Raw genomic sequence first — 144179 nt, forward strand, 5'->3', positions numbered from 1 at the left:
TAGGGGACCCCATACCTCAAAGATCAGCTTAGTGAAATCACATCACAGGAGCATCAGGAGTCTTCTCGCAGGAAGGCTCGTCTTCGGTCTGAATAATAAACATGATGTCTGTGATATTAAAAGCACCAACTTTCAGGTATTTGCAGCTGCTCGTGTGTTATGACTAAATAGTGGGTCGATCAACCTAGAGTGGAAAACATGCATTGTCTAACAACTCAGACTGTTTGTCACATCGTGTGCAGACCAAGGTCGCTGCGCAGAGCTCGGAATGGTAACAACAGATTGCTCTCGTGTGAGGCAAAACTCGAGTCAGCAGTTTGTTTAAGCAATAACATGTGAAAGCAGTGTCGTGTGCAAAAGCAGCAAGATGGCTTTCTAACCTCTAACGTGGTTATGCTAACTTAACAATGTATGCACGTATTAAGGGAGTCCTTACTACAATATACCAGGCCAGCTTCATACAAATAGAAACTTAGGGGTTTATTTAAAAGCCCTGTGAGCCTCTAGAACAGTGTTCTGGTGGTGCAGAGTGCTGAGCCATATCTCCGAGGCCACAAACAGCGGTGCTACATAGCTTTTCATGGCCTTGTAGATATGGTGTAGGGTAACACAGTGAAAGTCCCTGTGTTGCCTTATACTGTGCCCAGGAGACGTGCCACGGTCGTTCCGGTGGGTGTTCCCACTTAGCACCCATAGTATTTGACACATTCACAGATTTACAACACAGTGTAAATCTGGTGATGCATTAAAAACCTGCACCTCACCAGGGGTGACATAACAAGGAAAAAATACTTTATTTTTACTCGTTTTTTTCTCTTTCTTTGTGTGCTGAATTCTGCAGCACACACAGAGAGAGGAAAATGCCTCAGTTGATATTTTATGTGCAGAAAGGTGTGCCTTCCTGCACAAAAACAATAATTCCTTCAACGCAGACACCCTTGCACCATGATGCAAGCCTGCCTACGTTGCCTCAAGGCAGCCATTTGTGCACCAGCACAGTGGAAGAGGACAGGAATGAGCCGTATCTCACAGATACGGCACATTCCTGCCCTTTTCATTTGACACAGAGCACCTCAACAAACAGCACTGCCCTGCGTTAAATTGTTGTCCCAACATGTGTACATGCCTCTTAAGAGTAATGTTTATTCCTATAGATGTTTTACCTCCTACTTCTTCTATTGACTCAGCAGCAAATAAGAGGCTTCACCAGATCCCAGGGGATGAATCCTGTGATTTCATCAGAGGTCAGAGGGTGCGTGATGTCACTTTTGCTGTCCACAGCCTTTTGGGTGAATCAGTATCAATACAGAGGTCTCAATTCTCAAACATGATGATTCTACGTATTTTAGTAAGCAAGCTTTCCGATGTGTGCTTTTTAAAAAAAAAATATGCACACTGAAAAAAATCTAAAGAAAAAAGCAAATTGAGATAAAGGAGCAACACACAGAGATGAAAAAGTAGAACGGATATTTGGCATTGCTTTCTCTAAAATTGTCAAGGAGAAAAAGACTCCTTTGTAAATGATGCGCTGAAGGGTTGTATAAACTCACACTTTGATTTTCATGTCATGCGGACTCTGTTTGCTTATCAAAAGATGCTACAGTTTTCTCATCTCTATAAGCCAGGCCTAGCTGATTAAAATCAACCTACTTTATTTCTGCCTCGCACATCATACAAGCACATTCCTAAACGCAGAATGCTTTACTTCTATCTACAACAGTCTGCTGCCAAATAAATGAAACAGAAAGAAAGACTACAGTTTGATTTAAAGATGAGAGGGCTGCCTGTAGTGATGGAAATAGATGCATTTTAACTATTGGAAACCTATTAGATTTTCTTGTGTTATTTTCTGTGGTAAAGACCTGTGACTAGGTGGTTAGTATTAGGATCAATAAACAATGCCAATATTTTAAACACTTTAAATAAGGCACTGGTGGCTTTTAATACAATACAGCATGTACTGTATAATAATAGTAGATGATATGGTTCTTGTTGTGATAGCAGTTGTTACCATTTTGGTGCTGCCTGTAGTGGCTATTTTGATTGTTGCTATGGGTTCAACTCTGTTCACTTCTGTAGCCATTGTGCTCTGAGAGTTGTTGTCAGTGGTATGGCACTATGCATAGTGGCAGCTCTAGTCGATTAAATGGTTGCAGGTGGGGTCTTAGCTTTGGAGTATTGTGCTCCAAAGCACTGTTTTTCTGAGAGCTGTAGTTGCTGTTGTGGTCTCTACAATGGTGAAAAGTGTGGCTCCTACTATGGTCTCAGTCATCTTTGCAATTCTGGTTCCTAAATGTTTGACAGATGTTGTTATTGTAGTTGTCCCTTCAGTGGCTACTGCTGTGGTAAATATGTGTCTCCTTTTACAGTTGCTATGTCAGATGGAATCCTGATGTTATTTCAGCTATGATTCCTGCTGCAATGCACCTGTAATCCTGGTGTTACTGCTGTGATTGCAGGCTGTGATAGCAGTAGTGGCGGCTTCCGTAGTTGCAGATGTTACTGCAGCTGTTTTCATTGATGTTGTAGTATCACTAATGTTGTGCTGTGATTGCATCTTTGGTCCATGGTCCTGTTTCTGCTGTTAAGACTACTGTTGCTGATGTACTTCCAGGTAGGAGCAGCTGGTGCATGTAATCATTGTGCAGTGGGTGGGAGTCGACAGAAGATAATGGGGGAAAATAACATAAAAAAAAAGAAAACAACTTTGGCGATGCGGTGAGCGCAAGGTAAGTGGTCTTCTTTGTTTTTGCTATTTTCCCTTGCTATCATCATTTGCCCCACCCCACCCCACCACGCTTACCTGCAATGGCCGCCCCAGTTTCCAGAGGTTTTTGTTATTTTGTTAGTGGCTGTTTTGTCAAGTATTGTGGCTGTTATTGTGTCAGCAGTTGTTGGTTGTATGGTGTCTGCTATCGTGACTGTATTTGTTGTGCTCATTCCAAAAGTGTTAACAACATTGCAGGCTGCTGTGATCCCTGCCATGTTGGTAGCAGTGGTGGCTGTTATAGTCCCCACTGCTGTTGTAAGTGTTTTTCCTGCCTTAAAGCAATAAGCTGGATTTGCAGAGAGGATGTGGGCTGGCCTGTAGAGAGGAGATGCAGAACTGCAATAAGCTGGACCTGCAGAGAGGATGTGGTCTGGCCTGAAATGTGGAAGTTGCTGTTTTTTCCTTGCCATGCAGGTAGCTGTTGTTGCTGCCGTGGTCCTTGCTGTGGTTATAGAAGTGGGTGATGTTATAGTCCCTGCTCTGCTGGCAGTTGTTATTTCTGCTGTTGTCCCTGTTGCAGTGAAAAGTGCTGTTGCTGCTGCTGAGAATGCCGTAGTGCACAAACAAACAACTGCCCCATAAGGATTTATTTTCGAAATACACTGTTCTCTCTGTAAATTAATCAATCAATCGATCTATCAATTGTCTTGTTAAGTATGACTACTCACCCATAAGGGTCACAAGGCCCAGGGGGTGAGACTGCTGATCCGTCGAAGGCAGTTAATATCTGAATCTCTTGATATGTTACTAAACAGAATCTCATTAATAAACAGATAACTGGACAGTCATGCAATGCACAGCGAATGGGTCATAACAACGACATACAATGTCTCTTTAAAGGGAATTGGTGGGTAAATTGGAGATCGTCAGAAAGCACTCATTACACCATTCTCCGAAAAAAGTTGATTTTCGCAGACTATGGCTGACCCCAAATGCTATTAACATTCAAAGAGTGAATAGAGATAAGAAAGTAACCTGCAGTTAAAAACGCACACATATTCAGTATTTAAACTAAAAAGTCTCATAGAGATCATAAAGACACCAACAGTATTTGAATGAGTGGAACCTTTGAGCAAGCACAGAACTTTTGTGCACCTGTGGAGGCTGTTGTGGACGTGTTGAGGCATCGGAGCACCACCAAAAGTGCTGAGGAACCGTCCCGAAGTGCGGGAACCTGCAAACAAGCACCTGTGGATGCTGTTGGGGGCCTGACGAGATGCCGGAGCACCAGCACAAGAGCTGAGGAGTTATCCCGCTGCGCAGGAACCTATGAGAAAGCACAGCACTTTTGTGCACCTGTGGAGGCTTTTGGGGGCGTGTCGAGGCACCGGAGAGCCATCACAAGAGCGGAGGAGCCCGGCCTCAGCTAAGACGAATAACCCCCGCACTTAGCCCATTCTCCCCTCCCCGGGGTACTCTCCCCCCGTTGTATCCCTTGTGCAAATAAGCCAACGTACACACTTCTTGTGGTGGTCATTTGTTGGCCGCAGTTTTTATTAGGAATACATGTAGTTATACTGGCAGTTTGGTAAAAACTTTATTGGCATGTCAGTCTTGTCTCTTGGTCCTTCTGTCGGTTCTTTCCTGTTGGGTTTCCCCTTTTTCTGCGTGGGGGGGGTGTAGCAGCTGTCCCGGAGTTAGGCCACAACTCGCTACCTTGCCGGACTCGTGTTGTGCCCTGCCAACCGGCGGGGGCTGGGCTGCGAGCGCCGTCTCCGTTGCTACCCCCTCTTGGTAGGCCGACTCACCCAGCCGTGAGGCATCCCAAAGTGAGTGGCCCTACTCGCACCTTTCGGTCCACTCGCCCAGCCGTGAGGCATCCCAAGGTGAGTGGTTCTGTCCCGGCACACCGCCCTCCAGTGTGCCTCCGTACCGACTGTTCTCCCCGTCGTTCTCCGCCCAGCGTCCTGCCTGTTCCTCAGCCCTGCGACATAGCTGTTCCTCAGGTGTGGGTGGGTGGGTCAAAGATAAAGGAGGGTCCTTCGCCGGTGCTGCTCCCCTGCTCCCAAGTGTAGTAGCCAGCTTGGGGGAGCCATGCTTATATCCCCCCCCCAGCGCCGCTCGCCCCTGCCGGTGTTCGCCCCTCATTGGGCCATTCGTATGGTGCTAGGGCCCCCATTGGCCGGGGGGTTGGCGCCAGGCCGGCGGCTGCGGCCGGGGGGGGGGAGGGGGCGGGTAGCCCCTGTCCTGTGGGCGCTTTCTTGGCACCAAAAACCGGTTTTTGCGGGGGTGGGGAGGGGGCCCGGCGTTGGTTATGGCGCTGGCCTCTTATGCCCCCGTTGGGGGCTGCCTCTGCGATAACCCCCGCACTTAGCCCATTCTCCCCTCCCCGGGGTACTCTCCCCCCGTTGTATCCCTTGTGCAAATAAGCCAACGTACACACTTCTTGTGGTGGTCATTTGTTGGCCGCAGTTTTTATTAGGAATACATGTAGTTATACTGGCAGTTTGGTAAAAACTTTATTGGCATGTCAGTCTTGTCTCTTGGTCCTTCTGTCGGTTCTTTCCGGTTGGGTTTCCCCTTTTTCTGCGTGGGGGGGGGTGTAGCAGCTGTCCCGGAGTTAGGCCGCAACTCGCTACCTTGCCGGACTCGTGTTGTGCCCTGCCAACCGGCGGGGGCTGGGCTGCGAGCGCCGTCTCCGTTGCTACCCCCTCTTGGTAGGCCGACTCACCCAGCCGTGAGGCATCCCAAAGTGAGTGGCCCTACTCGCACCTTTCGGTCCACTCGCCCAGCCGTGAGGCATCCCAAGGTGAGTGGTTCTGTCCCGGCACACCGCCCTCCGGTGTGCCTCCGTACCGACTGTTCTCCCCGTCGTTCTCCGCCACGCCGCCAGGGAGGCTCCCGTCTTCCTGCGGCTCCCCCCTCTCTTGGGACGGCTTCACCTGCAACCCGCCATAGCCATGGCGCCTCATAGGTTGCTCCAAAAGACCCCCATGCCTTCCTCAGATAGGTGCACCCCATCCTCTGCGTAGAGTTCTGGGCGGCCCGTGTGGATGAGCCCGTGTCTGACTGACTCCAAACCATTGATTCTGCAGAATTTGCTTACGGTGAGGTTCAGCTTCTTCCGAGAGTTCTCGACCGCTTTCTGTGATTCTGCCCCGCGCCATACCTTCCTGCTGATCAGCTCCGACCAAATAACGGTGGTGCTCCTGAAGGCTTTGGCTGCCTCCGTGAGATCCCTCTGTATGTCGTGGAGGAGTGCTCTCCTCCCCAGTTTGGCCAGATCGTTCCCCCCCAAGTGGATAATCAGGACGTCCGGGTGCCATCCCGCCTCTGCCTGTAGTTCTGCCAGGGCGGCCGGTAGCTGGTCCCACCTTATCCCTGGTTGTCCGTACCATCGCACGCATGTGTCCTCTGGCCGTCCTTCCTGCTTGTGGCCCCGGCGTCGCCACCAAGTTTGCATCCGCTTTATAAACGAGTGGCCCACCACCCACACCAAACGTGGTTTCCGTCCTGCTGGTGAAAGGGACAGCGACAAAATTGTCATGTGGGTGCCTGACTGCTGGGGGGGTGCCTCCGCTTCCCCTCCCCAGCCGCCCTGTAGTTCATAGCAGCTGGGGCCTTACGTAGGTGCGGTATGCCCGAGACCGCCATCGCCCAACCGCCTGGATCCCCGCCTCGCTCATCCCATGCAGCGCGGCGGTCGTGGCAGCCCCTATCCGGAATGAATGGGACCCAAAGGCCGCTGGCGGCAGCCCTGCTTTGCTGAGCGCGAGTCGCAACATTGCTTTGAACTGAAATTTGCTCAGGTGCGTGCCATCCCTGTGCCTGAACAAAGGGCCTTCCCCGGCCGGGCGTACGGCCATAAAAGCCATCAGGCAGCATACCGCGCAGCAGTCTTGTTCCCTGATGCATCGTAGCTTTATTAGTGCCCCCTTGCCAGCCTGATCTGTTTTTGATCGTTTCAGCAGGATCTCCATTTCCCCTGCCGCGGGGGCCACGTCGCCCGCTTGCAAGCAGTGCTCTGCTGCCCCTGTCTTTGCTGGCGCCACCAGCTCACTGAGGCGGAATGCCCCGAAGAAGGCGGTCGTAAAAACCGCCCTAAACAGCAGGAGCTCGAAGTCGTCCTTGGCCACTCCCTGCAATGCCCCCACTAGCCTGCCCAGCCTAGTGTAGTCTATTGGGCGCCTGCTATCCCTCCTTGTGTCCTCCGCGCGTTTCCAACCCTTCATTGCCGTCTTGATGTAGTGGGATGCCACGGGGTCGTGGCCGGTCGTCAGTTTACTGTAATGCGCAACTGCAGCCAGGTGGGCCTGCGCCCATGACCTGGATTTGTTGGCGTTAAACGCCCACTGTATGAATACTCCGGTTGCTCTGCCCGTTGCCTCCACATCGCCCAGGGTCTGGATGCCGCCCACTTCCATTACAGTATCAACGTACTTCCTATACCTCCTGGTAGCCTCCGGGGTGAGTGCCTGGCCAATCAGTTCTGATAGGTCAACCCCGCCAGGTCCCATAGTGGTTCCGGAAAGGGGGTCATGTTCCGCTCCGCGCTGGGTGCTAGCTCCCTGAACCTTGCCATTCGTGCTCTGGACAGGGCGTCCGCCACCTCGTTTTCTGCTCCCGGTACGTGGCGAGCTCTCAGGTCTATGTTGCCCTCCAACTGCAATTTAATCAGTCGGCGCATTAGTCTCAGAGTATTGGGGCACCTGGCTGTCCCTCTGTTAATCGCTTGCACCACCCCTTTGTTGTCGGACCAAAGTGTCAGCTTCATGTTCTTTAGGGCCTGCTTCCATACTGTGAGTGCGACTATGATAGGGAATAGCTCTAAGAATGTGATGTTGCTGGTCATGCCCTCCTTGTGCCAACTACTAGGCCACTGCCCTGCGCACCACTTGTCGCCCAGGATCGCCCCGAAGCCCGTGCTACCTGAAGCGTCAGTGTACAGCGCGATCTGTTTGCTGGTCACCCAGCCTTCCCTCCATATCAGCACACCGTTGAAGTCTGCTAGAAAAATGTCCCACATCAGCAGATCCTGTTTGACTGCCGCACCCAACCTCACATGATGGTGCTTCTGGTGGAGCCCGCATGTTAACTGTGTCAAGCGCCTGGCAAACGCCCTGCCCGCTGGGATCACCCTGGCCGCGAAGTTTAGTTTGCCTATGAGCCTCTGGATTTCCCTTAAGGTGGCTTTCTCCCGCCCGCAAAGGCCCCTAATCTCCGCCCTGAAATCCTCCACTTTGTCTGGGGGGAGCCTGGACGTCCCTGCAATCGAGTCTATCTCTATCCCTAGGAAGGTGATGCTTGTGGAGGGATCCTTTGTTTTGTCCTGGGATAAGGGGGAATCCCTAGCTCATCTGCCAATTCCCTGAATGCTGCCAGCGTGTTCCCGCAGACCGCTGACCCCGCCGGGCCTGTGAAGAGGAAGTCATCCAGGTAATGGAGCTTCCCGCCCGCCGGGTGCTTGTCGTGCAGTGCCCACTCAACAAAGGTGCTGAATATCTCGAAGTAAGCGCATGAGACCGAGCAACCCATTGGCATAGCTTTGTCGAAATACACCATGCCTTCCCACTGGAAACCTAATAAGTGGAAACTTGCCGGGTGAACCGGGAGTAAGCGGAAAGCAGACTCAATGTCAGCTTTCGCCATGAGCGCTCCCCGGCCTGAGGCCCTAACTAAGTCGATGGCGTCGTCTATCGAGGAGTAGCTCACTGAACACGCCTCCGCGCAGATCCCATCATTCACCGAGGAGCCGTGAGGGAAGGACAGATGGTGTATTAGCCTGTACTGCCCCTGCTCCTTTTTGGGCACCACCCCTAGCGGGGAGATCACCATGCCCTTGCCCATGTCAGGGGGGAGGGGACCCTCAACTCTGCCCAGGGACCTCTCTTTCTCCAACTTCTTGGTCACCACTCCTGGGTGTAGCAATGCCGATTTCAAGTTTTTGGTGCTGCCTGGCGGGAGGGGGCCTGAGAATGGGATGGGGAAACCCTCCTCAAAGCCCTGAACCAAAGTTTCTGCGTCCTTCCTGTTGTGATATCTGTTTGCTAGCTTCCGTAACCGGTGTGTGTTGATTGGTGACCATGCTAGCCTGAATGCCGCCCACCCCCTAGGACCCCCTGTGGCTCCCGTGTGCCCCTCACTGTTTCTTTGCGTCTTTCCTGTCCCCTTTGTGTTCCTTTCTTTTCTTACATGCTGCTGCTGGGTGCCCCCCCCCGCAGGATGAGCAGCAGTGTTGGAACTTACATGATGGCCCGTAAGTGCACTCGTTAGCCTCGAACTTCCAACATATTGCCGGGGACCCATTGGCGTGTGATGGCCTCCCTGAACTGGCCTGCCTGGTCTTTTGAAAAGGCCTCCCTCTACTTTTGTGGAAGGGGGGCCGAAAGGACTGCTCGCTCCTCCCCCCCCATGACCTTGCCTCCTTCGCAACCATCATCTTATGGATGAAGCCGGATACATCTTCCTCGTTCCACTCCATTTCGGGGTGCGTCTGCATTTTTAGCCTGAAGCCCTTGTCGTACTCTAACCATGCATCGCCTGGGAATTGCCTTTGCGCCTTATGTATGTTGGCTTCATACAGCCATAGGTCAGCAGCGCAGCGCGGGAATTTCTCTACTATGATGCAGGCCATGATTCTGAATGCATCAAGCCAATTGTCGAAATTTCTCTCTTTGCGCTCCCTTCGCCTTTCCCTTCTTTCCTCGTCCTTCTTATCGCATGCCGTCAAGTCCAACCCTTCTAACTGTATTTCCAACAGGGAGAAGATGTCGATAAACTCTTTTCGCCAAATTCGCTCTTTTACTGCTGGCGGTATGAGGCATGCCAAGCCTGTCGCCCTGGTGGTCATAGATGCCGGGCCTGGTGACGCCCTTACATATGGTTCGGGCGCCGGCAGTGTCATGTGCGAGCTGCCCTGCGCGCTCGAGCCCCCCCAGGCTGCTACTGGCGCCCCGTTGTCTCCCCCGGACCCGGCCGCGCCCTGCCCTAGTGCCTGCGCTCGTGCCTGCCCTGGGTCTATGAGGTGCCACGGCAGACCAGCCCGCCCCTCCTCCGCTGTTGCCGGTGCCCCTGTCCCCCGATCCCCCTGTGCCTGGTTTAGACTCTGTAACAGCAATGGTGTCATAGATTTAATACATTCCTGCACTATTGCGCTGATATGCTCACCGGGTGTTGTCGTGTCACTGCCCCCTAGGCCTGGTCCCGCCGCCGCCGTGCTGGCTACAGGTGGCTGGGCCTTCCTCTGGGGAGTTTTCTTGGGAGCGGCCGCCTCAGCAAGCTTGGCTGGTGCCCTTCTTATCCTCTTGGCCGCCGGGGCTCTGGCGTGCCCCTGCCGCTGGCTGCTTGCCCCCTCGCTGGTGTCGTCCTGTGAATAGCGGTCCATCCAGTCGTGCCCATGCTCCTGCGGCGCAGCGCGGATCCTCTTCAACAGCTCTCCCAAATCCTCCTGCTGGCGTTTCCCGCCCCTCTTTGCCATCTCCTGTGCTTCTTAGGGATCTCAACCCAAGTCCCGTGTTAATTGGCCACAAGGCGGGGTGCTGCCGCCGGCTATATGCACCAAAAACCGTTTGCGATGGCACTGTAATGGTGTGCGTCGCCTCCCTCACGTTGCCCGGCAACCCAGCTTTGTTTACGTTGCTTTCGGCGGAGGTTCTCCTTCCTCTAGGGCAGTCAAACGCTGCCTCCACCTGCCGCGTGAAATCGCGCCTGCTCCTTTAAGGCGCGTCTAGTATCTTGCTTCGCGCTTGGGGCGGGGCTGGCTGTGGCGAGATCGCTTCCTGCTTCCCGACCTGCGCCGGACCTCAGGGAACGGGGGACGTCGACCTGCTCCCGTGCGTGCTTCTACCTTCCGCAGCGCTTCCCCAGGCAGCCTGGCCGGCCCCACGCACTGTTCACCGCCGGTGGGCTGTCCCCAGCGGCCTCCTAGGGACGCGATGCCCTGGCTGAGAGAAATCAATCTTTTCTTTTAGTTTCCAGAAGGTAATACACCATGCAATAGTCAAATGTGTATACAGATCTAAATTTACATTAATTTCGGAATATTTATACAGTCAAAATACAGAGAAATGAAAAGTGGACAAAAGGTGTGTGAGGAACAAAATTCATTTATATCAGTGAATGGTAGTAAGGGTACATAAAAATAAGACAGTTGTATATCAGAGGGGAGACATGATTATACATCCAGTTATTACTCCACTGTACAATATATCAAACACTTTTTCAAAGATATATGATCAATTATCTAGAAAGAAGTGTGACAGTCGACGTTTCGGTCTTCATACGTGAATTTGTGAGACCATCTTCAGGACAAGAAGTTTAAAAGTTGACCCCTCGTAGTGGTTTGAATTGATTATGGAATTTGTAGATATCTTCCTTTCTTAGTATCGAAATTTAAATTAAGACCTCTCGCTTAACGCTTAAAATTTGGCGGTTGTTTAGAAGCAAACTGTTGAAGTATTAGGTGTACTGTGTAGTTACACCTGCAGAAAACGTCATTCGTGTATTTAAACACTCATAGTGGTCTGACTGTTGGTTCAGACAGAATTAAGCCCAATATGAATGGCGCTGTAATCGCTTGCTGCGTAAATCGAGCGATGGTAATTGTTGTCACCGTTACGGGGCGTATTACTTAAATCCCACGAAAATTACTGGCGTGAGCACAGCAGTCATCTACGGTGAATCTCGGCAGATGATGCCGAGATTCACCGTAGATGACTGCTGTGCTCACGCCAGTAATTTTCGTGGGATTTAAGTAATACGCCCCGTAACGGTGACAACAATTACCATCGCTCGATTTACGCAGCAAGCGATTACAGCGCCATTCATATTGGGCTTAATTCTGTCTGAACCAACAGTCAGACCACTATGAGTGTTTAAATACACGAATGACGTTTTCTGCAGGTGTAACTACACAGTACACCTAATACTTCAACAGTTTGCTTCTAAACAACCGCCAAATTTTAAGCGTTAAGCGAGAGGTCTTAATTTAAATTTCGATACTAAGAAAGGAAGATATCTACAAATTCCATAATCAATTCAAACCACTACGAGGGGTCAACTTTTAAACTTCTTGTCCTGAAGATGGTCTCACAAATTCACGTATGAAGACCGAAACGTCGACTGTCACACTTCTTTCTAGATAATTGATCATATATCTTTGAAAAAGTGTTTGATATATTGTACAGTGGAGTAATAACTGGATGTATAATCATGTCTCCCCTCTGATATACAACTGTCTTATTTTTATGTACCCTTACTACCATTCACTGATATAAATGAATTTTGTTCCTCACACACCTTTTGTCCACTTTTCATTTCTCTGTATTTTGACTGTATAAATATTCCGAAATTAATGTAAATTTAGATCTGTATACACATTTGACTATTGCATGGTGTATTACCTTCTGGAAACTAAAAGAAAAGATTGATTTCAGTCATAGGTATATATTTATCCTATAAACAAGTTATACAACTAAGTCCTTAATAAATCCCTTGAAGGCACACCCTACCCATACATACTATCTGCCCAAGCCCTCAAGGGTATATTGGGTTATCCATTACACAGATTCTGGCTGAGAGAAGGCGGCGAGCTCAGGCGGCGAACTCTGGAAGAACCGCGCCGCTGCCCCCGATCGATGCACTGGTCGTCCTGGCAGCACGGCGGTCTTCAACGTCCTCAGCAGCCCGGCAGTCTCCGAAGTCCGATAGTCTCCTTATGCTGGGTAAGATCGATAATTCCCTCCGTGTTCAAAGATAAAGGAGGGTCCTTCGCCGGTGCTGCTCCCCTGCTCCCAAGTGTAGTAGCCAGCTTGGGGGAGCCATGCTTATATCCCTCCCCCAGCGCCGCTCGCCCCTGCCGGTGTTCGCCCCTCATTGGGCCGTTCGTATGGCGCTGGGGCCCCCATTGGCCGGGGGGGTTGGCGCCAGGCCGGCGGCTGCGGCCGGGGGGGGGGGAGGGGGCGGGTAGCCCCTGTCCTGTGGGTGCTTTCTTGGCGCCAAAAACCGGTTTTTGCGGGGGTGGGGAGGGGGCCCGGCGTTGGTTATGGCGCCGGCCTCTTATGCCCCCTTTGGGGGCTGCCTCTGCGAGACCGGGCTAAGGCAGGCCTGTCTTAGCCCGTCATAGACCAACAGAGGCCGGGCTACGCCACCCCTCTTTTGCCTGGGACTTGGACCAAGGAGCATTATAAGATGGTGAAGTCGCAAATTTACTCCCGTTGACTGCTTTGATTGTGCCTCTGCCTGGTGGATTTCAGTGGGCCCCCCAAACACCAATTGATCTTGACAATTGAGTTATAACCACATATCATGGTGTAGCGAAGGTGTGGACTGTGGATGCATTCTTGTCCATGCTTTATTCCCTCAAACACATGAGAAAAAGAGACTGCTGCTTGTAACACTCGTAGGAAGGCAGTGAGGATGCATGGTTTAGCTCGGTGGGACTGTGCCGTGTCTTTTCATTTGTTACGTGAAAGTGAGGGGCACCTTTCCGTGATTTTAATAGCCTCGTTTGTGCCTGGTTTGTATTGTCGCCCCTGCCCCTCATACCCTGGGCTTTGTTTTGTTTTTTTAGCAATTTTTTAATTAAAACTTGATGGTTTCGTGGATTGAGAGGGGTTTCATTGCTGATTAAGAAACCCATGGATCCCCAGCAGAGATTTCTTGATGTAACTTTTTTAGACTTATTTTAGCTTTGTACCACAGAAAGAGCTAAAAGACAAATACATCATTGCATTTTGCTATCTTGTTACTTTCCGCCGCTTCATATTATATTGGTAAACTGGATTGATTGAATTATGGGCAAACAGAAGACCACGCCAGCTTTAAAACCCACTGGCACCATTTTAGATGGCTTCCTTCAAAAAGCTGTTGGGGCAATTACTAAACAAATTGAGCAAGCAGAACATAGACTTTCATTGACTCCCACAGGTGCTTTATCACCATAAACCTCTGTAGATCCTAACATAGATCTTATCGGTATGGATACTGACCAGAGGACTCCAGTACCACTCTCACCTGTTATGACAATCATGTGTAATGATGATGAACCTATAAAAGATAAGCAAAACTCAAGTAACCTCAACCTCATTTTAGTGGAGAATAGTCCTCCACAAGAAAAAGGGTGGAAGAGGAAGAGAACAGAGGTGGTGGGTTCTGAATGTAAAGCAAAGGAACATTTACCTGCGAACAAATAAACTGGGCAATATTCGGCAACAGCTAGCAGACCTAGAAGGGGCTTGGGTAGAGGGGCCACATCAGATGGGGCAGGTATTCCTATAAGTAAAATTAGCAAGTTTATATCAGAGACATTGGCCCCCATTGTGGATCGCCTAAATTGTATTGAAGCTCAGCTTTCCTGTGTGCTCCTTGAACTAAACAATCTACCAACATATGTTACACAGAAGGTTGAGGCTATGCAACTGAGTAGCACAGTAGCCTTATCCAATGATAGGACGAATCACTGAATCACAATGCCCTTAACTTCCTTTGAGAGAGTTCCCCTGGGAGGCTCAACCTACAGACCCCCTGGTAAATATTTCCGATCGGTCTCTCTGGGAAACAGTACCCCCTAGAAGAAATGAAAATGTGGGGCAAGGGGTCATAAATCCCTGTAAGCATGATTTGCAACCTGGGTTTAACCATCAACATCACAATTTAAATTTATGCCCACCAAATATACCCTTCAGTGGGGAGGGGGCAAAAGATGTATTAAATGTATTACCAGATTGTACCTTTTGTACTCTGGTACTTACCGGATTTACCTAGCTCCCTTCAGGTCACCAAGAAAACTGCCAAAGCCTTCTTAGTAAATCAGCTTATTGGTGTTGCAGTAAAATATCGCTCAGGCAAACATGATAGATAAGATTATCATGGCAAGGTGTATGAGCTGGGTGGGACGCAAGACAAAATCGGTCAAGAGGGACTGTGTGGTACTTAATTTTAAGGACCCTGGTTATGTGCATTTCCTTTTGATACGCCTTAATTACATACTTGGGGAGAACGACCCCATAAGGTTTTACCCGTTGGACTTCTTTTGCCCACCATATATGGGTATCACCAAGCGTCAAAGGCCACCCATCCTAGATTTAAGAATTCATGTCCATCCCCAGCAACTATCATTATCCACCCAAATCACTTTGAAACGCTCTCAGGTCTTTCTTAAATCGTTTGACTGCAAGACTATTCTAGAGCGGTAGCTGAAGAGGCGGATGTGGCTCAGGTATGTAATAGCCAGAGTGTGTCACGGATCATGTTGAATCTGTGTGTGCCATACCCCATGCACCGACTAAGATAGTTAGGGATACAGTAAACCAGCAAAACCCTACCCCCCTTAAAATAATTTCATGGAATATTACAGGAATCCGCTCCAAGATAATGAACAAGGACTGGCTAGAGGCTTTGACATCATGTGCCTCCAGGAAACCTGGTCTGGAGATGCTATTTTCCTAGATGGTTACCGCTCCTTTTGTGTCCCTGCATTACCTTCAGCTTCAGGGAGGGTGAAGTGTGGGATCACAGTATTTATATCAGTAAAATATGGATCTATAAAAGTCAACTGTCTAAGTTCATCACCCTGGTATCCATTGATCATGATCCTTAATTTAACTAAGGTCAAAGTACTCCTGGTGAACTAGTATCGTAACATATTTGACTTAGGATTTATAAACAATGTAGCCAAGGATTTTTTGTTAATATCTAGAAATGTCATTAGACTTGTTCAGGATTTTAGGTTGGAACCCCATTGCGCCAGTGATCATAACCCTCTCATCTTCTCCCTCATTTTAAAGATCCAGGTGGGGGAGGGCAATGATCGCCTGATTCTTTACCATCCGAACATAGGAGTTAGGTTAAGCTGGGGTAAGATCGATCCCCTTAAATTTGAGGGAGATGTCATCGGAGGAAATCGCCATTTAATAACGTGGTGTTTGAAGCCAGACTCCTCCCCAGAGGATCATGTCCAGGAGTTTGGGTCACAGTGTTCCGAGGTAGCCAAGCTTATATATACAACAACGGGGTTTGCCCTGATCCTCCTCCTACATCTGGGCAAAAAAGTATCTAACTATACACTGACAGTGATGCGGAGGAATCAATTCAGTACAAATTTCAATAGGACACAAAGAAAATAAATCCTATTCTTTGGTATCAGTTCCTTCATATTGACCTACTAACATTAAAGCACATACCACCTCTGATTCCAATAGGAACAATTTATAAATTATTTAATTGTTCTCTTGTTCTTACCAACACATGTGATACATCAATACGAAACCCCACAAATTAAACTAATTACATAAACATTAAAAAAAGCAAATAAATACATTTAATTATGCATGATTCTTCACATGATCATACATTCCTTCCTACACCAAACTTACTGGCACATGCATCAACAAATACTTTTGCGATTCCTTAATTGCGATTTTTAAGGAATCGCAATTAAGGAATTGCAAAAGCCTATGCATGTAGGAATCGCTATAAAAATAGCGATTCCTACAAATTCCTTAATTGCGACTCGCAAATTGCGAGTCGCAATTAAGGAATGCCGTCCCATTCATTCCTATGGGCCTCCAGGCCCATAGGAATGAATTGGAGATTGCATGAGCAATTTGCGAGTACCAGTAGGTACTCGCAAATTGCTCATGCAATTTCAAGGTTGCAAGGGTGTCAAAATGACACCCTATTGCACCCCTGAAATTGATCTGTGCACATATGTTGCACACACACATGCTCTAAGGGCATGTGTGTGCGCAACATGAAACTTTGAAAAATGCACAAAAGTGCATTTTTCAAAGTTTTTGCAAATTACCATGAAGTTCAGCTTCATGGTAATTTGCTCCCCCTATTAGCAAAATCGCTAATTTTTTCACTTTCATGCATTGCATTTAAGGAATCTCAATTTGAGATTCCTTAAATGCAATCGCAATTTAGAGATTCCTTAAATTGCGATTTTTGCATTTGGGATGATGCATCCCAAATGCAAAAATACCGGTCGCAAACGGGCAGATTCTGAGAATCTGCCTGTTGTATGCCCAAAAGAGATATTTTAATTGCACCTGATATTCATGACTTCGCTGCAATCGCCAGCATGGCCCTCCATGTACCGTCACTGGGACGGTCACAACACCTTCACAACACCTTCGTGAATATTGGTGGAAATAGAAAACACAAAGGGGGATATTCACAAGGATCTATCTCCGATTGAACTGCACTTTAGCGCAGCCAAAGTCATGATAAATGTACCTCCCCATTCACAAACCGGTGCAAACAGCTGACAGCACCACTTTTCCCGCGTTCGCATCCGCAACAAACATCGCCACGGATAACACCGGCAACTATCGCTAATGAGATGCAGAGTAGGCGTTCCCGAGCAAAAAGCAGCAACATTCTCAACGACCAGACAGATCAGCGATAGGAACACAAAACAGGCAATAAGGCGCGTTAGCACCAATAAATTAACACCTACTCAGACCTGGTGCAAAGTCAGACCACAACCTGCACCAGACAAGGGAGCACAGCCCATAGCCACACATGAAGAGCAACAGGTGCCCCCGAGCAACTGAACATGCAGCACTGACACCCAAGAGGGCCATAACACCCACGACACCACCCCCAGGCCCCCACCCCAGACAAAGAAACTGCACACCAACACTATGAATCCCAAAACAAATATTTTGCCTGATGTCGCACAAGCAGGAAAATCAACATACATGTGAGTCCAGAAAATGGAGAATCAGTCATACAGCAATGCAATCACCAACACAAAACACCATTCAAACAAAATTCAAAACAACCATTCGGATGAGTCCTAGCGGGTCCTCACTGGACAATCTGTAGGCCACAGCCTGGAAGACAAAATCCAAGAGAAGAAGGTGTGCCATGCACCCAACAAAGGAAAGAGAGGGAGAGAGGGAGGGAGAGAGTGAGGAAGAAAGACAGAGTGAGATTGCACAAGCAGCTCAAGGCCTCTCGGGCATCTGGCTCCACATACCAACATGAGTGTGTGTAATGCCATCCGTACACCATGAGCCCAACACTTTGTCCCAATCCCAGCACCAAAGCTACATCACATTCTGAAAATGCAAGTAGCAGTCAGACAAATATCAGAGATGAAAGCTCCATTGTTCCAATGCAGAAGGCGGGAGGACACCTGCACCTCCGACCTTGGTTCAGAACGCGGCTGAAACACCCTGAGAGAGATGCCATGGCAGATGGGGATGACTCCCACACCACGCATTGCGCCAATGAACTATCCGACTTATCCACACCCCACACACAGAAGCCCCTGCCTGAGGTACCCCTGCATGGGATGCCCTTGACACTCACGGAAACAGCAACCCATTCTCCCCAACATTGCTCACACATTCAAATCATTGCTCAGAGCTGTGGTATATCCTCCACACAACTGCAGCAGTCCAGAAGAGGACCGGTTCCACGAGACGCACCAACGCAATGGCAGGCCATCCCGGGCACATGCACAACCCCCATTATGTGGAACAGTACCGTGCACGTATGCTGCATTTAATGGGCGCACTGCCACTGGCAGTGCTGCGGATCAGTTACCGGCTGACCTTCTGCCTTGCCTACGTCACCTGCATCCAGCCCTGGTTCCACTGCTGAACATGCACTTTCGAGTGTCCCATGGATGTCTGCCTATCCAACATAACCGTAGATGAATTGGACTATGACTTGTGTCTGCGCCCCCTGTTGGATCATGAACAGGAGTGTAACTGAGACAGCCGTGCATGGGATGCCTTGACATACTGCGCATGTATTGGCAGTTGTGCATGGGAGATTGCACAATTCCTCGTGTGCAGTGACCACATCGAGGCGCTCCCCTATTGGTCTGTGTTGCGGATTGGTGAAATGGCCTGTGCTGAGCACACCTGCCTGGACCAGTTAATGGATTGGCTCACCCTGGTGTTCCTTGAACACGACGATGATGTACTAGTGGAACAAATTGCACATGAAGCTGCTCAAGCATTCATGGACGAGTAACTACGTTCCTGCAGTCACAATCTGATTGTCACCCACAGCACAGGTCCCAACACCTTGTTGCATCGTGGGGAATGCTCACATATCCCACCGCAACAGAGGACATGTCTGCCTTCGTCAGGACTCTGGATGCATGTGCGTGGAACTATGTGTGTGTACACATACCTAATGCAGGCCCATGGTCAGAGCAACGTTTGGCAACATTACCAATTCTGACACACTGCTGGGAGAGAGTACACACATGGCACTGTAGCACAACATGTGAATCTGTCGGACCCTTTCACCTGATCACTGTCAGCAGAGCAGACACTTGGTGCACTCCGGTGGCAGAACACTATGCAGATCCCATGGGCAGTGAGCCGTGTCCCTCACACAGGGCAATGGGCAGACGCCAAACAACACAAGACTCGTCCAGCAAGGAAAGGTGGGCTGAGACCATTGGCATCCGTGATGATTGTTGTCCATTTTTGACTCACCATTTTCTGAACCTCGACATGATCCCATACTGCGTGTAATTGACTTAAGCATGACCTTGCCTGTTGTGGCCGTAGCCTCATCCGTACTGACACGCACATGCCAATAAAGTCCATGCCACTCCACTGGTGTTTAACTGTCATGTGTGTTGATTAGATTCTCCACTCGTGTGCCACAATGAGCATCGTCCCTACACAGGGAGGAACTGACTGACGCATGTGCAATGGGGGTGGCTCCCTTTTGCAAGCTCCACCTCTGTGAGACAGACATTGTTTTGGAATAGTTGCTGGCCGACCTGTGCACTTACATGACTTCAGCAGTGTGAGTATGGTGTCCAACCTCTGACCATGTGGAGCAATGTCATATATCATAACAGAATGTGTCCACACAGATGTGTGTGAGTAGGTATGCGATGTGAGGTTCTGTTGTCACATGTGATGTAGGACACCACTCCTGGACTGCTACTGATTCGGTCATTCCTACACACAGCCCTATTCAATACATGGACGTGTGCCTACATTGGGGGGTTGTGAGATTGTTGTTTATGTGCAATGGGGACACAGCTGGTACTCACCTTCACAGTCATCCAATTTGCTATGTGTCTCAGGTATACACATGTGCATAGATGTCAGTTACCAGGGTGTACCTTCATGAGAAATCATTGTCCCTACATCCAGCCATACTTCCATACGTGAGTGAACATAGTCATGACACATCTGTGTGATTTTGAATGTTTCATTCACATTCAGATGATTGACGAAGCAGGAGCTGTACATCACCATCTACGCCCACATTACATGGAAGCCCAGTGGTTGGCCAACCAGAGTGCTTTGGGGACTGAAAAGTGATTAGGAAGAGGGGGAGTGCAGTCCGCAGCAGGATTACTGTGTAATTGTCCAGCAGTGAAGATATGGCAGTCCGTGTCGGGGTCCAGGGGAATGTCGCAGAGTGTTCCGGGGGTCAGTGGGCAGTATTGTCCCAGGGCATGGTGCATAGGGCACAACCAGGGAGGGACAGGCCGTTTGGAGGTGATGGATGCTACTGCCTCCTTCCTCACACAGTAATTACCATCCCCATATTACTCCCCTGATAGAGGTTCTGTGTCCGGTGTGTCCGGTGTATGTGGCCGGGTGATGGCTGCATCAGTGTGTGCCACTGACACATCAGACTGCGAAGGTGATGGGGCAGCATCACTGTGTGCCACTGACACGTCAGGGGTCGGAGATGTGTGTGTTGATGTTCCCGCTTCAGTCATCTGGGACAGGCTCAGTGGCAGCAATGGCAAGATGATGAACCACAGGGCATTTAAGTTCCCAGCTACTACTCGCTGGTGTCAAGCTGTGGCAGCCATGTTTCCAGCCAGCATCTGCTCCATGGTCTCCATTGACCTCCACATCTATGCCAACTCTGTGCTGTCATCACTGGTGCCTGTCGGACCAGACAGTACTTGTATTCGATTATTGGCCCCAGCGAGGTCAGCCAAGGTCTTTGGTGGAGCATGGTGCGTACAGGGGCTGTCCGATAGGGACTGTACGTGGTCCCTGATGGGACTCAGACACCCACATATGGCATATAGTTTGGCTGCCACAAGCTCGAAACCCACCCTCAGCTGTTCAGCCAACTCCACCTGGCAAGCCCACACATGCTGTTGGAACTCCATATATTGGTCGGGGGTCCAGGGAGACAGTCGTGGTTGTGTGTGTTGCCTGCTGTGTGATCTGTGCAGTTGGTGGGGTCACCTTGGGGCAGCTGGCCTGCCCTGCTCCTGGAGATGGGGTGCGGAGGCTGTCATTTGTATGTTGTAGAGTGTCTTGACATATTCTCAGGTTGTCCTCTTCATCATCAATGATGGGAAGTGTGGTGTGCTCTGCAGGAGGTATTATTTGTCCCTCTGCAATGTAAAGGGGAGTTGCAGGTTAACAGAGTTACACATGTATGTTCAAGATTTGCAGATGTTTACATTCAGACTGCATGCACATTGTGACGGTTTTGGTGGAGCTGGCTATTTGATGGCAGTCAGTGTGTTTTTCGACTACATGACGGATGTGTGGTAGCACCCATACATTGTCATCACACAGTGTCAGGCAATGCCAGATGTGAGTGGACAGTTACTACGCACGTGCAGAGCCTGTTGTGAGTCCTGTCCTGTGGTGTTGATGTTGCACTTTGTGCCACATTGCCATCATTACTGATGTTCTGTGCTTGCTCTCTGTGTGTTTTGCATTGTGGGAGAGTTGCCCCTGCAGCTCTGACTTCATGTACCCTTCTCCCTTTGAGGCGGGGTGCCTTTAAATTGTGCGTTTTTCGGGGGCTGATTTGTTTATGACTTGGGTCATATGTGCTCACGGACAGATTTTGTGGCCTGGTACATTGTTCGTCTGCTGCGTGTATTGTACGGCATGTGTTGTGGGTGCATGTGGGTATGTCAGTTAGGCCTGGGCAAAAATTTCGTTCCGTTCGCGGAAATTGCGATAATTTGACATTTTTGCGTTCCGCGGAGAGCGCGAAAATGTCAAAAATTCCGGTTTCCGCAGCTTGGCGATAATTTGTTTCTTGCTCGCGCTGTAAAATAATACATTCTCGCGCGCGCGCGATCGCCTTACCTGAATCCCTGCGTTCGCCGACAAGTTTTCTTGATCCGGTCGCGTTCTCCATGAGATGTTGTATTGTTTTTAGCCATTTGCGCTGTCTCGCGACAGTTCGCGCCCGCAGTGACGTCATGCGTCGCGCGATCACGTCTTTCTTCTCGCGATCATGCACCGCGAGAACAACTCAAAACAAGATGGCCGCGCCCGCAAGCAACCACATGGGTAAGTTGGCGACCCGCAACCATGCAGAAAATCTCGCGAACATGCCGGAAAAAAACTTCCGCATCTTCGCGATATTTCTGCTTGTTTGCGATAATTTTAAACATTTTCGCGATAATTTGCGAAGGTTAATTCCGCAAATTCCGCCCACCCCTAATGTCAGTGTGTGACCTGCTCCTTTACGGATGTGATCCTCACTGGGCTACCTCTATGTCGAATCGTGGGCCATGTCATGATTTTTGGCTGCTGCCATGCTATCAGGATTGCAGTGTCACTTGCATAGTCAGTGTGGGTCACAGAGCTGCTGCTTTGCTGGATTCAGCACATGTGCATGGGTCTGTTGTGATATTGGTGATAGGGAGGGGGGCCCCCTTGTGCACATTGTGGACGGGGTCCTACTTGGTGTTTATGTGTGTGCTGCAGGGTGCCAAGGCTAGCAGGGATATGTTCCACGATCATTCTGGGTGTACAGTCTGCTACACATAATTGTGCATGTGTGCCATTGTGCCCATCTCCCCCGTCCCCCCAGTGCCTGGTTATTACTCATCCTGTTGCTGTTGGGTTAGGTCATATTGAGCTGTGTCCAGGGCCCCAAATCCTACCACAGTCTCCACACTGCTGACTGTGGCCACCATTTCCTCCAGTTCATCCAGCTCCTCCTGTGTCACAGGACTCCCACCTCCTGTCGCCGTTGCTGCCTTCCTGTTGGCGGCGAGTTTCTGTTTGGTTTGGCTGTGCACTTCATGCCAGTGCCTCTTGACCTCCTCCATTGACCTCCTCGACACTCCGACTGCATTGACGTTGGTGACGGTGGCCTGCCATATTTTCGTTTGGGTTGCCAGTGCTGCAGTGGAGGTGCCAAGCAGTTGTTGATGGTGTTCTGTCACCTCTGTGGCGATGATTCGGTCTTCCTGCGGACTGAGCCCCGTCTTGTGGGGTTTGGCTTGTCCTCTGCACTCCGTCCGGGTGCATCCTTGGTGCTACGCAGTTTGAATTGTTTTTTTTTTTTTTTTCTTTCTTTTATAGTGCATTTTCCTGCCAGATGTGTGGGATTTGCAGGCCTGTGTCTGCTTTTCACTGATTATTGTACCGCGATTGGCTTCATCACATGATTTTTTTCGTTCGTGTTTTGCGTTGTTTTTTACGCTGATAATTGACGCGTTATCTGGTGATTATCGCATGTTACCGCCGCATTGTGAATACTTGGTTGGCACGGTGAAATTTTCCTGCAATAGGCTGCGATGTTGAGAGTTGCGTTAAGCTACTCTTGCAGTAGTTATCACACATTCTTGTGAACATATCCCAAAGTATCTATATGTTTATAGACTCATTTAGATACTCATGCACTGGCTCACAGACCCACTGAGAGACTTATACTTCACTCACACACCTGACTGATGCACCCACTCACACTCACAGATCCACTGAGCGACTCATGCACCTTGGTACAAACCCAGTCAAAGACTGACACACCCACTCACAGGCCCACTCAGACACTTATGCACTCACTCATAGATCCAGTCACAGACTCATGTCCCCATTCACATACACACAGACATTCACACACCCACTCACATACCCAGTCAGAGACTTATACACCCACTCACAAACTCACTCAAAGACTCATGAGCCCACTCATATATCCACTCAGTGACTTATGCACCAACTAATATACCCACTGAAGGACTCGTAGAGCCAGTCACAGACCCACTCAGAGACTTATGCGCCCACTCACATATCCACTCAAAGACTGATGCACCAACTCACTAACCCACACAAAAAACTCATGCAATCAGTCAGATATCCACTAAAAGACTCATGAACCCAATTACACACCCACTCAGAGACTTATGCTTCTAAAAGCAGACCCACTCTGGCATTTATGCACCCACTAAGAGAGTTACTCTGAGGATTATACACCCATTTAGAGACCCAGTGAAAGACTCATGCACTCACTTACGGACCCACTCAAATGCTTATACACCCACTCATACATCCAGGCCCAAACTGATATATCAACTCACAGACCCATTCAGACAGTCATACACTCATTTTCATTCCAACTGAGATACTCATACACCCACTGGCATACTGACTCAGACACTCTTGCACCCAGTCAGAGACTCATTGAGAAACCTATCTACCTACTCATATATGCTCTCAGAGACTAATACACCCACTCACAGACCTACTCAAAAACTCATACCCACTCACATACCCACTTAAAGGCTCATACAGCCACCCACATACCAACTCACACATCCAGTCACATGCCCATTCAGGCAAGGGGTGGGCGGAATTTGCGAAATTCATTTTCGCAAACTATCGCTAAAATGTTAAAAATCTCCACAAACACGCGGAAATATCGCGAAGATGCAGAATTTTTTTTCCCGCCCGTTCGTGGTATTTTCTGCGTGATCGCGGCTCGCCAACTTACCCATGCGGTTGCTCACGGGTGCGAGATCTCAATCATCTCATACTCTCGCGGTGCATGATCGCGAGAAGAAAGACGTGATCGCGCGACGAATAATGTGATTGCGTGACAAATGACGTTAATGAGAGCGCGAACTGTTGTGAGACAGCGCAAATGGCTACCAACAATCCAACATCTCCTGGAGAACGCGACCGGATTGGGAAAACTTGTCGGCGAACCCGGGGAATCAGGTAAGGCAATCGCGCTCACACGAGAATGTAATTTTTTTACAGCGCGAGCAAAAAAAAAAAATTCCGGTAAGATGCGAAATTTTGACATTTTCGCGCTCTCCGCGGAACGCGAAAATGTCAAATTATCGCAATTTCCGCGAGCGGAATGGAATTTTAGCCCAGGCCTAATTCAGGCACTGTTGCTCCCACTCATTGACTTAGTAAGAGACTCATGTGCCTACTCATATACCCACTCAAAGACTTATACACCCAGTCAGTGATTCACTCAGAGACTCAGGCACCCACTTATACACTCACTCAGAGACACATGCACCCAACTACAGACACACTCAGTGACTATTATAGCCACTCACAGGTCCACTCAGTCACTTACATACCCATTCACACTCCCACACACAGACTTATGCATTGCCTCACAGACCTAGTCAAATACTCATACACCCACTCACAGACCCACTCAGATACTTATGCATCCAGTCATAGATCCCACCACACACTCATGTACTCACTGACATCCCCACTCAGACACCTATACATCCATTCACATACCCACTGAAACATTCATACACCCACTCAGATACCCACTCAAACACTCTTGTACCCACTCACAGACTCACTCAAAGAGTCATGAATCTACTCACAGACTTATATACCAAGTCACAGACCCAGTCTGAGACGTATGCACCCACTCACATAACCCAGTAAATCATGAATACACTCTGTTTTAATGATAATGAGAGACTGATAAATGTTTTTATGGAGTTATTTAGATAGTATTTTATCTAGTGTGATGGTTAGAATAAAGTATATAGTTATAATTTTTTAATGTGGTGGTGGCTATTGAATTTCTACTTTAGCTTTTTTGCGACGTTTTGGCAATTGTCATGGGTATCGACGTCATTGGGACTCCTGGTGTTACCGCGAAAACGGCAAATAGGTTTTAAACATAGTTTTCATTAGGCCTGGGCGGTAAATTTCGTTCCGCTCGCGGAATTTGCGATATTTTGACATTTTCGCGTTCCGCGGAGAGTGCGGAAATGTAAAAACGTTCGCAACCTGCCACAAAACAGAAGTATTTTTCTTGTTTGCGCTTTAAAAATGCATTCTCGTGCGTGCGGTTGCGACTTACCGGGTCCCTGCGTTCGCCGACGAGTTTTCCTATCCCTCGAGAGTTTGCGATCGCGAACACGTCATTGCGATCGCGAACATGAAATAAGCATTGCGAGCAAGATGGCCGCGCCCATTTGCGACCGCATGGGCAAGTTGGAGATATATTTCCATGTGAGCATGCAAAAACACATCGCAAACGGGCGGGAAAAGCAATCTCCGCTTCTTCGCGAAAGTTTCGCATGCTCACGGAGATTTTGCGCAATTTCGCGATAATTTGCGAAAGTCAATATCGCAAATTCTGCCCACCCTTAGTTTTCATAGAAACTCAATGGAAAAACATGAATTTGAAGTGTGCAGTAATCAACCCTTAATGTAAAAAATACTATAATATGTGAGCATATAGGTGTTTTTCAGTCTGTAAAAAAGGTGCAATGGTTGTGGTTACCGATATTATCATGACTACTGGCATTACTGTGAAAACGGAAAATAGGTTTTAGAGATGTTTTTTATAGAAACTCACTAGAAAAACATGACTTTACACAAAACACTAATAAATCTCTAGTGTGTAAAATACGGTAATGTGTGCGAATAAGTGTGTTATATACTTTATAAAAAAGGCATGATTGTCACGGTTAACGACGTCATCATGACACCCTGAATAACCATAAAAATGGCAAATAGGTTTTAGAGATGGTTTTTAAAGAAAGTTAGTACAAAAACATAAGTTTAAATATGTTTTTAAAGAAATATGTATATAGTAATATGTGTTATGCAATGTGGATTTTTTTTGTAATTATTTTTGCAAATGCTGGTAGCCGTTGAATGTCTGCTTTTGTTTTGTGATTTCATAACTTATTCACAACCATTGCAACGCCGTAACAAAGATTCTCAAAAACTAAACAAACGGATCTCTACAAAAAAATTGAAAACATTTCAGGTACTAGGGTGGCTCTGACAAGAACCTTTGTGTTGATTGTGTGTATATGACCGCTACACATAAGACCGAAAGCACAGTTTCAGGTTACTTAGAAACACCCTGTTGCCTTCATCTGTAAAGTGCACTCCACCATTTCTATAAATTCCATGCAAGTCAAAATGCAGGTTGTTGTTTTACATTGAGCCTATGTTATGGTCTCTGAGGAATGCAGAAACTGTTTATTTACATTCTTCCTGCCTTTGTCAATCTGTGGACAGAACTAATTTGACCACTTCCATTTCTGTCCTTGGCATACATTAGAGTACACTAGGACAGTGTAGGAAAAAGCATCATCAATCCAGTAAAGGTATCCTTCATTAGGGTTTCCAGCCCTATCCCAGTTAGTGTGTCTGGGTCATTTCCACCACATTACAAAATCATGTTGTGGGGAGCTTGGCAATCCATAATGGTTTTAACCAAAGCCAGCAACTAATGAAACTTTAAGCCGCTCTGTCCAAATCAAGTAACCTCCACATTTGGCAAACCCAAGTCCCTGTCAATACTTATCTTTTTTGCAGCCTCTGTAGTCCAACAGACATAGCTGTTTCCAACAATCCACAGCCTACGATTTTTTAAGTGAAGGAGCAATAGCAGTCAGGAGAAGGTTGAAGCTGAATGAGGTAGTTTTCTAAATGAAAAACAGTTATGTAGGTGTTCTCTGAAAATATATATATATTTCACTGGATGCTGTCAGCATGTAAGTGTATAAATGTAGGTAGAGTGTTGAATGCATTAGCAAGACGGTTATTATTGCCTGTTGTTTAAAAAAAAGACATGTAACATAGACATGGATATGTTTTTGAATCTGTGGAGTAAACCACACCTGCTGCACCTCATTTGGAAGTAGCATGGTCCTTCTAGAATGTGCTGTGAAGTTGTGACCTACTGGTTCCAGTGGGTTGCTAAATACACTAATATAAGAGTGTATTGGGGAGGGTGTTAAAGAGACAGAACATTGTTTTTAAAGTATAGGAGTTATGACAAAATGTAACTAATCATACTGTTTAATTTCAAATTCAGGACTACGTAATAAACTGTTCTGCAGTATTTAAATAAAAAAACTAAAGGTAAATGTAGGTTTGGAATCCCTTTTTTCAGCAATTACCCCTGGATCATCGCGAAAACATTGTGAACACGCATAGAAAGAAATCTCTTGGTGAAAGTTAGGGAAAGTTTTAACAGATACTAACCATTCACAAGTGAGGGTAAAGTAGTCTAAAATGAAAGACAAGATTTATTTTGCTGCATTTCTCATGATAACTGCATGCAAAGTTGATAGTGTTTGCCATTTTATGGTTGATTTGTATGATAATTGTGTACCATTCTTATGCTAAATGTTTTCAAATCCTAACAGTATCAAAGCTATTAAAAAAGAGCTAAAACAACAATATAATCTACAAACTCAATTCACTGATACGTACATAATTTTTAATCATTTAAAGAATTACATTAGAAATGAAGATCTATATGGGAGTTTGATAAAAAAGAGTATAATAGTGATATGAAAAAATACGTCAGATGAACTGTATCTGGCAGAGGGTATGTGTTTAAGATGTTTTAGGAAGTAAGAGAAAAATTAATTAGTGCCCCTTTATTCCATTGTGTGCTTTATAGAAAAGTATAATACTGTTAAAAGTTACAATGAGCAATGTATTTAAAACTAAGAAGGTTTTAAATGCCTAAGCATCATGTGCAGAATAGATACATCTATGTTACTTGCATTCTTTGAGTTGTAGTACATTTAATCACATTATAAAATAGGTGTAGTGTAGTCACAAATAAAAGTGATGTGGCTGTATATGAATTATAAAGTAATAATACTTTTTAGGTATGTATTGGGTAGTGTTTGTCAATGTGGTTTTTAACTTATATGACCGGTTTGCATATGCTTAGATGGTGAGATATGGGTTTTGGGGTTGCAGATAGTTATATGTACGATGAGTGAGTCTCTTGAGTTGACTTAAAGATGCAGCGAACTATATATTTTTGGAAAGATGTCCAAAGGTGTATATCTATTATGACATTGCATATAGGTTTACACAGTGCCCTATGTTTTTTTTTAGGCTGTTGAAATGATATGTATATGGTGAGGGTGGTGTATTTCTATAAACATGCTCGGTTTAAAACTGGGGAGGGTTAATATTGCAGAATGTCCCTTGAGAGTTCTTGTGATAGCTTTACTTGGCGTGTAACTTTTCTTTGAGAAATGCTGAATATATGTTTTAAACACACAAGAAATATTTGAAAAATGGTGTAGGTATGCCATTAAGAAAAGGTTTTGTGCTTTGAAAAAATGAGAATTGTTGTTTTCAGTTGTAGAAACATACTGGTGCGTGTGCACGCTGAATAACAGAGCAATGTATGCTCCTAGAGAGCCCTGTATCCAATTATTTATCAGGTGAGATATCTAGACTTCACACACACATAGCTCAGTAGAAAAGGATAGCTATATTAAAACAGGTAGTTTGAAACTGCCAGAAGGACTTAAAGAATGGTATAGTTACCATTGCTATACATCTAACAGCAATGGAGGTAGTTTCACAGTCACCCATGCATTACTCAGGCACTCATCCTATCACCCAGCCACTACTCAGGCAGTCATACACTCACTCACAAACTATCCACACACTTATTAAATCACCAAGGCACTACTCATGCACTCTTCTAATCACAAAGGCGCTAATTATGTACTCATTGAACTACTCAAGCACTGCCCATGCATTCATCCAATCACCGCTTCACTTATACAATCACCAAGGCTGCACCTATGCAGTCATTCAAAGACCCAGACACAACCCATGTACTCATCCGAACACCCATTCACAACCCATGCACTTATCCAAATACTCAGGCACAAATCATGCACTCATGCAAGCAGTACCATTGCAGTCAACCTATCACCTATCCAGTAACTCTGCACTCATTCAATTACTGAGGCAATACTCTTCCACTAATACAATCACCCCAGCAGTACACTTGCTTTCATCCAATCACTCAAGCTTTAGCAATGGACTCCTACAACCACTCAGACACTAGTCATGCACTCATCTAATCAGCCAGGCACTACTGATGCACTCATTCAATTATCCAGGCACTACCTGTGTACTTATATAATCACCCAGGCACTACCTATTCACTCAAGCAAACACAATTGGCAGTAGCCATGTACTCATCCAATCACTGGAACACTACTCATGCACTCATCCAATCTGTCATGTGCTATGCATGCACTTAGACAATCACATACGCACTGTCCGTGCACTCTATAAATCACCTATATACTAACACATGCACTCCTGCAATCATCTAGGCACTAGAGTTGCACTCATTTAATCATTCAACCACTATCTATGCATGTATTGAATTATTGAGGCATTAGTCAGGCACTTATCTAATCATTATGGCACTACTTATGCACTCATCCAAACACCCGGATATTGACGATATACTAATGCAAACACGCAGGCAGGAACTTTGCAGATATGGAACAACCCTCAGAGTTCAAACATCGTCGGGGAATCATCCAGGCACTACCATTATTCTCAAGGAATCACCTAGACACTAGCTATGCACTCATCCAATCATCAAGGGAGTAGTGATGTATTCAACCACAAAGACATGTATTTACAGGTTTTAGTGAGGAATATGTAGTCTTTTAGAACCATCTGGTGAATTATATATCCAACCTGTGACACACTCTTTGCATGTACTCGGAAGAATTAGTGAGCTATATGCTGTGATAGAGAGATTAATATGAAGACTTTTATATGCACCTTTCCCAAAATTTTAATCTGATGCATCTAAGTAAAAAAGTACTGAGACACTAAAACCACCATTCAGACAGTGGTATAGAGGCACACAAATAGCTCTTATGTTGTGTTTTCAGATTTATAGTATTGAGACACTGTATGTACTTCTACACTTTGGTTGATGTTCATTTAACAATTTACTACAGGAGGAATAAACTTTTTTTTGGTATCATGTATAAGTGAGAACTGAGATCAGGGGGCATATTTACAAGCAGGCGTTAAAAAATTATCGCCGCTTTTGCGGCCGTTTTCGGCCGAAAAGCGGCGATAAATTTATTGCCTAATTAGCAAGGCCACGCTAACGCGTGAAACCTTGCTTTAGCGTGGGGATTCTTTATGCCCAGCTTTGCATATCTAATGAGATGCAAAGTGGGCGTTCCTGACCTAACATGACAGGAGAAATGTCGCTAAGTGACATTTCTCCTATCATCAAGCCCCACGCTATGAAGCATAGCGGCAGGAAAAGTAGCGATAATCCCTGGGGTTATCGCTACTTTCCTTACGCCTGCTTCAGGACTGACTTAGCCATGATATCCTATGGAAGGTGGATATCATGGTTAAGTTTGTGAGTCCCTATCAGCAAGCTAACGCCACATTGCGTGAGATTATCGCTGGGTTTCCAGCGATAATCTCACGTTAGGCAGTTAGCGTGCGGATTTTTATCGCTGAGAAGATAAGCGTTGCTAATAGCACGCTATCTCATCGATAAAAATCCACGTTACCCGGCGATAATTATCCTCACGCTAAGAGCGCTGAGCGATAATTATCGCCGGGTGTTGCTGATATGCCCCATAGTGAGGCTGTGTTGTAGAAGAGGGTAAATAATAAATACAGTTTTGTGTTTTACTTTGGGTTTGGTAAATTGAAATAAGTGCATGTAGTCATATAGCTAGATTCATCTGTAGATTTAAAGCTGCAACATAACATTAAAACTGTTTTTGTTTTATGGGTAAATCAGTAATAAAGTAGTTGGTACATTGGCTTGAGTAAAAATTATAATATGCTTATTTATTTGCAGAACAATTACTACATTTCTACAGAGAGTTAGAATGCCTACAAAAGCTCAAAAGGAAAAGCAACAGAAGCAACTACAGTAGCCATGCGGACAAAGTCCTTTCTTAAAAAAGATATTTGTACACCTGCAAAGATTCCAAAATAGTGAAAATAAAAACGAAACTATGAGAAAGAATAAGAGTCGACAAAATCTATATAACAAGAACATGAAAGAATATAATAATACTGGACACACCTTAACCAGGAGACATAAGCAGTTTAATGAAATCAGACACAGGATATTTTGTATAAGAGTGGTTGTAAATCTACTGAGAAATATCAAGAAGTATAGAAGAAGGAGAGAGGCACTGAACCAGAAAGAATGAACTGATGAGTAGTTGATAAGGCCTTTGCTTTGAAGAGGAAGCTTTTCATTTTAATCATAAATAGAACAAAGACAAAATGGTGTTGTGCTTGAGGAGACAAAACCAGAAGAAAAGATTAGTGAATAGAAGGAACCTTTGTACAGTTTTTAGTGGAGAATGGATACATACTTCTAGTACAGAACCTTTCTTTAACGAAGCAAGCTATGTCAAGGATAACACATTAATTCATACTATTGATTAGAGAGGATGATATTATGAAATGAAGAATGGCACTCCTAAGCAAAAGAGGTGATGGTAACTAGAAATGTAGAACAAGTGATTGCAAAAGAGATGCAGGGAAGGCGTAGTCAGGCCCTGTATGCAAATGGAATTATAGTAGTGGTTAGAGAATTCAACACCAATCCATTGGTATATTAAGAACATTTCTACGTATTTGTCCAAGGTGAGGTTTAAAACGCAAAATAAGTAATTTACTAGGTTTGGATCCTTGCAAGGTTAGAAATCATACACATTTGGAAGTACACTCACTAGTTTGTTTATCAATGAAAGTGTGCCAAAGCACCTTTCATCATTTCAGGATGTTAGCTGTACACCACTCAACAATGCACATTTTATTTAGAAAGATGTACTATTTGAAAACTCCTGTTATATGTTTAGAAGAAATGATCAGAGCACTTTTGCGTAGTACTATGGCAGAGGTAGAAAAGGTTAGTGTTGATGTGTACTTTTGTTTCTTTGGTCCAGAACTGGAGTCTAGGGAAAATTAAGAGTTACCAACAGGAGGAGTTGCAGAACATAACACAGGTATTATAGCTGATAATTTTGAATAAGAGATTCCATAATTGAACACAGTGTGCTCTGCAAAACCTGAGTATATTTGCATATGTTGTCGACTCACTCACTACAAGATTCAAACTCAGAATTTAAAAAATGGAAAAGAAAATAATGAAAACTGGCAAAAGTTTACTGTGTACTTATTTGTAGGGTAACTCTTTGAATTGTGCACACAGCAAGTTATATGTAAGTACTGTTACAATAAAATAGAGGATAATAAAATGCCTGCTAGAGCTGTGCATAACAAATTAGAACTCGTTTTCATTCCAGAACCACTTGAAGGTTTACATTTTTATGAGTCAATTATTCTCCAAAGTACACTTCCATTTCAGGCTATAGTCCAAATGAAGCCAAAGACAGGCAGTTTTTCACCAACAGAGCTGTGGAAAGGTCTAAAACGTAGTGTACTGAATTACTAGTGTTTTCTCAAAATACTCAGCAGGACGCTCAAATTCTTTTAATGGTAATGCTAAGGCTATTAGAGGAAGTGGATGTGAATATCAAGGAATTATTTGGTTTAATTTATAAAAATGGAAGCATAGCTATGAACATTGTGAATTCACTCCTAGCACTGGAATCACTTCAGGACGAATCCTCTACTTGACATTACCAGATTGTAAGACTGTGGCCTTTGAAAATGTAAGCAAAAACGTCCATCAACATATCACCTGTCCAATCTGCAGATCACAACTTAGGTCTACGTTGTTACTACAAAGGTATGGAAAATATGTCATAGTCATGCTACCACAAAGCAGAGTGGATGGCACTAATTTCCATTTCAAAAAGAACTTTCATAATTTTAGTATAACTTCTAACACTACATAATATATTTAGGATGTCAAAGAAGATCGACAGAGTACAAAGACATACGAATGAAAAGTACAGGAAAAGTTACCAAAGTCAAGTCTGCTATTTATAGAAGTGAAGTTCTGAGAACAATTTAGGATAACAAAATGTGGTGCTGTGTTGATATGTTTATAAATTATGTGTTTCTGAGACATAATGTGGCCTATTAGAGGTATTGTGTACAGCAAGCTGTTAAAAACGAAAGACTCTTTTTAACTGCGGAAATTGAATTTATAAAACATTACAGTACTACATTTTGTTACTTCAGATAAAAAATAAATGGAGGTTCTATAATACCAGCAGCCTTAAGTTGCATCTAAGAAGTCTCATCGCCACTTAAAAAAATGACACCATTTGTTTCTGCTACAGCAAATTCTACATAGTACTGTGTGTTATGTTTTTCGTACAAGGACCAAGACCATTTTAAATATAATTTGGCCTAACAGGGATCTTGTTTACAAAAGGATATCCAAAAATGAAATCTGTTTCATAATTATAGGACGTTTAGAACCAGATATCAAAATATCAGAAACAGTTTTCACAAGGTAGTAACAACACCAAGCCATTATTAACAAGCTTGTAATGAGTGGAATGCATAGTATCAGATATTTGTAATGATGTACTGTGCACTTTTGTTTTCAATTCATTGATTGATTTTTCCCCACTGTTTGATGATGATGCTTCATACAGACCACTATTGAAAGTGAAGAAGTATAAAAGCTGAAAACATTTTACAATGTTGTATTAACGTGTTGGAGAAAAAATATTGTTTTGATTGTCTAAAGTTAAAAATGAAATCCTAATACATTTTTATTTGTTTATATTTTTCACAGTGGTTGAACTGCTGCAATAAAAAAAGGAAAAAAAACAAGTATGTTTTTCACAATCTGCAAAATTACATCCACAGACTGTTACAATGTTACTACAAGTCCATACAGAAGGTAGCACAACATTTTAGCTCTGGTGACAATACACTGTTGGGCAGATTTACAAGCCCCTTGCACCACCCAGATGTCACTTTTTCAAAGGTAAAAATTATGCAAAAGTGACGCAAGGCGCTTGTAAATAAGCCCCTGTATCCTCTCCCCACTTCAGCTGGAACTTTGTAGCCAGGAGCAGGGACTGGAGGCCTGGAAGCTGATGATTCCTCTCCTTCTCTTTCTCTGTGGAATTTTAAGTTGCTTCTTCCGGTATGTTTCCAAGTGGTACAACATGCTTGTTGTACCTCATGAATATTTGTTTGCTGTGGCCTGAGATAATGTCTTCCTACATATGCTGCGCTTCGCCAACCTAGCGGTGGTCTTTGGTTCACCAGATGGAATAGTGAAAAAATCACAAGCTATGGTTTGTTTCTTCATTGGTGGTTCTTCATCAGAAGATTGTTCATATGCAGCCGAGTCCTCCTGCTCTTCAACAACTTCAGCCAGTTGCAGGTCTTCCTCTGGTTCTTCTGATGGCATTTTATTATTGTACAAATAGTTTAAAAAGCGCACAATAACCAGCACAATCTTGAAAGTCAGTTTGGAACAGCTCCTATAATTCCCTAACCAGTACCTAGAAAGTTCAAGAAGCGATAAATGGGTGTGTACTTCCTTTCATAAAGGAAACCAATGAAATTTCTTTGTTTGGTAGTTACATACTATTTGCAAGTTCAGATGTGGCAGTGTCTTCCGGTGTCGCTGCGAAAATGAAAAATTGTTTTTGTAACTGTTCTTTTTGATTAATGCAGAGAGAAAAAAAACATGAACAAATCTGTTACGCAGTATGCGAAGTGCTACGCGTAGCTCGACTAGTGCGAAGTGCACTTTGCGTAGCTACGCGTAGCGCTACTTCGCGAACTACGCCCAGGGTTAGTTTTGTATGGGTGAAATCTTAGCCTAACAACAACGTCTGTATAACCTTTGTTTTTTTCTTTGAATATATATATATATATATATATATATATATATATATATACATATATATATATATATATATATATATATATATATATATACACTCCACTTGTGCCTTGGTAAACCCACCACCGCCAGACCGAAGGGCGCGTCGGCGTTCCGGACCTCCGAGACTCGGTCCCAATATGCCACCAAATCCCATGAAAGGAGAGTCGACGCCGTGTCGTTCAGTTAATCCACTTTATTGTCAGCTGGTAATGTTAGACGCGTTTTGCCTGTCCCGCAGGCTTGCTCACTAACATTGCAGTAAAGTTTTTCTTTCAATTTAACTGAAAACTATGGCGTGTCATGTGTAAACTACAAAGCAATTGAGGGTGAAAACAGACTCGTAGTCTCAAATACAATTAAGGCATTTTTTCCCACAGAGCGTAAAACTTTATACAGTTGCGTTCAAAGTTACGTTTGCAAGTGCAGTTAATGCAAATAGTTGCAAAATCCAAATTGCCCCATATGTTACTATGCATTTTTATGCATAATTTCAAACTTCATAGTTTTTCAAATTTATTTAACCATGAGCGAGCAGTTCGAGCTCTGTTAATCATGATAATTATTACATTGCCTTTCGAATCTAGCCCCAGTGGGCTAAAATTGTCTATGACCTTGATTTCATTAGCAATATCTTGAAACGGTCAAGTGACCAAAGAACAAATACTTTCATTGCCGTGCCCAACATTTGGTTTAAATGAAAACGAACACTTAAATACATACGACTACGGCCCCAGTGGGCTATCAACCCATTCACTATTGGGAAAAACGGGAAAAAGGAAACAAGAATTGTTTACATGACAACTCATCACAATGCCTGTTAATTGTTCATTGTTACCCTCTTGCTTATGGTGTAAACAAAATAAGACAGTTAAAAACAAGGTCATGAGGATAATTACAGGTATGTATGGAGATCTTCTTCCATATTCAACCCCATCGGGGTTTTTGTATTCAATTTGATAATGTAGCTGGATTCCAGCTTACGTAACATTTTTTGGCGATCACCTCCCCTGCTGTTCACTGGTACAGCATCGATAACAAAGTATGACAACCCTTTAGCATCGCTTCTGTGACAACTTGCAAAATGTCGAGCAACTGGATAAGTTTTATCCGCATTTTTAATAGCTCGTATGTGCTGCAACACTCGCTTGTGAACTTGAAGAATCGTGCTGCCTACGTACTTGAGGCCACAAGGGCACTGAAGCACGTAGACAGCAAATTCAGTTTTGCAGGAGAATTGAGCTTTGATTTTCTGTTCTTTCTTAGTAAAGCCCGGGATGTAACTGGAGGTATTCTTTCCAAAGGTACAAGCCTTACATTTAGTACATTTTAAGAACCCATCTTTTTTCACTAGCCATGATTTACTTGTTTTTGCCTGAGTTTTATTGGTTAGCATATTGCTAACTAGAGCCTGCTTGAGAGATCGAGCTCTTCTGAAGGTAATGAGGGGCCTTCTTGGCACCAATTTTTTGAAAATTGGATCATTGTGTATGATGTGCCAATGTTTCTGCAGGATGCGTCTTAGATCATTATGCTGGTTGTTAAATGTCGTATGTATTTTAGTGTTCGTTTTCATTTAAACCAAATGTTGGGCACGGCAATGAAAGTATTTGTTCTTTGGTCACTTGACCGTTTCAAGATATTGCTAATGAAATCAAGGTCATAGACAATTTTAGCCCACTGGGGCTAGATTCGAAAGGCAATGTAATAATTATCATGATTAACATAGCTCGAACTGCTCGCTCATGGTTAAATAAATTTGAAAAACTATGAAGTTTGAAATTAAGCATAGTAACATATGGGGCAATTTGGATTTTGCAACTATTTGCATTAACTGCACTTGCAAACGTAACTTTGAACGCAACTGTATAAAGTTTTACGCTCTGTGGGAAAAAATGCCTTAATTGTATTTGAGACTACGAGTCTGTTTTCACCCTCAATTGCTTTGTAGTTTACACGTGACACGGCATAGTTTTCAGTTAAATTGAAAGAAAAACTTTACTGCAATGTTAGTGAGCAAGCCTGCGGGACAGGCGAAACGCGTCTGACATTACCAGCTGACAATAAATTGGATTAACTGAACGACACGGCGTCGACTCTCCTTTCGTGGGATTTGGTGGCATATATATATATATATATATATATATATATATATATATATATATATATATATATATATATATATATATATATATATATATATATATATATATATATCCAAAGACTACTCCCACCAGCCTTGAAGATCCTTCAACTGCCAAAGAAGTAAGTACACGAGCCTAGGAATAGTACAAATTTTCATTTAATGCCCAGAGCGACGGCCATACCGTTTCGGCTCCGAGGAGCCTTGTTCACATATATATATATATATATCTTTAAGCCTGGGCGCAGTGCTACGCTCCAGCCGCTGAGTGTGCGTAGTTTTGCCTACTTAGCGATCCGCGAAGTAGGCGTAGGGCAGGCAGGCTACACACACCCACGGCGGAGCGAGTTGCCCGCCACCCGCCTCCCTCCCGCCCGCTTTTAAAATGCAGTGAGAATGATCCAAAACTTTAAAAAAACAAGCTTAAAGTAATTAAAATAACTTACCTGAGCTGCGGCGTCCCGGGGCTCCCTCTTCCTTCTCTCGCCGACTTCTCCCTCACAAATGCGCATGCGCGTGCGCCTGTGCATTCGCATTTGTGAGGAAGAAGTCGGCGAGAGAAGGAAGAGGGTGCCCCGGGACGCCGCAGCTCAGGTAACTTTTGATAAAGTGGTGATTTTAACAGCACCCTGAGTGCCGTGCTCCTTCATGATTTGGTGGAGTTTGCTGGAATATACATATCACTCACAAACTATTCACCCTCTTATTAAATTACCTTGGCACTACACATGCACTCTAGTGATTCATCTAATATAGTGTGATAGACTGATTTTTTTTTTAATACATTTAGGTATTTTTTGATGATATAACTGGATTCACCAGTGGGTGTATAAACCAATGATTTTAGGCTTCTTAAGGCATTTGAATATAGGTTTGCATTAGCTCCTCGTAAGTCTTCCTCACCACATGAAACCCAAAGTGAGCTTTAGCTCCACACTAGAACCCTCCAAAGCAAATTTAGCAAGCCATGCCTCCCATCCCTTCCTAACATGACTGATCCCTGTAACCCCTAACCTCTATAAGAGGAGAGTCGGCCCATCCCACAACCTGTTTTTTTGCTCTGTGCTGGACTCTCCAGGTGCACTAGAGGTAAGTCAGGGTCCTGCTCTAGCAGGACCCATGACCCCTGGGTGGAGACTGTCCCTTAGCGGGCCTGAGTACATGGGGGGTCTTTCCCCTTCCTTCCCCCGTTCCTCCTGAGTGTTTCAGTTAGACTCTGCTATAGTGAGCAAGGGGTTAATAGGGGGCGAACAGCTCATAATTCAAGCATGGCAGTGTTCTTCTAGCCCCCTTTAGCTTAGGAGATGCTGTTTGTTGGGTGAATCTTCAGAGCCAGAGCTGTGACAGGGAGTTCGCCTTCTGGTCTCAGCTCCTGCCCGCACTCAGCGCAGATAGCCGCAGTTTGCAAAGCAACAGTTACACCCTGCATGAGGCTCCACTGGTGGGGCTGGTTCAGGCCTTGCGGTCCCTGCTCACCTGCATCGGCGTCGTGGTGGCAGTTGATCTCCGGCTGGGCTGTTTCCCTTATCTCCCGGCGCCGATCCAGTGCACTTTCAGCATCTCATTGCTGGAGATCCTCCCGCTGCTTGTTCAAGGAGAGGTAGTGGCTTCTCTGGATCTTCTGGATGCCTACCTTCATGTGCCCATCCACCCATCCAAGCATCCACCCAGCGATTTCTCCGGTTTTGCATAGGGGGCTGCCACTTTCAGTTCCAGGTACTTCCCTTTGTTTTGTCTGTTGCCCCAATGGGTCTTCACTAAGGTTTTGGATCCCTTGGTTGGGATCCTTCACAGGCAGGGCATCAGGATTTTTCTCTATCTGGGTGACTGGCTGATCTCTGCCTCTTCTTTTTCTAGGGGGACTCTTCACATCCAGAGGGTCTGCGAAGTCCTGTCCACCCATGGATTCCTGATCAACCTCTAGAAGTCTCACCTGTTACCGACCCAAGACTTGGTGTTCATCGGGGGTCACCTGGACATGATCTGGAGATGGTATTTTTACCTGTAGATCGGAGGAACACCTTATGGAGGGATTTGAATTTGCTTCTGGGTCAGGACTCTGCTCCTGTCCATCAGTGGCTGAGGGTTCAGGGGTTGATGTCTACTAGAATAAATGTCCTGCTTTGGGCTTGCCTCCATTTGTACCCCTTGGTGAATCATCTCCTGTTCTGGTGGGCTCCCTGTTCGGAAATGTATGACCTTCCAGTGGTGGTATCTCTGCGGATCTGTGCTGAGCTGGGGTGGTGGTTAATCGAGTCCCAGTTCTCATTGGGGTCTTCCCTTCCTGGTCTCCCCATCCTCGGTGGTCATGACAGATGCCAGTCTCCTGGGCTGGGGGGCGACTCTGGGTTCCTGGTCTGCTCAGGGTCACTGGGATCAGCTTCAGGCAGATTGCTCCTCATATTTTCGGGACTTGAAGGCTGTTCACCCGGCATGCCTGCAGTTTGCCCCTGCTCTCCAAGGTCCTCGTGTCTTGGTCCAGAAGGACAATCAGGTGGTGATGGCGTACATCAATCATGAGGGAATTGCAGGGTTCGCTCTCTTTGGCTCCTGACCTAGGTACTCCTGTCTTGGGTGGAATCTTAGGTCTTGACTCTCAGAGCGGTGGACCTCACGGGGAGGGAGAATGTCGTGGTGAGTCGCCTGAGCTGGGTGTTTTCACTGATGTCTGCCATCTCCCTAAGGTTCTCTGTGTTCTGTCAGCTCCTGGTCCGGTTTGGTCCCCCAACGGAGGACTTGTTTGCATATGAATTCAATGCTCTCCTACCTCGCTTCTGCACCCAGCTGCATGGCGGTTGGATGCATTGTCTTTGTGTTGGCCAGCATCCCTGCTGTATGAATTTCCCCCGTTTTCACTTGATTCTGCGCGTCCTGTGCAAGATTCTCCAGGAGAAAGCATTTGTCCTGTTGGTGGTTCCTGGATGGGTTTGCCGTCCTTGGTTTCCTCTTCTGAGCGAGTTGGCTGTCCGGTAATGCTGGGTGATTCCGGATCTTCCTTACCCATTACAGGGCACCCACCCCTGGTGGGTGTCTTGCCTTGGCTTTATCTTCAGGCCTGGCACTTACGAGGGTGAACTTGCTGGTGCAGGGTTGTTCTATGGAAGTGGTGGATTTGCTACATGGTTCCCACCAGGCTTCTACTCTGTTGTCTTGCTCATGCCATTGGTCCTCCTTATCTCGTTGATGTGGGTTGAAGGGGGCTGATCCTGTGTCTGTGGATCCCTTGAGGGTCCTTGATTTTCCTGCTGAAGGGTTTTCCCTGGGACTGGCTCCTTCCACCCTGCGGGCACAATGCGGGCTTTGCAGGTGTTTTTCACTCCAGTGCTGGACTGGCTCCATCCTCTTGTGGCTCGCTTGCTTCTGAGTTGTTTTTTGCAGCTGCCTTGGGCTGTTTGCCTAGCTCCTTCCTGGGATCTTCCGTTGGTTTTATGGGCCCTACAGGTTGCTCCCTTTGAGAACTTGGATTCAGTGGATTTAAAGTTTCTCACCTCGAAGGTGGTTTTCCTGGTGGCGATCATCTCGGGGATTTGGATTGGGGATCTGGGCTCCTTTCTGCAGTCTCTTCCATTTTTGCAGGTCATCCCGAATCAAGCTGTTTGTGCTTGGATCCGAGGTTTCTCCCTACGTTTCCTTTGGTGGTCAACTGCTCGCGCAAGGTGGGATTATTGTCCTTCACTCCTGTTTTGGAGTTTGGGTTAGATTCATCTCTCTTGCTTTTGGATGTTCGTCACACTGTCTTGTTGTATTTGGATCATACAGCCGCTTTCTGTTGTTGTTACAATTTGGTCACAAGCCGTCTCTATCCACTTTAAGTTGTTGGAAGGAACCACATTTGAGATGTCATCAGTGATGTCACTGACTGTGTCATGAGTGATGTAATATGTGACATAATCAGCAGTGAATTGCAGGGGCGCAAGTTATAGTTAGCTCAACTACAACGGCTGAGTCTCTCAGGTTTTGTACGAGTGAAATGTGAGTCTATCTATAACGCCCCTGAAACAGGTAGTTCTTTCAGTGAATATCGAAGGTTTTTAAATGCTAATTCCTAACTATAACGTCCCTGAAACCTGTTGTTTTTTTCAGTGAATTTTTTAGGTTTTTTAACTGCTAATACTAACTATAACGATCCTGAAACCTGTGGGTTTTTTCAGTGAATTTCTAAGGTTTTTTAAATGCTAACTTCTAACTATGCCTGTTTAGGTAGTACATGTACAGAAAGAGGAAGAAAGACTCAGAAAGAAGCAAGAGAAATACAGAAAGATGGAAGACAGGTGCAGAAAGAGAAAGAAAGGTACAGAAAAATGCAAGAAAAATACAGAAAGCAGTAACAGAAGTCCAGAAAGAGGAAGAAAAGTGCAAAAAGAAGATCAAGATAAGTGCAGAAAGAAGCAACAGAGATGCAGAAAGAGGACTACTTTAACTGTACCTTTCCACAGACTCATACAAAATAGCCAAATCACTAATCCTTCTCCCAAGATGTCTTAAAACTCACTTTTCTCTTGAAGGTTCACTATTCATCAACTGCTCAGAATGTTAGGCCTACCAAATGTAAAACAGCAATCCTAACCATATTACTGTTATAAGTCTCACCAGGTTTGTGAAGGTATGCATGAGTGTGTTTCTGCTTTTACCTAGTGACAATTTACATAAAAATAAACATACAAATACTTGAATACCTGTGTTTCAAAGAGAATACTCTAAATTTGTGTACAAAAAGGCATGTGTCTTTTTTTCTGCTCACAATACAGGGCATGTGGGTATTTGATAGTATATTTGAGGGGCTGTATTATACCTATATACATAAGACATGTCTGCCTGTGCAACCGAATGACAGAGCAGAACTGAGAAGGTTTGACCACCTATAAGAGAAGTTAACCGCTTTTTAAGCTACCAATCTCAGATGCATATGTGAGAATACATGTTCAAGTAGATATATACCTCAGTCACGAGAGCATACAGGCCTCTAGAATTGACAGCTTGCACTTCCCATTTTAGTACACAAAGAGGCGACAGAAGTACAGTAAGAAGCAAGAGAAGTGCAAAAAAAACAAGAGAGGTGCAGAAAGAGTAACAAATGTGCAGAAAGAGGCAAGAGGAGCAGAAATAGACAAGAGAAGGGGGGACAAAGCTAACGCTGCGAGGGTCGAGGCCGACTCACCACCATCTCCTCCACTACCTGGGAGGACATTTGCTGCTGGGGCCCCGACGCTGTGTGTTCCCTCTGCCGCCGTAGCTTTTTGAACTGCACGGCCGCTGTGGGGGGGGAACTACAGCTCCCAGACAGCTTAGCGACACCTGCCAGCACTGCCCTCTTCCTGCTTACTGCGTGCCCGGAGGCGTTTATACAGCGGCTGTTCCCTCCGCGTCGTGGACGCACGCGGGCGACGCCGGGCGTAGCCCGGGCAAAGGGCGGGCCGTCTGTGGCCGTCCGGGGACGACAGGGGACGGGACGTGCCACCCCCCTAAAAATCAACTATGGGTAAGCGTAAACACCAGTGCAATGGGGGCCAAGGGAACAAGAAGGCAAAGATACCACGAAAGGCAGATACTATATTATCATATCTGACATCTGCTGTGGGAGTGATTACAAAGGAAATCGCAAACGCAGAAAAAGAACTTGGAATAACTCTGACAGAAACCGAGGAGGCTGGCCACGACCAGGAGGGGGTCACACAAGAGTCTGTAGTCGCCCAACTCGTTGCACAATCTGAACCCCAGCCGGATCTAAGCAATGTATTGCCGGTTATAGCAGGCTCAACCGAAGGCAGTCAGCCTTCCCCATCATCTCATGAGAATATACAGACCCCACCACCCGAACTGGGCAAGGGGGATAAGCAAACGAAGAAGTGCAATAAAAAGACTAAGCACATTGATAAAACACCGGAGGCTATTGAAGATGAACTGGTTAATAGACTTAGTAACAAAATTGAAGGGCTCATTAACCTGCATCTCGAGCCGGCATTGACTAGAATTGCCAAGGACATTGTTGATGTTTTAAACACGTGTGTAGCGGGCCTGTTAAAGAGATGCAATGCTCTAGACACCTTTGTCCAAGAATACCGTGAGCTCTTAAACAGATCACCATTTCCACCGACCCTAGACTCAGGGAATCAATTGCAAGGTGTGAATAAAAATAATGCCACTCTAAGGGAACAACATCAGATAGCACATGTACCTGTAGTAAACAGCGTGGTAGTTGGTCCGGTTCCTGAGGGGGTTACTAGGTCTCACCTCTCTAGTGGTAGTATAGCAGAAAATTCACGGAGTTCCACCCTGGCAGGCTCACAACATTCTACTAAAAACCCAGCTGAGCTGCCATGCCACTTTAATGTACACCTTCCGCCCCAAGCTGCTCCCTTAGTGGCTATGTTAACAGACAGGTGTCCCCCCGCTGAAAAATAATGGGAGTGAAAGTACCCAAGACTTAATGGAGAGAACCAAAACTTGGTGCAAAAACTACTGTAGGGGGCACATGGACATAGTCACCAACATAAATATGGTCAGAAGACTAGGATGGGTTGGCTCCAGAAGAAAAACGCGTGAGGGGGATTGTGTGGTGATTAATTTTAAATCTTGTCACATGGCAGAACGTCTCTTTTGGGACGGTTCTGATTTGTTAAACTCGGGCATTAGGCCCCTTCCCCTGGGCTACTTTTATCCACCCCCTCAAAATAGGGTATGGTACCCCACTGTCCTAGTGGTACGACCACCGGACAGAGCACCAGTATCCCTAACACATGCACATAGAGGCTCTCAGCCCACGATAGAGGGCGGGAACGCACTCAGGGATGTAAGCACAAACATGGAGATCTCTAATGTCCTGGGGTGTACACTGGCCAATCGCTTCTCTGCACTCTCAGGAATGGACGGGAACGATTGACTAAGTAACCCTCAGGAGCAGGCACCTGTAGAAGGGACCCCAGCCTCATCCTGCAGAATTATGAGCTGGAACATAGCCGGTATAAGGGCCAAAATGGGTGATGTAATATGGAAGGGGTTTTTAAAAGCATTTGACATAATATCCCTTCTAGAGACATGGGATGCTCAAAACTGCTTTTCTCTGGATGGTTATTGTCATTTCTATATTCCAGCTAGACAAAGCGCTGCAGGGAGAGCAAAGGAAGGGCTGATTAGTTTGTTCTTCTTAGAGATAAAGGGCTCTGTCATGCAGCTCGAAGCAGGATGCCATAACTGTCTAGTAGTGGAACTTTCAGTGTCCGACACAAGCAAAGTATTATTTATTAATTTTTACAACTCCATGGAATCAGACAACAATCTAGATTTGCTAGAACAGTTTCTTTTAACTTCTAGTCTGAGTCCAAATTCTTTTGACATTCTTCTGATGGGGGACCTAAATATTCATCCCTGTGAGAATCTGTGTGGGGGTAAGGCCTATGAGGGCCCACCGTTCTCTGCACCATCTCATTTTGAACACACGAAACAGGGGGAGGAACTGGAACTTTTTTTGGCAAACTGGAACCTCTATGAGTCGTGTTGTGGGGAGGCTGAAAATAGGATCCCGACATTTAAGGGGAAAGACAAAGGTACAATCATTGATTATGTATTTTTAACTTCATTTATGCTATCTCAAGTTTTAAGATATTTAACAGAGGTTTCTACTTTTAGCGACCACAACCCGGTGATACTCGAACTCATTCCGGGGGACCCATTATCCTTTAGGCCCACATCACAAAAGGTGGTGAGAGAGGTCTCCCTAACGGATCAGGGGAGAAAAATGAAATGGGCAAAAGCGGTCCCAGAGACCTTTTTATCGGAGATTTTATCCACAGTAGAGGTAGAGATTAATACCTGTTTAGATGCTGAGGCTCAAGGCCCTGACATTATTAATGCTTTTAATAGTATCTGTGTACAAGTAAACCAAAGTCTACTTATTGAAGGGAAACAGAAATCCCAGACCGGTAAAAGATGGTTTAACAAAAGATGTTCACAGTCCCATGTTGCCCTTCTGAAGGCCTTGAAGGTCATTCCCAGGGATAGGGGGCTTATAGCCACTCGTAGACGAGCCTACAAACAAGCACTAACTGAAAGAAAACGGGAGCTGCGGGATGAAGCTTGGATAAAACTCTTGTCAACTGAAGTACTGAAAGACAGTGGGAAATTCTGGGCAACTGTAAATCAGCCACTGTTTACAAACGATGATAATTCCCCTTTGGACTGTAACATCGTGGATGAGGTCTGGATAGCCCACTTTGAAAAGATATACAGCCTCCCTGCAAAGGGCCAATGTGCTTTACCCAATTTGCCCGAAAACGTCCTGTCCCCTTTGACTTTTGAGGTCTCTGAAGTTGAAAGGGCCATAGGGGAAATGTCAAAAAACAAGGCTCCCGGACCCGATGGGGTCCCCGCGGATCTGTTCAGAGCTGCCCCAAATATCTGGTCAAAAATCTTAACTAATGTTTTCAACACGATCGGGCCAAATAGTCTTCCAGCATCATGGGCCACATCAATCATTATCCCGGTGTTCAAAAAAGGTGCTAGTCAGGATCCTTCTTGTTATAGACCTATTTCTTTAATTGATTCTTCAGTAAAAATACTAGGTAGAGTGGTCCTGCATAGACTGAGTGAGTGGTTGTATAAGAGAGGGGTATTGTCTAACGCCCAATATGGTTTTAGATCAAAACGGAGTACCATTGACCAGTGTCTAAACCTGCATCTTTTAATTAGTAAGTATACGGTGGCCAAGGAGGGGTCATTATACATGGGGTTTATGGACCTCTCCTCTGCTTTCGACCTCGTAAATAGGTCAAAGCTGTGGAATATACTTTTAGATATGGGAATTGATGTACCTCTCGTACACTTTTTAGCAGTCTTGCACTCGGACCTCTCGGCTAAAATCAGAGTCAATACTGAGGGGCGAAGAACTAGACACTTTAGGTCAGAAAGGGGGGTCAGACAGGGGTGTATTCTGGCGCCCCTGCTGTTCACACTATATATAAATGCCCTTGAGTCACAACTGGGGGAGGTTTCCTTGGACACTCCACGTATAGGGGAACTGGTTATACCGGTCCTCCTCTACTCGGACGATGCCGTCCTCCTGGCACGTACTGGGGTAGGCCTACAAAAGCTGTTGGATGCCTTTGGAAATTTTATGGAGAACCTGGACCTAAAAATAAATGCAAAAAAATCCCAGGTTCTGATCGCAGGGAGGGTAAAGCGGAAAACCAAAGTTAAAACATTTCTCTGTAGTGGGGAAGTGGTCTGCAGGGTACCCACATTCCCTTATCTGGGGGTCGTCTTTGACGAAAAGGGAACTTGGCGCCCACAAAACAACAGTCGTAGTGTGGCGTTTGCAAGGACTGTCTCAGGACTTATGGGGTTCACTAAAAAGTTGGGGGCTAGACCAGTAGAAGCTCTTCTAAAGGTATACAAAGCCAAATGCCTGGCCATTGCAATGTATGGTTGTCAAATATGGGTCTACACCAATCATGAAGAAATTCAGTTAATAGAGAACACATTTCTGAGAGGAGTCCTCTCTGTTCCCCAGTCCACCCCCACCTTTTCCACTCATACCGAAGTAGGGGTTGGATTTGTTACTGATCAAATCAAAATTGCACCTTTGATATATTGGCTAAAGATCTGGTTGAATGAAGAAATCTCCCTAAACCATACTATATTGAAAAATTGCTTAACATTGGATAATGCTAACAAAATTCCATGGCTGGCTTATATAAAATCTGGTTTCCAAAAAATAAGGCGCGTGGTCCTTTTCTCCTCACCAGAAACTATAACAAAAAAGGACATTGCACTGACAAGAAATGCCCTACTGGTCATGTTATCATTAGAGCGAGAGGAGACTGAACTGATGAAACCAGTAGCAAGAGCTAACTATGCCCTGGTTAGCTGCCCAGGCCCTGAGCCATATCTGACTATAGTGAACATCGCATATCATCGGTACCTTTTAATTAGATTTCGGCTTAACCTGATACATTTTTCTTTGGGTTTTTTCCGAACATGGTGTACTCCGGAACGTGCTGACCCCTGTAAATGTGACAACTTTTCAACACAGGATACCCTTCACTTCTTTATGTTTTGTGACCGTTATAATGATTGTAGAAGGAAGATTTTGTTCCCAATTTTGAGGGAGGTGGGATTCACGCAGGTCAGGCCAGCACTTGTGTATCTACAGCAACTTAACTCACCACAAATAATGTTTCATGTTGCTAGTTTCCTGGTTGCTGCTATCCGTATCAGGAAAAAGACAAATACCTCACTGCCGGCCCTAAGTGGCACTGAATAGCATATCTTTCGCACTTTAAAATGTTCCTGCACTGGGAGAGCATAATTTTATGGTAGTTTTTTTTTAAAAGGTTTTTAGATTATATTTATGTATGTGTTATAATGGGTCAAATAGTTCACAATAAGTATAGTGTGAACTATTTATATCTCAAGATTTTTAACTATGTAATTAACTGTTTTTGCTCATGATTGTACAAATGTCTTTTATGATATTAAGTTATCGAATAAAGAAATTTGACTGACTGACTGACAAGAGAAGTACAGAAAGAGCCAAGAGAAGTGCAGAAAGAGGCAAGAGAGTAGCAGAAAGAGGGAAGAGGGGTGCAGATAGAAGCAGGAGAGGTGCAGAAAAAAGCAAGTGAAGTGCAGAAAGAAGCAACAGATGTGCTGGAAGAGACAAGAGAACTGCAGAAAGAGGAAAGAGAGGTGCAGAAAGAGGTAAGATAGGTGCAGAAAGAGGCTAGAGAGGTGCAGAAAGAAGAAAAAGGGCTGCAGAAAGAGGCAGGAGGGATGTAGAAAGAAGCAAGAGATGTGCAGGAACAGGGAAGAGAAGTGCAGAAAGAGGTAAGGGATATACAGAAACAGGCATGAAAAGTGCAGAAATAGGCAAGAGCAATGCTGAAAGAAGCAACAGAGGTGCAGAACAAAGCAAGAGAAGTGCAGATAGAGGCAAGTGGGGTGCATAAAGAAGGAATAGAGGAGCAAAAATAAGCAAGAAAAGTGTAGGAACAAGGAAGAGAGTTGCAGAATGAGGCAAGGAGGGTGTATAAAGAGGCAAGAGAAGTGCAGAAAGAAGCAACATAAATGTAGAAAGAGACATGAGAAGTGAAGAAAAAAGCAACAGAGGTGCAGAAAGAGGCAGGAGAGGTGCAGAAACAGGGAAGAGTGGTACAGAAATAGGGAACAGTGGTGCAGAAAAGGCAAGGGAGGTGCAGAAAGAGGGAAGAGGGGTGCAGAAAGAGGTAAGGGATACAGAAAGAAGCAACAGATGTACAAAAAGAGTCAGGAGAACTGTAGAAAGAGGGAAGAGGGATGCAGAAAGAGGCAAGAGAGGTACAGAAAGAGCAAGAGGGGTGCAGAAAGAGTGAAGCAGGCTACAGAAAGAGGCAAAAGGGGTGTAGAAAGAATCAAGAAATATGCAGAAAGAAACAAGAGAAGTGCAGAATGAAGGAACAGAGGTGCAGAAAGGCAAGAGAGGTATAGAAACAGGCAAGAGAAGCACAGAAAGAAGCAACAAATTTGCAGAAAGAAGCAAGAGAAGTGATGAAATAGACAAGAGAGTTGTAGAAAGAAACAAGGAAGGTTCAAGAAAAAGCAAGAGAAGTGCAGAAAAAGGCACATGAGGTGCAAAATGAGGCATGAGAGGTGCAGAAAAAGGCAAGTGCATAAAAAGATAAGAGATGTGTAGAAAGAGGCAAGACAAGTGCAGAAAGAAGCCAGACAAGTACAGAAAGAAGCAAGAGGGATAAAGAAAGAGACAAGAGAGGTACAGAAACAGGCTAGAGAACTGCAGAGAGAGGTAAGAGAGATGCAGAAACAGGTAAGAGAGATAAAGAAAGAGTGAACAGGGAACAGAAAGTGACAAGAGAGGTGCGAAAGAGGCAAACGAAGTCCATAAACAGGTAAGAGAGGTATAGAAATAGGTAAGACAAGTGCAGAAAGAAGCAAGAGAGTTGCCAAAGAAACAAGAGAGGAGCAGAAAGAAACAAGAGAAGTGATGAAAGAGACAAGAGAGTTGACAAAAGAAACAAGAGAGGTGCATAAAAAATCAAGAGAAGTGCAGATAGAGGCAAGTGAAGTGCAGAAAGAGGCAAGAGAGGTGCAGAAAGAGGCAAGTGTGGTGTATAAAGAGAAAAGTGAGATGCAGAATCGGGCAAGAGGACAGCAGAAAGAGACAAGAGAGGTACAGAAACATGCAAGAGAACTGTGGAAAGAGCCAAGAGAGATGCAGAAACAGGTAAGAGGGCTGCAGAAAGAGTGAACAGGGTACAGAAAGATTCAAGAGAGGTGTGAAAGAGGCAAGAGAAGAGCATAAACAGGCAAGAGAGGTATAGAAAGAGGTAAGACAAGTGCAGAAAGAAGCAAGAGAGTTGCCAAAGAAACAAGAGATGTGAAGAAAAAAGCAAGTGAAGTGCAGATAGAGGCAAGTAAGGTACAAAAAGAGATAGGAGAGGTGCTGAAAGAGGCAAAAGAGATGCAGAAAGAGGCAAGAGAGGGGAGAAATTGGCAAGAGGGGTACGGAAAGAGGCAAGAGAAGTACAGAAAGAAGCAAGAGAGGTACAGAAAGAAGCAAGAGAAGTACAGAAAGAAGAACAGAGTTGCAAAAAGCAACAATACAAGTGCTGAAAGAAGCAACAGAGGTGTAGAGAAGTGATGAAAGCGACAAGAGAGTTACGTAAAGAAACAAGAGAGGTGCAGAAAAAAGCATGAGAAGTGCAGATAGAGTCAAATGAGGTGCAGAAAGAGGCAAGATAGGTGCAGAAAGAGGCAATAGAGGTACATAAAGAAACTAGTGAGGGTCAGAAATGGGCAAGAGTGGTGCAGAAAGAGGCATGAGAGGTATAGAAAAAGGCAAGAGAGGTGCAGAAAGAAGCAAGACACATGAAGAAAGAAGCAATAGAGTTTCCGAAAGAGTCAAGAGGAGTACAGAAAGAGGGAAGAGGGGTGCAGAATGAGGCAAGAGGAGTGCAGAAAGAAACAACAGAAATGTAGGAGGAGGCACAAGAAGTACAGAAAGATGCAACAGAAATGCAGAAAGAGGCAAGAGAAGTGAAGAAAAAAGCAACATTGGTGCAGAAAGAGGCAAGAGAAGTGCAGAAAAAGGCAAGAGAGATGCAGAAAGAGGGAAAAGGGATGCAGAAAGAGCCAAGAGGGGTGCAGAAATAAGCACGTGAGGTGTGGAAAGAGGCAAGAGAATTGCTCAAAGAAGCAACAGAGTCACAGAAGGATGCAAGATAACTGCAGAAAGAGGGAAGAGGGGTGCAGAACGAGGCAAGAGGTGTGCAGAAAGAATCAAGAGAGTTGCAGAAAGAAGCAAGAGAAATGTAGATAGAGGTAAGAGAAGTGCAGAAAGAACCAACAGAAATGCTGAAAGAGGCAAGGGAAGTGCATAAAAAAAGCAACAGAAGTGCAGAAAGGGGCAAGAGAAGGGCAGAAAGAGGCAAGAGAGATGCAGAAACTGGGATGAGAGGTGTAGAAAGATAAAACTGTGGTGCAGAAAAAGGCAGAAGAGGAGCAGAACGAGGGAAGAGGGGTGTAGAAAGAGGGGTGTGAAAAGAAGCTAGTGAGGTGCAGAAAGAGGCAACAGAGGTGTGTAAAGAGGCAAGAGAAGTACAGACACAGGCAAGAGAAGTATGGAAAGAAGCAAGGAAAGTGCTGAAAGAAGCAACAGAGGTGCAGAAAGAAGCAAGAGAGGTGCAGAAAAAAGCAAGGGAAGTGTGGTAGAGGCAATTAAGGTACAGAGAGAAGCGACAGAAAGGTGCAGAAAAAGGCAAGAGAGGTACAGAAATAGGCAAGTGAAGTGCATAAATGGGCAAGAGGGGTGCAGAAAGAGGCAAGAGTGGTACAGAAAGAAGCAAACGAGGTGCAGAAAGAAGCAACAGAGTTGCAGTAACAAGCAAGGCAGGTGCTGAAAGAAGCAAAATAGGTGTAGAAAGAAGCAAGAAAGGTAAAGAAAAAAGCAAGAGAAGTGCAGAAAGAGCCAAGTGAGGTACAAAAAGTTGCTAGAGAGGTGCAGAAAAAATAAGAGAGGTACAGAAAGAGGTAAGTGAGGTGCAGAAGCAGGCACGAGAACTGCAGAAAGAGACAAGAGAGTTTCAGAAACAGGCAAGAGAGGTGCAGAAAGAGGGAACAGGGGTGGAGAAAGAGGCAACAGAAGTGGAGAAACAGGTAAAAGAAATGCCTAAACAGGCAAGAGAGGTGCAGAAAGAGGCAAGACAAGTGTAGAAAGAAGCAAGAGAGGTTCAGAAAGAGGCAAGTGAGGTGCAGAAACAGGCAGCAAGGGTGCAGAAAGAGGCACTTGAGGTACATAAACAGGTAAGAGAACTACAGAAAGAGACACAAGAGTTGCAGAAAAAGGCAAGAGAGGTATAGAAAGCGGGATCAGGTGTGCAGAAAGCAGCAAGAGAGGTGCAAAAGAGGCAAGACAAGTGCATAAACCAGCAAAAGAGGTGTAGAAAGAGGCAAGACAAGTTCATAAAGAAGCCAGAGAAGTGATGAAAGAAGCAACAGAGGTGCAGAAAGAAGCCAGAGAAGTGATGAAAGAGACAAGATAGTTGATGTACAAAACAAGAGAGGTGCAGAAAAATGCAAGTGAAATACAGATAGAGGCAGTGAGATGCAGAATGAGGCAAGAGGGGTGCAGAAGAAGCAAGTGAGGTGCAGAAACAGGCAAGAGGGGTGGTGAAAGAAGCAAGAGAGGTACAGAAAGAAGCAAGAGAGGTGCAAAAAGAAGGAAGAGAAGTGCAGTGAGAAGCAATAGAGTTGCAGAAAGAGGTAAGAGAAGTGCAGAAAGAGGCAAGAGGGGTACAGAAAGAGGCAAGAGAAGTGCAGAAAGAAGCAACAGAGATGTAGGATGAGTCAAGAGAAGTGCAGAAAGAAGCAACAGAAATTTAGAAAGAGGCAAGAGAAGTGCAGAAAGAGGCAACAAAGTTGCGGAAACAGGAAAGAGAGGTGTAGGAAGAGGCATGCAGAAAGCGGTAAGAGGGGTGCAGAAAGAAGCAAGTGTAGTCAGAAAGAGGCAATGGAGATGCAGAAAAAGGCAAGAAAGGTGCAGAAAAAGGCACTAGAGATGCAGAAAGAGGCAAGAGAAGTGCTCAAAGAAGCAACAGAGGTGCAGAAGGGTGCAAGAGAACTGCAGAAAGAGGCAGGAGAAGTGCAGAAAGAGGCAATAGAAGTGCCGAAAAAAGAAACAGAGGTACAGAAAAAGCAAGAAAAGTGATGAAAGAGACACAAGAGTTGCCGAAAGACGCAAGAGAAGTGCAGAATAAAAGCAAGAGAAGTGCAGATACAGGCAAGTGAGGTGCAGAATGAGGCAAGAGAGTTGCAGAGAGAGGCAAGTGAGCTGCAGGAACAGGCAAGAGGGTTGCAGAAAGAGGCAAGAGATGTACAGAAAGAAGCAAGAAAGGTGCAAAAAGAAGGAAGAGAATTTCGGAAAGAAACAATAGAGTTGCAAAAGAGGCAAGAGAAGTGCAGAAAGAGGCAAGAGGGGTGCAGAAAGAGGCAAGCAAAGTACATAAAGAAGCAACAGAGATGTAGGATGAGGCAAGAGAAGTGCAGAAAACAGAAACAGAAATGCAGAATGAGGCAAGAGAAGTGCAGAAAAAACAACAGAGGTGCAGAAAGATGCAAAAGAAGTGCAGAAAGAGGTAACAGTGGTGCGGAAACAGGGAAGAGAAATGCAGGAAGAGGGAACATGGGTGCAGAAAAAGGTAAGAGAGGTTCGGAAAGAGGGAAAGGAAGAGGGGTGCAGAAAGAGGCAAGAAGGGTTCGGAAAGAAGCAAGTGTGCTACAGAAAGAGGCAAGATAGGTGCAGAAAGAGGCAAGAGAGGTACAGAAACAGGGATGAGAGGTAGAAAGATGGAACAGTGGTACAGAAAAGGCAAGAGAGAAGCAGTAAGAGGGAAGAGGGGTGCAGAAAGAGGGGTGCGAAATGAAGCAAATGAGGTACAGAAAGAGGCATCAGAGGTGCAGAAAGAGGCAAGAGAGGTACAGACACAGGCAAGAGAATACCAAAAAAGGCAAGATGGGTACAGAAAGGGGGAAGCAAGCTGCAGAAAGAGGCAATAGGGGTGTAGAAAGAATCAAGAAATATGCAGAAGGAAGAAAGAGAAGAAACAGAAGTGCAGAATGAAGGAACATATTTGCAGAAAGAAGCAAGAGAAGTGATGAAATAGACAAGAGAGTTGAAGAAAGAAAGAAACAAGAAAGGTCCAAGAAAAAGCAAGAGAAGTGCAGAAAGAGGCACATGAGGTGCAAAATGAGGCATCAGAAAAGCAGAAAGAGAAAAGAGTGCTGCAGAAACAGGCAAGAGAAATGCATAAAAAGGGAAGAGATGTGTAGAAAGAGGTAAGACAAGTGCTGAAAGAAGCAAGAGGGGTGAAGAAAGATACAAGAGAGGTGCAGACACAGGCAAGAGAACTGCAGAAAGAGGTAAGAGAGATGCAGAAACAGGTAAGGGAAATGAAGAAAGAGTGACCAGGGTACAGAAAGAGGCAAGAGAGGTGTGAAAGAGGCAAGAAAAGTGCATAAACAGGTAAGAGAGGTATAGAAAGAGGTAAGACAAGTGCAGAAAGAAGCAAGAGAGTTGCCAAAGAAACAAAAGAGGTGCAGAAAGAAACAAGAGAAGTGATGAAAGAGACAAGAGAGTTGACAAAAGAAACAAGAGAGGGGCATAAGAAAATCAAGAGAAGTGCAGATAGAGGCAAGTGAGGTGCAGAAAGAGGCAAGAGAGGTGCAGAAAGAGGCAAGTGTGGTGTATAAAGAGAAAATTGAGATGCAGAATCAGGCAAGAGGACAGTAGAAAGAAACAAGAGAGGTACAGAAACAGGCGAGAGAAGTGCAGAAAGAGCCAAGAAAGATGCAGAAACAGGTAAGAGAGGTGCAAAAACAGTGAACAGGGTACAGAAAAAGGCAAGAGAGTTGTATAAGAGGCAAGAGAAGAGCATAAACAGGCAAGAGAGGTGTAGAAAGAGGTAAGACAAGTGCAGAAAGAAGCAAGAGAGTTGCCAAAGAAACAAGAGATGTGCAGATAAAAGCAAGTGAAGTGCAGATATAGGCAAGTAAGGTACAACAAGAGGCAGGAGAGGTGCTGAAAGAGGCAAGAGAGGGGAGAAATGGGCAAGAGGGGTGCGGAAAGAGGCAAGAGAAGTACAGAAGGAAGCAATAGAGGTGAAGAAAGAAGCAACAGAGTTGCAAAAAGCAACAAGACAAGTGCTGAATGAAGTAACAGAGGTGTAGAGAAGTGATGAAAGAGACAAGAGAGTTGCGTAAAGAAACAAGAGGTGCAGAAAAAAGCACGAGAAGTGCAGATAGAGTCAAATGAGGTGGAGAAAGAGGCAAGATAGGTGCAAAAAGAGGCAATAGAGGTACAGAAAGAAAGAAGTGAGGTACAGAAACGGGCAAGAGTGGTGCAGAAAGAGGCAAGAGAGGTACAGAAAAAAGCAAGAGAGGTGCAGAAAGAAGCAAGATACATGAAAAAAGAAGCAATAGATTTGCAGAAAGAGTCAGGAGGAGTACAGAAAGAGGAAAGAGGGGTGCAGAATGAGGCAAGAGGAGTGCAGAAAGCAGCATCAGAAATATAGGAGGAGGCAATAGAAGTACAGACAGATGCAATAGAAATGCAGAAATAGGCAAGAGAAGTGCAGAAAAAAGAAACATTGGTGCAGAAAGAGGAGAGAGAAGTGCAGAAAGAGGCAAGAGGGGTGTGGAAACATGCAAGAGAGATGCAGAAAGAGGGAAAAGGGATGCAGAAAGAGGCAAGAGAGGTGCAGAAATAAGCAAGTGAGGTGTAGAAAGAGGCAAGAGAATTGCTCAAAGAAGCAACAGAGTCACAGAAGGATGCAAGATAACTGCAGAAAGAGGGAAGAGGGGTGCAGAACGAGGCAAGAAGTTTGCAGAAAGAAGCTAGAGAGTTGCAGAAAGAAGCAAGAGAAATGTAGATAGAAGTAAGAGAAGTGCAGAAAGAAGCAACAGAAATGCTGAAAGAGGCACGGGTAGTGCAGAAAAAACAGAAGTGCAGAAAGGGGCAAGCAAAGGGCAGAAAGAGGCGAGAGAGGAGCAGAAAGATGGAAGAGGGATGTAGAAAGAGGGGTGTGAAAAGAAGCTAGTGGGGTGCAGAAAGAGGCAACAGAAGTGTGTAAAGAGGCAAGAGAGGTATAGACACACGCAAGAGAAGTATGGAAAGAAGCAAGAAAAGTGTTGAAAGAAGCAACAGAGGTACAGAAAGAACCAGGAGAGGTGCAGAAAAAAGCAAGGGAAGTGTGGTAGAGGCAATTAAGGTACTGAAAGAAGCTACAGAAAGGTGCAGAAAAAGGCAAGAGAGGTACAGAAATAGGCAAGTGAAGTGCATAAATGGGCAAGAGGGGTGCGGAAAGAGGCAAGAGTGGTACAGAAAGAAGCAAACGAGGTGCAGAAAGAAGCAACAGAGTTGCAGAAACAAGCAAGGCAGGTGCTGAAAGAAGCAACAGAGGTGTAGAAAGAAGCAACACAAGTGATGAAAGAGACAAGAGAGTTGCAGAAAGAAACAAGTGAGGTGCAGAAACAAAGCAAGAGAAGTGCAGATACAGGCAAGTGAGGTGCAGAATGAGGCAAGAGAGGTGCAGAGAGAGGAAAGTGAGGTGCAGAAACAGGCAAGAGGGTTGCGAAAGAGGCAAGAGCTGTACAGGCTGCAAGAGAGATGCAAAAAGAAGGAAGAGAAGTGCAGTGAGAAGCAATAGAGTTGCAGAAAGAGGCAAGAGAAGTACAGAAAGAGGCAGGAGGGGTGCAGTAAGAGGCAAGAGAAGTGCAGAAAGAAGCAACAGAGATGTAGGATGAGGCAAGAGAAGTGCAGAAAGAAGCAACAGAAATGCAAAAAGAGGCAAGAGAAGTGCATAAAGAGGCAACAGAACTGCGGAAACAGGGAAGAGAGGTGTAGGAAAAGGCATGCAGAAAGAGGTAAAAGGGGTGCAGAAAGAAGCAAGTGTAGTCAGAAAGAGGCAATGGAGGTGCAGAAAAAGGCAAGAAAGGTGCAGAAAAAAGCAACAGAGGTGCAGAAGGATGCAAGAGAACTGCAGAAAGAGGCAGGAGAAGTGCAGAAAGAGGCAATAGAAGTGCCGAAAAAAGAAACAGAGGTACAGAAAAAGCAAGAGAAGCGATGAAAGAGACAAGACAGTTGCCGAAAGATACAAGAGAGGTGCAGAAACAAAGCAAGAGAAGTGCAGATACAGGCAAGTGAGGTGCAGAATGAGGCAAGAGAGGTGCAGAGAGAGGAAAGTGAGGTGCAGAAACAGGCAAGAGGGTTGCGAAAGAGGCAAGAGCTGTACAGAAAGAAGCAAGAGAGGTGCAAAAGGAAGGAAGAGAATTTCGGAAAGAAACAATATAGTTGCAAAATAGGAAAGAGAAGTGCAGAAAGAGGCAAGAGGGGTGCAGAAAGAGGCAAGCGAAATACAGAAAGAAGCAACAGAGATGTAGGATGAGGGAAGAGAAGTGCAGAAAGAAGCAACAGAAATGCAGAAAGAGGCAATAGAAGTGCAGAAAAAAAAAGAGCTGCAGAAAGATGCAAAAGAAGTGCAGAAAGAGGCAACAGAGGTGCGGAAACAGGGAAGAGAGGTGCAGAAAGAGGGAACAGGGGTGTAGAAAAAGGTAAGAGAGGTTCGAAAATATAGAAGACCTAATTGTGAGCCTTAACCTTATTTCTCTATCTTGTTCCAATGGGAAGTTATATTTCTAAGATGTTATAAATAAACTCCCATTCTATCCTATGGGGCAAGATAGCCTTTAAATAGAAAAAAATGAAATTGGCAGTATTTCACTATCAGGACATGTCGCACATGCCAGTACATGTCTAACCTTTCACATACACCGCACCCTACCCAGGAGGGTACCTTGGGCCTACCATGGGGGTGCCATACATGTAAGAAAAGGGAAGGTTAAGGCCTGTCAAGTGGGTGCACTTGCCAATTCAACATGGCAGTTTCAAACTGCGCACAGACACTTTAGTGGCAGGTCTGAGTTACCGTTTCAGAACTACTCGTGTGGGTGGCACAATCGGTGCTGCAGGCCTACTAGAAGCATTTGATTTACCAGCCCCGGCGCACTCAGTGCATTTTACTAGGGACTAACTAGTAAATAAAATATGCCAGTCATCGATAGCCAATCATCTTCACAATTTACACAGAGAGCATATGCACTTTAGCACTGATTAGCAGCACCCAATAAAGTACATAAATGTGCAAGTGAGCTACAACTCATTTTAGCTTGGAGAAGCAAATTGTGCTCCTTTTTCACTACGGGGTCCCATGGGCAAATAATGACACTGGCACTTGTTTGTGCATTCTCTCACATATCATTTCTGTTTTGTTCTTCACCTCTTGAGCATTATCTTGACACCTATTTACCTTCCTTTTTCACGGTCATGGATGTTACCAATGGTAAAAACATGAGCAAAATGGTGAGTACCAACCAGCAGCTCCCTTGGTGATGCTTACGTGAGGTACTTTCTGACCTTTCACACATATTTTTCTTGATTACTTCAACAAGACCACTTACATTTTGGTAGTTTGACAAACAGTGAAACATGTACACCCGGATCTGGATGTGATTGGCATTCTTGGGAAGCCAGCATCTGAGCAGGGATACTATTATACTGCTCTCGGAATCTTTGGACCTTGGTGGGTGTTTTAAATGCAATTAGGTCTTCTATATATTGTGAACCTTGACACTGTTTCCAGGCAGGTCGCTCCCACGCCGCACAGCTCCACCTGACTGTGCCTGTGATCCCGCTCTCACTGATGCCGCGAGTTTGCGCCATCAGTATCCTGGGCTTGCTCTCTTGTTTTTTCCTAATTGCCTGTTGCTGTTTGTCTGCTGTTTTTTGCGACTCTGCCTTTTTCTGCTCTTTTTTTCTCTGTAGCCCTCTCTTTACATTTTGGCCCTATGTTCTTCTCTGTAGCCCTCTCTTTGCATTTTTGCCTTTCTTGCCACTTCCCCTTCCTGCTGCTGCTTTCCCTGCAGCCCCGCCCCCTCACTTACCCATTTGTCCCCGCACACACCTCCCAGCTGCTCCTACCTCCCACCTCCCCTTCTTAATGGTGCCCACTGTGCGGCCACACCGCTGTTGTGCCAAAGGCACACCTATGGCAAGCCCGTCTGCACCCGTCCGTGCCTGGACAACGCCCAGCGAGAGACCCCTGCCCAACACGAGCACCACGACGCCCAAGGCTGCTACGACTCCAACATCCTCTATGAACTCATCGATGGCCGATCATCCACCTGCTTCCAGGGCACCCCGAAGCTCACCCACGGACCCTTCTCCTGCCAGAGCTGCAGCTTCACCAGCCACTGAACACCTGCATGTCCTACCCTTCCCACCAGGGCAGGTCGCACCCATCTCAGATGCATACTACTCAACACCCGCTCCATCCACAAGCACTCCATTGAACTCTGGGACCTACTCAACTCATCCTTCCCAGACGTCACCTTCCTGCCAGAGACCTGGATGAACCCACCCTCGGTGCCCGACATTGCCATAGCCACCCTGGATCCTACAAGATCACCAACAGACCGGGAGAAGAAATCGCCATCATCCACAGGAATACCCTCAGAATTTCAATCCGCACCGAAGACAAACTCAGTGTTGCTGAACACCTGCACCTTGAACTCAAACAGCTCATCACGACACCCACCCACTCCGCCGGACACACGCTCGACCCATCTTCTCTGCCAGCAACCCCGTCACCATCAGCCACACCACCGAACTCCACTGGATCGACCACCACTGCATTCACTTCTCCTTCGTGAAACACACCACGCACAACCACCCGCAATGAATCCCCCACCACAGTTGGAACAAGATCACCGAAGACCAGCTAATAACCACCCTCGCCTGAGGTCCACCAACCGACCCCACCAACACCAACACAGCTGCCCGCAACCTCAGGCAATGGATCGACGACTGCACCAACAATCTTGCCCCGATCAAGAAACCCTCAAACAGACGTACCGACAGAAGGGCCATCTGGTTCACCACCAACCTCCAGGCATCCAAGCAGACCTACCGAAGACTCGAGAAGAAATGGCACCCACGCAGACCTCAAGAACGCTAGCCGCAAGCACAACCAACTCATTCAAAACCGCCAAAAGGACCTCCTTCAAGTACGCATCGAAAACAACGTGCACAACAGCAAAGAGCTCTTCAACATTGTGAAGAAATTCACCAACCCCAGCTCCAGCTTGAACAACATCCCGCCGTCTCAAGACCTCTGGGACTCCCTAGCCACCTTCTTTCACTGCAAGATCACAGATAGCCACGACAGCTTCAACACCCAGACCCCCCAACAGCCACTGACACCTCAGACTCACCGCCCCCCAGCCACACCAGCTTCCTTCTCTCCTGGAACCACGTCAATGACGATGACACCATCAAAATCATCAACACCATCCACTCCGGCTCACCATCTGACCCCTGCCCTCACCACATTTTCAACAAAGCGAGCTTCATCATCGCACCCCAACTCCGGAAGATCCTCAACAGCTCCTTCGAGACCGCCACCTTCCCGGAGAGCGGCAAACATTCTGAGATCAACGCCCTACTAAAGAAACCCAAGGCAGACCCAAAGGACCTCAAGAACTTCGGGCTCAAATCCCTGTTCCCGTTCCTGGTGGAAGTCATCCAGAAGATTGTCAACAGGCAACTGACCTGCTTCCTCGAGGAGAACACCACCCTGGACTCGTCCCAATCCAGATTCTGCAACAACACAGCACCGAAACCACCCTCATCGCTGCCCCCGACAACATCTGGACCCTGCTGGACAACAGCAAAACCACGGCCTTCATCCTCCTGGACGTCTCGGCTGCCTTTGACACCGTCTGCCACCACACCCTACGCACACCCCTCCACGACGCTGGCATCTGTGACAAAGCCCTGGACTGGCTCACCTCCTTCCTCACCGGCAGAACCCAGAGAGTCCGCCTCCCTCCATTCCGATCCGAAGCCACCATGATCACCTGCGGCGTACCCCAAGGCTCATCCCTCAGCCCGAGCCTTTTTAACGTCTACCTGGCACCGCTCACCAACATCGTCCGATCACACGACCTCAACATCGTCTTATATGCTGATAACACCCTTATGATCCTCTCCCTCATGAAGGACCCCGCCACCGCCTGGGACGACTCCTGGTGGCCAGCCACGCTGGGAGCTGCACCGACACCCACCGACCAAACATATTTAAACTTTTCAGAAAAACACACAGTGACTGGATGACATCATCAGTGATGTCATTTGAGATGTCATCAGTGATGTCATTAATGATGTCACTGACCATGTCATGAGTGATGTAATATGTGACATCATCAGCAGAGCATTGCAGGGGCGCGAGTTATAGTTAGCTGAACTAACTATAACAGGGGAATTTCTAGGGTTTTGTACAAGGGAAATGTCCAGCTAACTATAACACCCCTGAAACCTATGGTTTTTTCAGTGAATTTCTAAGGTTTTTTTAAATGCCAATTTCTAACTAAAACGCCATGAAACCTTTGGTTTTTTCAGTGAATTTCAAAGGTTTTTTAAATGCCAATTCCTAACTATAAGTTGCATGAAACCTATGGTTTTTTCAGTGAATTTCAAAGGTTTTTTAAATGCTAATTCCTATCTATAACTTATCTCTGAAGATATCATGTTTAATGATTTTCATTGGATTTGTATATTTTTCAAATTCAGTGTGTCATTTTCATTAACTACATTTTTTTTAAAATACTTTTTTATCACCATTTTTTAAACTTATTTTTTCAATTAATTCTTTTAAAAATTTAAAAATATTATTTGAACTTAATTGGTTTTTCAAACATATTTTTTTAACTATATGTTCAAAAATTTATTTTATATATTTTTGTTCACTGTTTTTGGATCCGCGCACCCTACGTGCACCGTTCTCGATCCCTACGCGATAGCATCCGCGCATGGTATGCGTTGGGTACGTGTTTATTGCGCGATTGCAATGCGACCGGTACGCGACTCCCAGACTATACGCGACACGTTCGATGTACGTAACGTGACGTTTACGCTCTTCCGCGATGCGTCATCTGCGTCTATGACGCTGTAGGTACGCGGATCCCGCGAAATATTTAACATTTAAAAAAACATATATATATGTATTTCAAGTGAATATTAATTGAAGACAAACTCTAAACTAGTCTTAATACTAATATATTTTTACATCTAATCCTATAATTTTTTTTAATTCAATTTCGCGGATGCGGGCTGGGTGCGTGCTGCGTAAGCGCAGGGTGCGCGGATCCCATGTGACCTGCAAAAAAAGAGATTTGATTGGTTCATTACACTTCCTCTTCTAACTATTGAAAGACCCCACCCATTTCAATCATTCTTCTTTGACCTTCTTTAGAGCACCATCTCTTTGGAGAGAAGAAGATTTTTTAGACTAAGTTTACACTTAGCTCTAACTTTTTTCAACCAAAAATGGCTTCAGGGCAGCAGGCATCACCTGCATCACCTCACACTTCTGAGGATGAATTTTTGGTGGAGGCACCGCCTAAAGAATGTTTTTCTTCAGTGGTGTGGAAATGTTTTACTTTTCCCGAGGGGCAGAATAAGAGCAATGCCACCTTGGTCACATCCAAGATTTGCAAAAGAGTCCTGTCGCGAGGGGATCCTAACAAGAAATACTCTTGCGGCACGGCAAGTATGATGAAGCACGTGAGGACCCTTCATCCAAACAATCTTGCGCGAGAAAAGTGCCGACGGATGAGAAACACTCCTGCTCCTGCGCCATTCACCTCATCGCAGCCGAGCACATCAAGAGTGCATCCATCAGCCCAAACCTTGGACATCTGTCCTCAATTTCAATTTTTAAAAGTGTTCTGCACTAATGCGACTTTGTGCTATGGTGAGCAGTCAATCGATATGATCTGCCGCCGGCAAGAGAGTCAGATTTGCTAGTTTTTTTTTTTTGTTTTTTTTTATTGTTCCCTGAAGTTCATTGTTTGGTTTCTCCTGTTTTTTTTTTTTTTTTTTTTTGCAGAAAAACCACCAAAAAAAAATTGTTCAGAAAACTCAAAAAAAAATATAAAAGAAGAAAGAAGAAAAAAAAAAGTTCTTGTAAGAACTAACTTTCCGGGTTTAAAAAAAGAGCTACATTTCTTTGTTAGTTTGTGAAAGTTTAGATGAATGTATGTGTAGTACGTAATTGACTGAATGAATGCATTAGTAGTGTGTGCTGTAGTACTTCCGAAGCACAGAAATGCAACATATGTACATAAATATGTTGCAAATCTATGCTTCTCTCTGCACGGCTGCTTAAACTGCAGCCATGTGGTGACACAGGAACCCTTGCACCATAGTGCAAGGATATCTGTGTCATGTGCTGTTTGTTTTTGTGCAGGAAGACACACCTTCCTGCACAAAAACAATCAGAAAACGCATTTTTCTCCTTCAATGTATGCTGAACATTTTAGCATGCACTGAAGATATACAAATGTGGAGAAATTAAAACAATTCTCTTTCTTGTGCTTTCCTACACCAATTTTAGAATGGTGCAGCATTCACACATATATCGAGATTTATGATTTCTGATAAATCTAGACTTGTGTCTTGTTCTATGAGTATTCAGTGCAATCATGCACAACAACACTTATAGAACACCCTTTCAACGCAAAGTGGTGTGCATAATGAGGTTGTATTTACATGGAGTATAAAAAGTACACAGAGTGCTTTTTCCTCTCTTTCTAAATATGAAAGAGTGTCTTGCGCAATAACTATGTTACAAAACGTGACATATTTCATTTTTTTAAATTCCTTGCGAATGATAGAAGGTAAGTACAGAGTTTTGTCTCTAAAGATGTTCAAAGAAGAATGATTGAAATAATTGCGGTCCTTCAATAGCTAAAATAGGAAATATTATGAACCCCTCAAATCTCTTTTTTAGCAGGTCACATGATATCTGATTATGGTCAGATTTCAAAACTACAAAGGTATTAACAGAGTGTTTTTAGAAACATGTTTCAACTTTGTAGCTTCTTGCAGACCTCCTCATTCTGCATATTGAGACTTAGTTAAACTTACCTTCACAGTAATAGGAATAAAAAATGGTACACATTTTTTTCACATTTTCATTCCAATCTAAATTCTTAAAAATTGCTTATTTTAAAATTTGGATCTGTGAAAGAAAAGGAAAAAAAATTATAACATGTAATAATACATTTTTTACAACACAGCATAATTTCCACAAAGTAATGTTTCTGCCTTTTTTGCTGTTCTCAGAATATATTAAATTTCACTAAAAATAGTGATTTCAATCGTACTCATCACTTAACAGCGGGCAAAAAAAAACCAATCTCAAAGATTGTTAAAAAAAAACCAACATGCTATTCTCAAAAAAAAACCAAGATACAAATCACAGATATATACAATGCATACAGCTAACAAAATTTTATAAGATTAACTTACAAAAACTGTAAATGTTGTCACTTTAAAATTTTCACCGAATCTAAGGATGAATTTTTGGAGGATGCACCACGCCCACAACGTTTTCCTTCAGTGATGTGGAAATTTTCTACTTTTCTCGAGGGGCAAACAAAGACCAATGCCACCTTCGTCACGCACAAGATTTGCAAAAGAGTTCTGTTACGAGGGGATCCTAACAAAAAATCCTCGTGTGGCACAGCAAGTATGATGAAACACCTAAGGACCCTTCATCCAAACAATCTTGCACGAGAAGAGTGCAAACAAATGAGAAACACTCCTGTTCTGTATCTGTAAAAAAGAATCACAAATAAATGTATATTAATAACTTTCAAATTTATACTATTCCATTACTGTACAAACACATTTTATATAAAAACTGACTAAGAAACTATAGCCCTGAACCACAAGTGTGACGATGGTTAAAACACTACATGCATAGTGCATACTACTTTGAAGCAGTTCGTGCCCTAAAGCCTACCTCACTAAAAGACTACATGCTAACTGACTAAATGATTACAGTACTATAAGGAGACACACTGGGTGAGTGACAGCGTGTTTGCTAGAAGTGTATGAATACTAGGCCTGGGCAAAAATTTCGTTCCGTTCGCGGAAATTGCGATAATTTGACATTTTCGCGTTCCGCGGAGAGCACGAAAATGTCAAAATTTCCGCTTTCCGCAGCTTGGCGATAATTTGTTTCTTGCTCACGCTGTAAAATAATACATTCTCGCGCGCGTGCGATCGCCTTACCTGAATCCCTGCGTTCGCCGACAAGTTTTCTTGATCCGGTCGCGTTCTCCATGAGATGTTGAATTGTTTTTAGCCATTTGCGCTGTCTCGCGACAGTTCGCGCCCACAGTGACGTCATGCGTCGCGCGATCACGTCTTTCTTCTCGCGATCATGCACCGCGAGACAACTCAAAACAGGATGGCAGCGCCCGCGAGCAACCACATGGGTAAGTTGGCGACCCGCAACAATGCAGAAAATCTCGCGACCATGCGGGCAAAAAAATTCCGCATCTTCGCGATATTTCCGCTTGTTTGCGATAATTGTAAACATTTTCACGATAATTTGCGAAAGTGGATTTCGCAAATTCCGCCCACCCCTAATGAATACTAACTAGGGAATTGAAGGTGTGAAAGACAACTGTGTAGGTGATTAGAGGACTGCATCCATACTGCATATGCATTTAAAGCAGTCCATGTGCTAAGGCCTGGCTCTCTGCATGACTACTTGGGTACTGAGTGAATGATTAGAGTACAGCAAGGAGAGTGCCTAGGTGAATTTATAAGTGGTAGGCTTTTCGCACAGGGAATGGATTAGTACTTGGTACTGAATGGGTCACTAGAGCAGTGCAAAGGGAGTGACAGGATGTTTGCTGGACTGTATGGATACTGACTAGGGAATTGAAAGTGTGAAAGACAAGTGTCTAGGTGGTTAGAAGACTGCATACATAGTGGATAGGGGTTTGAAGCAGTCCATGTGCTAAGGCCTGGCTCAGTGCATGAATACTTAGGCACTGACTCATTTTATCAATGCATAAGCAAAGAATAGCTTCTAAACCTACTAAAACTTGACAACATGACCGATTTTAAAACAGTTATCTGTCATCAAATACACTATGTTACCAAATGCTTCTCACACAATCCTTACCCAAATGTACACAGACTCACAGTGTGATTTTAGACAAACAACACTATCCCTAGCAGTTTACCAAAACTCATTCACTAGTCTAGAAGAGGTAATGGTACTGCACACAATCTACATTTTTAAGTACAGCACATAAGTGTCAAAGCATGACTCATTTAATCAACGCATAAGCAAAGACTGGCTTCTAATGCTACTAAAACTTGACAACATGACAGGTTTTAAAAGAGTTATCTGCTAAAAAATACACGATGTTACCAAATGCTTCTCTCACAGTGGTTCCCAAATACACACAAACTCACAGTGTGATTCTAGACAACAACCACTATAACTAGGACTTTACCAAAAGTCATTCACTACTGTGGAACTGATAAGGGAACTGCACACAATGTACATATTTCAGGACTGCACTTTTGTGTCAAAGCCTGACTCATTTAATAAAAGCATAATCAAAAACTGGCTTCTAATTCTACTAAAACTTGACAACATGACAGGTTTTTAAAAAGTTATCTGTCAGAAAACACACGATGTTACCAAATGCTTCTCTCATAGTGGTTCCCAAATACACACTAACTCACAGTGTGATTCTAGGCAGGCACCACTATCCCTATGAGTTTACCAAATCTCATTCACTACAGTGCAAGTGGTAAGGGAACTGCACACAATCTACATATTTCAGGAATGCACTTTTGTGTCAAAGCCTGACTCATTTACTCAAAGCATAAGCAAAAACTGCCTTCTAATGCTACTAAAACTTGACAACAAGACAGGTTTTAAAACAGTTATCTGTCAGCAAATACACGATATTACCACATACTTCTCTCACAGTGGTTCCCAAATGCACACAGACTCACAGTGCGATTCTAGACAAGCAACACTATCCCTAGCAGCTTACCAAAACTCATTCACTACTGTGCAAGGGGTAAGGAGACTACACACAATCTACATATTAAAGTACAGCACATTTGTCTCAAAGCATGACTTATTTTATCAATGCATAAGCAAACACTGGCTTCTAATGCTACTAAAACTTGACAACATGGCAGGTTTTAAAACAGTTATCTGTCAGCAAATACACAATGTTACCAAATGCTTCTCTCACAGTGGTTCCCAAATGCACACATACTCACTGTGTGATTCTAGACAAACAACACTATCCCTTGCACTATACCAAAACACATTTCTTCATCTAGAAGAAGTACTACTTTTTAGTTTAGATACATAACATAACTCATTTCACAAATTCATAAACAATGACTGGTTTCTAATTCTACCACAATATAAAAACAGCACAGTTATCTGTCTGCAAACACATGAAAAACACAAATGATTATCACAGAATGGTTTCTACATGCACACACACTGTCAATAAGATTGTAGAGAAAAAAAGTACTCCCTACACTTTAGCAGGAGAAATACATTAGTCTGATTAAAATGAAAATAGTCTACATACATCCCCTCACAATTAAATAACTCACCTTTCAAGTTGTTTTGTAGATTAAAAAGTATATCAGTCACTCACCATATTTTCTTTTACAGAATCTCTGCACTGTGCACCTCTCAGCAAAAACAAAGAATGGAAAAGTTTCCCTTTCATTTTCCACACATATACATGTAAACATCAAATCACAATCCTTCACACATAAACTCAAAAGCAAACACACATTTCTATTGGTTAAACATTTCAACTCTTTCCAACTGAAATACATTTCAACCCTTCCCCCAATCTGCCTTCTACCTGTTACCATAGAAACAGCTCATGGAACACTGCACTGAGCACACAGGTCACAAGTTCAGCACACAATGTTGCTAAACAAGACAGGAAGTGTGCTTGACTTTTCAACATATCAGCTTATCATATATAATGTTCCTTACAATCTGTTTTTGTCAACCAATAAGAATCATACTTTTAAAAAACAGAAATATACACCCTACCTTTCAGTGTAGAAAGTAGTCATACAACCAATGATTTCTTGTCTTTTTAAAAAAAAAATCCGTAGATCCGCGCACCCAACGCGAGAGAATCCGTGCACCCAACGCGTTAGGATGCGCGCACCGTCCGCGCAGTCCGCCGTTTACAAAAAAAAAATGGGACCCCAGAGGGTCCTCCTAGGACCCCCTAAGCACCTCTAGAGGGTCAGAGTATTTCCACTCTGCCCCCTTTATATGTTTTACACACTTATTCCCCTTGCTTCTACAACCTCGCTTCTACCGAGGCAGAAAATGGCCGCCAACAGTTCCTGGTTTCGAATGTAGATAGACACTCGACAGCTAATTAGCATTAAGCGCGTGATCGGGAGGGTAATCGCGCTCAGTTCGGGGAGGGTGCGCTTACAGTGCGGGTAGAGTCCGCAGATCCTCCCCGGCCATAGATATTTATGTACTTTTAATTCTAATTTTCTCAGGAACTACTGAACGGATTCACACCATTTATGCTGCAAAAGCACGAGTCTGAACTGAGGACTACCTCTTTGCCAAATTTGGTGTCATTCCGTTCAGCGGTTCGGGCTGTAGCTGCGACAACATATCCTATGGGAAATTGCATGGGGAAAACGCGTTTTGGGACCTCCCTTTTTTCTCGGCCCCTGCTTGATGAATCACCAAGAAACTTTCAGGGTAGGAGCGGAGCGAAGCTGGCCAAAAGTTAAAAAAATTTCGCGAGGATTCGTCAACTGGCGCCAGACTTATTGGGAATAGAATGTTGTGGATTTCCTATGGAAAATAGGTCCTAACTATAACTACCTACTGGTGACCGCCAGTACGTAATACACATATATATATATATACTACAACTTTTCACAAAGACGATTGAAAAACATATAATAGTCTGTTTACCATGTCTATTGAGTAACCAATCATGAGACTCTGCATTTGGTTTTAAAAGAAACTGATTTGTGCGCATGTAATTGTGTGATCAAGGGAGTTGTCCCGAAACGCGTTACGTGAAGAATAAATATCCAAGCCGGATGGCAGAAAGCATCTCCAGTGTCGGTGTCTGATTTTCATATGAAGTCGGATTTGGTTGGAATACTGAGCCGCTGCATTGCTGGAGCAGCGGGAAACCGACGCGACCTCGTTTAGGAGCATCCTCGACTCTCCGGCAAATTTCTGGTTTTGAGTGTTTTCAACACTACGAGGAAGCCCCCCCAAAGCCGCCCTTCTTTGAATGTGTGATCGTTGGTCGTAGTGTTGTTCCGGACGGCGGCGAGCGTCCTTGGAAGCAGTTCGCCGAAGGAGCACGCTAAAGAAATCAACGGTCAGTAATCTCAGGCAGCGGGGAGAGGAGCCACGGCTTAAAAAGCACGGCGGAGTTTGCTAAGCAGGCAAAGGGTACATTCAGCGTTTTATTTATTCAACAAGCGAACGTTTTGTTACAAAACTAATGTGTGGTAATGGATACCTTAATCCAACAACGTGAGGCGACTGCTGACTCTGTATTCAGCGAAAGATGCACCACAGCGGTAAATCCAAAACCTGGGGTGGACTCAGCAGGGAAGGAGTCAAGTGACAACATTGTAGCACTAAAGAAAAAGATTGAAAAGTCACGTCGAAGTGAGATTACCAAGTGGTGGGAGGTGAAGTCATTAAGCAGGTACCTGGATGTGGGGAGGGTTCCCAGAGGTCTGCGAGTATTGACAGCCCCCACGTATGAGAATCCGGATCCCGAGATGCTTAAGGAGTGGGCAGCGAACAACGCGCATGCTTCAGAAAATATGATGAAAATTTTGATTAAATATGCTGTGAAAGACCGGGAAAGAATACTAGCCGAAATTATAGTGTTGGAAGCAGAATTACTGAAATGCTTGGGAGAGGATGATGCAAACAAATTCAAATCCGACCTCAGTATTCGTTTAACGAAATACGAGCAATCAATAACAGCACGCAAGGCTACAAAGTTTCACCGGGATAGGCAGGATTACATGCTGGGTCAGATCTACACCTTTGCACGTTGTTTTGACTCCATCCGCAAGCAACGTCTTTCAAAGGCAAATGCGACAGTGTGTAATCCAAATACTAATCTCCAGTCTTCTAATATCCCAGGTGAAACTTCTGACCTGAGTTCAGTAGCTAGCTCCGATGTAGAATCACTCCCGGAGGATGGAGCATCACAACCATCAGCGACGACGAATCCCCCGTCTGTAATTGAGGAATTCGGTTTTTTATACCAGGATCGGACTCAAAATCTACGTCCACCGTTTCCAAGTCAAAGAAAAGAAAATTACGCCAACGAAAAAACCGACGGGGCAGGCATGGAACTACGATCAGGAAAGAAGAAGCAGTTCCAGCGCAAGGGATGGAAGAAATAACGTCAACTGTTATTAATCTAACGGATCTCTTGTTATCAGAAGAAGAAACAAAAATCCTTTCACTTGGTTTTTCCTTTTGTAAACGTGCTAATTTCAACTACACGCAAACGCGCATTGACTTTTTCAAGTTCGTGAGGAAACTGAAGCTGAAAAAATTCTTTGACACTAAAATCACTAGCCGGAAGGAGAGAAATCAAGAGGTCAGTGAAGAACCTGGTAACCTTGATGTTGGGGACATGCAGGTACTATTTGACTGTCAGCAACTTATGAGGGAAGGGGTTGGTGAGAGTATGGTGGATGAAATCAGTCAGGCTGATGATTTGTTCTGTCTCGATGTTTTTGACAGCTCTGCCACCAAATTCAGACCAAAATCTAATTTCACACCCAACACCCCTAAAGATGCGTTAGACCTATACTCCGACCTGGTAATTAAAGATCTAAGGGAGATATCCTTAAGTTCTAGCAATGAATTTTTGAAAGATGAAACAGGTTTTGACAAGAAATACCAATCTGTGATGGTCAAAATTCAAAGTAAATGTAAATGTAAATGTAAATGTAAATGTAAATGTGCAGATATTTATATAGCGCAAATCACCAACCGGTCTCTAAGCGCTTGCTTAGGGAACCCGTCCTGGTATTCCCCTGTGAGATAACCCAGCAGGGCATCCACAAGGTGAAAGCCAGGCATCCCGCCGCGAGGGGCCATTGTGGAGATTAAGCAAGCTATTGCCCAGAGTTGCAGAGTGTGAACCCATGAATCGAGTATGCACTGGAGCGAGAATTATCGAGTCCATGGACAATTTATGGACTCAAGACCCGGCCGAGCTGGGAATTGAACCCTGGTCCCGGGCTGATCTCTGCTTCCAGGTCTGCAACTCTAACCAGTGAGCCACACTTCTCCAGTGGACCAGTAGACCAGACATAGTAGTGAGACAGGCCGATAAAGGAGGTAATTTGGTTTTGTGGTCCCTAGAAGCTTATAATGGTGAGGCAGCTTTACAATTGAGGGATAAGGAGTGTTATTCACTAGTCCCTCATAGTAACCTAGTGGAAGTTAAACTTAAATTTGACAAGGACCTTGCAAGATGGCGAGGATTAGGTTTAATTAAGCAGTCGGAATATTTGTTTCTGAAGGTGGATAAACCAGTGGTACCAATATTATACCTAATACCAAAAATCCATAAAAATAAGGACAAACCGCCTGGGCGTCCCATCATTTCTGCCATAGGGAGTCTTTTTGAACCAACCTCAAAATATCTGGACTCTTTCCTACAGCAATTTGTGAGAGCACTACCAGCTTATATCCAAGACTCGAGGGACTTTTTAAATGAAATTGAAAATGTGAAATGGGAAGAATCTTATCTCCTCATAACGCTAGACGTCGTGAGCCTTTATACAAGTATTGCCCATGAGGATGGGCTAAGGGCTTTGAGGCACTTCCTAAATTTGAGACCTATCAACCTCTACCAACACACTAATATGTTGTTGGAGATGTGTAGGTTGTGTCTCACCAATAATCATTTTTTATTTGGAGGTGACACCTACAGGCAACTTAAAGGCACGGCGATGGGCACCTGCTTCGCCCCCAGCTATGCCAACCTACACATGGGCTGGTGGGAGGAGCAGGTGCTCAGAGTTGAGTATATCAATGAATGGAGAGATCATATCATCAAATGGATTCGTTTCATTGATGATTTATTCATCATATGGAACGGATCCAAAGAATCGGCCCAAAGGTTCATCGACAGTATCAACGTAAACAACCTAAATCTAAAATTCACTGAGGAAATAAGTACGGAGAGAGTAACTTATCTAGACTTAGAGGTATACATTGCACAAAATTCAATTCAAACCTGTACTTACAGAAAACCAACTGCTGGAAATTCAATTTTACACGCAGCTAGTTTCCATCCAACCAAACTTAAAATGAGTATCCCATATGCAGAGAACTTAAGGATGAAAAGAAACTGCAGTGAACCGGCTGCTCTAGGCAAAGCCCAGGGAGCCTTAACCCATAGATTCCTCCAGAGAGGATACAGGATGGACACATTAAATCAGGCAAAATTGAAGGTACAAAATATGTAAAGAAGTGCATTATTAAAACCAGATGGTGAAAAAGTGGAACAAAAGAGGAAGCAGACTGAGAGTCAAATCCGCATGATTACAGGTTTCAGTGCATACCAGGCTAGAGTGAGAGACAGCCTGAGTAAGCATTGGCACCTTGTCAGACAGGACCCTATTCTTCAAGGGAAAATTTCTAGATATCCTTTGGTGACTTTCAACCGTGCCAAATCAATGAGAGATGATTTGTTCAAAACGAATATGGAAACCAAAAAGGGAGGTGGTTGGCTTAAAGTCAGCCCTGGTTTCCATAAATGTTTTAAGTGTAAAGCTTGCAGGCATGGCAAGAACACGCAGCAAATAATATCCCCTCTTTTGAACAGTCCCTGGAAACTAAGAAAACCTCTTAATTGTAAAAGTGACTTTTTTGTTTACGTTTTAAAGTGCTTGTGTCCTAAGATGTATGTAGGCAGTACTATCCACATGGTCCATGTACGTATACTGCAGCATCTTAGGGCAATAAATAATAATGATAAAAACTATGTAGTCGCTCGACACATAAATGAAGTCCACAAGGGAAACACGAATGAACTGGTGTACTTTGCCATTGACCAAGTTCCCAAAGATCAAAGAGGGGTCGACAGAGAAAGCAAACTAAGAAAATTGGAGTCAAAATATATACTCATGTTTAATACGAAGAGCCCTCACGGTATGAATGTCGAAGAAGACTTACATGTACATTTGAAATAGAGGTACCGCTATCAATTGGTTTTGGTTTTTAATCTTCATTGTTATTTTAACTTATATTATGTCACAAACGATTGTTGCTCTTACGTGTTTCTTTATTTGTAAATACATCGTCATAAGGAGAGCTTTTAAGTAATGATAGGACTTTGATAAAAAGTATTTAAAGGATCTATTATTAGTACTGTATTGCGCTAGCACTTTATTGTGATAAGATTGCGGTTTTTGCACATAATGAGGCACTTGCACTTTATTATAGTCTGAAAACAAGCACTAGCACTTTATCATTTTAAAACTTGATCCAAGTACCATCTTTGGAAGATTAGGCAGTAATATATGTCCTTTGACTTTCTCCTTTATCCTTTTTTCTATCAACAGCGGTTTGAAATGAAATAATCACCGTGGGTTGTCTTACACAAAAACTATGAATTATGGACAAAGATTATCTGACGATGTGTTGTATATAATTTGTTACATGGAATGACAAGGACTATATGTTAATGAAATAATGATTTAAAGTATTCTAAATAGTGTCAAATTTTCTCTATATTCAAATTGTGTCTAGATGGATGAGTCGATTAAATTGTAAATATATGAAATAATATGTATCTTTTTAAATCCAATCCATTTGTGACTATGAGTGAATTGTAATTAATGATGTAAAGAGATTATTGGCACTATGTCAAGACAACTTTTCACAAAGACGATTGAAAAACATATAATAGTCTGTTTACCATGTCTATTGAGTAACCAATCATGTGACTCTGCATTTGGTTTTAAAAGAAACTGATTTGTTCGCATGTAATTGTGTGATGAAGGGAGTTGTCCCGAAACGCGTTACGTGAAGAATAAATATCCAAGCCGGATGGCAGAAAGCATCTCCAGTGTCGGTGTCTGATTTTCATATGAAGTCGGATTTGGTTGGAATATATATATATATATATATATATATATATATATATACACCAAACGCAGCATTTACTCTCCCTCCAGAACCATGCAAACAAGCCCACTAACGCGTTGTAGTGAAAATCTTTATATCACGGCAAGTCTCCTAGCATAACACGTTTCAACTCTAATTAGTCTTAATCATATGCCACAAATGAGCATGACCATTCGTTTGATCTTATTTATAAGCAGCTTCAAAAACAGTTAGGAAGGACCGAGATATCTAAGCATTGCATCAGGTATTTAAAGTGGCAATGGGTCGAACTTTAAAAACATTCTGTGCAGATGTATTGCATGAAAACAGTGTAGACTTCCAAAATTCCATGCAATTTTCAATCCAATGAAAGTACAGTACTTCACATTTACTGATTTCAACACTGCATTAATGTTGCTCATGTACAGAAATCACAATGACCACAACTACCATAATGGTTTGCAATTGTCTGCATACACTGTCCCAATCCTTCAATGTCAAGTCAAGTTTATTTTATTAGGATAGTTACTTAAAACCATTGCTACAGAATATATCATTACATTTTCATTATAAATTGCGATTTTAAGAGAAAGGTAAAAAGGAATTTGCTAAAAATCAGTTACAATCAGTTCAAGTCAGTTGATCTGTCACTTCAAATGCAGGACATAGTAATTAATTCATTAACTTACCAGCCTTTGACCTTTTTTCATTTTGGCAGTAATATTGCACTGCCCAAAGTTGGTGCTGAGATGTGCCTGTCACTATTGTGGCATTTTCTTCTCCACCTGCCTCAAACGTTTTACCAGGCAACAGTTCAGCTGCGTGTCCTCAGGTGCAAAACACAGAAGCCCCACTTGCTTCTGTGTACGGATGCCTCTATGACTAAAAACTGGTTTTAAAAGCTGTTTTCATTCTTGTGTCAGTTCTTTACAAATGCAGAGAAGGTGCAGCATCTCTTTCTGTGCTGTGCCGCACAAGCGGCAGGTGGAGTCGAATTGGCTTTTCAGCCAGTGCAGAACGTGCTTTGTGCATGGTAGCAGGCCAAGTCGGTACTTTAGGAATTGGATTTTAATAGATCTAGCAAATCCCAGGGCTAGGTATTTTTGAGCAGCAGGGGTGGAGTAGGTTCTCACATTCATCCAGCCATGTGACCTCTTGGATAAGGTTGCTTTGTCCTAAATCCAGGATAGGCGCTTTACTGTTTTCTTTACTATTTTGTTTTCAAAGACAGTGACTGGTAGGTGTTTCCCAGAGCTCAATAAGCCCCAGGGTGGTCAGACATGCTTGTAGATATTTTGCAGCAGGTGATGACATGTTATGTTGTAGTTCTAACCACAAGCACCAATTCAGAGTTCCTGGTTTTGATTTCCATACTTAGTCCCAAAAGATGGCTATCGCTCCTTGTCTTGCAAGGGTCTGTTTCTGGACACCGAACTCGAGCCTGATTTGTGCTGGAGAGACTCTTTTTGGTAAGCCAAAGTTTATTCTGTATGCTTTTGCAACCATAGGAGCTTGGAGTCCCTGCCCCTGTGTGCCTCACTCCCATAAGCTATCGTGGGTAGGAGTTTTGCTCGTATTACTTTGGCTAGTGGGGCAAGTGAGGGGCCACTCAGCTTAGAGTTAAGATTTCTTATCGAGACTGCCAGAGCTGTTCCCTTCCTCTTAATTGAGTCCCTTTGGGGTGTGAAATGCCCTCCTTTATTGATGATCACTCTTAAATATTTGTATTCTGTTGCTGAGTCTATGTCGGTGTGACCCCAGAACCAGACAGATGTTTTCTTAGAGTTCTTTTTGATTGTCATGGTTTTGTTTTTTTCTAAGTTGATGTTCCGGTTGTTTGTCCTGGATTAGTCGAATGTAGTATTAAGAAGATGCGGTAAACCCACCTTCGTTTGACTAATTACAACTAAGTCATCTGCAGGAAGTAGACATGGTAGTGCTAGGTTCCCTAACCTTGGAGAGTGTGAGTTGCTAGCATTTAATAGTGGGATAAGGTCTGCAGGGAACAGGTTAAATAGGGTCGGGCCAGCACACAGCCTTGCTTGAGACCTTTAGTTGTTGGTATCCATCTTGAAAGGGTTGACCCATCCCCCAGTTTAACTTGAATCCAGGTCTCGGTGTACAGATCGATTAGCAGATTGATTGAGCAATTCCTGGGCTATTCCCCAGCTGGCCAGTTTTTTTCAAAGTCTATTGCGGTTTACATGATCAAAGGCAGCCCTGTAGTCAATGAAGCACAAATATAAGGGCATTTTTGTATTCTCAGCCTTGTCAATGAGCAAAGCCATAGTTGTTATATTTGTTACCAGTCTAATAGATTTGGAGAAGTCAGTCTGATTCAGAGGGATTATCGAGTTGTCTTCAGCCCATTGTTGTAATTCGTCCAGAGTGTACCCGCAACATTTTTTGCCTCGTCCAGAAGACCAACTAAGCGGTAATTTTTTGGCAGAGTCTTGTCTCCTGACTTAAAAATTGGCGAGAATATCGGAGCCGGCCAGGACAGAGAAATATGCCTGTCTGCCTTATTTCGGTGAAAAGAGGGCTGAGTGCTTTTGCCTAATAATCTGCATCTTGTTCATAGAGCACAGGCGGTATTCCATTAGTGCCTAGTGCCCCTTCTCTTCTCCCGTTCTTGATATGGCGGTTAATTGCTTTGAGGGTGTACTTGGGAGTGTAACTCCCAGCAATTCTTCTTCATCCCCTTCCGGTGCTGTTGTACTTTCCGTGCTGGGTCGGCACACGATAGTGATTGTCCTCAAACTTGTCTCTGTCCTAGTGCCTGTGTACGATGAGATTTCTTCTTGATGGAAATGATTTCCAAGGTAGGTTGCCCAGTCCTCCTCAGATGTGTTAGATGACAGTCCCTCATGTGTGGGGCGAATAAATCAGTTTATTGTCTCTCAAAACCTTGCACTGTCATTCTGCTTAGTATCGGCGTGCAATTTCGCCCATAAAGAATCCTCAGAATCTCTCCTGGCTGCCCATAATACTTGCTTCAGCTGAGTTTTCTGCTGTCGTATGCTGCTAGGTTTATGGTATCGGTTGGTTTCAGCCGCAGTGTATGGTTAATTGTATTTCTTATAGATCTTATCATATTTTTTGCATCTTAGTGAAGTTGGTTGTACCACTATAGCTCTGCTGTGCTCTTGATTTAATTGGGACGGTGAAGGATTTTGCCAATGTGTTCGTGTAGTTCACCCATTTCTCTTTTTTATTGCCCCCTTCCCGTGTTTCAAATAATAGTGTTGCAATTTGTTGAAAGTTCCCTTGCGTTGCTTAACCACATTTTATTGTCCTGTAATTGATTGTAGTAGATGTTCCTGGTTGGCCGTTCCATTTCAAAAGCTTGGCATGTTTGTGCAAAGTGTGAGCTCCTGGGGCTGGTGGTCACTGTCATCTTTGTCGCCCATGCTGAATGTGAAAATTTCATTGAACAGGGTTAGGGACACAAAGGTATAGTCCAGCGTTAAATTTTTGGTTAATGAGTAGTGAGTGAATGCCTGGGGTATATCACCTATACTTCTGCCTTCGCCGCTCTAAAATTGAGGTGTTCGGGTTCCTCTATGAGGCGTTGACTACTTGATTTGGGCAGTTCTGATGAACTCTTACCCTGTGGCGGGATGTCCCATAACCAATTATATCCCAATCCTTCAACGTCTTTCACTTGATTCATGTATTACCTTTGGGTACACGTACCAACATGACCCTTTTCATGCCTTCAAAGGATATAATTCCACATATGGCTGAATTTCATAATGAAGAAAAAGTGTGGCTGGCAGGGCCAGGAGGCCTGCCCCGACTTGGAAAGTTTGTTGGAACAGCCAGGGTTTGTAGGAGCATTAGAGTCTTGCACTCCGTGTTGATGAAAACTCAAGGCAGACAAGCCGTGCAACCCCTAGATAACGGTTTAAAAACGAGAGTGACATTACCTTTGACATTATATGGATGCCAAATCACTCTGTCATATGTGGAATTATATCCTTTGACGGCACGAAATGGCTATTTTCTTTAAAAGTTTATTGCAAACATATGACCTCCACATTTAGGTGGTGGCAAGCTTTCTTTGTGTTTCTGTTCTTCTTTCTGTTTTGAGGCATAGTCTCGCAATAAACAATAAAGAATACTTTAACTACAACATCAGCTTCACAAGGACAGACCTATTGTTTTTGCCAAAGCCTGTTACATTTCCTAGTAGACAATTACCTTTTGATGAATCTACATGAAATTTGGTACTTACCTAAAGTATCCAGAAAAATGTTGGCATGACATATTGTGTGTAAATCTCTCCAGAAGAGAATTAATCCATATGGCATCCAGTAATTGTGCAAATGTTGGTGCAAAGGGTGTTAACTATTCACAGTTTTTCAAAATGTTATTTTCATATTCCAGGCCACTTGCAGGAATTTGCACACAGCAAATACCACAGTAGGACTGGTTTCTGATTTGCATATCCTTAACACACCTCAATATTGTCTTACTCTTGGGATTAGTTTAATCTAAATAAATCTGGGCTGCTTATATACTGGACAAAAGAATAATACATGCTCTTCGTTTTCATACGAGGAACAGACCAGATCCAGTTTAAAAAGTCAACCAATGGCTCGTGAAGGAAGGCAGTGGAAGCGTCCATAGTCTAAGCTGCACATACAGTTTTCTAAAATTCGAGAGGTTGTCATAAACTAAAAGAAATCTACAGTTATAATCATTTTTCTTTTCAGACTCCCCAATTAAACTGAATTAATTTGCTTTCCCTTGACATAATGCAAGAATCTTCTCTTCACAATAAGAGGAGCATTGGATGGAATGGATGCTGTGTTTGACTAATAGTCCCCGGCCCATGATCGACTGGTGAAGATTTAGCATACCTCAACCAGAGGTTGGCCACTTGTGGTCTGCCAATAATATCACATAGCCCCAGTCTGAAATGATCGGATTCTTTTATAGTCCAAAATCTTATCCAGTATAGAACATACCTTATATTGGCATACTCGGGTATTGGCTTTAAGGCTAAGTCTAGCCGAGGTGGCATGAGCTGAGTACTCTGTGATAACCTCAACAAGGATCTTATAAAATTATTCTTGGCCTTTACAAGGTTTACCCCACCCTTTTGACCCCAGAGTTCTGCAGCATAAAGGAAAGACCTGAGAGCCTGTGCTGTGTAAATCTCTAGAGCTGAAGCCTCAGGATAGGTTGAAGCTTTCAAGGCAGACTTAATTATGGCAGCTGCCTTGGTGTGAGAAGTTGGCCTGGTATATGCTGTCTACTTATTAAAGTGGGCACCCTGTACCAGTCCAAACAACCCCTTATGGTGATAGGTTAAAGACAACCTTTATTGAAAGCTATCCTAGTGGTAGCTATGGAGAGCAGCCTTCAGGCTAAGTCTTAAAGGAATGCAAAGCAGCTTGTTTTACCAGTCTATAATCTGTTGAATGACCAAATGAAAGGACAACCACACCAGGTATATATTCAAAATATATGTATTTAAGATAAAACACACCCCTCTAGTCTCTTTATGAGGCTGGAGTTCGAAGTACCTAAGTTACAAGTCAGTATTCAACAGTAATAGCACAAATACACGTTTGGGCCCTAGGGGCGTACCAAACCATATACCAATAAAGTGGTATAAGAACCACGACTGAACTAGACACAAGGCCTAGAGCCTTTAGAAGTGCTTGGACCCCAAGGAACCACCCAAGGTAGTGACAGAGGGGGCCCACGGGGGACGCGTGCAGTGTGTGAACACAGCCGCGAATCACCGTTAACTTCTATGGGGAAAGTCGCGGTTGGAAATTAAGAGTTTAAGGACACTTATAAGATGACTACAAGCAAACCCTTTTGGACTTAAAGGCATCTAGGGCCAGCTCCCATGGGAGCACGGGAGTACTCGAGTTACCTCACCCAGGGAAGCCAGGTGCATAGGTGTATTTTGATGTCGGGTCGCGGCACTGTTTTCAATGGAAGAAGTGCTGCTGCCGTGAAGAGGTGAAGTGTCCGAAGAGATCCAAGCCTGGATTGAGGATGGAAGGAACCTGAAAGTAGAGGGGACAGAGTCTGGGTCACTTACCAGTGACCAGGGGCACGATAGTCCAATGCCCACAGATGTCGGATGCTTCAGGTGAGTTGATGGGTGTCTTGACTCTTCAGCCATGAGGTCCAGGAGGTGTCAACGAAGACCAGGAGCTGGATTCAAGCTGCCCCACAAAGTCTGTCGAGTGCTGCGGTGTTGGCGACCAGAATGAACCCAACAAGCCTTGGCAACGGCAAGTCAAGTGGAAATAGAAGAAAGACGTCGGTGCAGACCAGAAAGGTCTGGGTGACTCACCCAGCAAGGGTAAGTCAGGGCATGTCTGGAGCAACCAGGAAAGCCCAAGCAGAAAATGAGTTGCCTTCATGGGGGCCCACTAGCCAATGGGCTAGCGATCGCAAAGAAGCCTCAAGCAGTCGCACTGGAAACTGGTCCAGGGGTCACTCGTGGAGTGGAGGCCAGAGATCTTCAGAGCAGTAGGTGCCCAAGGCTGTGGCTACTCGGAGCCCAAAGCACAACTTTGAGAAGGACCAGGAAGATGATGTACCTGCAAAAGTTTACAGTGTCCAGGGGTCATGGTTCCACATCACCCATGATAGCCATGGGCCTCAGCTTTGCTGTGGACTCAGGGTAGCCTTGGGGAAGTCTGGAAATCCACATCTGGTGATGCAAAGACTTCAGCGTCCAGCAGGAGCTTCAGAGTTGCAGACCAGACAGCTGCTTCTTTGGTGCCTGCCAAGCAGGGGAGTCACTCCTTGACCTCAAGGGAGATTTCTTAAGTCTTATATTTAAAATAGAATGTCGAAGGTCCAGGATATATGTTGCAGAGTTTCATCCAGGGTAATCTGAAGTCTCAAGGACTGGGTTCCTATACTTATACTAAGATAGGGGGTTGTACATACTCTGGGGACCCACCTATGAGAGGGTTTGGAAAGAGGGGTGTTTACACCCATTTCCTTTGTCCAGTTTTGCACCAGAGCAGGGGCAGGTAGCCCCTGAAACAGGTTTGAACTGGACTATGCACAGGGACACCAAGTTTGCCCCCAGTGCATGACTTCAAAGCACCAGAGAGTGTCCCGCCCAGCCCCAATACACATCTGCCTGTCTGGGGAGGTGCTTACTCCTCCCTGGGACAGGAAACCTATTCTCCAGGCCTCCCCTGCCGGAGTTTCGGTCAGCAGCAGGAGGCCATACCTGTGTCTGCGGCAGTGGCATCCATTTTGTGATGCCAGGGCTCTAGAAAGTCTTTATCGGTTAGACCAGTGTGTACATGTCTCTCCCTCTAGAAGGGTGGAATGCTACCCCCACTGCCAGAACTGGCAGGGGGGGGTAGTATTCCAAAGTGTTTGACCCCAAACACAACATGTTTCCGTGCAGCCAGTCCAAAGTTAGCATTTACTGCGAGGTTATAATGCACTTAAGAGTATATGGTCAGGCTGCACCACAAACAGCATCAGAGGAGTTACTCCAAATGCTGCAGAGGGGCTCTGCTCATGCAGGGGCACCCTCTCACATAAAAACCAAGCACTCTGCCTTCAGGATTGTCAAGGCCTGCCATAGGAGTGACTTATAGGTTTTATATGTGTGTGCAATGGTAGTGATATAGGTAGCCTATACCACAGTAAGGGGTGCATGTACCACCTTACCCAGGCTGCAGTAGCAGACCGGTGGTGTCATTTTGGAGTGCTTCCCAGGGGTGGCATAATACATGCTTCAGCCCCTGGTAGGCCTCTGAGGTACCTATGCCCTGGGTACATAGGATACCATAGACTAGGGACTCATAAGGCACTCCAGAATCCAATTAGTGATGTACCTAATGTACATGGAAACCATTTAAGAGAGGAAGCAGCTAGGCTGGGGTCCTGATTAGCAGGGCCACAGCCAGACTAAGGTCGAAAAACAGTGAAACACCAGCAAAAAGTGGGGGTACCCATATGAAGCTCTCCTACACTTGGTTTGTAACAAAAACATCAAGTCAAAAAACAAGGGGACACTGTTCCTGGGGAGGTGTGCAGAGTGTCACTTGCTCCCTTGAAAGAAGGTGAAGAAAGAGAAGTGAGGACCCTTGGCCTAGGACTCACTGGTGACAGGGAAGAACAAATCTTGTTCCTTGTTACCCTCACACACCCCGAAGGATGTCATGCTTTATCATCGGGCTGTTGCTCCTCGTTGGATGGTGCTGCAATGCCCCACGGGTACCCCGAAGGGTCCCTTTGTCGGAGATCTTCTGCGAAATGCTGTATGGTGCATACAGGTGTGCAGAGGGAGTCCTAAGTAAGTGGTGAAAAAGAGCGTGCAGTGAGTTAAAAATGACTATGGGTTACCAGGAGAATATGTTTTAATAAGGTGTTACCCTTGCCAAAGTAAAAAATCCATAGGTTAAGTGTTACCCCACAAGGCGTAATGTGACTGGGTGTCTCAAACGGTCAACATGTTTGACGCCTCTAAGGTCCCGCAGGATCCGCGGCGCTTCTTCAGGACCAAGTGAACGTTGTGTGGTTTCTAGTGCACGTGGTAAGGAGTAATATATAAGAAAATAAATATATGTAATGGGTCAATCACCCTCTGAGAGATCAGTGCAGGGCCAAACCTTTGCTTCCTACGGATGGGCTACAACTAAGTAGTTTAGACTGCTTCCTGATCGTGGCCTAGGGAAAAAGAAAGCAAACAATAAAAGAAGACACATATCAGGCAAGTAAATGAGGCTTAATGGCATGCCAAAGATAAACGTAGTTAAGGAATGCAGAGTGCATTCAGTTGAGACATGTGGGACAGGTATGGTAGGTGGTGCCCTCTGGTCACGTGTCCCGGTGCGGCCACTCAACAGGAGCGGTTGGCGTGTAAGGCGCACATCACAGCCACACATGCGGCTAGCATGGCGCAATAGACCGCCGCCCACCCCTGAGCAAAACACATCCAGGTCGCTGTCTTGTATCAAGGGAACCCGCGTTAGTGCCAAGAGCCACTCTGGTCATGTAGGGCGCTTGACACACGAAGGCATCAACACCAGATCCCCTGTGAGGAAGATCTGTGTATGGTGTGAAATGCACACATGCACGGTGCAAGTCTGCCAAGTTACAAATGGTTGCACTGAACAAGAGTAGATACACCTATGATCATTAGGAAATTGCTCTGCCAAATACGTTGTGGAACCCTTACATAGATAATGCTGGAGGAAAACTCCAAGGGCTATGAACGTCAGGTGCCCACACCTTACAGGGCTGAGGGTAGAAAAACACAAAGCATAAAAGCAGAACACATCAGTATCTGACCCGACACACAGCCCGTTATGCAGTCACTTACTGTGAAGGGTCCTGGGGCCAGGTCGCAGAGGTTCTACTTGCAGAATAACTCGGGTGCCGGCTCGTCACCACCAATCCCGTCCTCACATCTGCCCGAAAGCTGAGAAGGACAGGTGAGGACCCTCCAATTATAGTAGCAGTGATTGGAGAGCGGGCTGTCCCTGCATCCGGTAGCATAGTCATGCCAGATTGCCAAGCGCATGCGTGCGGTCAAAGGTAGGCTGTGCGCATGTGCATTGGGAAGCCATCAGGAAGTGTGAAACTGCGCATGCGTCAAAGGTAGTGTCACAAAGTTTTCGCTCATGCTAATTGCAAGGATATGTCATTAGTGCAGCGCTTATTGGACTCAGCAAAGAGGGAAGGCCCATCCATCTGTTGCTGTACACTAAGACAACAGTAATGATGGATATATTAACAGTATGTTGCCCCGTCACCCTCATGAGGCAGAGGGCCAGTATTTGCATGGAGGAACAAACGTTGGTGTTATGTTGCACTAACACACATGTGTCACCCTATTGGAAGAAGGCATGGAAGGGGAGGGCAGGTATGCATACGGAAAGTCCCCAGGGATGTTGTAATTCATCCACAAGGAGAGAAAGGATCTCTCTGCACCGTCAATGTGGGTAAGCTGATATCTGCATGGTGGTCTACCCAGACAAAGTGATGTCATAATATTTAGGAGAGTGGGGGGTACTGTTTCGAAAGAGTGGGTGGTGCTGTTTCAAAAGAATAGTAAAATAATGCCCCAAACTCGATTATTGGCCAGCTCCTAAAAGAAGATACGTTTTTTCGGGTACATGTAGATTTCCGAGCGTGTCGCATGGATGGTGGGGACACAGGACGAAGGGAAAGAGCTTCTACGCTGACTCTATAGTGTCTGCCCCAAATGGAGCAAGGGAACTATTTAGAATAGCGAACTCCTTGTCGGCCCCTAGCTGCCTTGAAAATAAAGTAGTACCCTCCAAGAGGTTATGCGATGATATTGCCACCTATTTCAAGGACAAGGTGAAGAAGATTACGGATCTCTTTGGGGGCATTGATAGAGTAGCTGACGTCTCTGGGAAAGGAACGCCCCACGAGAAGCCAGGCAGAGATTGTTCTCTGACCCTTTTTCCATCTTTCTCAGATGAGTCATTTATCAAGACGGCACACAGCATCTCGTCGGGCTCCCCCCTTGACCCTCTGCCCCAGAAGATTTGGAAGCTATGGGGCTATACGACCTTCCCCTGGCTGCACCAGATCTGCAATCAGTCGCTGGCAGAGGGCATGGTCCCGGATAGTTGGAAACAGGCCGTGGTTTCCCCTCTGATTAAAAAATCAACTCTGGACCCAACTGTCCCTGCCAGGTTCCGGCCAATATCTCTCCTCCCGTTCCCTATCAAAATCTTGGAGAAGGCGGTGAGCAGATCCCTCTCGAGTCATCTAGAGGCCAACCGTTTGCTGGACAGCGACCAGTTCGGCTTCCGTCCTTGCCACTGAACCGAGTCTGCATTAGTCACCATGTTGGACACGTTGCGGATGCGGGCTGACACAGGGAGCACCGCTGTCCTGGTGCTCCTAGATCTGTCAGCCGCATTCGATACCGTGAGTCATGAAACGCTCCTGGGACGGTTGACGGAGGTTGGGGTAGGGGGCCAAGCACTACAGTGACTGAAAGAAAACGGGAGCTGCGGGATGAAGCTTGGATAAAACTCTTGTCAACTGAAGTACTGAAAGACAGTGGGAAATTCTGGGCAACTGTAAATCAGCCACTGTTTACAAACGATGATAATTCCCCTTTGGACTGTAACATCGTGGATGAGGTCTGGATAGCCCACTTTGAAAAGATATACAGCCTCCCTGCAAAGGGCCAATGTGCTTTACCCAATTTGCCCGAAAACGTCCTGTCCCCTTTGACTTTTGAGGTCTCTGAAGTTGAAAGGGCCATAGGGGAAATGTCAAAAAACAAGGCTCCCGGACCCGATGGGGTCCCCGCGGATCTGTTCAGAGCTGCCCCAAATATCTGGTCAAAAATCTTAACTAATGTTTTCAACACGATCGGGCCAAATAGTCTTCCAGCATCATGGGCCACATCAATCATTATCCCGGTGTTCAAAAAAGGTGCTAGTCAGGATCCTTCTTGTTATAGACCTATTTCTTTAATTGATTCTTCAGTAAAAATACTAGGTAGAGTGGTCCTGCATAGACTGAGTGAGTGGTTGTATAAGAGAGGGGTATTGTCTAACGCCCAATATGGTTTTAGATCAAAACGGAGTACCATTGACCAGTGTCTAAACCTGCATCTTTTAATTAGTAAGTATACGGTGGCCAAGGAGGGGTCATTATACATGGGGTTTATGGACCTCTCCTCTGCTTTCGACCTCGTAAATAGGTCAAAGCTGTGGAATATACTTTTAGATATGGGAATTGATGTACCTCTCGTACACTTTTTAGCAGTCTTGCACTCGGACCTCTCGGCTAAAATCAGAGTCAATACTGAGGGGCGAAGAACTAGACACTTTAGGTCAGAAAGGGGGGTCAGACAGGGGTGTATTCTGGCGCCCCTGCTGTTCACACTATATATAAATGCCCTTGAGTCACAACTGGGGGAGGTTTCCTTGGACACTCCACGTATAGGGGAACTGGTTATACCGGTCCTCCTCTACTCGGACGATGCCGTCCTCCTGGCACGTACTGGGGTAGGCCTACAAAAGCTGTTGGATGCCTTTGGAAATTTTATGGAGAACCTGGACCTAAAAATAAATGCAAAAAAATCCCAGGTTCTGATCGCAGGGAGGGTAAAGCGGAAAACCAAAGTTAAAACATTTCTCTGTAGTGGGGAAGTGGTCTGCAGGGTACCCACATTCCCTTATCTGGGGGTCGTCTTTGACGAAAAGGGAACTTGGCGCCCACAAAACAACAGTCGTAGTGTGGCGTTTGCAAGGACTGTCTCAGGACTTATGGGGTTCACTAAAAAGTTGGGGGCTAGACCAGTAGAAGCTCTTCTAAAGGTATACAAAGCCAAATGCCTGGCCATTGCAATGTATGGTTGTCAAATATGGGTCTACACCAATCATGAAGAAATTCAGTTAATAGAGAACACATTTCTGAGAGGAGTCCTCTCTGTTCCCCAGTCCACCCCCACCTTTTCCACTCATACCGAAGTAGGGGTTGGATTTGTTACTGATCAAATCAAAATTGCACCTTTGATATATTGGCTAAAGATCTGGTTGAATGAAGAAATCTCCCTAAACCATACTATATTGAAAAATTGCTTAACATTGGATAATGCTAACAAAATTCCATGGCTGGCTTATATAAAATCTGGTTTCCAAAAAATAAGGCGCGTGGTCCTTTTCTCCTCACCAGAAACTATAACAAAAAAGGACATTGCACTGACAAGAAATGCCCTACTGGTCATGTTATCATTAGAGCGAGAGGAGACTGAACTGATGAAACCAGTAGCAAGAGCTAACTATGCCCTGGTTAGCTGCCCAGGCCCTGAGCCATATCTGACTATAGTGAACATCGCATATCATCGGTACCTTTTAATTAGATTTCGGCTTAACCTGATACATTTTTCTTTGGGTTTTTTCCGAACATGGTGTACTCCGGAACGTGCTGACCCCTGTAAATGTGACAACTTTTCAACACAGGATACCCTTCACTTCTTTATGTTTTGTGACCGTTATAATGATTGTAGAAGGAAGATTTTGTTCCCAATTTTGAGGGAGGTGGGATTCACGCAGGTCAGGCCAGCACTTGTGTATCTACAGCAACTTAACTCACCACAAATAATGTTTCATGTTGCTAGTTTCCTGGTTGCTGCTATCCGTATCAGGAAAAAGACAAATACCTCACTGCCGGCCCTAAGTGGCACTGAATAGCATATCTTTCGCACTTTAAAATGTTCCTGCACTGGGAGAGCATAATTTTATGGTAGTTTTTTTTTAAAAGGTTTTTAGATTATATTTATGTATGTGTTATAATGGGTCAAATAGTTCACAATAAGTATAGTGTGAACTATTTATATCTCAAGATTTTTAACTATGTAATTAACTGTTTTTGCTCATGATTGTACAAATGTCTTTTATGATATTAAGTTATCGAATAAAGAAATTTGACTGACTGACTGACAAGAGAAGTACAGAAAGAGCCAAGAGAAGTGCAGAAAGAGGCAAGAGAGTAGCAGAAAGAGGGAAGAGGGGTGCAGATAGAAGCAGGAGAGGTGCAGAAAAAAGCAAGTGAAGTGCAGAAAGAAGCAACAGATGTGCTGGAAGAGACAAGAGAACTGCAGAAAGAGGAAAGAGAGGTGCAGAAAGAGGTAAGATAGGTGCAGAAAGAGGCTAGAGAGGTGCAGAAAGAAGAAAAAGGGCTGCAGAAAGAGGCAGGAGGGATGTAGAAAGAAGCAAGAGATGTGCAGGAACAGGGAAGAGAAGTGCAGAAAGAGGTAAGGGATATACAGAAACAGGCATGAAAAGTGCAGAAATAGGCAAGAGCAATGCTGAAAGAAGCAACAGAGGTGCAGAACAAAGCAAGAGAAGTGCAGATAGAGGCAAGTGGGGTGCATAAAGAAGGAATAGAGGAGCAAAAATAAGCAAGAAAAGTGTAGGAACAAGGAAGAGAGTTGCAGAATGAGGCAAGGAGGGTGTATAAAGAGGCAAGAGAAGTGCAGAAAGAAGCAACATAAATGTAGAAAGAGACATGAGAAGTGAAGAAAAAAGCAACAGAGGTGCAGAAAGAGGCAGGAGAGGTGCAGAAACAGGGAAGAGTGGTACAGAAATAGGGAACAGTGGTGCAGAAAAGGCAAGGGAGGTGCAGAAAGAGGGAAGAGGGGTGCAGAAAGAGGTAAGGGATACAGAAAGAAGCAACAGATGTACAAAAAGAGTCAGGAGAACTGTAGAAAGAGGGAAGAGGGATGCAGAAAGAGGCAAGAGAGGTACAGAAAGAGCAAGAGGGGTGCAGAAAGAGTGAAGCAGGCTACAGAAAGAGGCAAAAGGGGTGTAGAAAGAATCAAGAAATATGCAGAAAGAAACAAGAGAAGTGCAGAATGAAGGAACAGAGGTGCAGAAAGGCAAGAGAGGTATAGAAACAGGCAAGAGAAGCACAGAAAGAAGCAACAAATTTGCAGAAAGAAGCAAGAGAAGTGATGAAATAGACAAGAGAGTTGTAGAAAGAAACAAGGAAGGTTCAAGAAAAAGCAAGAGAAGTGCAGAAAAAGGCACATGAGGTGCAAAATGAGGCATGAGAGGTGCAGAAAAAGGCAAGTGCATAAAAAGATAAGAGATGTGTAGAAAGAGGCAAGACAAGTGCAGAAAGAAGCCAGACAAGTACAGAAAGAAGCAAGAGGGATAAAGAAAGAGACAAGAGAGGTACAGAAACAGGCTAGAGAACTGCAGAGAGAGGTAAGAGAGATGCAGAAACAGGTAAGAGAGATAAAGAAAGAGTGAACAGGGAACAGAAAGTGACAAGAGAGGTGCGAAAGAGGCAAACGAAGTCCATAAACAGGTAAGAGAGGTATAGAAATAGGTAAGACAAGTGCAGAAAGAAGCAAGAGAGTTGCCAAAGAAACAAGAGAGGAGCAGAAAGAAACAAGAGAAGTGATGAAAGAGACAAGAGAGTTGACAAAAGAAACAAGAGAGGTGCATAAAAAATCAAGAGAAGTGCAGATAGAGGCAAGTGAAGTGCAGAAAGAGGCAAGAGAGGTGCAGAAAGAGGCAAGTGTGGTGTATAAAGAGAAAAGTGAGATGCAGAATCGGGCAAGAGGACAGCAGAAAGAGACAAGAGAGGTACAGAAACATGCAAGAGAACTGTGGAAAGAGCCAAGAGAGATGCAGAAACAAGTAAGAGGGCTGCAGAAAGAGTGAACAGGGTACAGAAAGATTCAAGAGAGGTGTGAAAGAGGCAAGAGAAGAGCATAAACAGGCAAGAGAGGTATAGAAAGAGGTAAGACAAGTGCAGAAAGAAGCAAGAGAGTTGCCAAAGAAACAAGAGATGTGAAGAAAAAAGCAAGTGAAGTGCAGATAGAGGCAAGTAAGGTACAAAAAGAGATAGGAGAGGTGCTGAAAGAGGCAAAAGAGATGCAGAAAGAGGCAAGAGAGGGGAGAAATTGGCAAGAGGGGTACGGAAAGAGGCAAGAGAAGTACAGAAAGAAGCAAGAGAGGTACAGAAAGAAGCAAGAGAAGTACAGAAAGAAGAACAGAGTTGCAAAAAGCAACAATACAAGTGCTGAAAGAAGCAACAGAGGTGTAGAGAAGTGATGAAAGCGACAAGAGAGTTACGTAAAGAAACAAGAGAGGTGCAGAAAAAAGCATGAGAAGTGCAGATAGAGTCAAATGAGGTGCAGAAAGAGGCAAGATAGGTGCAGAAAGAGGCAATAGAGGTACATAAAGAAACTAGTGAGGGTCAGAAATGGGCAAGAGTGGTGCAGAAAGAGGCATGAGAGGTATAGAAAAAGGCAAGAGAGGTGCAGAAAGAAGCAAGACACATGAAGAAAGAAGCAATAGAGTTTCCGAAAGAGTCAAGAGGAGTACAGAAAGAGGGAAGAGGGGTGCAGAATGAGGCAAGAGGAGTGCAGAAAGAAACAACAGAAATGTAGGAGGAGGCACAAGAAGTACAGAAAGATGCAACAGAAATGCAGAAAGAGGCAAGAGAAGTGAAGAAAAAAGCAACATTGGTGCAGAAAGAGGCAAGAGAAGTGCAGAAAAAGGCAAGAGAGATGCAGAAAGAGGGAAAAGGGATGCAGAAAGAGCCAAGAGGGGTGCAGAAATAAGCACGTGAGGTGTGGAAAGAGGCAAGAGAATTGCTCAAAGAAGCAACAGAGTCACAGAAGGATGCAAGATAACTGCAGAAAGAGGGAAGAGGGGTGCAGAACGAGGCAAGAGGTGTGCAGAAAGAATCAAGAGAGTTGCAGAAAGAAGCAAGAGAAATGTAGATAGAGGTAAGAGAAGTGCAGAAAGAACCAACAGAAATGCTGAAAGAGGCAAGGGAAGTGCATAAAAAAAGCAACAGAAGTGCAGAAAGGGGCAAGAGAAGGGCAGAAAGAGGCAAGAGAGATGCAGAAACTGGGATGAGAGGTGTAGAAAGATAAAACTGTGGTGCAGAAAAAGGCAGAAGAGGAGCAGAACGAGGGAAGAGGGGTGTAGAAAGAGGGGTGTGAAAAGAAGCTAGTGAGGTGCAGAAAGAGGCAACAGAGGTGTGTAAAGAGGCAAGAGAAGTACAGACACAGGCAAGAGAAGTATGGAAAGAAGCAAGGAAAGTGCTGAAAGAAGCAACAGAGGTGCAGAAAGAAGCAAGAGAGGTGCAGAAAAAAGCAAGGGAAGTGTGGTAGAGGCAATTAAGGTACAGAGAGAAGCGACAGAAAGGTGCAGAAAAAGGCAAGAGAGGTACAGAAATAGGCAAGTGAAGTGCATAAATGGGCAAGAGGGGTGCAGAAAGAGGCAAGAGTGGTACAGAAAGAAGCAAACGAGGTGCAGAAAGAAGCAACAGAGTTGCAGTAACAAGCAAGGCAGGTGCTGAAAGAAGCAAAATAGGTGTAGAAAGAAGCAAGAAAGGTAAAGAAAAAAGCAAGAGAAGTGCAGAAAGAGCCAAGTGAGGTACAAAAAGTTGCTAGAGAGGTGCAGAAAAAATAAGAGAGGTACAGAAAGAGGTAAGTGAGGTGCAGAAGCAGGCACGAGAACTGCAGAAAGAGACAAGAGAGTTTCAGAAACAGGCAAGAGAGGTGCAGAAAGAGGGAACAGGGGTGGAGAAAGAGGCAACAGAAGTGGAGAAACAGGTAAAAGAAATGCCTAAACAGGCAAGAGAGGTGCAGAAAGAGGCAAGACAAGTGTAGAAAGAAGCAAGAGAGGTTCAGAAAGAGGCAAGTGAGGTGCAGAAACAGGCAGCAAGGGTGCAGAAAGAGGCACTTGAGGTACATAAACAGGTAAGAGAACTACAGAAAGAGACACAAGAGTTGCAGAAAAAGGCAAGAGAGGTATAGAAAGCGGGATCAGGTGTGCAGAAAGCAGCAAGAGAGGTGCAAAAGAGGCAAGACAAGTGCATAAACCAGCAAAAGAGGTGTAGAAAGAGGCAAGACAAGTTCATAAAGAAGCCAGAGAAGTGATGAAAGAAGCAACAGAGGTGCAGAAAGAAGCCAGAGAAGTGATGAAAGAGACAAGATAGTTGATGTACAAAACAAGAGAGGTGCAGAAAAATGCAAGTGAAATACAGATAGAGGCAGTGAGATGCAGAATGAGGCAAGAGGGGTGCAGAAGAAGCAAGTGAGGTGCAGAAACAGGCAAGAGGGGTGGTGAAAGAAGCAAGAGAGGTACAGAAAGAAGCAAGAGAGGTGCAAAAAGAAGGAAGAGAAGTGCAGTGAGAAGCAATAGAGTTGCAGAAAGAGGTAAGAGAAGTGCAGAAAGAGGCAAGAGGGGTACAGAAAGAGGCAAGAGAAGTGCAGAAAGAAGCAACAGAGATGTAGGATGAGTCAAGAGAAGTGCAGAAAGAAGCAACAGAAATTTAGAAAGAGGCAAGAGAAGTGCAGAAAGAGGCAACAAAGTTGCGGAAACAGGAAAGAGAGGTGTAGGAAGAGGCATGCAGAAAGCGGTAAGAGGGGTGCAGAAAGAAGCAAGTGTAGTCAGAAAGAGGCAATGGAGATGCAGAAAAAGGCAAGAAAGGTGCAGAAAAAGGCACTAGAGATGCAGAAAGAGGCAAGAGAAGTGCTCAAAGAAGCAACAGAGGTGCAGAAGGGTGCAAGAGAACTGCAGAAAGAGGCAGGAGAAGTGCAGAAAGAGGCAATAGAAGTGCCGAAAAAAGAAACAGAGGTACAGAAAAAGCAAGAAAAGTGATGAAAGAGACACAAGAGTTGCCGAAAGACGCAAGAGAGGTGCAGAATAAAAGCAAGAGAAGTGCAGATACAGGCAAGTGAGGTGCAGAATGAGGCAAGAGAGTTGCAGAGAGAGGCAAGTGAGCTGCAGGAACAGGCAAGAGGGTTGCAGAAAGAGGCAAGAGATGTACAGAAAGAAGCAAGAAAGGTGCAAAAAGAAGGAAGAGAATTTCGGAAAGAAACAATAGAGTTGCAAAAGAGGCAAGAGAAGTGCAGAAAGAGGCAAGAGGGGTGCAGAAAGAGGCAAGCAAAGTACATAAAGAAGCAACAGAGATGTAGGATGAGGCAAGAGAAGTGCAGAAAACAGAAACAGAAATGCAGAATGAGGCAAGAGAAGTGCAGAAAAAACAACAGAGGTGCAGAAAGATGCAAAAGAAGTGCAGAAAGAGGTAACAGTGGTGCGGAAACAGGGAAGAGAAATGCAGGAAGAGGGAACATGGGTGCAGAAAAAGGTAAGAGAGGTTCGGAAAGAGGGAAAGGAAGAGGGGTGCAGAAAGAGGCAAGAAGGGTTCGGAAAGAAGCAAGTGTGCTACAGAAAGAGGCAAGATAGGTGCAGAAAGAGGCAAGAGAGGTACAGAAACAGTGATGAGAGGTAGAAAGATGGAACAGTGGTACAGAAAAGGCAAGAGAGAAGCAGTAAGAGGGAAGAGGGGTGCAGAAAGAGGGGTGCGAAATGAAGCAAATGAGGTACAGAAAGAGGCATCAGAGGTGCAGAAAGAGGCAAGAGAGGTACAGACACAGGCAAGAGAATACCAAAAAAGGCAAGATGGGTACAGAAAGGGGGAAGCAAGCTGCAGAAAGAGGCAATAGGGGTGTAGAAAGAATCAAGAAATATGCAGAAGGAAGAAAGAGAAGAAACAGAAGTGCAGAATGAAGGAACATATTTGCAGAAAGAAGCAAGAGAAGTGATGAAATAGACAAGAGAGTTGAAGAAAGAAAGAAACAAGAAAGGTCCAAGAAAAAGCAAGAGAAGTGCAGAAAGAGGCACATGAGGTGCAAAATGAGGCATCAGAAAAGCAGAAAGAGAAAAGAGTGCTGCAGAAACAGGCAAGAGAAATGCATAAAAAGGGAAGAGATGTGTAGAAAGAGGTAAGACAAGTGCTGAAAGAAGCAAGAGGGGTGAAGAAAGATACAAGAGAGGTGCAGACACAGGCAAGAGAACTGCAGAAAGAGGTAAGAGAGATGCAGAAACAGGTAAGGGAAATGAAGAAAGAGTGACCAGGGTACAGAAAGAGGCAAGAGAGGTGTGAAAGAGGCAAGAAAAGTGCATAAACAGGTAAGAGAGGTATAGAAAGAGGTAAGACAAGTGCAGAAAGAAGCAAGAGAGTTGCCAAAGAAACAAAAGAGGTGCAGAAAGAAACAAGAGAAGTGATGAAAGAGACAAGAGAGTTGACAAAAGAAACAAGAGAGGGGCATAAGAAAATCAAGAGAAGTGCAGATAGAGGCAAGTGAGGTGCAGAAAGAGGCAAGAGAGGTGCAGAAAGAGGCAAGTGTGGTGTATAAAGAGAAAATTGAGATGCAGAATCAGGCAAGAGGACAGTAGAAAGAAACAAGAGAGGTACAGAAACAGGCGAGAGAAGTGCAGAAAGAGCCAAGAAAGATGCAGAAACAGGTAAGAGAGGTGCAAAAACAGTGAACAGGGTACAGAAAAAGGCAAGAGAGTTGTATAAGAGGCAAGAGAAGAGCATAAACAGGCAAGAGAGGTGTAGAAAGAGGTAAGACAAGTGCAGAAAGAAGCAAGAGAGTTGCCAAAGAAACAAGAGATGTGCAGATAAAAGCAAGTGAAGTGCAGATATAGGCAAGTAAGGTACAACAAGAGGCAGGAGAGGTGCTGAAAGAGGCAAGAGAGGGGAGAAATGGGCAAGAGGGGTGCGGAAAGAGGCAAGAGAAGTACAGAAGGAAGCAATAGAGGTGAAGAAAGAAGCAACAGAGTTGCAAAAAGCAACAAGACAAGTGCTGAATGAAGTAACAGAGGTGTAGAGAAGTGATGAAAGAGACAAGAGAGTTGCGTAAAGAAACAAGAGGTGCAGAAAAAAGCACGAGAAGTGCAGATAGAGTCAAATGAGGTGGAGAAAGAGGCAAGATAGGTGCAAAAAGAGGCAATAGAGGTACAGAAAGAAAGAAGTGAGGTACAGAAACGGGCAAGAGTGGTGCAGAAAGAGGCAAGAGAGGTACAGAAAAAAGCAAGAGAGGTGCAGAAAGAAGCAAGATACATGAAAAAAGAAGCAATAGATTTGCAGAAAGAGTCAGGAGGAGTACAGAAAGAGGAAAGAGGGGTGCAGAATGAGGCAAGAGGAGTGCAGAAAGCAGCATCAGAAATATAGGAGGAGGCAATAGAAGTACAGACAGATGCAATAGAAATGCAGAAATAGGCAAGAGAAGTGCAGAAAAAAGAAACATTGGTGCAGAAAGAGGAGAGAGAAGTGCAGAAAGAGGCAAGAGGGGTGTGGAAACATGCAAGAGAGATGCAGAAAGAGGGAAAAGGGATGCAGAAAGAGGCAAGAGAGGTGCAGAAATAAGCAAGTGAGGTGTAGAAAGAGGCAAGAGAATTGCTCAAAGAAGCAACAGAGTCACAGAAGGATGCAAGATAACTGCAGAAAGAGGGAAGAGGGGTGCAGAACGAGGCAAGAAGTTTGCAGAAAGAAGCTAGAGAGTTGCAGAAAGAAGCAAGAGAAATGTAGATAGAAGTAAGAGAAGTGCAGAAAGAAGCAACAGAAATGCTGAAAGAGGCACGGGTAGTGCAGAAAAAACAGAAGTGCAGAAAGGGGCAAGCAAAGGGCAGAAAGAGGCGAGAGAGGAGCAGAAAGATGGAAGAGGGATGTAGAAAGAGGGGTGTGAAAAGAAGCTAGTGGGGTGCAGAAAGAGGCAACAGAAGTGTGTAAAGAGGCAAGAGAGGTATAGACACACGCAAGAGAAGTATGGAAAGAAGCAAGAAAAGTGTTGAAAGAAGCAACAGAGGTACAGAAAGAACCAGGAGAGGTGCAGAAAAAAGCAAGGGAAGTGTGGTAGAGGCAATTAAGGTACTGAAAGAAGCTACAGAAAGGTGCAGAAAAAGGCAAGAGAGGTACAGAAATAGGCAAGTGAAGTGCATAAATGGGCAAGAGGGGTGCGGAAAGAGGCAAGAGTGGTACAGAAAGAAGCAAACGAGGTGCAGAAAGAAGCAACAGAGTTGCAGAAACAAGCAAGGCAGGTGCTGAAAGAAGCAACAGAGGTGTAGAAAGAAGCAACACAAGTGATGAAAGAGACAAGAGAGTTGCAGAAAGAAACAAGTGAGGTGCAGAAACAAAGCAAGAGAAGTGCAGATACAGGCAAGTGAGGTGCAGAATGAGGCAAGAGAGGTGCAGAGAGAGGAAAGTGAGGTGCAGAAACAGGCAAGAGGGTTGCGAAAGAGGCAAGAGCTGTACAGGCTGCAAGAGAGATGCAAAAAGAAGGAAGAGAAGTGCAGTGAGAAGCAATAGAGTTGCAGAAAGAGGCAAGAGAAGTACAGAAAGAGGCAGGAGGGGTGCAGTAAGAGGCAAGAGAAGTGCAGAAAGAAGCAACAGAGATGTAGGATGAGGCAAGAGAAGTGCAGAAAGAAGCAACAGAAATGCAAAAAGAGGCAAGAGAAGTGCATAAAGAGGCAACAGAACTGCGGAAACAGGGAAGAGAGGTGTAGGAAAAGGCATGCAGAAAGAGGTAAAAGGGGTGCAGAAAGAAGCAAGTGTAGTCAGAAAGAGGCAATGGAGGTGCAGAAAAAGGCAAGAAAGGTGCAGAAAAAAGCAACAGAGGTGCAGAAGGATGCAAGAGAACTGCAGAAAGAGGCAGGAGAAGTGCAGAAAGAGGCAATAGAAGTGCCGAAAAAAGAAACAGAGGTACAGAAAAAGCAAGAGAAGCGATGAAAGAGACAAGACAGTTGCCGAAAGATACAAGAGAGGTGCAGAAACAAAGCAAGAGAAGTGCAGATACAGGCAAGTGAGGTGCAGAATGAGGCAAGAGAGGTGCAGAGAGAGGAAAGTGAGGTGCAGAAACAGGCAAGAGGGTTGCGAAAGAGGCAAGAGCTGTACAGAAAGAAGCAAGAGAGGTGCAAAAGGAAGGAAGAGAATTTCGGAAAGAAACAATATAGTTGCAAAATAGGAAAGAGAAGTGCAGAAAGAGGCAAGAGGGGTGCAGAAAGAGGCAAGCGAAATACAGAAAGAAGCAACAGAGATGTAGGATGAGGGAAGAGAAGTGCAGAAAGAAGCAACAGAAATGCAGAAAGAGGCAATAGAAGTGCAGAAAAAAAAAAGAGCTGCAGAAAGATGCAAAAGAAGTGCAGAAAGAGGCAACAGAGGTGCGGAAACAGGGAAGAGAGGTGCAGAAAGAGGGAACAGGGGTGTAGAAAAAGGTAAGAGAGGTTCGAAAATATAGAAGACCTAATTGTGAGCCTTAACCTTATTTCTCTATCTTGTTCCAATGGGAAGTTATATTTCTAAGATGTTATAAATAAACTCCCATTCTATCCTATGGGGCAAGATAGCCTTTAAATAGAAAAAAATGAAATTGGCAGTATTTCACTATCAGGACATGTCGCACATGCCAGTACATGTCTAACCTTTCACATACACCGCACCCTACCCAGGAGGGTACCTTGGGCCTACCATGGGGGTGCCATACATGTAAGAAAAGGGAAGGTTAAGGCCTGTCAAGTGGGTGCACTTGCCAATTCAACATGGCAGTTTCAAACTGCGCACAGACACTTTAGTGGCAGGTCTGAGTTACCGTTTCAGAACTACTCGTGTGGGTGGCACAATCGGTGCTGCAGGCCTACTAGAAGCATTTGATTTACCAGCCCCGGCGCACTCAGTGCATTTTACTAGGGACTAACTAGTAAATAAAATATGCCAGTCATCGATAGCCAATCATCTTCACAATTTACACAGAGAGCATATGCACTTTAGCACTGATTAGCAGCACCCAATAAAGTACATAAATGTGCAAGTGAGCTACAACTCATTTTAGCTTGGAGAAGCAAATTGTGCTCCTTTTTCACTACGGGGTCCCATGGGCAAATAATGACACTGGCACTTGTTTGTGCATTCTCTCACATATCATTTCTGTTTTGTTCTTCACCTCTTGAGCATTATCTTGACACCTATTTACCTTCCTTTTTCACGGTCATGGATGTTACCAATGGTAAAAACGTGAGCAAAATGGTGAGTACCAACCAGCAGCTCCCTTGGTGATGCTTACGTGAGGTACTTTCTGACCTTTCACACATATTTTTCTTGATTACTTCAACAAGACCACTTACATTTTGGTAGTTTGACAAACAGTGAAACATGTACACCCGGATCTGGATGTGATTGGCATTCTTGGGAAGCCAGCATCTGAGCAGGGATACTATTATACTGCTCTCGGAATCTTTGGACCTTGGTGGGTGTTTTAAATGCAATTAGGTCTTCTATATATTGTGAACCTTGACACTGTTTCCAGGCAGGTCGCTCCCACGCCGCACAGCTCCACCTGACTGTGCCTGTGATCCCGCTCTCACTGATGCCGCGAGTTTGCGCCATCAGTATCCTGGGCTTGCTCTCTTGTTTTTTCCTAATTGCCTGTTGCTGTTTGTCTGCTGTTTTTTGCGACTCTGCCTTTTTCTGCTCTTTTTTTCTCTGTAGCCCTCTCTTTACATTTTGGCCCTATGTTCTTCTCTGTAGCCCTCTCTTTGCATTTTTGCCTTTCTTGCCACTTCCCCTTCCTGCTGCTGCTTTCCCTGCAGCCCCGCCCCCTCACTTACCCATTTGTCCCCGCACACACCTCCCAGCTGCTCCTACCTCCCACCTCCCCTTCTTAATGGTGCCCACTGTGCGGCCACACCGCTGTTGTGCCAAAGGCACACCTATGGCAAGCCCGTCTGCACCCGTCCGTGCCTGGACAACGCCCAGCGAGAGACCCCTGCCCCACACGAGCACCACGACGCCCAAGGCTGCTACGACTCCAACATCCTCTATGAACTCATCGATGGCCGATCATCCACCTGCTTCCAGGGCACCCCGAAGCTCACCCACGGACCCTTCTCCTGCCAGAGCTGCAGCTTCACCAGCCACTGAACACCTGCATGTCCTACCCTTCCCACCAGGGCAGGTCGCACCCATCTCAGATGCATACTACTCAACACCCGCTCCATCCACAAGCACTCCATTGAACTCTGGGACCTACTCAACTCATCCTTCCCAGACGTCACCTTCCTGCCAGAGACCTGGATGAACCCACCCTCGGTGCCCGACATTGCCATAGCCACCCTGGATCCTACAAGATCACCAACAGACCGGGAGAAGAAATCGCCATCATCCACAGGAATACCCTCAGAATTTCAATCCGCACCGAAGACAAACTCAGTGTTGCTGAACACCTGCACCTTGAACTCAAACAGCTCATCACGACACCCACCCACTCCGCCGGACACACGCTCGACCCATCTTCTCTGCCAGCAACCCCGTCACCATCAGCCACACCACCGAACTCCACTGGATCGACCACCACTGCATTCACTTCTCCTTCGTGAAACACACCACGCACAACCACCCGCAATGAATCCCCCACCACAGTTGGAACAAGATCACCGAAGACCAGCTAATAACCACCCTCGCCTGAGGTCCACCAACCGACCCCACCAACACCAACACAGCTGCCCGCAACCTCAGGCAATGGATCGACGACTGCACCAACAATCTTGCCCCGATCAAGAAACCCTCAAACAGACGTACCGACAGAAGGGCCATCTGGTTCACCACCAACCTCCAGGCATCCAAGCAGACCTACCGAAGACTCGAGAAGAAATGGCACCCACGCAGACCTCAAGAACGCTAGCCGCAAGCACAACCAACTCATTCAAAACCGCCAAAAGGACCTCCTTCAAGTACGCATCGAAAACAACGTGCACAACAGCAAAGAGCTCTTCAACATTGTGAAGAAATTCACCAACCCCAGCTCCAGCTTGAACAACATCCCGCCGTCTCAAGACCTCTGGGACTCCCTAGCCACCTTCTTTCACTGCAAGATCACAGATAGCCACGACAGCTTCAACACCCAGACCCCCCAACAGCCACTGACACCTCAGACTCACCGCCCCCCAGCCACACCAGCTTCCTTCTCTCCTGGAACCACGTCAATGACGATGACACCATCAAAATCATCAACACCATCCACTCCGGCTCACCATCTGACCCCTGCCCTCACCACATTTTCAACAAAGCGAGCTTCATCATCGCACCCCAACTCCGGAAGATCCTCAACAGCTCCTTCGAGACCGCCACCTTCCCGGAGAGCGGCAAACATTCTGAGATCAACGCCCTACTAAAGAAACCCAAGGCAGACCCAAAGGACCTCAAGAACTTCGGGCTCAAATCCCTGTTCCCGTTCCTGGTGGAAGTCATCCAGAAGATTGTCAACAGGCAACTGACCTGCTTCCTCGAGGAGAACACCACCCTGGACTCGTCCCAATCCAGATTCTGCAACAACACAGCACCGAAACCACCCTCATCGCTGCCCCCGACAACATCTGGACCCTGCTGGACAACAGCAAAACCACGGCCTTCATCCTCCTGGACGTCTCGGCTGCCTTTGACACCGTCTGCCACCACACCCTACGCACACCCCTCCACGACGCTGGCATCTGTGACAAAGCCCTGGACTGGCTCACCTCCTTCCTCACCGGCAGAACCCAGAGAGTCCGCCTCCCTCCATTCCGATCCGAAGCCACCATGATCACCTGCGGCGTACCCCAAGGCTCATCCCTCAGCCCGAGCCTTTTTAACGTCTACCTGGCACCGCTCACCAACATCGTCCGATCACACGACCTCAACATCGTCTTATATGCTGATAACACCCTTATGATCCTCTCCCTCATGAAGGACCCCGCCACCGCCTGGGACGACTCCTGGTGGCCAGCCACGCTGGGAGCTGCACCGACACCCACCGACCAAACATATTTAAACTTTTCAGAAAAACACACAGTGACTGGATGACATCATCAGTGATGTCATTTGAGATGTCATCAGTGATGTCATTAATGATGTCACTGACCATGTCATGAGTGATGTAATATGTGACATCATCAGCAGAGCATTGCAGGGGCGCGAGTTATAGTTAGCTGAACTAACTATAACAGGGGAATTTCTAGGGTTTTGTACAAGGGAAATGTCCAGCTAACTATAACACCCCTGAAACCTATGGTTTTTTCAGTGAATTTCTAAGGTTTTTTTAAATGCCAATTTCTAACTATAACGCCATGAAACCTTTGGTTTTTTCAGTGAATTTCAAAGGTTTTTTAAATGCCAATTCCTAACTATAAGTTGCATGAAACCTATGGTTTTTTCAGTGAATTTCAAAGGTTTTTTAAATGCTAATTCCTATCTATAACTTATCTCTGAAGATATCATGTTTAATGATTTTCATTGGATTTGTATATTTTTCAAATTCAGTGTGTCATTTTCATTAACTACATTTTTTTTAAAATACTTTTTTATCACCATTTTTTAAACTTATTTTTTCAATTAATTCTTTTAAAAATTTAAAAATATTATTTGAACTTAATTGGTTTTTCAAACATATTTTTTTAACTATATGTTCAAAAATTTATTTTATATATTTTTGTTCACTGTTTTTGGATCCGCGCACCCTACGTGCACCGTTCTCGATCCCTACGCGATAGCATCCGCGCATGGTATGCGTTGGGTACGTGTTTATTGCGCGATTGCAATGCGACCGGTACGCGACTCCTAGACTATACGCGACACGTTCGATGTACGTAACGTGACGTTTACGCTCTTCCGCGATGCGTCATCTGCGTCTATGACGCTGTAGGTACGCGGATCCCGCGAAATATTTAACATTTAAAAAAACATATATATATGTATTTCAAGTGAATATTAATTGAAGACAAACTCTAAACTAGTCTTAATACTAATATATTTTTACATCTAATCCTATAATTTTTTTTAATTCAATTTCGCGGATGCGGGCTGGGTGCGTGCTGCGTAAGCGCAGGGTGCGCGGATCCCATGTGACCTGCAAAAAAAGAGATTTGATTGGTTCATTACACTTCCTCTTCTAACTATTGAAAGACCCCACCCATTTCAATCATTCTTCTTTGACCTTCTTTAGAGCACCATCTCTTTGGAGAGAAGAAGATTTTTTAGACTAAGTTTACACTTAGCTCTAACTTTTTTCAACCAAAAATGGCTTCAGGGCAGCAGGCATCACCTGCATCACCTCACACTTCTGAGGATGAATTTTTGGTGGAGGCACCGCCTAAAGAATGTTTTTCTTCAGTGGTGTGGAAATGTTTTACTTTTCCCGAGGGGCAGAATAAGAGCAATGCCACCTTGGTCACATCCAAGATTTGCAAAAGAGTCCTGTCGCGAGGGGATCCTAACAAGAAATACTCTTGCGGCACGGCAAGTATGATGAAGCACGTGAGGACCCTTCATCCAAACAATCTTGCGCGAGAAAAGTGCCGACGGATGAGAAACACTCCTGCTCCTGCGCCATTCACCTCATCGCAGCCGAGCACATCAAGAGTGCATCCATCAGCCCAAACCTTGGACATCTGTCCTCAATTTCAATTTTTAAAAGTGTTCTGCACTAATGCGACTTTGTGCTATGGTGAGCAGTCAATCGATATGATCTGCCGCCGGCAAGAGAGTCAGATTTGCTAGTTTTTTTTTTTTGTTTTTTTTTATTGTTCCCTGAAGTTCATTGTTTGGTTTCTCCTGTTTTTTTTTTTTTTTTTTTTTGCAGAAAAACCACCAAAAAAAAATTGTTCAGAAAACTCAAAAAAAAATATAAAAGAAGAAAGAAGAAAAAAAAAAGTTCTTGTAAGAACTAACTTTCCGGGTTTAAAAAAAGAGCTACATTTCTTTGTTAGTTTGTGAAAGTTTAGATGAATGTATGTGTAGTACGTAATTGACTGAATGAATGCATTAGTAGTGTGTGCTGTAGTACTTCCGAAGCACAGAAATGCAACATATGTACATAAATATGTTGCAAATCTATGCTTCTCTCTGCACGGCTGCTTAAACTGCAGCCATGTGGTGACACAGGAACCCTTGCACCATAGTGCAAGGATATCTGTGTCATGTGCTGTTTGTTTTTGTGCAGGAAGACACACCTTCCTGCACAAAAACAATCAGAAAACGCATTTTTCTCCTTCAATGTATGCTGAACATTTTAGCATGCACTGAAGATATACAAATGTGGAGAAATTAAAACAATTCTCTTTCTTGTGCTTTCCTACACCAATTTTAGAATGGTGCAGCATTCACACATATATCGAGATTTATGATTTCTGATAAATCTAGACTTGTGTCTTGTTCTATGAGTATTCAGTGCAATCATGCACAACAACACTTATAGAACACCCTTTCAACGCAAAGTGGTGTGCATAATGAGGTTGTATTTACATGGAGTATAAAAAGTACACAGAGTGCTTTTTCCTCTCTTTCTAAATATGAAAGAGTGTCTTGCGCAATAACTATGTTACAAAACGTGACATATTTCATTTTTTTAAATTCCTTGCGAATGATAGAAGGTAAGTACAGAGTTTTGTCTCTAAAGATGTTCAAAGAAGAATGATTGAAATAATTGCGGTCCTTCAATAGCTAAAATAGGAAATATTATGAACCCCTCAAATCTCTTTTTTAGCAGGTCACATGATATCTGATTATGGTCAGATTTCAAAACTACAAAGGTATTAACAGAGTGTTTTTAGAAACATGTTTCAACTTTGTAGCTTCTTGCAGACCTCCTCATTCTGCATATTGAGACTTAGTTAAACTTACCTTCACAGTAATAGGAATAAAAAATGGTACACATTTTTTTCACATTTTCATTCCAATCTAAATTCTTAAAAATTGCTTATTTTAAAATTTGGATCTGTGAAAGAAAAGGAAAAAAAATTATAACATGTAATAATACATTTTTTACAACACAGCATAATTTCCACAAAGTAATGTTTCTGCCTTTTTTGCTGTTCTCAGAATATATTAAATTTCACTAAAAATAGTGATTTCAATCGTACTCATCACTTAACAGCGGGCAAAAAAAAACCAATCTCAAAGATTGTTAAAAAAAAACCAACATGCTATTCTCAAAAAAAAACCAAGATACAAATCACAGATATATACAATGCATACAGCTAACAAAATTTTATAAGATTAACTTACAAAAACTGTAAATGTTGTCACTTTAAAATTTTCACCGAATCTAAGGATGAATTTTTGGAGGATGCACCACGCCCACAACGTTTTCCTTCAGTGATGTGGAAATTTTCTACTTTTCTCGAGGGGCAAACAAAGACCAATGCCACCTTCGTCACGCACAAGATTTGCAAAAGAGTTCTGTTACGAGGGGATCCTAACAAAAAATCCTCGTGTGGCACAGCAAGTATGATGAAACACCTAAGGACCCTTCATCCAAACAATCTTGCACGAGAAGAGTGCAAACAAATGAGAAACACTCCTGTTCTGTATCTGTAAAAAAGAATCACAAATAAATGTATATTAATAACTTTCAAATTTATACTATTCCATTACTGTACAAACACATTTTATATAAAAACTGACTAAGAAACTATAGCCCTGAACCACAAGTGTGACGATGGTTAAAACACTACATGCATAGTGCATACTACTTTGAAGCAGTTCGTGCCCTAAAGCCTACCTCACTAAAAGACTACATGCTAACTGACTAAATGATTACAGTACTATAAGGAGACACACTGGGTGAGTGACAGCGTGTTTGCTAGAAGTGTATGAATACTAGGCCTGGGCAAAAATTTCGTTCCGTTCGCGGAAATTGCGATAATTTGACATTTTCGCGTTCCGCGGAGAGCACGAAAATGTCAAAATTTCCGCTTTCCGCAGCTTGGCGATAATTTGTTTCTTGCTCACGCTGTAAAATAATACATTCTCGCGCGCGTGCGATCGCCTTACCTGAATCCCTGCGTTCGCCGACAAGTTTTCTTGATCCGGTCGCGTTCTCCATGAGATGTTGAATTGTTTTTAGCCATTTGCGCTGTCTCGCGACAGTTCGCGCCCACAGTGACGTCATGCGTCGCGCGATCACGTCTTTCTTCTCGCGATCATGCACCGCGAGACAACTCAAAACAGGATGGCAGCGCCCGCGAGCAACCACATGGGTAAGTTGGCGACCCGCAACAATGCAGAAAATCTCGCGACCATGCGGGCAAAAAAATTCCGCATCTTCGCGATATTTCCGCTTGTTTGCGATAATTGTAAACATTTTCACGATAATTTGCGAAAGTGGATTTCGCAAATTCCGCCCACCCCTAATGAATACTAACTAGGGAATTGAAGGTGTGAAAGACAACTGTGTAGGTGATTAGAGGACTGCATCCATACTGCATATGCATTTAAAGCAGTCCATGTGCTAAGGCCTGGCTCTCTGCATGACTACTTGGGTACTGAGTGAATGATTAGAGTACAGCAAGGAGAGTGCCTAGGTGAATTTATAAGTGGTAGGCTTTTCGCACAGGGAATGGATTAGTACTTGGTACTGAATGGGTCACTAGAGCAGTGCAAAGGGAGTGACAGGATGTTTGCTGGACTGTATGGATACTGACTAGGGAATTGAAAGTGTGAAAGACAAGTGTCTAGGTGGTTAGAAGACTGCATACATAGTGGATAGGGGTTTGAAGCAGTCCATGTGCTAAGGCCTGGCTCAGTGCATGAATACTTAGGCACTGACTCATTTTATCAATGCATAAGCAAAGAATAGCTTCTAAACCTACTAAAACTTGACAACATGACCGATTTTAAAACAGTTATCTGTCATCAAATACACTATGTTACCAAATGCTTCTCACACAATCCTTACCCAAATGTACACAGACTCACAGTGTGATTTTAGACAAACAACACTATCCCTAGCAGTTTACCAAAACTCATTCACTAGTCTAGAAGAGGTAATGGTACTGCACACAATCTACATTTTTAAGTACAGCACATAAGTGTCAAAGCATGACTCATTTAATCAACGCATAAGCAAAGACTGGCTTCTAATGCTACTAAAACTTGACAACATGACAGGTTTTAAAAGAGTTATCTGCTAAAAAATACACGATGTTACCAAATGCTTCTCTCACAGTGGTTCCCAAATACACACAAACTCACAGTGTGATTCTAGACAACAACCACTATAACTAGGACTTTACCAAAAGTCATTCACTACTGTGGAACTGATAAGGGAACTGCACACAATGTACATATTTCAGGACTGCACTTTTGTGTCAAAGCCTGACTCATTTAATAAAAGCATAATCAAAAACTGGCTTCTAATTCTACTAAAACTTGACAACATGACAGGTTTTTAAAAAGTTATCTGTCAGAAAACACACGATGTTACCAAATGCTTCTCTCATAGTGGTTCCCAAATACACACTAACTCACAGTGTGATTCTAGGCAGGCACCACTATCCCTATGAGTTTACCAAATCTCATTCACTACAGTGCAAGTGGTAAGGGAACTGCACACAATCTACATATTTCAGGAATGCACTTTTGTGTCAAAGCCTGACTCATTTACTCAAAGCATAAGCAAAAACTGCCTTCTAATGCTACTAAAACTTGACAACAAGACAGGTTTTAAAACAGTTATCTGTCAGCAAATACACGATATTACCACATACTTCTCTCACAGTGGTTCCCAAATGCACACAGACTCACAGTGCGATTCTAGACAAGCAACACTATCCCTAGCAGCTTACCAAAACTCATTCACTACTGTGCAAGGGGTAAGGAGACTACACACAATCTACATATTAAAGTACAGCACATTTGTCTCAAAGCATGACTTATTTTATCAATGCATAAGCAAACACTGGCTTCTAATGCTACTAAAACTTGACAACATGGCAGGTTTTAAAACAGTTATCTGTCAGCAAATACACAATGTTACCAAATGCTTCTCTCACAGTGGTTCCCAAATGCACACATACTCACTGTGTGATTCTAGACAAACAACACTATCCCTTGCACTATACCAAAACACATTTCTTCATCTAGAAGAAGTACTACTTTTTAGTTTAGATACATAACATAACTCATTTCACAAATTCATAAACAATGACTGGTTTCTAATTCTACCACAATATAAAAACAGCACAGTTATCTGTCTGCAAACACATGAAAAACACAAATGATTATCACAGAATGGTTTCTACATGCACACACACTGTCAATAAGATTGTAGAGAAAAAAAGTACTCCCTACACTTTAGCAGGAGAAATACATTAGTCTGATTAAAATGAAAATAGTCTACATACATCCCCTCACAATTAAATAACTCACCTTTCAAGTTGTTTTGTAGATTAAAAAGTATATCAGTCACTCACCATATTTTCTTTTACAGAATCTCTGCACTGTGCACCTCTCAGCAAAAACAAAGAATGGAAAAGTTTCCCTTTCATTTTCCACACATATACATGTAAACATCAAATCACAATCCTTCACACATAAACTCAAAAGCAAACACACATTTCTATTGGTTAAACATTTCAACTCTTTCCAACTGAAATACATTTCAACCCTTCCCCCAATCTGCCTTCTACCTGTTACCATAGAAACAGCTCATGGAACACTGCACTGAGCACACAGGTCACAAGTTCAGCACACAATGTTGCTAAACAAGACAGGAAGTGTGCTTGACTTTTCAACATATCAGCTTATCATATATAATGTTCCTTACAATCTGTTTTTGTCAACCAATAAGAATCATACTTTTAAAAAACAGAAATATACACCCTACCTTTCAGTGTAGAAAGTAGTCATACAACCAATGATTTCTTGTCTTTTTAAAAAAAAAATCCGTAGATCCGCGCACCCAACGCGAGAGAATCCGTGCACCCAACGCGTTAGGATGCGCGCACCGTCCGCGCAGTCCGCCGTTTACAAAAAAAAAATGGGACCCCAGAGGGTCCTCCTAGGACCCCCTAAGCACCTCTAGAGGGTCAGAGTATTTCCACTCTGCCCCCTTTATATGTTTTACACACTTATTCCCCTTGCTTCTACAACCTCGCTTCTACCGAGGCAGAAAATGGCCGCCAACAGTTCCTGGTTTCGAATGTAGATAGACACTCGACAGCTAATTAGCATTAAGCGCGTGATCGGGAGGGTAATCGCGCTCAGTTCGGGGAGGGTGCGCTTACAGTGCGGGTAGAGTCCGCAGATCCTCCCCGGCCATAGATATTTATGTACTTTTAATTCTAATTTTCTCAGGAACTACTGAACGGATTCACACCATTTATGCTGCAAAAGCACGAGTCTGAACTGAGGACTACCTCTTTGCCAAATTTGGTGTCATTCCGTTCAGCGGTTCGGGCTGTAGCTGCGACAACAGATCCTATGGGAAATTGCATGGGGAAAACGCGTTTTGGGACCTCCCTTTTTTCTCGGCCCCTGCTTGATGAATCACCAAGAAACTTTCAGGGTAGGAGCGGAGCGAAGCTGGCCAAAAGTTAAAAAAATTTCGCGAGGATTCGTCAACTGGCGCCAGACTTATTGGGAATAGAATGTTGTGGATTTCCTATGGAAAATAGGTCCTAACTATAACTACCTACTGGTGACCGCCAGTACGTAATACACATATATATATATATACTACAACTTTTCACAAAGACGATTGAAAAACATATAATAGTCTGTTTACCATGTCTATTGAGTAACCAATCATGAGACTCTGCATTTGGTTTTAAAAGAAACTGATTTGTGCGCATGTAATTGTGTGATCAAGGGAGTTGTCCCGAAACGCGTTACGTGAAGAATAAATATCCAAGCCGGATGGCAGAAAGCATCTCCAGTGTCGGTGTCTGATTTTCATATGAAGTCGGATTTGGTTGGAATACTGAGCCGCTGCATTGCTGGAGCAGCGGGAAACCGACGCGACCTCGTTTAGGAGCATCCTCGACTCTCCGGCAAATTTCTGGTTTTGAGTGTTTTCAACACTACGAGGAAGCCCCCCCAAAGCCGCCCTTCTTTGAATGTGTGATCGTTGGTCGTAGTGTTGTTCCGGACGGCGGCGAGCGTCCTTGGAAGCAGTTCGCCGAAGGAGCACGCTAAAGAAATCAACGGTCAGTAATCTCAGGCAGCGGGGAGAGGAGCCACGGCTTAAAAAGCACGGCGGAGTTTGCTAAGCAGGCAAAGGGTACATTCAGCGTTTTATTTATTCAACAAGCGAACGTTTTGTTACAAAACTAATGTGTGGTAATGGATACCTTAATCCAACAACGTGAGGCGACTGCTGACTCTGTATTCAGCGAAAGATGCACCACAGCGGTAAATCCAAAACCTGGGGTGGACTCAGCAGGGAAGGAGTCAAGTGACAACATTGTAGCACTAAAGAAAAAGATTGAAAAGTCACGTCGAAGTGAGATTACCAAGTGGTGGGAGGTGAAGTCATTAAGCAGGTACCTGGATGTGGGGAGGGTTCCCAGAGGTCTGCGAGTATTGACAGCCCCCACGTATGAGAATCCGGATCCCGAGATGCTTAAGGAGTGGGCAGCGAACAACGCGCATGCTTCAGAAAATATGATGAAAATTTTGATTAAATATGCTGTGAAAGACCGGGAAAGAATACTAGCCGAAATTATAGTGTTGGAAGCAGAATTACTGAAATGCTTGGGAGAGGATGATGCAAACAAATTCAAATCCGACCTCAGTATTCGTTTAACGAAATACGAGCAATCAATAACAGCACGCAAGGCTACAAAGTTTCACCGGGATAGGCAGGATTACATGCTGGGTCAGATCTACACCTTTGCACGTTGTTTTGACTCCATCCGCAAGCAACGTCTTTCAAAGGCAAATGCGACAGTGTGTAATCCAAATACTAATCTCCAGTCTTCTAATATCCCAGGTGAAACTTCTGACCTGAGTTCAGTAGCTAGCTCCGATGTAGAATCACTCCCGGAGGATGGAGCATCACAACCATCAGCGACGACGAATCCCCCGTCTGTAATTGAGGAATTCGGTTTTTTATACCAGGATCGGACTCAAAATCTACGTCCACCGTTTCCAAGTCAAAGAAAAGAAAATTACGCCAACGAAAAAACCGACGGGGCAGGCATGGAACTACGATCAGGAAAGAAGAAGCAGTTCCAGCGCAAGGGATGGAAGAAATAACGTCAACTGTTATTAATCTAACGGATCTCTTGTTATCAGAAGAAGAAACAAAAATCCTTTCACTTGGTTTTTCCTTTTGTAAACGTGCTAATTTCAACTACACGCAAACGCGCATTGACTTTTTCAAGTTCGTGAGGAAACTGAAGCTGAAAAAATTCTTTGACACTAAAATCACTAGCCGGAAGGAGAGAAATCAAGAGGTCAGTGAAGAACCTGGTAACCTTGATGTTGGGGACATGCAGGTACTATTTGACTGTCAGCAACTTATGAGGGAAGGGGTTGGTGAGAGTATGGTGGATGAAATCAGTCAGGCTGATGATTTGTTCTGTCTCGATGTTTTTGACAGCTCTGCCACCAAATTCAGACCAAAATCTAATTTCACACCCAACACCCCTAAAGATGCGTTAGACCTATACTCCGACCTGGTAATTAAAGATCTAAGGGAGATATCCTTAAGTTCTAGCAATGAATTTTTGAAAGATGAAACAGGTTTTGACAAGAAATACCAATCTGTGATGGTCAAAATTCAAAGTAAATGTAAATGTAAATGTAAATGTAAATGTAAATGTGCAGATATTTATATAGCGCAAATCACCAACCGGTCTCTAAGCGCTTGCTTAGGGAACCCGTCCTGGTATTCCCCTGTGAGATAACCCAGCAGGGCATCCACAAGGTGAAAGCCAGGCATCCCGCCGCGAGGGGCCATTGTGGAGATTAAGCAAGCTATTGCCCAGAGTTGCAGAGTGTGAACCCATGAATCGAGTATGCACTGGAGCGAGAATTATCGAGTCCATGGACAATTTATGGACTCAAGACCCGGCCGAGCTGGGAATTGAACCCTGGTCCCGGGCTGATCTCTGCTTCCAGGTCTGCAACTCTAACCAGTGAGCCACACTTCTCCAGTGGACCAGTAGACCAGACATAGTAGTGAGACAGGCCGATAAAGGAGGTAATTTGGTTTTGTGGTCCCTAGAAGCTTATAATGGTGAGGCAGCTTTACAATTGAGGGATAAGGAGTGTTATTCACTAGTCCCTCATAGTAACCTAGTGGAAGTTAAACTTAAATTTGACAAGGACCTTGCAAGATGGCGAGGATTAGGTTTAATTAAGCAGTCGGAATATTTGTTTCTGAAGGTGGATAAACCAGTGGTACCAATATTATACCTAATACCAAAAATCCATAAAAATAAGGACAAACCGCCTGGGCGTCCCATCATTTCTGCCATAGGGAGTCTTTTTGAACCAACCTCAAAATATCTGGACTCTTTCCTACAGCAATTTGTGAGAGCACTACCAGCTTATATCCAAGACTCGAGGGACTTTTTAAATGAAATTGAAAATGTGAAATGGGAAGAATCTTATCTCCCCATAACGCTAGACGTCGTGAGCCTTTATACAAGTATTGCCCATGAGGATGGGCTAAGGGCTTTGAGGCACTTCCTAAATTTGAGACCTATCAACCTCTACCAACACACTAATATGTTGTTGGAGATGTGTAGGTTGTGTCTCACCAATAATCATTTTTTATTTGGAGGTGACACCTACAGGCAACTTAAAGGCACGGCGATGGGCACCTGCTTCGCCCCCAGCTATGCCAACCTACACATGGGCTGGTGGGAGGAGCAGGTGCTCAGAGTTGAGTATATCAATGAATGGAGAGATCATATCATCAAATGGATTCGTTTCATTGATGATTTATTCATCATATGGAACGGATCCAAAGAATCGGCCCAAAGGTTCATCGACAGTATCAACGTAAACAACCTAAATCTAAAATTCACTGAGGAAATAAGTACGGAGAGAGTAACTTATCTAGACTTAGAGGTATACATTGCACAAAATTCAATTCAAACCTGTACTTACAGAAAACCAACTGCTGGAAATTCAATTTTACACGCAGCTAGTTTCCATCCAACCAAACTTAAAATGAGTATCCCATATGCAGAGAACTTAAGGATGAAAAGAAACTGCAGTGAACCGGCTGCTCTAGGCAAAGCCCAGGGAGCCTTAACCCATAGATTCCTCCAGAGAGGATACAGGATGGACACATTAAATCAGGCAAAATTGAAGGTACAAAATATGTAAAGAAGTGCATTATTAAAACCAGATGGTGAAAAAGTGGAACAAAAGAGGAAGCAGACTGAGAGTCAAATCCGCATGATTACAGGTTTCAGTGCATACCAGGCTAGAGTGAGAGACAGCCTGAGTAAGCATTGGCACCTTGTCAGACAGGACCCTATTCTTCAAGGGAAAATTTCTAGATATCCTTTGGTGACTTTCAACCGTGCCAAATCAATGAGAGATGATTTGTTCAAAACGAATATGGAAACCAAAAAGGGAGGTGGTTGGCTTAAAGTCAGCCCTGGTTTCCATAAATGTTTTAAGTGTAAAGCTTGCAGGCATGGCAAGAACACGCAGCAAATAATATCCCCTCTTTTGAACAGTCCCTGGAAACTAAGAAAACCTCTTAATTGTAAAAGTGACTTTTTTGTTTACGTTTTAAAGTGCTTGTGTCCTAAGATGTATGTAGGCAGTACTATCCACATGGTCCATGTACGTATACTGCAGCATCTTAGGGCAATAAATAATAATGATAAAAACTATGTAGTCGCTCGACACATAAATGAAGTCCACAAGGGAAACACGAATGAACTGGTGTACTTTGCCATTGACCAAGTTCCCAAAGATCAAAGAGGGGTCGACAGAGAAAGCAAACTAAGAAAATTGGAGTCAAAATATATACTCATGTTTAATACGAAGAGCCCTCACGGTATGAATGTCGAAGAAGACTTACATGTACATTTGAAATAGAGGTACCGCTATCAATTGGTTTTGGTTTTTAATCTTCATTGTTATTTTAACTTATATTATGTCACAAACGATTGTTGCTCTTACGTGTTTCTTTATTTGTAAATACATCGTCATAAGGAGAGCTTTTAAGTAATGATAGGACTTTGATAAAAAGTATTTAAAGGATCTATTATTAGTACTGTATTGCGCTAGCACTTTATTGTGATAAGATTGCGGTTTTTGCACATAATGAGGCACTTGCACTTTATTATAGTCTGAAAACAAGCACTAGCACTTTATCATTTTAAAACTTGATCCAAGTACCATCTTTGGAAGATTAGGCAGTAATATATGTCCTTTGACTTTCTCCTTTATCCTTTTTTCTATCAACAGCGGTTTGAAATGAAATAATCACCGTGGGTTGTCTTACACAAAAACTATGAATTATGGACAAAGATTATCTGACGATGTGTTGTATATAATTTGTTACATGGAATGACAAGGACTATATGTTAATGAAATAATGATTTAAAGTATTCTAAATAGTGTCAAATTTTCTCTATATTCAAATTGTGTCTAGATGGATGAGTCGATTAAATTGTAAATATATGAAATAATATGTATCTTTTTAAATCCAATCCATTTGTGACTATGAGTGAATTGTAATTAATGATGTAAAGAGATTATTGGCACTATGTCAAGACAACTTTTCACAAAGACGATTGAAAAACATATAATAGTCTGTTTACCATGTCTATTGAGTAACCAATCATGTGACTCTGCATTTGGTTTTAAAAGAAACTGATTTGTTCGCATGTAATTGTGTGATGAAGGGAGTTGTCCCGAAACGCGTTACGTGAAGAATAAATATCCAAGCCGGATGGCAGAAAGCATCTCCAGTGTCGGTGTCTGATTTTCATATGAAGTCGGATTTGGTTGGAATATATATATATATATATATATATATATATATATATACACCAAACGCAGCATTTACTCTCCCTCCAGAACCATGCAAACAAGCCCACTAACGCGTTGTAGTGAAAATCTTTATATCACGGCAAGTCTCCTAGCATAACACGTTTCAACTCTAATTAGTCTTAATCATATGCCGCAAATGAGCATGACCATTCGTTTGATCTTATTTATAAGCAGCTTCAAAAACAGTTAGGAAGGACCGAGATATCTAAGCATTGCATCAGGTATTTAAAGTGGCAATGGGTCGAACTTTAAAAACATTCTGTGCAGATGTATTGCATGAAAACAGTGTAGACTTCCAAAATTCCATGCAATTTTCAATCCAATGAAAGTACAGTACTTCACATTTACTGATTTCAACACTGCATTAATGTTGCTCATGTACAGAAATCACAATGACCACAACTACCATAATGGTTTGCAATTGTCTGCATACACTGTCCCAATCCTTCAATGTCAAGTCAAGTTTATTTTATTAGGATAGTTACTTAAAACCATTGCTACAGAATATATCATTACATTTTCATTATAAATTGCGATTTTAAGAGAAAGGTAAAAAGGAATTTGCTAAAAATCAGTTACAATCAGTTCAAGTCAGTTGATCTGTCACTTCAAATGCAGGACATAGTAATTAATTCATTAACTTACCAGCCTTTGACCTTTTTTCATTTTGGCAGTAATATTGCACTGCCCAAAGTTGGTGCTGAGATGTGCCTGTCACTATTGTGGCATTTTCTTCTCCACCTGCCTCAAACGTTTTACCAGGCAACAGTTCAGCTGCGTGTCCTCAGGTGCAAAACACAGAAGCCCCACTTGCTTCTGTGTACGGATGCCTCTATGACTAAAAACTGGTTTTAAAAGCTGTTTTCATTCTTGTGTCAGTTCTTTACAAATGCAGAGAAGGTGCAGCATCTCTTTCTGTGCTGTGCCGCACAAGCGGCAGGTGGAGTCGAATTGGCTTTTCAGCCAGTGCAGAACGTGCTTTGTGCATGGTAGCAGGCCAAGTCGGTACTTTAGGAATTGGATTTTAATAGATCTAGCAAATCCCAGGGCTAGGTATTTTTGAGCAGCAGGGGTGGAGTAGGTTCTCACATTCATCCAGCCATGTGACCTCTTGGATAAGGTTGCTTTGTCCTAAATCCAGGATAGGCGCTTTACTGTTTTCTTTACTATTTTGTTTTCAAAGACAGTGACTGGTAGGTGTTTCCCAGAGCTCAATAAGCCCCAGGGTGGTCAGACATGCTTGTAGATATTTTGCAGCAGGTGATGACATGTTATGTTGTAGTTCTAACCACAAGCACCAATTCAGAGTTCCTGGTTTTGATTTCCATACTTAGTCCCAAAAGATGGCTATCGCTCCTTGTCTTGCAAGGGTCTGTTTCTGGACACCGAACTCGAGCCTGATTTGTGCTGGAGAGACTCTTTTTGGTAAGCCAAAGTTTATTCTGTATGCTTTTGCAACCATAGGAGCTTGGAGTCCCTGCCCCTGTGTGCCTCACTCCCATAAGCTATCGTGGGTAGGAGTTTTGCTCGTATTACTTTGGCTAGTGGGGCAAGTGAGGGGCCACTCAGCTTAGAGTTAAGATTTCTTATCGAGACTGCCAGAGCTGTTCCCTTCCTCTTAATTGAGTCCCTTTGGGGTGTGAAATGCCCTCCTTTATTGATGATCACTCTTAAATATTTGTATTCTGTTGCTGAGTCTATGTCGGTGTGACCCCAGAACCAGACAGATGTTTTCTTAGAGTTCTTTTTGATTGTCATGGTTTTGTTTTTTTCTAAGTTGATGTTCCGGTTGTTTGTCCTGGATTAGTCGAATGTAGTATTAAGAAGATGCGGTAAACCCACCTTCGTTTGACTAATTACAACTAAGTCATCTGCAGGAAGTAGACATGGTAGTGCTAGGTTCCCTAACCTTGGAGAGTGTGAGTTGCTAGCATTTAATAGTGGGATAAGGTCTGCAGGGAACAGGTTAAATAGGGTCGGGCCAGCACACAGCCTTGCTTGAGACCTTTAGTTGTTGGTATCCATCTTGAAAGGGTTGACCCATCCCCCAGTTTAACTTGAATCCAGGTCTCGGTGTACAGATCGATTAGCAGATTGATTGAGCAATTCCTGGGCTATTCCCCAGCTGGCCAGTTTTTTTCAAAGTCTATTGCGGTTTACATGATCAAAGGCAGCCCTGTAGTCAATGAAGCACAAATATAAGGGCATTTTTGTATTCTCAGCCTTGTCAATGAGCAAAGCCATAGTTGTTATATTTGTTACCAGTCTAATAGATTTGGAGAAGTCAGTCTGATTCAGAGGGATTATCGAGTTGTCTTCAGCCCATTGTTGTAATTCGTCCAGAGTGTACCCGCAACATTTTTTGCCTCGTCCAGAAGACCAACTAAGCGGTAATTTTTTGGCAGAGTCTTGTCTCCTGACTTAAAAATTGGCGAGAATATCGGAGCCGGCCAGGACAGAGAAATATGCCTGTCTGCCTTATTTCGGTGAAAAGAGGGCTGAGTGCTTTTGCCTAATAATCTGCATCTTGTTCATAGAGCACAGGCGGTATTCCATTAGTGCCTAGTGCCCCTTCTCTTCTCCCGTTCTTGATATGGCGGTTAATTGCTTTGAGGGTGTACTTGGGAGTGTAACTCCCAGCAATTCTTCTTCGTCCCCTTCCGGTGCTGTTGTACTTTCCGTGCTGGGTCGGCACACGATAGTGATTGTCCTCAAACTTGTCTCTGTCCTAGTGCCTGTGTACGATGAGATTTCTTCTTGATGGAAATGATTTCCAAGGTAGGTTGCCCAGTCCTCCTCAGATGTGTTAGATGACAGTCCCTCATGTGTGGGGTGAATAAATCAGTTTATTGTCTCTCAAAACCTTGCACTGTCATTCTGCTTAGTATCGGCGTGCAATTTCGCCCATAAAGAATCCTCAGAATCTCTCCTGGCTGCCCATAATACTTGCTTCAGCTGAGTTTTCTGCTGTCGTATGCTGCTAGGTTTATGGTATCGGTTGGTTTCAGCCGCAGTGTATGGTTAATTGTATTTCTTATAGATCTTATCATATTTTTTGCATCTTAGTGAAGTTGGTTGTACCACTATAGCTCTGCTGTGCTCTTGATTTAATTGGGACGGTGAAGGATTTTGCCAATGTGTTCGTGTAGTTCACCCATTTCTCTTTTTTATTGCCCCCTTCCCGTGTTTCAAATAATAGTGTTGCAATTTGTTGAAAGTTCCCTTGCGTTGCTTAACCACATTTTATTGTCCTGTAATTGATTGTAGTAGATGTTCCTGGTTGGCCGTTCCATTTCAAAAGCTTGGCATGTTTGTGCAAAGTGTGAGCTCCTGGGGCTGGTGGTCACTGTCATCTTTGTCGCCCATGCTGAATGTGAAAATTTCATTGAACAGGGTTAGGGACACAAAGGTATAGTCCAGCGTTAAATTTTTGGTTAATGAGTAGTGAGTGAATGCCTGGGGTATATCACCTATACTTCTGCCTTCGCCGCTCTAAAATTGAGGTGTTCGGGTTCCTCTATGAGGCGTTGACTACTTGATTTGGGCAGTTCTGATGAACTCTTACCCTGTGGCGGGATGTCCCATAACCAATTATATCCCAATCCTTCAACGTCTTTCACTTGATTCATGTATTACCTTTGGGTACACGTACCAACATGACCCTTTTCATGCCTTCAAAGGATATAATTCCACATATGGCTGAATTTCATAATGAAGAAAAAGTGTGGCTGGCAGGGCCAGGAGGCCTGCCCCGACTTGGAAAGTTTGTTGGAACAGCCAGGGTTTGTAGGAGCATTAGAGTCTTGCACTCCGTGTTGATGAAAACTCAAGGCAGACAAGCCGTGCAACCCCTAGATAACGGTTTAAAAACGAGAGTGACATTACCTTTGACATTATATGGATGCCAAATCACTCTGTCATATGTGGAATTATATCCTTTGACGGCACGAAATGGCTATTTTCTTTAAAAGTTTATTGCAAACATATGACCTCCACATTTAGGTGGTGGCAAGCTTTCTTTGTGTTTCTGTTCTTCTTTCTGTTTTGAGGCATAGTCTCGCAATAAACAATAAAGAATACTTTAACTACAACATCAGCTTCACAAGGACAGACCTATTGTTTTTGCCAAAGCCTGTTACATTTCCTAGTAGACAATTACCTTTTGATGAATCTACATGAAATTTGGTACTTACCTAAAGTATCCAGAAAAATGTTGGCATGACATATTGTGTGTAAATCTCTCCAGAAGAGAATTAATCCATATGGCATCCAGTAATTGTGCAAATGTTGGTGCAAAGGGTGTTAACTATTCACAGTTTTTCAAAATGTTATTTTCATATTCCAGGCCACTTGCAGGAATTTGCACACAGCAAATACCACAGTAGGACTGGTTTCTGATTTGCATATCCTTAACACACCTCAATATTGTCTTACTCTTGGGATTAGTTTAATCTAAATAAATCTGGGCTGCTTATATACTGGACAAAAGAATAATACATGCTCTTCGTTTTCATACGAGGAACAGACCAGATCCAGTTTAAAAAGTCAACCAATGGCTCGTGAAGGAAGGCAGTGGAAGCGTCCATAGTCTAAGCTGCACATACAGTTTTCTAAAATTCGAGAGGTTGTCATAAACTAAAAGAAATCTACAGTTATAATCATTTTTCTTTTCAGACTCCCCAATTAAACTGAATTAATTTGCTTTCCCTTGACATAATGCAAGAATCTTCTCTTCACAATAAGAGGAGCATTGGATGGAATGGATGCTGTGTTTGACTAATAGTCCCCGGCCCATGATCGACTGGTGAAGATTTAGCATACCTCAACCAGAGGTTGGCCACTTGTGGTCTGCCAATAATATCACATAGCCCCAGTCTGAAATGATCGGATTCTTTTATAGTCCAAAATCTTATCCAGTATAGAACATACCTTATATTGGCATACTCGGGTATTGGCTTTAAGGCTAAGTCTAGCCGAGGTGGCATGAGCTGAGTACTCTGTGATAACCTCAACAAGGATCTTATAAAATTATTCTTGGCCTTTACAAGGTTTACCCCACCCTTTTGACCCCAGAGTTCTGCAGCATAAAGGAAAGACCTGAGAGCCTGTGCTGTGTAAATCTCTAGAGCTGAAGCCTCAGGATAGGTTGAAGCTTTCAAGGCAGACTTAATTATGGCAGCTGCCTTGGTGTGAGAAGTTGGCCTGGTATATGCTGTCTACTTATTAAAGTGGGCACCCTGTACCAGTCCAAACAACCCCTTATGGTGATAGGTTAAAGACAACCTTTATTGAAAGCTATCCTAGTGGTAGCTATGGAGAGCAGCCTTCAGGCTAAGTCTTAAAGGAATGCAAAGCAGCTTGTTTTACCAGTCTATAATCTGTTGAATGACCAAATGAAAGGACAACCACACCAGGTATATATTCAAAATATATGTATTTAAGATAAAACACACCCCTCTAGTCTCTTTATGAGGCTGGAGTTCGAAGTACCTAAGTTACAAGTCAGTATTCAACAGTAATAGCACAAATACACGTTTGGGCCCTAGGGGCGTACCAAACCATATACCAATAAAGTGGTATAAGAACCACGACTGAACTAGACACAAGGCCTAGAGCCTTTAGAAGTGCTTGGACCCCAAGGAACCACCCAAGGTAGTGACAGAGGGGGCCCACGGGGGACGCGTGCAGTGTGTGAACACAGCCGCGAATCACCGTTAACTTCTATGGGGAAAGTCGCGGTTGGAAATTAAGAGTTTAAGGACACTTATAAGATGACTACAAGCAAACCCTTTTGGACTTAAAGGCATCTAGGGCCAGCTCCCATGGGAGCACGGGAGTACTCGAGTTACCTCACCCAGGGAAGCCAGGTGCATAGGTGTATTTTGATGTCGGGTCGCGGCACTGTTTTCAATGGAAGAAGTGCTGCTGCCGTGAAGAGGTGAAGTGTCCGAAGAGATCCAAGCCTGGATTGAGGATGGAAGGAACCTGAAAGTAGAGGGGACAGAGTCTGGGTCACTTACCAGTGACCAGGGGCACGATAGTCCAATGCCCACAGATGTCGGATGCTTCAGGTGAGTTGATGGGTGTCTTGACTCTTCAGCCATGAGGTCCAGGAGGTGTCAACGAAGACCAGGAGCTGGATTCAAGCTGCCCCACAAAGTCTGTCGAGTGCTGCGGTGTTGGCGACCAGAATGAACCCAACAAGCCTTGGCAACGGCAAGTCAAGTGGAAATAGAAGAAAGACGTCGGTGCAGACCAGAAAGGTCTGGGTGACTCACCCAGCAAGGGTAAGTCAGGGCATGTCTGGAGCAACCAGGAAAGCCCAAGCAGAAAATGAGTTGCCTTCATGGGGGCCCACTAGCCAATGGGCTAGCGATCGCAAAGAAGCCTCAAGCAGTCGCACTGGAAACTGGTCCAGGGGTCACTCGTGGAGTGGAGGCCAGAGATCTTCAGAGCAGTAGGTGCCCAAGGCTGTGGCTACTCGGAGCCCAAAGCACAACTTTGAGAAGGACCAGGAAGATGATGTACCTGCAAAAGTTTACAGTGTCCAGGGGTCATGGTTCCACATCACCCATGATAGCCATGGGCCTCAGCTTTGCTGTGGACTCAGGGTAGCCTTGGGGAAGTCTGGAAATCCACATCTGGTGATGCAAAGACTTCAGCGTCCAGCAGGAGCTTCAGAGTTGCAGACCAGACAGCTGCTTCTTTGGTGCCTGCCAAGCAGGGGAGTCACTCCTTGACCTCAAGGGAGATTTCTTAAGTCTTATATTTAAAATAGAATGTCGAAGGTCCAGGATATATGTTGCAGAGTTTCATCCAGGGTAATCTGAAGTCTCAAGGACTGGGTTCCTATACTTATACTAAGATAGGGGGTTGTACATACTCTGGGGACCCACCTATGAGAGGGTTTGGAAAGAGGGGTGTTTACACCCATTTCCTTTGTCCAGTTTTGCACCAGAGCAGGGGCAGGTAGCCCCTGAAACAGGTTTGAACTGGACTATGCACAGGGACACCAAGTTTGCCCCCAGTGCATGACTTCAAAGCACCAGAGAGTGTCCCGCCCAGCCCCAATACACATCTGCCTGTCTGGGGAGGTGCTTACTCCTCCCTGGGACAGGAAACCTATTCTCCAGGCCTCCCCTGCCGGAGTTTCGGTCAGCAGCAGGAGGCCATACCTGTGTCTGCGGCAGTGGCATCCATTTTGTGATGCCAGGGCTCTAGAAAGTCTTTATCGGTTAGACCAGTGTGTACATGTCTCTCCCTCTAGAAGGGTGGAATGCTACCCCCACTGCCAGAACTGGCAGGGGGGGGTAGTATTCCAAAGTGTTTGACCCCAAACACAACATGTTTCCGTGCAGCCAGTCCAAAGTTAGCATTTACTGCGAGGTTATAATGCACTTAAGAGTATATGGTCAGGCTGCACCACAAACAGCATCAGAGGAGTTACTCCAAATGCTGCAGAGGGGCTCTGCTCATGCAGGGGCACCCTCTCACATAAAAACCAAGCACTCTGCCTTCAGGATTGTCAAGGCCTGCCATAGGAGTGACTTATAGGTTTTATATGTGTGTGCAATGGTAGTGATATAGGTAGCCTATACCACAGTAAGGGGTGCATGTACCACCTTACCCAGGCTGCAGTAGCAGACCGGTGGTGTCATTTTGGAGTGCTTCCCAGGGGTGGCATAATACATGCTTCAGCCCCTGGTAGGCCTCTGAGGTACCTATGCCCTGGGTACATAGGATACCATAGACTAGGGACTCATAAGGCACTCCAGAATCCAATTAGTGATGTACCTAATGTACATGGAAACCATTTAAGAGAGGAAGCAGCTAGGCTGGGGTCCTGATTAGCAGGGCCACAGCCAGACTAAGGTCGAAAAACAGTGAAACACCAGCAAAAAGTGGGGGTACCCATATGAAGCTCTCCTACACTTGGTTTGTAACAAAAACATCAAGTCAAAAAACAAGGGGACACTGTTCCTGGGGAGGTGTGCAGAGTGTCACTTGCTCCCTTGAAAGAAGGTGAAGAAAGAGAAGTGAGGACCCTTGGCCTAGGACTCACTGGTGACAGGGAAGAACAAATCTTGTTCCTTGTTACCCTCACACACCCCGAAGGATGTCATGCTTTATCATCGGGCTGTTGCTCCTCGTTGGATGGTGCTGCAATGCCCCACGGGTACCCCGAAGGGTCCCTTTGTCGGAGATCTTCTGCGAAATGCTGTATGGTGCATACAGGTGTGCAGAGGGAGTCCTAAGTAAGTGGTGAAAAAGAGCGTGCAGTGAGTTAAAAATGACTATGGGTTACCAGGAGAATATGTTTTAATAAGGTGTTACCCTTGCCAAAGTAAAAAATCCATAGGTTAAGTGTTACCCCACAAGGCGTAATGTGACTGGGTGTCTCAAACGGTCAACATGTTTGACGCCTCTAAGGTCCCGCAGGATCCGCGGCGCTTCTTCAGGACCAAGTGAACGTTGTGTGGTTTCTAGTGCACGTGGTAAGGAGTAATATATAAGAAAATAAATATATGTAATGGGTCAATCACCCTCTGAGAGATCAGTGCAGGGCCAAACCTTTGCTTCCTACGGATGGGCTACAACTAAGTAGTTTAGACTGCTTCCTGATCGTGGCCTAGGGAAAAAGAAAGCAAACAATAAAAGAAGACACATATCAGGCAAGTAAATGAGGCTTAATGGCATGCCAAAGATAAACGTAGTTAAGGAATGCAGAGTGCATTCAGTTGAGACATGTGGGACAGGTATGGTAGGTGGTGCCCTCTGGTCACGTGTCCCGGTGCGGCCACTCAACAGGAGCGGTTGGCGTGTAAGGCGCACATCACAGCCACACATGCGGCTAGCATGGCGCAATAGACCGCCGCCCACCCCTGAGCAAAACACATCCAGGTCGCTGTCTTGTATCAAGGGAACCCGCGTTAGTGCCAAGAGCCACTCTGGTCATGTAGGGCGCTTGACACACGAAGGCATCAACACCAGATCCCCTGTGAGGAAGATCTGTGTATGGTGTGAAATGCACACATGCACGGTGCAAGTCTGCCAAGTTACAAATGGTTGCACTGAACAAGAGTAGATACACCTATGATCATTAGGAAATTGCTCTGCCAAATACGTTGTGGAACCCTTACATAGATAATGCTGGAGGAAAACTCCAAGGGCTATGAACGTCAGGTGCCCACACCTTACAGGGCTGAGGGTAGAAAAACACAAAGCATAAAAGCAGAACACATCAGTATCTGACCCGACACACAGCCCGTTATGCAGTCACTTACTGTGAAGGGTCCTGGGGCCAGGTCGCAGAGGTTCTACTTGCAGAATAACTCGGGTGCCGGCTCGTCACCACCAATCCCGTCCTCACATCTGCCCGAAAGCTGAGAAGGACAGGTGAGGACCCTCCAATTATAGTAGCAGTGATTGGAGAGCGGGCTGTCCCTGCATCCGGTAGCATAGTCATGCCAGATTGCCAAGCGCATGCGTGCGGTCAAAGGTAGGCTGTGCGCATGTGCATTGGGAAGCCATCAGGAAGTGTGAAACTGCGCATGCGTCAAAGGTAGTGTCACAAAGTTTTCGCTCATGCTAATTGCAAGGATATGTCATTAGTGCAGCGCTTATTGGACTCAGCAAAGAGGGAAGGCCCATCCATCTGTTGCTGTACACTAAGACAACAGTAATGATGGATATATTAACAGTATGTTGCCCCGTCACCCTCATGAGGCAGAGGGCCAGTATTTGCATGGAGGAACAAACGTTGGTGTTATGTTGCACTAACACACATGTGTCACCCTATTGGAAGAAGGCATGGAAGGGGAGGGCAGGTATGCATACGGAAAGTCCCCAGGGATGTTGTAATTCATCCACAAGGAGAGAAAGGATCTCTCTGCACCGTCAATGTGGGTAAGCTGATATCTGCATGGTGGTCTACCCAGACAAAGTGATGTCATAATATTTAGGAGAGTGGGGGGTACTGTTTCGAAAGAGTGGGTGGTGCTGTTTCAAAAGAATAGTAAAATAATGCCCCAAACTCGATTATTGGCCAGCTCCTAAAAGAAGATACGTTTTTTCGGGTACATGTAGATTTCCGAGCGTGTCGCATGGATGGTGGGGACACAGGACGAAGGGAAAGAGCTTCTACGCTGACTCTATAGTGTCTGCCCCAAATGGAGCAAGGGAACTATTTAGAATAGCGAACTCCTTGTCGGCCCCTAGCTGCCTTGAAAATAAAGTAGTACCCTCCAAGAGGTTATGCGATGATATTGCCACCTATTTCAAGGACAAGGTGAAGAAGATTACGGATCTCTTTGGGGGCATTGATAGAGTAGCTGACGTCTCTGGGAAAGGAACGCCCCACGAGAAGCCAGGCAGAGATTGTTCTCTGACCCTTTTTCCATCTTTCTCAGATGAGTCATTTATCAAGACGGCACAGAGCATCTCGTCGGGCTCCCCCCTTGACCCTCTGCCCCAGAAGATTTGGAAGCTATGGGGCTATACGACCTTCCCCTGGCTGCACCAGATCTGCAATCAGTCGCTGGCAGAGGGCATGGTCCCGGATAGTTGGAAACAGGCCGTGGTTTCCCCTCTGATTAAAAAATCAACTCTGGACCCAACTGTCCCTGCCAGGTTCCGGCCAATATCTCTCCTCCCGTTCCCTATCAAAATCTTGGAGAAGGCGGTGAGCAGATCCCTCTCGAGTCATCTAGAGGCCAACCGTTTGCTGGACAGCGACCAGTTCGGCTTCCGTCCTTGCCACTGAACCGAGTCTGCATTAGTCACCATGTTGGACACGTTGCGGATGCGGGCTGACACAGGGAGCACCGCTGTCCTGGTGCTCCTAGATCTGTCAGCCGCATTCGATACCGTGAGTCATGAAACGCTCCTGGGACGGTTGACGGAGGTTGGGGTAGGGGGCCAAGCACTACAGTGGTTGCGTTCTTACCTAACGGGAAGGCACCAAAGGGTGACTTTGGGTTCCTTCGTTTCAGAGACCACACCTGTGGACTTTGGAGTTCCACAGGGCTCTAGTATCAGCCCCATCCTGTTTAATATATATTTACAACCGCTATTTTCCATCATTAAAGCGTTCGGGGTGGAGCTGATCAACTATGCTGATGATACCCAACTGGCCTTTTCCCTGGAAGGCAAACAGGCAGTCTCTCTGGAGCAGTTCCAAAATTGCATGAGGCAGACTACGGACTGGCTACGGAGAAACTGCCTGCAGTTCAACGGAGACAAAACAGAACTGTTGCTCTATGCACCAACAAAACAGATCCAACATCTTCCGGTGGACTTTAGGATTGCCCCGGATTCAGCTCCACTGACGCCAGTTAGCACTGTACGGAACCTGGGGGTCTTGTTCGATAATACCCTTCAGCAGGCTTCACAGGCTAGTAAAACTTCCAGTACCTGCTTTGGTCTACTGCGACTTCTACGCCGTATTCTCCCATTGCTGCCTGCAGACTCCCGCAACACGGTCGTTAGAAGCATTATCCTCAGCAGACTGGATTACTGTAACTCTCTGTACCTCGGAGCCCCCCAATACATTTTGCAGGGGCTACAGAGAGTTCAGTCAGCTGCTGTTAAGCTGGCACTTGGTCGCAAGTTTGACTCATCTTCCACCCAGGCACTCAGAGATCTACACTGGTTACCCGTTAGAGAGAGGGTCCTTTTTAAATCTCTGTGCCTGGTGCACAAGGCAATCCATGGACTAGGCCCGATCCCACTCCAGGAAAGATTTGCCTGGTATTCCCCTGTAAGGCAGCTGCGGTCATCCAAGGCGAACCTGCTGGTACAGCCCAGCTTCAAACGGGCTAGGCTAGGAGGGAGGGCATTCAGGGTGGTCGGAGCTCAAAGCTGAAATGTGCTCCCACCCGCTCTCAGACGCAGTCATTGATAGAATTTAGAAGGAGCCTGAAAACCTGGCTGTTCCCAGTAGCGTGAAGTCTCCGACTTGTCTTCTCGTGCGATAAAACATCCTGTCTGGTCAGAGCGCCTGGATACCCTTAGGGTTACAGTTTTCTTTCTGCGCTATATAAATCCTTATAATAATAATAATAATAATAAGAGGGAGGCCTGGGGAGACAAAGCTCAAAGCTCGGTCCATGGTATCTTGTCGTTCAAACCGTGGGAGTGGGTATGAAGATGGTGGACCCAACGTTGCTCACGGTGTAGTAAAGAGGCACTGCTCCAGCTCTGATTGGCTTCTAGTATAGTCCATTGTATCTCCTCACCAGAATGTCCCCTCTAAATGAAGTGGTTGGTCATTCTGGTTGCTGACCGGCCGTGTCTGATTGTACTTTTGTGCTCGCTAATCCTTGTCTTCACAGGGCGAGTCGTCCTACCCACACATCTTAGTGGGCAGGGGCAAGTCAGTAGGTATACACAGTTTGTGGTGTTACAGTTCGTGTGTTTGTGCTGCTCCTATTTGACGTCATCCACAAGGAGAGTTTTTGTCTGTCTAGTTTGGGGGCAGGCAGCACAATTTCCACAGGAGTAATGGCCGACCACGAGGCAAGTTCCAAAGGGTAGCATCTTGGGTCTGCTTCTTTTTTTGTGGTTGTGTGTTGACCAGTTGGTCACGGAGATTCGTGGTGCATTTGAACGCAAACCGTGGTAGTTCAATCTGTAGGGAGTCGGTGTTCAGAATCCTCCAGTTATGCCTGATGATGTTGTTTAGTTGGTTTGACAGAGGAGTGAAAGTCGTGACACATGTGATCACATTGCTGGTCTGTGGTACTCTTGTCTCCTGGAGTCCCTTGTGATTATTGGTCCTTGCACGCTTCTTCGCCTTCCGTATGACCTCCCCGGGATAGTCCCTGGCCTGCAGATTGTTGGTAAGATGGTTAGCTTGGACATCAAACTCTGGGAGACTGCTACAATTCCGTCAAAGCCTCAGAAATTGCCATACAGTAGATTCTCCCGCAGGGCTTTGGGATGATGGCTTTTGAAACTTAGGAGGCTGTTACAATCAGTCGGCTTCCTGTATGTGGTCGTACATTGGTGTCCATCCTCAAGGGTGATGAGCAGGTCTAGAAAGGAAATTGCTTACTCAATGAATATCTTTGAGAAGCGTAAGTGTGGATCCAGATTGTTGATCCATTAATGGAATATGGCTGCAGTTTCCTCAGTGCCTTTCCAGAGGATGAGAACATTGTCCATATATCTTTTCCAGGTAATCATATTTTCATGGAATGGGTTGGTGTCAGAGAAGATGTTAGCAGCTTCAAAGTGCGACATATAAAACCCCGCCAGGTGCGTAGGTGCTTCCCATGCTCGTGCCCTGCACATGGCGGTAGATGGTGGTTTCATACTGGAAGAAATGATTCTTCAGTGCGATGGTGATGACATCAGTGATGAAGTCGGCAGGTGTGTTGGTGGGGAGGGTTGCTTCACGTAATAGGTTGCCCACTACCTCGATGGTAGCGTCCTGTGTTATGTTGGTGTATCATGCCTCAAAATCGAGTGTGAGAAGTAGATTGATCTCCTCCATGTCATCATCATTGATGTATTGTATCAGATTGAGGATGGCTTGTGTGTCCTTGAGGTATACCAGTGTAGCTTGGACCAAGGGTCTCAGGAAATGATCAGTGATTTGTCAGAGAGGTTCAAGTAGAGAACCTATGCCGGATACAATGGGGCGACCTAGCGGGGGGATGATGCCTTTGTGGATCTTCGGGAGAAGATAAATAGAAGTATGGCATTGTCAAGGGCACAGGTACTGCATGGGATCCAGGTGATGCTCAAAGGGTTCACCTCTCGATATCCCCAACTCTGACACAAGAGGCACAGAGTATTGAGGTGATCAAGTGAGGGAAAGGAATTAGGGTAGGGACAGCAGGGAAAGGGATATCTGAAAACATAAAAAAACACATAGATTAGATCATCCTAAAAGTTCCTGCTACACTCCAATGATTTCACTAAAAGGAAATAATACCTGAATAGTCAGTTTCCAACATCCATTGTGTTCCTTATCAACTCTCTATACTCAGCAATGATACCGCTCACCACTGGAGGAGGATATACCTATGATGCAAATCACATAAACTACTACTGCATTCAAACCACCTTTATCTTCATTGCAACCACCTCCCTTCCACATACATACCCTGTTGTGCAAATCTCCCACAGGACATAGAAGAACCCAGAAGAAAAAATAATTGAAGTAGTGCCTCTTTAATGCGCAAAAAATAGAAGAATGTCTCTATAGCAATATGTTCAAATGTCTTGGCTTCAGAAGTTCTTAACTAATGCAGTGTAACCCCCAAGGTATCCATTAGCCAAAGTTCCATAGCTCCTCTGGGGAAGAATTATAATCATAAAGATCTCCAGGAGTCTTGAAAGTCAAACTCCAAGAAAACAAGCCATTAAAGTAAAAAAGATAAACGCTGTCAGTGCGCTCGCCTACAGTACCTTGCTGGCGAAGGCGCTCTGTAGATATGCCTTCTTGCACGAACACACAATCCCAAGCTGTCACGCTACCCCCACAGCCGTGGAAGTAGCTTCAGTGAAAAGGAGACGTGACTCACGGAAACTGAAGCCTCCTACGAGCGTCTTTCCTCCGAGAACGCTCTCCGTAGTGTTCGTCCGACAAATAACTCCAGTCTGAATAACGACTGCGAGTTTGGAGGTAAGAGGGGGGTCTCTCCCTGCTGAGCCCAGCAGGAGCCAAATTGGAAACAGCTACCACTGTAACCTCTGATACAATTCCCGGTACCAATCCAAGTTCTGCAGCCGAAGGGAACACCGTCCATGTCTCGCTAGCAGAATTACGCACGTAGCCTTAAGTGGGTGCTTGCTTCAAATACCCTGAAGCCCCTCCTACCTGGGCTTCCTGGGATATGTAGTGTCTGTGTTGACGACCTGATTATTGACTTGGTAGGTGCAAGGGTCAGACCCTAACAGTACACCCACCTCCCATGCGCCTCCTAGGACCAGGCTTCCCGGGGTGGTGGATGTGGAAACTGCGGAAAGCACGAGGAGCATGAACATTACAGCTAGGTTCCCAGGAATCATCCTCCGGAGGGTACCCCTTCCGGGTACCCCTTCCAGGATATGAGATACCATAACCTCCCCTAACCTCCCCTGACAATACCTGGAGTCCACCACACGACGCACCTCATATTCCAACTGGCGGTCCCGGAGCATTGGAGGAGCAGCCCTGCGTCAAGCTCCCTTAGCTGGATTCAACAGACCAACGTGGAACACCAAATGAATTCGCAGTGAAGCGGGTAGTTTCAGTTTATATGCAACCGGGTTGATTCTACACCGCACTGTATAGGGCCCAATGTACCTGGGATGAAAAACGCTGTGTACCCTGAATCGGATATATCTTGTGGACAATCATACGCGATCCCCCGGCTGAAACCACGTTTCTTCACCACGATGCTTATCCTCCCACTTCTTATAGGATGGCTTAGCCTGCTCCAAACTGGCCTGGATCTTCTTATTCACAGAATGTATCTTTTTGATGTGTTGCACCACAGTTGGTTGTGTAACCACCTTGCTAGGGATATTCACGGGTAACACTTTAGCATGAAACCCGTTATTAGCTCTGAAGGTGTCTCCTTGATAGAACTATACCAGGAGTTTTTGTATGCCAATTCGGCCAGCCACAACAGGGATACCCATGAGTCATTTGCTTCTCTGGAATAACAGCAGAGGTATTTCTTTAGGGTCTGGTTCAGGCTCTCCATCTGCCCATACGTCTGGGGGTGGAAACTGGTCGAAAGGACAGCCTCTACTTGTAAGGCATTGCACCACATGCACCAAAACCGAGCTGTGAATTGTGTTCCCCTGTCCGACACAATAACCCCTGGAAGCCCATGTAACCGTACCACATGGGCCAGTACCAACTGAGCGGTCTGACTGGCTGTACGTAAGTTTTTGCAGGGGATAAAATGTCCCATCTTTGTCAGGCTGTCTACTACAACCAGTATGGCACCGTATCCTTGATCCTTGGGCAAACCTAATACAAAATCCACGCTAATGGTTTGCCACGACTGTGTAGGAGTGGGCATAAGCATCAATTTTCCCTTGTTCTTGGCAGTCCCACTTTTGTTACGGGCGCAAGTCTCACACAGCAATACCAATTTTGTTACATCGTGAACCATTCCTTCCCACCAGAATTGTTGTTATACTAGGTGTAGTGTCTTGGTGCGTCGTTGATGATCTGCCAGGACTGAATTGTGACACCAATTGAAAGCTTAGAGTTGAAGGTCTAGTATGGGCAGATACAGTCTGTTCCTACACAACAGTATACCATGTTTAAGAGTCCGGTAAGCCCCCTGATCTGCCCATCTTTGCCAACAAGCCAGGGATAGGTGTTTTGATATTTCATCTAAAAAATGGTCCAAGGTTACTGCACATAACACCTTGTTGTTTAAATCAATAACTCTTAATGTAACCAGTGTAATGTTCGGTATTCAGACTTAAATAACTCACAAGCAGCGCTTATTAACATTCTAATTAGATGTGCTAGATTGATAATAGCTAGAACCTGGATCTCAAAAAATCCGCCCCATGTTATGGAATGGTGGATACTTGTTAAGGAAATATATATGATGGAACTTTCTCTTGCCAAAACTAGAGGTGCTCAATCTGTGCAGAAGATAGAAAGAATATGGGGATCATCTTTCATGTGAGGTGGCGGGGAGAGAAGGGTAAACAGGGAGCAGTGGAGAGGGATGGTGTAGAGGGGGGAGAGGGAGGGAAGGAGGGTTTTTTTTTTTCTCTCTCTCCTTCTCTCTATCTTCTCTCTCTCCCACTCTCCTCGAGACTATTGCCTTTCTGTACTATAATAGGTGCCTGCCATTCTGGAATAAGTCGGATTTCTAGGATATAAATGCCGAACTATGCACTCCCGTCGGTCTTGATGTAATAGTATATTATTTGATTTGGTATATTATAATCTACGATGTATCTCGAACTGTACTGTCAAAATGAATTCCTGTCCTGTCTATAATAAAAAAAATTAAAGAAAAAAAAAAAACACCTTGTTGGGAATAACTGTCGCTTCGGTGATGCCTTGTCGAGGTCTTATACTTTCATCCTGACGAGACAGTGCGTCCGCCTTTTGATTGTCTGACCCAGGACAGAACGTAACAATAAAATCATAATCCCAAAAAATAACATCCAACGCATTTGTCTTTGCGTAAGTTGTCTGGCTGCTTTCATATACTGTAAGTTCCTATGGTCGGTGTATACAGTGACAGGATGTTGAGCCCCCCATAAATACTGCCTCCACTCCTAGAATGCCTTTTTGATGGCTAGTAATTTTTTTCCTGCCACTGTGTAGTTGACCTCAGCAGCATTTAGCTTCCTGGACAAAAAGGCTACCGGGTGTAATTTACCCGTATATCCGTCTCTTTGGGACAACACCGCTATCGCCTCATCAGAGGCGTCGGCTTCTACGATAAACGGGGCTTCCAGTTGGGGGTGTCTTAGAATAGGAGCCGTGGTGAAGGCATTTTTCAGGAAGGTGAAAGCTTCCATGGCCTCAGCGTTCCAAAAAAAAGGCATTCCCTTTCTCAACAGCCATGTGATTGGAGAAACCAAAAGGGAAAAATGAGTTATAAACCTACAATAGTAGTTGGCAAAGCCCAAGAAGCACTGCACCTCTCTCACATTCTTTGGGACAGGCCACTCCTGTACCGCTTTTACTTTCCTCTCAGACATACCTAATCCAGACGGGCTCAAAATAACCCCTAAAAATTCCACCTCTGTAGCATGAAACACACATTTACTCACCTTACAGAATAGGCTATGTTCCTGTAGTCTCTTAAGCACCTGAGACACATGTCTCACATGTATATCCTGATTACTGGAATAAATCAGGATGTCATCTATGTAGACAACCACAAATCTGTGAACAAAATCTTTAAGCACATCGTCTAAGAAGAATTGGAAAGCTACCGGGGAGTTACACAGCTTAAAGGGCATGACTAAGTATTCAAACAGGCCATAACGGGTCTTAAAAGCAGTCTTCCTCTCATCTCCCTCATGGATACGAACTAGGTGGTAAGCCCCTCTGAGATCCAGTTGGGTATAAACCACTGCTTCCCTCACCTGGTCCAATAACTCAGAGTTGAGTGGAAGAGGGTATCAGTTTCGTACTGTGTTTTTATTGAGCATATGGTAATCAATACATGTCCTCAGATCCCCATTAGCTTTAGAAATAAAGAAAAGAGGCGAAGCCGCGGGTGAGTGGGAAGGCCTGATGAAGCCAATTTCCACATAATTGTCTAGGTACTCTTTTAAATGTTTTGTCTCTGGCTCAGATAAGGCGTATACCCGACAAGAAGTGATTGTGGCTTCCTGGATCAGATCGATCTGGCAGTCATAGGTATGGCGAGGGGGGAGTTTCTCTGCCTTTTCTTCGCTGAACACGGCCCTGTAAGAAGCATACTCCGAAAGGAGCACTGTCTCTTGTTCCGCAGTAGTAGCTAGCTAGAACACTTGCGTAAGCGCCAGAAGATGAGAACCAGGGGTTTGTTAAACAGTGCAATCTACACTCCTCCGACTGAAAGTCTTCCAGTCAACCTGAGGATTATGCTGCCACAGCCATGGCATTCCCAGTATTACTCGTATTGATGTGCCTCAATAATGTTCAATGTAATGTCCTCAATGTGGTCCTGTAATTCCCCCTTCAAAACCAACCCAACTCTCTCTGTCTGTTCCGTGATGGGACCTGACTTAATGGGTTTCCCATCCACAACGAAAACCTTCTCTGGGGTCTCTCTAGGCATGCGTCGTAACTCGAGCCGATCAACCAACCCAGCATCAATAAAATTCCCTGTGGCCCCTGAGTCAACCATTATCCACACTTGGAACATCTGGGAACCGGCTGTAAGAGCCATAGAAAGTACCAAATGGGTTTCTGTGTCCTTTGCGTCTATAGCCGCTAATAAAGGTAATCTGACTTCCTGTCTCTGTGGTGCTTCTTCCTCTGCTGCCAACATAGTCGACACCTCACTACCCGTGGCTGTAACTGTAGTTATTGCCACTTTCTTGTTGGAATAGAATGTTCCCTGTTTCTTAGGTTTGTGGGGGGATTCCCTTACAAAATGACCCCTATTCCTGCAGTACATGCAAAGGCCCTGTACTCGGCAGCTCTCTCTCTCTGCTCTGAACAAAGGTGCTCTTATGGCCCCTAATTCCATGGGTTCTGGTCCTGCATCACTGGATGTGTTATGTGGTCTGTTCCCTCTGTCCATATAACCACTGGATTAGTCGACTCTTCTAGGTTCCCCTCCTCTTTCTGCCAGACGGTTATCTAAGCGTAAGGTCAGGTTCATTAGGTCTGTGTAAGTAGTGGGTTGGGGGTCAATCTGGGCCAGCACGTCCTTCATGTCGTCCTGTAGACCCTGATAGTAAAGTGACATGCGTTTTTCCTCTGGCCATGCTGTTTCAGCTATTAACCAGTTGAAGGAAGTTAAATACTTAACCAAATCCTGCTTTCCCTGTTTCAGCTCCAACAGCTCCCTGTCAGCACTAAACGTGGTTGCCTTTCGGTCAAAAACCCTTTCAAACTCCCTACGCAAAGTATTCCAATCTGATAGCATTAGATCGTCATGTTTTACCAATGGGACTGCCGAATTAGCAGCGTCCCCGGCTAAATACGACATGGCAAATTCCACCCTAGAATGGTTGTTGGGGATGTAAGCCGGTTTACACGAAAAGTGCAACGCGACTTGTATCAAAAAGGTTTGTATTTTCATGGGATCCCCAGAATAATGTTCTGGGCTGGCCAAGGCTATGGGCGGTGGAACATGTACTTGGATCTGTGATGAGGAAACATCGAAAGGGTTCCTAGACTGTCTGTCCACCCTTTCCCTAAGTGCGGCCGTTTCAGCTCTAGACACTGATAACTCTTGCTGAACGGCTACTAATGCCTGTAAAACTTAATCCAAGGTGGCCATATTTGTGAATTACCTGGACCGGGGGCTGTTAAGTTCGTAGGTGCGTAATTCTGTCAAGTGCACAGGTACTCCACAGGATCCAGGTGATGCTCAAAGGGGTCTACCTCTCGATATCCCCAACTCTGACACAAGATGCACAGAGTATTGAGGCGATCAAGTGAGGGAATGGAATTAGGGTAGGGACAGCAGGGAAAGGGATATCTGAAAACATAAAAAAACACATAGATTAGATCATGCTAAATTTTTCTGCTACTGTCCAATGATCTCACTAAAAGGAAGTAATACCTGAATAGTCAGTTTCCAACATCCATCGTGTTCCTTATCAACTCTCTATACTCAGCAATGATACCGCTCACCACTGGAGGAGGAGATACCTATGATGCAAATCACATACATTACTACTGCATTCAAACCACCTTCATTTCTATAGCAACCACCTCCCTTCCACATACATACCCTGTTGTACAAATCTCCCACAGGATATAGGAAGAGCCCAGAAGAAAAAATAATTGATGTAGTGCCTCTTTAACCCCCAAAAAATAGAAGAATGTCTCAATAGCAATAAGCTCAAATGTCTTGGCTGCAGAGGTTCTTAACGGATGCAGCGGTAACCCCCAAGGTATCCATTATCCAACGTTCCATAGCTCCTCTGGGGAAGAATTATAATCATAAAGTCTCCAGGAGTCTTGAAAGTCAAACTCCAAGAAAACAAGCCATTAAAGTAAAAAAGATAAACGCTGTCAGTATGCTCGCCTACAGTACCTTGCTGGCGAGGACGCTCTGTAGATATGCCGTCTTGCACGAACACACAATCCCAAGCTGCCACGCTACCCCCACAGCTGTGGAAGTAGCTTCAGTGAAAGGAGACGTTACTCACAGAAACTGAAGCCTCCTACGAGCGTCTTTCCTCTGAGAATGCTATCCGTGGTGCTTGTCCGACAAATAACTCCGGTCTGGATACCAACCGCGAGTTTGGAGGTAAGAGCGGGGTCTCTCCCTGCTGAGCCCAGCAGGAGTCAAATTGGATACAGCTACCACTGTAACCTCTGATACAAATCCCGGTACCAATCCAAGTTCTGCAGCCGCGGGAACATGGTCCATGTCCTGGTAGCAGAATTACAAACGTAGCCTTACGTGCGTGCTTGCCTAAAATACCCTGAAGCCCCTCCTACCTGGGTTTCCTGGGATATGTAGTCCCCGTGTTGATGACCTGTTTATTGACTTGGTGAGTGCAAGGGTCAGACCCTGACAGGCATCTTGGGATTCTCATTCACCAGGAAAGCGGCTTCTTTAGGGGGAGATCCAACCCTCATTGGCTGCCTCATTGACCATGATCTGGATCAGCATGAGGAGTCGTTCAGTGGGATCAGCATCAAGTCTCTGGTAGTACTGGGTGCTGCTTAGTTGCCCGGAGCATTCATTTTCGTAATCCTTGATGTCTAGGATAACCGTAGCACCCCCTTTGTCCGCGAGCTAAATGATCATCGTGTCGTCGTCATTAAGAGATTTAATAGCATCACGAAGTTTGTTTGACATGTTGTTGTAGTTAGGTTTTCTCTTTAACTGGTTAGTCTCTTTCAGTACAGCTTTTTCGAACGTAGGTACCTCACTGGGGACTATACCTGCGGAGGTGGTGAACTTGGGTCCCCGCTCCAGGGCTGTAACCTCCTCAGTGTTCAGATGTCTTTTGGAGAGATTGACAATTAGATTCTTTGGTTCGTTGTGCTTCTGGTTGTTCTCGGTTGGGCCTCCGTGTCTCGCCATTGTTCCTGTGTGTTCCCTCTTCTTCTTTTTCTGCCTCTTCCCTTGCCTCTGTTCTGAAAAGGAGGAGCAGGGTGTTGGAAGAATGGTTGTTGGCAACCTGGCTATGGGCCCAGGTAAGCTGGGTACCATAAGGAACCCTGTGAGGAGTATGGTTGATTGGGGAAGCCGTACATCGGTGGGAGCGGAGGGGGGACGGAGTCCCTGTGCGTTACAGTTCCTTCCATAGCTGTTTCGACTGGAGTTGCTGTTGGACGAGCGCTCTGAGTTGTTGGAGGACGCTGAGCCATCATCAGGAGAGGCATCATACTCCGAAGGTTGGAAGTCTTCCTTGGTGTACGTATATATTTTCTCCTTATCAAACTTCTTAATATCCTTCTGTAATTTTGAGATCTTCTGTTGCAGGAGGTAGTCCCTGTGGTCGGACATATCTGCGTTGATCTCAGCCAATGGGGCTTGAAGGTGGATATACTGATACCCGTTTTTAAGCCACCCTCGGCTATGTTGATTTTTACGATCAAAGCTCCAGAGAGGCGTTTGGCAGTTCCAATGATCAGGAAGATCCAGTCGCGGGTACATTTCCACGCGATTTGACTCCATTCACGTCTGAAGATCAAGTCGTCTAGAAAAAGTCTTGGTGCGGTCCGTACTAGCAGGCCATTGGGTGCTGTGTTGGCTCTTAGGTATTCCGTTAGTACAGTTCCATGTAGCGCAATTTTGACCTGCAATTCTTGAGTGAGGCTAGCGAGTTCCAGTCACCTTGTAGGCTGGTTGCTGCCATGTTACCATGGCTGTCCAAGAGTGAGGGCATTCTCAGGATTCCTACCACGATGTCTTCACCGTAGCTGAGTCTTAGGTTGTCGCCCATCGTGGAGGTAGTCATGTCTCTGGATATAGAAACAGCGGGGAAAAACATTCTCTTCACGATTTCTTCAGTGGTGGCTCCTCGAGGGAGTGCTGCGAGGCGGCAGGGTGGGGGGTAGTAAACTCCGGCATACGGCCGAACAGAGTTAAGTAAATAAATAAATAAATAAAACAAATTACATTGCGAGAGCTGCATCGCCATTTGGCGTTGCAGCGCGTCCAATGTTGGACCAGAAAACAGACCATTCGTCAATGGGTAAAAAATGTGGAGGACCAAGGGGTCTGCATAGCCTTTACAATTTTAACTGTCATGGGACGTTTTGATATCCACTATAGCAAAAGTCACTCAAAGGATTTATGCAACACTTGGCATGAAAGTAGAAATTCACTCAGAAAGTGAGCTTTTTGTGGTTAGGTGTAAATCTCTTCGGGTGTTTTTGAGATATGTGTTTGAATAAGGAGTTGGTGGGCTTTGGAGGGTTAACCTTTAAAGGTAGTGTGACAGTTGCAAAGGTGTTCCACGGTTTGGCTATAACTATAACACTATTTGATAAATTAGCAAGAACGTTTTGCAGACAATTTGTTTAAATTACTTAGATTTTATTAACTACTCTATATGCATCAAGAAGAGTTCACATAAAAAGTTGGGGAGAGGGAAAAAATGTTAACTTGCTAATAACTATGTCAACGACAGATGACCCTGTAGGAAATATGGCAGCATTTTAGCATGTTTTGTTTTCTTTTGGTATATCCTGTTTTGTGCAGATCCATGAAGGTGGGAAGCATGTTAAAGGGGAGAGGAGGGTTAATAATATATTTCATATTTACTTGTATCTTTGGGGCCGTTCAAGGATCTGCACGAAATTTGGCAGCCTCTTAACATTTTTAGCTTACACTTAATAATCTAAGTTTGTTTCATGCAGATCTATTAAAGTGGAGGAGGTAGTAAAAATACACCAAAAAGGGTTCATTTGATGATAATGGTGGACTCCTTAGACAAATTCAGCAGCTAATTAAAAAATTGATTACAAAAAACTGTTGGTAAAGATTTGCAGTTTTGAAACTTAACAGCAACAAAAAGAGATAATGAATGAATAAAGATTTTATGCGTTCTTTACACAAAAATATAAGGAAGTATAATAGCAATGTAGACTGGAGTGTCTAAGGAATTTTTAAATTATAAAAGATGAAAGGTATACACCACATTGGACAGCAAATATGTGTCATATTGACTGGACAATAAGGGAATCAAACAATTAAAGATTCTTTATGAAACAAGAGTGAGACGAGAAACGACAAGTACCCTGTTCCATGCTTTTCCTTTGTACTGCATAATGGCCATTAATATCCAAAAATCTGACTCTGTGAAAACAGGGAGTTAGTTTACATAGATTCTGCTATGGGTTGGTGTGGCTTACTCGTTTTATAGTCCTGGCTTATTCCTGAATTATATGATTAAGCCATTAGTACTACAATGAGGACTCTTAGAATCCTATTAGTATAAAAACCTTTGTGGACTTGGCTGAGGATCTTAGAATTTATGCCAACTGATGTTTTTTGCACACCTAATCTGGATATGTGTGCAGCAATAAACCTGTGAGCTGGTTCCAGAGTGCAGAAACTGTGTGGGAAATATGCTTACAATAACCGCCAGGAAACAGTCTTAACTACAGATTGCAAGTTTCAACTAGTTCAATTCTAACACTTCCAAGCATGTAACTTGGTTTTATCACATACTGCATCAAAGCGCATTTTAATACTCTTCAGGTAAATTGATCAAACTTTCACGCATCGCAGCAAGCCACCTTGCTGCGCTGCGTGAAACAGAAATGGCAGAAATGTGCTGCATTTAACACTATACAGCACATTCCTACCATTTCCTTGCGCTGGCGCACAAACTGCTGTCTAGCTCCAAAGCAGGCACCCTTGCGCTGATGAGCAATGGTCCCTGCATTGCAGACAGGATTGTTTTTGTGCAGAAAGGGGCACCTTCCGGCACAAAAACAATCCTCTGAGGCATTTTCCTCTTTCCATATGTGCTGCAGAATTCAGCACACATAGAAAGATATTTCTCTTCCTTACACCTCCCCAGGGGATGCATAGCATTGTTATGGTAAATCTGGGAATACTCCAACGTCCATGGTTGAATGCGTGGGAACACCCACACTCCACCCATGGAACGTCACCCTGGGACAGAGTATCGCAACACAGCGATTTGCGTTGCGTTACCCTAGATTCATCGAGCCACTCAGGGTCACGCAAGGTAGCCTCGAGTGGCTTGATCAATCCAAGTTTGTGTTGCGTCGCTCTTCCTCCCCGTTGCTGGACACAAGGGTGACTCAACACTATGATAAATTTGCCCCTTCGGCTTCATTTCTCAACTGCAAACCGACTTCACAAAGTATGCACTGCATTTTGTTGTAAATAAAAGTAAAAGACAAGCGTATTGCGAAATCGAATGTTCAAGGAGAACGGTTAACTTTTTCACTTTGTTTTCTAAAGAAAATATTTGTGTTTCTCTAAAGCAAAATGTTCTATGGATCATTGAAATTATTACAGAATTCAGGGCCTTCAACATTATCAGACTGTCTCTGTGAGGAAAGAGAGCCAAAGAATATTAAGGCAAGTGAGTAAGGCATTCTCTCAAAAGGCAACCATGTTTGCCAACGATTACAATTTAGGACAGATCAGTTACAGCCCTTTGAACAGCGCAAGACAATGCGGTGTTATTCCTATTGTGTTATTATTGAAAGCATTTTTTACTGCACAGTTTCTGGAGACCGGAACAAATTACTTAATTAAATGGCAGACTAAAACTCACATTTTAAAGGCATGTGGCCATTTTAATAATACAGATTCGAATAAAAACATAGCTCTGCATTTTTATAAGTTTTAAGTTAAATACTCAAAACTAGCAACGTGTGCTGGGCCATCCACCAATTACGCTTCGCATCAGCAATAAAAGCAAACTGATGCCCCTTAATTGCAAAGATTTCCGAGCACATTTACATACTTTAAAACTTTGGGGCAGATTTATGGCGTCTGGGGCATCTCTGCTAATCAGCATAGATGCGCCAGAAGAGTTGCGACGCATCTGCCCACCCGTGCGCCACCATTGATGCGCCGCATTTACAATGTGGCGCACCATGGCACTCGGATGGGCAGATGCGTGAAGCATCTCCTGGTTGAAAGGCGGCGCATTGCTGGAGTTGCATCGCAAGTGCGACGCAGCTCCAGCAAGGCTCGGGGGTGCCCTATCCCTAACATGCTGCGTCAATCCTTACGCCTGCTTCAAGCAGGCGCAGGGTTTTGACGCAGCATGGCCTTAAAAGTGACTGAGTGAAATCTTGTAGATTTCACTCAGCCACTTTTAGGAGGCGTTCCTGCGCCGGAACGCCCCCCCCTGCTCCAGAACGCCTACATGTGGCGCAGGGTTTTACAACGCGACGCATCTGCCAAATGCGTCACGTTGTAAATACCCCACAGCATGGCGCAAGATTTGCGCCGCCGCTGCGTCACAAAAGTGACGCAACGGCGGCATAATTGAGGCGCAAGGGGCTCATAAATCTGCCCCTTTGTTCTTCGTCTGCTTAGAGTCTCAATGCACTGGAGTAATGACACATTAATTACAATTATGTCGGCCGATGGGGCTTTAGTTTCTCAAGCAGTGCGCCATTGCGGTATGGAATTGTGGGGAATCATAATACCAGCAAACGAAGACAATTACAAGTTAAAAAAAATACTACTGAAATGCAGATTTAAAATACTTTTTAATTATAGCAGATTGCCATGTTGAAAACACGTATTATTATTTCGTTTCTTTTTACCAAACTTCCCTATATTTTAACAAAAGTTAGCATTAGGATTAGGTCCAGGGTTTAGAGTTCGCTTAGGTTTAGGGTAAAGACTATGGTTAGAGATAGCATCAAGCATATGATCATGACAAGTGCTAAGCACAGGGTCAGCATTAAGTGTGGCTCAGTCATAGGGCTCAGCTTCAATTTTGTATCAGGACACACAACTAGAGTTCGATTTAGAGCGAGCATTATGCCTAGGATTTGAGTTTTCGTTTCTACTGTATTTTTTATGATAAATTCTGGATCTTATGCCTACTCATTGTTATGTGTTGTTGTAAATAGCTTCCATTGAAGCCGCCTTCAAAGTAAATGACCGGATCGGAATCTTGTGAATCACAACACTGTGTTTTTTTACAAACTTTGTTTTACATGTTCCATATGGCTCCCCCATTACTTCTCAGCCCCTGTGTATATGTTAGAAGAAGTGGCAGATAACTTTGTTAGGGGGGGGGGGTTACATTTCCACAACAAAAATTTTGCGAATTTTTGTGATGTTTTTCACCTCAGGGTCTAATTGACATCATAGACAACTTGAGCTTCCCTCTTGTTTATTTGATGTCACTCAGAAACCCACAGTAAAAAACGTCCCCGTAATTCATAGTTACACATCTATAATGCTATATTTTATAGCTATATTTCCACCTATTTTTGGGAATATAATTGCTTGTAAACTTTTCAGTAGAGGTGTTATGACCTATAACAGTACTGAGCAACTGAGCAATATGTTGGTGCCTGGTTATTCACACCAGCGTTGGTGCATATGCTTTGTTTGAAAGAAAAGGACATATACAACCTCGTAAACATTAGGTAGCCGCTTCTCTGTTTGCGGCTAGACTGATATTTTAGAGTTTACCACTGATTTAGATAAGTGGTAAAAATGGCAAGTAACGAGTTTACTTTGTCAGGTCATCCAGTCAATGATAAAGGTTTGGATCTCCACACATTCTACATGCTAGCACAGTGAAACTGAAGAAATACTTCTGCACTCTTGGGCAAACAAAGCCTGCTCATACTGGAATCACAAGAGGCTTTGGGTGATTGAAGGTTTGAAGAGCTCTCAATATTTTTGGAAGTTTGAGATTTAAGTTCAGGTTGTAGATAATTCCCAGCCATTGATGTGCAGAATAAACTCCATGCATGAAGTAGTCCTAACCATCAATTTCTTCTGTTTTTTTGTGTGGCTGTTTAACTACCATTAACAGACATAGCTTGCCATATTGCAATGCCATATTTATTCACTTCTCTGCTTGCTCGAACCTTTGGCTGAAGAGCTTTTTTTCCTAAAGAACAAGAAGATAAGGAATATCCAAGGACGTGGCTTGTTTAGTGACGGGGTGTGTGAGGCGAGGGAGTTGAATTTCATACATTCCAACAATTATTCTGGCATTTAGGGGCCGATTCTGATGTCGGACGGACTCAGGTCCGTCCGATATCGGTCAGGAGCCGTAACCGACCGACCTGCTGTTATCGTTTACGGCCCTGCTAGTACGATGCGACCGAACAGGGTTTGGTCACACTCGTATACAAGTCAATGCAGACATGCATTCCGAGCACAATGCATGCCTGCATCCGTGAAAGCTGGGGTGCAGTTCATCCCTGCACCCTGTGGGCGGCACCCCAAGGTGCCTGCCACCGGGTGCAGGGATGCACAGAGGGGCACCATAGGTGCCCCCAGGCTGCCATTCGGCAGCCTTGCACTCATGGAGGCCCTACTGGGGGCCCCCGAAGACAGTTTCCGACTGCCTTTTCGTGCTGGAAAAACCGGCTCGAAAAGGCAGTGAAAAACTGCCATTGTACTCCCTCGGTCGCAAAGAGGCGGCCGGGGGAGTACTGGGAGATTTCCGGACAGCGGACGGGCTCTCCGAGCCTGTCGTCCATGATCCGGAAATCCGTGTCAGATTCCTTTCCGACCAAGCCCATCGCAATTGCTCGGTTGGAAAGTAATCCGGCCGACATGATCCGAATCGGTCGTAAGGGCTCCGACCGGGTCAGAGCCCTTCCGACCGGAATCGGACCCTATGTGTTAAGGTGCATGAGAAGGGCAGTGGAAAGGGAGAGGAATGCAGATTGACAGGGTTACTAAGTAAGAGAAAACACAACATTTTGTAAAAATAACCAGCATTTTTGAAGACTTTCAAAACAGAGAGACTGTATATCATTCAATCAATCAATCAATCAATCAATCAATCAGGGGGTTGTAAAGCGCACTACTCACGCGTTAGGGTCTCACGGTGCTAAGGAAGGCTGTGTGCAGCTCCGATGGGGACATCTGAAGAGCCAGGTCTCTTTCCTGAATTGGAGCAGTGTAGGGCTTTGTGTAGGACTATATGTAAAAACTATGATGAAATCAGACAGACACCTCGCAATTCCCAACTGAGAGCACTTGTACCCAACTATGTATCAGTTTTACTGTAGTTGTTATTATTTTTTATATTATATTTATTAAAAGTTATTTTATAGTGTTAATTTTGTGAATTAATTTAGATTTGATGGTTATTAATTTTATTGTTAATTGTAATTAGTTAATTAATTAATTGTTAATTAATTATGTTAATTTATTAATATATTACAATATTGTAGGTGACGTTTATAGGGGAAAATGGTGGGAGGTAAATTAAATTTGAAATTGCTTGGTAATTAATGTTAATTATATTTAAGGCTCCCTGTTTTCCGTTTTTAGGGATTTTTGCAGATAAATACAGGCAGAAAACAACATGTTTTCTGTCTGCATTTATTTTTAAAAGTGGATGCATACAGAACATGTGCTTCTCTGAAGTGACTCTTCGTGCTGTCTTTCATGAATTATAGCCCAACAGCTGAGCAGATCAACAGCTTGGGAAATTAAAATCAGTATATAGAATAGTAATTTTTACCCACCAGCTATCCAACACTTTCCCTACTGGTGCACACACTGGAGTGGGAATAGTCATTTTTACCCATCTGTTATCCAACAATTTCTCTACTGTTCCACTCGCTCGAGTGGGAAAACTAATTCTTATCCACCCGCTATCCATCACTTTCCCTACTGGACCACTTGTTGGAGTGGAAATAGTTATTTTATCCCCAACGCTATTCAACGTTTTCAATATTGTTATATTTAATGTAGTGTAAAATAGTATTTTTTAACAAAATATTTATTGTAATGTTTTAAATTATTATATATAATTTATTTTTAGATTAATATTATAGATTTATTTATATATACATATGTAATTATATTTAAAATTATGTTTTTAACATTTTATAATTAAAAATATTAATTATTTTGTAATAATAATAAGTTAATATATAATAAAAATAAAAAATGCAAGTCAATTTATTTTTACATTACATTTATTATTTAATTGTAACTTTTAAAAATTGTTTTTAAGTATGCTTGACTGAATTATATTTATTATTTGATGAAATAACTTTTAAGACATTTAAAAAAAGTCGATATTTTAGCAAAATATATTATTGACAACGATATTTAGGAGTCAACATTTTTGTACTTACCTGTTTGTAGATAGGATGTCGATATTCTGTCACTCAATATTTTTACCTCGATATTCTGTCAGGGATCCATTGTAAATATATTTGATTGTTTAATATGTAAATAAAAACCTTTGAAAGTGATAGTTAGATTACCAATAATGTAACATTTGTTTGGTAGTCTGTTCGTTTTGTCTTCAGTTCAGATAGTTGATAGTGATATTACTAAATAAGTGCCTTTTTAAGGACTGGGCCAGGAAGAGGGGAAATGCAAAGTGGCAGCTGAGGAAAATGGCAAGTGAAGGTCCCTTCCTATTGTTACCTGTGGAATTGTTGCCTTACACCATATATGCTGTTACCCACAGATGGCAGTGGAGAGCCCTCCACTGTCCAAAAGAAGGTGTGAGAGAGGTGAGGGTGTGGATACCTTCTCCCAACTTAAACTATACTCACAATATTGTATCCAGACTAAAAGAGGCTCTTTAAAGTACTTAAATCCAATGCCATCTGTGGGTAACAGTGCTTGCACAGCGTACAGCTTGGGGTATAGGATAATTTCCTCATTTCTTGAAATGTGCTTTTCTCAAAAAATTGTCCATATCCTTGTTCTAACACTCACTCGACAATCGACCTTTAGTAAGAATAATACAACACCAATATGCCAGTACTTAACAACATCAAGATGACGGAACAACTAGGGATTGGACACTCTGATGATATGGCATCAACAATCCTGGCAGCACCGTCAGTAATACCTGACACGAATATCACCCAGCGCCTGGGCCAATATCAGAATTGGCACGAATTGAAAGAGATGAAAAGAAACCAAATGAAGATCGTACTCCACGGTGCTATTATGACCGAGTATTTAAGAGGCAACACAGCCCCAACGGGCTTAATAGTTACAAATGAACCCCGGATTTTTTTAGATGACCCAATCTTCAAAAAAGAGTGGTTACTTATCGCGTGGCATTGTACACGCAACTGGTTGATTTTAATAATCAATACGGCCAAACGCTTATCAGAGGCGCTCCTTATAAACATAAAAACTAGTAAAGATGCACTGAGCACGCAAATAAAAATCACAGTTTTCAAAAATAAACTGGATGAGGTGAATAAGGAGATTGGGGAACATAAAGATTTTTTGATGCAGAGCAAAATCAACAAGTTCCAAAAGGATCTATAGAAATTTTCACATGAGAATGTGCAACTGTACATCCGGGAGGATTACAATCAACAACCCGACAGTGACACTGGGTCTTCAAACAGAAGTGATTCAGGATCTGCTTATTCAGACCAAGATGAGTGGTCTAGTGACAATTCCAACAAAAGCTGGAGGGGCAGACCACAGCGACCAAGAAGAGGAGGACACAACCAAGGGTATCCTTCACAAGTATTCCCATGGCCAAATCCATA

Source organism: Triturus cristatus, chromosome 5_1, assembly GCF_964204655.1.
Source record: "Triturus cristatus chromosome 5_1, aTriCri1.1, whole genome shotgun sequence".
Classification (NCBI taxonomy): Eukaryota; Metazoa; Chordata; class Amphibia; order Caudata; family Salamandridae; genus Triturus; species Triturus cristatus.